This window comes from Pelmatolapia mariae, linkage group LG15 (genome assembly GCF_036321145.2).
Source record: "Pelmatolapia mariae isolate MD_Pm_ZW linkage group LG15, Pm_UMD_F_2, whole genome shotgun sequence".
In the NCBI taxonomy this organism is placed as follows: Eukaryota; Metazoa; Chordata; class Actinopteri; order Cichliformes; family Cichlidae; genus Pelmatolapia; species Pelmatolapia mariae.
In genome coordinates this window covers 13,196,669-13,325,156 of record NC_086240.1, presented here as the reverse complement: position 1 = coordinate 13,325,156, position 128,488 = coordinate 13,196,669, and the positions used below count along the sequence as shown (strand labels likewise).

Below are 128,488 nucleotides of genomic sequence, written 5' to 3'. Positions count from 1 at the left end.
CATGTCTACGAGATGAATCGACTAAAATCGCCTTTGCTGATTACACTGTCTCTCTTCCAGACACAGCCAACTCATGGGTCTTGGTCTTTAGGTCAGAGAACATTGTAAGCTCAGTGAAAGAGAATTCCTAGGCTGTCTTGGAAAACCCTGGTGGAAATGCATGATGTCCTCTTATAACCTTGCTACCTAGCCGTGCTATCTTTGGTGTTGCTCATAAATTTCTCTTTAGAATTGACATGTCTCTTCCTTTGATAATGTCTCTGCTTAAAGCCGATTTATGCTGATAAAGCTAAACAAAGTTTAGAAAAATATTTCTCATTACTAACAGTACCAAGTAGCAGAATTTGATATATTATCGGCTTATCTTTTTTACTGGTTCACAGAGAGATTTTCCTGGTTTCTGAGGAGATGCTGGTGATACCAAAGGTCTACTCTCCAATCCCTAATTGTCTCCTGCACGTCATAAATAATGACACAGGAGAGGAGGTAAACATGGTCTTCAACAGAGTAGCACCCCATGTCTATCAACCCAATAAGGTGTGTGGATATAATATGAATTTTTTGTGTGGTGCTTTTTTGAACTTTTTTAGTATTATATATAGAAAAATCATTTTAAAACTCTTTATTATAGTATTTGGTATTGATATTTTCTTTCCAATATACCTCCCTTCTGAAATAAAATTATAATTTTATGATGAACTTTCTATCCCTTGGCCCAGCTTGGTTATACCTTTGTAGCGGAAGCTATCACACCTGAATTACCCCCTTCTGGTGCAAAGTGGAGGATGTGCTTGATCGGCTCAAAGGAACCACTTCCAAAGCTGTCCCGTGACACTCCAGTTAGTGAATTCTCAGTAGAGGAATTCCGGGATTATTACATTCCAAATAACAAAAATCTCATTTGTCGGTAAGAGAATTATATGGCATACAGTGTTGTTTTTTAATGTTAATAAAATGGAAAAAGCAGGGATACTCTGAGAATTTAATGCTATAATGTGAAATGTCTTGATGCATTCTCAATCATCCAGGAAAGTAAATCTCCAAAAGTTGAATCTGTTCATCTGGACGTAGCGTTTTGTGGGAGAAACGTTTCGTCACTCATCCAAGTGACTTCTTCAGTCTCAGCTGACATCATCAATGCTGTGATTGCAGCCATTCCCCAACTCTCTGTGAATGGTACTCATGGCCATTGATCAGTGTTCTTTGATCAGTGGGTTTTGGTCAGTGATTGTTGATCAATGGTCATGGGAATTTGCATAATTATGATTAAGGAACTGACCTCACAGCCCATTGTTCCTTCAGTGGGCTGGTTTCAGTCATTATGCAAATGTACTGTTTATAAGGTTTGGGGAAACCTGCAGTCAGCTGAGACTGAAGAAGTCACTTGGATGAGTGACGAAACGTTTCTCCCACAAAACGCTACGTCCAGATGAACAGATTCAACTTTTGGAGATATAATGTGAAATGTTTTATAGTTACAGAGTACATGTAACAACAGACACTGTAGCAACCGTTCAGCTTCAGACTTCCCACCCAGATGTATTGATACGTCTATCCATTCTGGACCATGAGAAACAAGTAGCTGGCAAAACCGGGAAGGGCCATGTGGTGATTCCTGTTTTTTTCTTCCTGGAGAACAAAGGTGAGGTGTCATTAGGTGCAGTAACCAAAGCTTGCGATGATCTGTGTTTCATAATTTAACACTCGACATATGAAACCAAGTTAATTGTCTCACAGTTTTACTGTTTCTTTCAGTAACTTTTTGTGACCGTAGTTGTTCAGTAGTTCTTGAAATTCCACCTTGCAGTTTTAGTTGGTGAGAGCTACTGCAGTCTGCCAACAGCAAACCTGAATCTTTATTCTGCTTACAGTAACATTTGTAGTGTTTCACGAATATACAAGGCAAATGCATCACACACAAGACACGTCAAATTTATGAGGAAGGTGGTATGCTAACGGATTCAGCAGTCAACACTGCTAATATTAATAGGGTTTGGGTTTTTTTAAACATATGCTGTACTTAAAAAAAAGAGGATTATCTTTCCTCCTACTCTTTTATTTCATTTTTCTTTTCATCTTCTAGCTGTCCAACAATCCACAGCTGGCCAGCAATTTCTACAAAATCCTTCTTAAAAGAGTTCCATGTTCCTCCCGACCTTTTGAGTATGATTTTCGTTTTGCAGAAAACATTTTAAATGTGGCACTTTTTGTTCTCTCATATGCTGAGAGAAAGCTCTGCTGTTGTATGCTCATTTTAAAACCAAATTGTACACAAAACCGCCCTTGAACCACTTCGGAAAGCACAAGCAAGCGTTCTTAATATGCTGGAACTCTACCTGTTATTCAGAGTTAATTTTAAATGTTAAAATAATAGGAGAAGAGCTTTAGAATTTTGCACTTATTTGGACCAGATGCTAGAGTGTTTATAAAATATTTCCTAGTATATTCATTATTCTTGTCTTTTATCAGCGTTAATAGATTTCTCTTTCTGTTACAGACACAGAAGAAAAGAAACAGGAGCAGTCTCCTTCGGAGAACACTCTCCAGCAAAAAGATGAGGAAGACAGCGCAGTTAAAAAATCTATCTCCTCATCTGACCAGTACCAGCCTCCCACAGAGACTATGGTATCACTGACAACTGTCTGCGTGGTATCTGCTATTGCTCAAACACTTAACTATTCTCACTTTCATGGGCATCTCACTTTCCCTCTCTGTCTCTCTCACCCACGTGCTTGCTGCCTGTTGATATCATTTTTTTCTGCCAGATTACGCCTGTAAGCACACACACACGCAAATTTAGTCTCACCCACACTCACATTCTCAGAGACACAATTTGACAAGAAGAGGAGAGCAGCAGAAACTGGAGGGGTGTTTTTTTTTTTACTGTCTGACTTATCAGTGCTTGTCAGGGAGCCATGATTTGTGCATGATTTATGACTCACTGTAATGTCTGAAGACCCCCCCATCTAACACACCTGTTGTCTTAGTTTAAGGGTTGCAAAAGCATATGTTATGCTCTGTAGGTGTGTATCATCACATATTCACATGCACACGCATACAGTGGAAAATGAAAAATAGTTATTGTTATTCATTGTTATTATTATTATTCATTCTTTTCTGTGGTGATTTTTTTTTACAGTGATACATCTGGTGAATAATAATCGCTTTTCCTCAGCAAATACTCACAAATACACACAGCAAATTCTCACAAATACACACAGTTAATGCCGCAGTTAAAGCAGTGAATTAAGGCTACAAAAACATATATTTTTACAGACCTGTTAAGACGTTTGCTTCTGATACGCCATGTGTGTTTTTAAATCTTTTTTTGGGAACACAGTGAGTCAGTAGCACTAAGACAGATAATGTCGGATGACACTGATAGCAGCTATTGATTAGAGCTTAGAGCAGATAAAGACTTAAAGCAGAGGGTGAGTGAATAGGGTGGCGTTGTTTGCCACAGGGACTCACAACACACACAATGATGCATTGTAATGGTGGAATAATTGTAAAGACTTGTGTAGGGTGAGTTGGGGGGGGGGGACTCAAAGATATATGTAAGTGAATGGGGAAAAAAATAAATATATGCCACTTTTATTTTTTGTAGTGCTTTTTCTGTTTCTTTATACGCTTGATTTACTTCTTGGAATTTTGTCTGAATTCTGTCCTTTCTGTTCAGCGTGATGGACGTGGGTGTTACGTGAGATAACCTTGGCTAACCAGCCCTCTGCCTTCACTCAGTTTTTGTGGTGAACATGCACTTTAATTGTTTACCACAGCAGCAAAGTGGGTTCTAGGTCTTTTTTGTCTCCCTGTGTCATGAACACTGATGCAGATGTTTATAGTATATTATCAGGTTGTGTTGGCTTTAGTTCATAGTTTTGATTCCTGCATAAATCATGTCGTATATGCCTTTTTTTGTATGTGTGTAATGCGTTATATTGTACTCTGATGCAGGTGTTATACATTGTTCATCCATGTTTCACAGGTTCACAAGTACGTGGTGCAGGCAGAGGTGCTTTATAAGACCTGGAATCTGAGTGAATCCCAGTTGGCTTTTGCCTGTTCAGTCAAAGACTTGGAGAACAATGAGACAAGAGGTACATACTCAAGGCATTTATTATTACCACATCGGTTTGCAAGGGGACAGCCAGGAAAGAAACCCTGTTTGCATCTTTTTCCTGGAAAACATACACATATGATTGGATTGTTCACTATAGTGCCATGAATCTTCTCACAGATAGGACTGTAATGGGCCATAAAGCAGTTCATTTTTATTATTCCATCAAAACTTTGTCAGCATTTAAGCACTTGGTTCTGAATGGATTTTCTACTAAGCCCTTAATGTTTGTTTTCGCACAGTTTATTTTGTGTTCAGTCTGAAATGTGAGTGATACTCAGTAGGCAGTGTCAGGGGCCAAGACAGGCACAGTTTATTCTTTGCTTCCACTTGCCATGGGCCTGTAATCACAACTCTAATGAAAGCCAAATGAATGCAGCTGCTTTTGCAGATCACAGAGTGTGATTTCTTGTGCCCAGTGGTCGCTGGCTGTGGCAGTAATCCCGTCCTCTGCCACCAGCTCTTGGTTCTCTGCCTTTAATCATGCTATACAAATTGGATCAATTGAAAAATCACGTCTTTGAAATTGGTTGAAGCTTCTTAAAAAAAATAAAAAATTGAAGGGGATGAAATAATCGCAGCATCTGTCGATGCTGATTTGAACGGGTTGCTGCATGGGGAGAGCGTGCATGAATGCCTGGAGAGGAAAGCAAGCTTGCTATCACCGAATTCCCGTTGTGTTTTCTCCGGAGCTGATGCCGATGTTTCCCGTACTTAACCATTCAGTTATTCCATTCACATGATATGAAATCTACAGGTGACATGTGTGTTTGGGTGTGTGTGTCTGCGTGTCAGTGTGTAAAATGAACACTGTCATTTGAGACTGCCATAAATAGACAGTGTTTTTCTGTCTTTTTAAATATTGTTTTTCCTGCATGTTAAGATTTTTTTTGCCAGTTTATGCTCACAATAGCCCACATATCTATCTATATGCCAGTGTCCATACAAAACCGTCTATGTTTTCCCTAAGCTTATGAAAATGGGTCAGTGGGATGTCAAATGAAGCTGGCTCTTGCCCCCTGGTGTCCTGGGAAATATCTCAGCAGGAAAGTGAATTAATTTCATCCAGTTTTACTGTCTCAGTGGTGAGCCTCTGCCCTTGATCATGCTCCCTGCATGCTACATGGATACGCACACACTACATGGCACGCCAAGCCTTGAAACCTCTTTAACAAGCTGTTTAACAATCTGTAGTTAACACAAAAGCTGCACTGCTTATGTTTTTGAATGCATGCACATTTTCACATATTTGCCTAAAGTCCTACTGTTCGAGGAGTCAGCCTCAGTTCTTTGCAGCGTTACCATGAGAACACACAACAGTCTTTTCTTACAATTTCTTCAAGCATGTCCAACTTAAATCAGTTTTCAGGATCCTTTTGGGATAAATTACAACAGCACAGATTGATATTTACATCCAGTTTTAGCATTGATTTTTTTTTATGTCTTGAGATAGGAGTAAGTCATTGAGTATTCACCAAAGCTCTTCAGGCAGAATGGCAGGGTGTCAGCTAAATGATGGATTATTACGCCTTTATATCAGAGAAGTGAGACTCATAGTTAATACTTCATCTAAGCTGGGGATTGAATCTGACTCAGTTTTTAAAGTGCAACAGTGCCATCTAGCATACGTTCAGCCGCACAGCACCTGCACTGTTTGTGTGGCAGTCCCCATCTTTAATTGTTTAAGTAGAATGTGAATATCTGATTCTCTTGAATATCTGTAGACATGGCATGCATTCAAAACTGAAGCATTCTAACATTTCACATTAGAAAAAATATTTAAAAAATCTAAAATTTTAACATTTCCCAATAAGAACATTAAATAACTTAAATCTAGATCTAATGTAAAGTGGACACCGTAGTTACAGTATTTATGAAGCTAAATGCACAGCAGATTTTTTTAGAAGACAACAGAAAATGTTAATGTTCTTAATCTCTGCTTCATAATGCAGTAAATAAGCTTGAGGATGTAAAGCGTTCATCTACCACTAGCACACCAAATCGTGACGGCCACAAGCCTGATGCAACCAAAACCCAGCGCAAAACCAAAGGAGACAAGGGGAAGTCAGCTGCCGCTAACGAAACGGTAATGTATTACTACAGTATGGTACAGGAAAGACAAAACGCCACAACTCTGCAAGTCTGTCAACTGCACATAAGGAGTAGAAATATAAAAGCGCTTATAGAAAGGTATATGCATGCATTCACATGTATATACCGGTTTATACAGTCACCCACTCAGATTGAAGGCCATGTTTACCTAAATGTATTTTTCACAGCGACTTTTAAGTTAAGAGAAGGTGCTAAGATATGTCACAGAGGTCTTGTTGTAGTTTGAGGAGTACAGGATGGAGGCATTTGTTTTGACGGTGTAGTTCATGTCTCTCCAAAGATGTTCATCCAGCTATGAAACGCTAGGCAATGCATATCAGGGTGAACTAAATCTCTGGCCTGCCTGTATACAGGATGTCTGAAACACACTCACCATGCATAATAACACAATCTGCATGGTGAGTGTGAATAATAGTCTCAGATAAGAACTTGGTTCATCAGTCAGAACCACTCAATAAACCTATGATCCACATAATAGCAGCATTTTGTTCAAAGCTGTGCCACACATTAAATTCACACATTAAGCACAGTGACATTTAAAAGGTTTTATAATACTGACCTCCTTCGTTTTTCATTTAAAATTTGATGGTAAGCGCAACTTTAATGAAGAAAAGACACTAAGCGATCTCCAAGTAAACTAAAAGTTATATGTTGTGTAAAACAAAGGCAAAAAAACTAAGTTTGAAGTAGACATGCGTACTTTAGCAAACCAACCTTCCGCTCTAGTGTTTGTGTGTCTCAGCACGTGTTATTTTTTTCTGTGGGTTCTTTGCACATGTGTGCAAATGTCTGTGCAGAGCCTTGACCTAACTAAACCAAACTGGATGCTACGTGTTGTCATGGACAACAGCAAAGCAAAAGGCATCGACGTTAAGAGAGACGCAGAAAGAATAGACCAGATTAAAGCCATTAAAAAAGCATGGGAAATGGCCGAGCCGGGACGCTCTGCCAAGGTAACCCTTTTAATTCAATATATTCTGTCTTCTTTTGGAATATATAATGTACTCTAATTTATTTATTTTTTATTTTTTTTAAGTGGGCTACACTGAAACATACGCTACAGACAGAATGATTTACTATGTCTTGCTTTTAGGCTTTTCAGTCTCGTCTCCATTTTCTTAAACAAGTGCAGCAAAAAGAGTGTGGTGATGCTGCTACAGAGGAAAACAAAGATCCTGGTATGAATCTTTAAAAATGGAAACATATTTATGTGAACTCATATGGTGTATGGTAATGTGAGCTTGTCCTATTGGTACTTCTATAGATGCTTCAAGACCTGGTCAAGACATCTCTCAGAGTGCATCCAATCAGAAGTTGACTGACACCCCCTGCTCCTTTCCGCACATGGACTACAGTCACTTAACCAGGTTCTCCACTGCTATACTTTTCCGTCTCTGTCCCTTTTCACTCTTTCACTATCTATTTGATTGTTCAGCTTGTTCCAGCATGCAAGCTTAGAAGATATAGATGGAAAATGACACACAGCCAACAAAGAAAGTTACATCATCTCATTGTATTTTAAAACAGATGCTTGCATTTTCCTCCCCCTGTTGAGGTCCTGTGGCTAATATGCAGGATGCAGTCTAGTTACCTAATGTAGATTTGTGGACCTGAATTAAGAGCTGGAAGGCTTTATGGCATTAGGGCATTTTTGTGTGTGTTTGCATGTGTGTGTTTGTGTGTGTGTTGGTGAATATGTCGGTGTTCTTGTTCTCAGGAACAGATTGGTTCATACAATATCTGCAGAACATTGTTAGTAATTTCCTGTCTTTATGACCTTTGCTCTCATTGGTCCAGTGTGAACAGCAGTGTTACATTGTATACTTAACAGGGCCTGAAAGGGCAATGCAAGGACTTCAAGCCACAGCAGTGTGTGTAATGTATGGAGATAAGGTGGATGCTATTTAGTACGGCTACTGGCATAATGTTTTTTAAGCTGTACCTTTCATTTTTAAGAATGTAATGAAATTATTTACATAATAAGCATTATATTATTTTGCTGTTTATTTCTTCTTTATCTTTTTAAATTCTCCCTTTGGCTGTCTGGGTTTATTCTGGGTACTTGGACTTCCCCCCATAGACCAAAGACATGCATCTCAGGTTAACTGGTGATTCTAAATTCTATCCCACAGCCCTAAATAGGATAAATAGTTAGGAATATGGATGAATTGATAGCTTTGCACTTAATCATTCATATTCTAGTGTTTGATAGTAACTTGATTTGAGTGGGTACTCTGAACATCGGGGTGATTAGTACATGACACAGCAAAAACAGTAAGTAGTTTATTGTTTTGAAATCTCTAAAGATTTGGATTTACAGACTGATGTTCATGCATTAAAAATATACACAAATGTAACATTTGTGAGCCTGCCATTCCTCCTCTTATATAGCTGACTTCAGTTTCTAACAGCACAGCTAAATGTGCCTCAGCCCTCAGAATGACAATACAGCAGCTCCACTACTGACATCAGTTACTGAAGGACTGACAGTAACAGTCACAGAGTTTTTACTGCAGCTACATTTTTGTTGTTTATATTTTAGGTCCTGATTTCTATATTTTGAGGCTGGGATTATTGTGTGGGTTAATCTTTGGTTCTGATTTCTACTCTAATGTTATTCTGGTTTCCTTTAAAGGCTAGTTAGCATATTTTTCCTCCTTATATTCTGCGTTAATTAACCTTCCCTGTGTCCTTAACTTAGAATTTCGAGTTCTTCGTCATCTTCAGGGGTTTTATGTTTGGTTGATTTGTGCTTTTTGCACTCATGCCTTTTTCTTGTTCTTGTTGCATTTGAGTTCTAGTTACTGTTTATGGAGTCTGTTTGTGATTAGTGACTCTTAGTTATTTCCTGTTTCACTTTTCCCCCCACCTCATTGTCTTGATTGTGTACAACTGTGTCTAGTTTTCCTCAGCTGTCTTTCCTTGCCTGCTCTCCCCATGTGTATAAATAATTCTGTCTTAGTGTTAACTTCCCCTTGTGTTTTCTCTCTGTGATCTGCTGGGCTAATTTAGAGTTTGGGTTTCTAGTTTTCATTGTTAGTTTGAACTGTGAAACAAAGGCTCACCTTCTGTTTTATCCCTCTGCCTCCAGAGTATACATTTGGGTCCTTTAACCTGCAATTCATGACGATTACCAAGAGATTAATTTTTAAATATCGTTGATATCAATACACATCTAGGATTACAAGCAACTATGAGTTTGCTGCCCATCTATGTGTAACCATCGTAAACAACTATTTGCACTTAATTTTGAGCATCAATAGGGAAAGGGCTTTTTGGTTTTCGTATAAGTCGCTTAGCAATTGACCAATCACATTTCACTTAACCTTGGTTGCATATAGATACATACTGTACAGTGTAAACTGATCGAGTATAGTAAGGAAACTGTTTCACCATAATCCCCCCCAAATTCCACGTTGAGCACCAAAGGCTAAGCCAACAGACCAGCCAATGGCTTTCCAAATTGGTCTATGTCCTGTATGTGACTGTGTTGTCAGAGTAAGAGTTTTAAAGGGAAGAATCTCCCTCCACAGTCCCCCCTGGGTTTCCCATTACTCTCCCTGACACCATCTCTTGTTCCCTTCCTCCATCTCTCCCTCTGTCCATCCCTCTCCAGGATAAATGAGATGATATTTGGGTCTTTTAATTAGAGAGCTATTTCAGGGACACTATGAGCTCGTTACTCCAATGAGATGTGCCCCTCTCCCATCACCTCTCCATCCTCTCCTGCTGTGAGCGTGCGCGTGCACATGTGCGTGCCAACACGTGTGTCCAGCTAATGGTGGCTGTCGACACTGGCCTGCAATATGAGCAGAGAAAGAGATGTGTTAAGTTTATTAAAGGGTGTCAGGCAGGCACATCAAGATTCACACTTGTGTACACACAGGCGTGTCTATATCCTCAGTTTCCCTCTCCAAAAATTTGTTTAACACCTGATCCTGACACAGTAGCTACAGTGCATGTAATGACACTGTGCTATAGTAGAAAGTACTTGAACATATCTTCAGATTTCTATTCATTCTCATTAGATGGGTATAAGTTCATGTGACAGAAAAATGCTGTGCACACCGTATACATTTAGGTCTTGTGCACACATGTAGACACCAAAAGGATTCTCCAGTGGTGATGGACTCGCACATAGAAGAGGCCCAGCAGAGGGAGCGCACTGAAAAGATCCAGACTTACCGGTTGGTCCGAGAGCATGTGTTGGAGTGCAGAAAACAGGAGGCGTTCAACAGGAAGGAGCTAATGAGATGTCAGCTGGAGATGTATCAAAACATGCAGGTCAGTGACAGAGAGGCAGAAGAATGTAATGAAACAGAAAGAAATGAGCCACTGTGACTATCAAAGTGAAAAGGAGTCAGCTGCCTTTCCCTGTAATTCTTTAACTACTTTCTCTCTGCCATTTCTCTTGTCTCCAGGCAGCCTTTGAGCAGCGCTGTAAGAACTTTCACAATGCGTGCGAAGCATTTAATAGCCGTCATCGAGCGAGCATCAAAAAGGAACAAGAAGAGAAACAAGCTCTGGAGGACGTCCAGTCGGCAGCTCTGGAGAAAGCAGCCTTCACCTCTGCTTCCGCACAGCCACCCAACAAGCAAGCCAAGAAAGCTGGCAAGAAGAAATGATAGTCATTGGCACTAACATCCAGTCTCAATTCTCCTCAGTAGACATCTCAGTAGTCACACTGAATTATCGTCATTGTGTCCCAGCATTGTTTACGTGCGCCTTACGAAACAACATCAGATGGGAAGTTTATTTGTTCACGATTCAGTGCGTTCGCCTTTTCACTACACCTTTAACTTTGAAATGACTAGTTGCTCTAACTATAGTGTTTATTAAATGTTCTAGTTTGATAGTAGTCTAACAAAGATGTTCACACGATTATAATATTTAGATCATATCCCATAAGATATTTAATGTGTTCTTTACCTATACTGTTCATTAATAGCTATAAAAGCAGGATTTGTAGTTTTTATTCATTTGAATCTAAAGTGAATGTTCACTGTTCATGTTTTCTCTTTGCTCTACACAAGAATAAAACACGTTTCAAATTCTTTTGCTGAAACTGTAAAAATATCGTAGAGCTAACCTTAAAACTGAATTGGAGGTCTGAAGGATTTGTTTTTTTAATGGCAAAACTAGTTTTTAGTTTAAATTATAAATAAAAAAAACTTGAAGTTCACATTGAGGATTCCTTTTGAGTGATAGTTTCTGTACTGAGTAATTAAACTTAATTTTGAATTAAAAAAAACAAAACAAAACAAAACTATTTAACCACTTAATATTCAAACATGGCTTGCAAGGATCTTCCTTTTGCCTCCTTTGGCTTCACGGATAAGCCAGTCTCACTTGCAATGTATGGCTGGGACCTTCTGATGCCCAATATCTCTGATTATATTCCCCCAATCTTTAGTTTTCTTGAAGGTCACTATATTGACCGTACGACTCAATGCATAGTGGGTACAGTCAACCGCCCCACAAGCTGAGTGGTACTGATTGATCGGTTGATTGATATATTCTTGCTGATACAGTCACATTGTGCAAGACCAAGACAAAGTCAAGCACATAACAAAATGTAACACAGGTAGGTGGCAGATCTTTACTGCCACATGGCAACGATTGATTAACATCAAAGCTAAGTGAATGCACAGACTCAGAATGCTGCCGGTGTTTTGTTTTGCTTTTCTGTGGTCAAATAAATCTAATATGGTAAAGTGCCCTTTATCTTAGTTTAGTATTTAGCATGCATGTAGTTCTGTGCACCTCAGAGTCGGCTGATCAGCTGAAAAATGAAAAGTTAAATTGGAAATGAAAAGGAAGAGGGTGCCATCTAGTGGACATTAATAAATTCTCATTACCATGCCTGCACTGTGCTGTCTCAAGATTGACAATAATAAATAGTTCAATGTTTTAGCTGCTGCATGGAGGAAATTATCATTATGCTGCGCATGTATACGTGCACATTTTAGACTGCGTGCATGTTTGTGTGTGGACCAGATAGCAGGAGGAGAAGAATTATATGTTCCTGCTTGTGTAGTATGTGTGTCCTGCAGCAGTTTGCTCCTCTTCTGAGGCTTTTGTACAGTGCTGCTGAAAACTTATGGCATAAAATTCCTCTTTGCAAAAAATGAGTCCCTGTTATGGAGCTAAATTAGGCAGATTCAGCATACACATAACACTTTAGTTGAATTCATTTGTGTGTATAGTCAAACATGTATACAGACTACAAATCTATCTAATATTCCACAAATATGCCTTGAGCACAGTGTTACTGCCATGCTATTTTATGTGTACATCTCATGCCGTGTTTTGTGTGTCTGTTCACTCTGTCAGGGTTCATTTAACCAATGACTGTTTCTACTCTTGCAACAGCATGACAAAGCTAATCCTGAAAGCCTCGATCCTGGAACAGAACATTCCCTCTTGCACTGTTGCACCATTCTCACTTGCCCGATTCATTTTTTTCCCTTCTAAAGCATTAGCTGTTATTTGACAGTTTCCATACATCTAAAGCCGACTTCGCTCTCCCTGCAGGGTGCTTGTGATACAGCGGTTGTCTGTCAGTGTATGTGTGTTGTATTATTCTGTTGTTAGAGAGATCACCCATGACTCTAATTGACAGTGACGTGTGTGTATTAACAGAGAGGCGGTTTGTTAATTGGCAGCTGGTGGTTTGATGCAAATGTGTTGTGAGCAACAGGGGAACTCTAAAGTAACCTTGAAACCAAGGGGACAGACAGCCATTGTATATGAGTGTGTGTGTGTGTGTAAGAGAGAAGGGAGAGAGAGAATGGGTGTGTGACTTCCACAAGTAATAAGAAAATATTTGATTCTTAAATGGACCTATATTGAGCGGTAATGAAATGAACTAAATACAGATTCCCCAAGTGATGTGGAAGTGGTGGTATTTTAATTCACTTTCCATTTCAGAGGTAATAATTCAACAATACCTTAATCAATTTCTTTGCTGTTGTTTTATGAATGACAAAAAGGGCATCTTGCACTTGCAAGATGTCCTGTCTTTACCTGGTTGCCCCCCCCCCCCCCCCCCCCCCTCTTTTTTTCTTTAGAAAAAAACTCTTTACCAAACTTACTATTTCTAGTGACCATAGCCCACAATGGAAAAACTACTAATCTGTTTTTATCAACATCTTGTAGAGCAGTAAATCCATTAAATTTACCATTTTATAGGGTAAGCATTTCACAGTCTTCAAATGACAAAATAAGGCCTACCTAAAGTTTATGTAGACTCATCATGGGCATGAATGTGATAATAATAAGTGGTACTGAAGGTTCTACATGGCCGTGGTCTATTGTTTTGGTTTTTTTTGTTTGAGTGTTTGTTTGTTTTTTGCCTGTCCCGTTTGGTTCTTTAGCAATCAGAATTTTTGTCTGAAGGCCAAGTGAGATGCCCAACGGATTTACTTTACCAAGTGGATCATCATGGCTTTGTCGTATTGGTCCATTGATTTGATTGACCTTTGTTATTTTTATTTTATTTTATTTTATTTTATTTAGGGAAGGGAGGAAAAGAAAATCAGAGGGGAAGAGGGACAGTGAGAGAAGACATAGCCCCGCCCCCCAGGGCCTGAAGCATGCATGGAGGAGATCCAGGCCCCAGACATCCAGAGGACCCCAGAGCGTGAGAGCCCAAGGAGAACCATTGGAGGGGCAACCGTGCCACCCTCCTGGAACGAGCTGAAGAGAGCCCCAGACGTGGGATCACCCAGGAACCACAGTGCAGAAGCCAGAGGGGGCCGCAGTGACGAGCCATCGGGCTCCGCTGGCATCTACCCGCGCCAGAGTGGACCAAGCCCCGGGCCCAGAGGCCCGAGGGCCCCCAACACCCGGAAGGGGCCCGACGAGCCACGGGCGCCTGGATCTGCCAAGCAGCCACTGAGAATGAGCCGGTGCATACCTGAGCGTCCAGCCCAGGACACCAACGCACTGGCGGTTGAGGGCATCAGCCACCAGCAGGGAGTGTGGTGGGGGGAGATAGGTGATTTACTACGACTGGTAGTTTCTCTTTGCCAGAATAAAAAGGATTTGTTTGAGAGGAGAAGTTATAGGGGAGAATTAAAGATTTACACAAGTTGGGAAGGTCTTATGAAGGCATTTCTACGAGTGTCACTGTCCACAGTGTAGAGACTTTTAGATCACCATTGACCAGAGGCTGCGGAACAATAAAGAAGACCCTGCTCCAAAATCAGCACCTTCAAGCTCAACTGAAAGTTGGAGCTACCCACATGGAAAAGCTTTATGGTGAGACAAGACAAAGATTGAGCTTTTTGTTCACAATGAGAAAATGTGTTTGGAGGAATAAAGGTGAGGCTTTCAAACCTAGGAACACTGTTTCAACTGTCAAGCATGTGCTAGTATGATACTCTGCAGCTGTTTTCCTGTCAGTGGTAATGGTACAGTGCACAAAGTGGATGGAATAATAAAGGAGGAGGACTACCTCCAAATCCTCCTATCAGAATTGTACAGGAAGCTTTTTCATGGCTACCAAAAGCAGCTGTACTCGATGCAACTGGCAACAGAATTGCAGCTGGGCTTTGGCTCATCCAAACTGCACTGTCTGGTTTCCTCCCCTCTGTTGTGGGTGAAAATATCTGGCTAACTGACGGTTAGTACCAAAATTAATGGAGTGCAAGTCCACATCTTCCAGCTTGGTGTTAGTGGTGGTGATAAACCCACACCAGACTAACCTGATAGAACAGGAGGCTATGTCTATTTTTAGCATCTCAGATGGTACAAGTCTGATAATAGTTTAGAACAAACCTTGGTTGGGATCGGGCAAAATATTATTCTTCCAGCATTCAATCTCAACACACCAACACAGACTGCAGCACTCATACTTAAGCAGCCTCTTAAAATGTTTTTATAACTGACCTTTCATTCACTGGAAAACACTACATAAGGTCTAAGATGATGCTAATCAGCCTTATGTAGTTCCTGCTAATATACTTATTTTTCTGTCAGTCTATGAACTTGTAATGTGTGCAGAGGATATGCAATGGAATGCAATGGACTGGCATTTAGACCGCTTAAAGGAATTAAGACTACAAGCAACATTTAACCATACATTCATACAGTGCTTTATTTGATAAACTTTATCTCTCTGCATCCACAGCCAATTTAGAGTCACCAATAAACCTAAGGTGCATGTCTTTGGACCGTGTGAGGCAGCCAGAGAGCACAGAGGAATCCCACACAGGCTCACAGAGAAGATGCAAACCCTGCACAGGATCACAACACTGCACAATGTGCACTACAGGTCGTCAAGTGCCTTATGTTCATTTGGTTACTGTTGCCTTGGTGCACACAAGTTGTTTTTTTTTTGATACACAAATAAGCACACCCAGACACAAATATACACTTCCAGCTTACACAGGGGTGCACACAGGGTCCTTTTAGCTTATTGACCCAACTTGCTGGAGTATTGTTTAGTTGTTGTTGCCCTCCTCCTGTGGGATTGAACATCTCTAGAGTTTCACACTCAGAGCCTGCCTTGCTGATAAAAGATAGAGGAGCAAGGCTTCACAAGGAGAAGCCTGTGCTGTTATGACTAAGCCACATTTCAGATGACAAAGAGCATCGGGCCAAGCCTTATGTTGACAGAAAGATATCACTGAAGGGCAAAAGGTTAGGGCTCACAGATTAGTGCCAATGTAATACTGCAGTAGCCTCACTCCCCCCTTGTAATTCTCTCTAATGCACACACAAGGGCAGCTCTGAATCCTTGACATTAGATCATTACAGTCATTTACTCTTCACTTACTCCAACATCAATAACTTCCACCTTTTTAAACCTTAAATAACATAAAAATTTGACAATTTATATTAACAGAATTTGCTGTTTTGGACTCCATTGGGGATATACATCTATAATGTGAGTGTGTAAACAGATTTAGGTCCCCACAGCAGGAATAAAACCTGCACTCCACACACACACACACACACTGTTCACAATCTATAGCCAGTGCTGGAGGCTGGATGGAACCACAGACTTGCAGACACAAAACTGCTGACCTGTTTGCAGCCTCATTCTTCTCACCTTGCTTTGGCTTCACTCTTTTCGCTCTTCTATGGCCAACTCTCCAACAATGATGTCTCTCTTTTCTGCCAAGGGGGAATGTGAAAATCAAATAATTGGTTGCTAGAATTTCTTAGAAAAAAAAAGAAACTGCAACACTTCACTTCAGCATTCTTCTTTAGGTGTAGGGGGCGAATAAAACACTGAACACAAGGTCATCATCACTGGAGAAAAACAGTAGCCGTCATCAGATTTAGGTGACAAGAGACCTGTGGAGGGAAATCGTAGGTAATAATGTGTTCTATTGTAAATGACACAGATTAGCTTTCTAATTGTATCCTCGTTATTTCCCTATGGTCCTTACTTATCAATGTCTGGAAGGTCCTCCCTGCACTCCCAGTTAATACTTTTTAAAGATTAGTCTATTCTTTTTTGAAGGTCACACCAAGTCAATATTTAATCAAGGCTGTGGAACTGCAGGTTGAGGCAGATTGGATAAACTGTCCGTGGTCCATCTGTGTGTACTTGAAGATTTGACAGTGACAGCAGAGATAGACTAGTCACCATTCAAAGCAGTGGCTTGTGTTGACAGGTTACAGTAGAGCGAATCAAAGGATTAGGTGTGTAGGTGTACATGCGAATGTCCACACCTACTTTTCGTCAAGGTTTGCTTTGGTATCTTAGCTGCCCTCTGCGATTTAGGTCCCAACTATATTTCCTGACACTTATACTAACTACTGCTGATATGTGGGAACTCCTTTGGGCACTGTTGTGTTTCAAAGTTGTACATGTCTACAGTTATTATAGAGAAGTCAGTGTGATTGTGAGAGTGCAGCTGATCTGTTTACCTAGCGTTTATTTCAAACATTCGGCCAAGATGCGGTTCTTTGTTTGCGTACCACATACACGCATGGTCTGGAGCTACACGTCTGCGTAGTGCAGCACTAATCATGTTCGACATTTCAAAGCGCTGCCTTAGTTAAAGTGTTGATGAGACATAATCTATAGACAGTCTGATGAAAGGATACACACAATTTCCTTAAATAGCATCACAGTGACTGCTTGAATCGCCACCTAATTGCCTCGTGTCTGAGAAGTTTTCATTAATTCAGCAAGGCGCACGCAGTTTACACAGCAAAGCCGAGAGGTGTCAGGTTGCCAATAAAACAGGAGTCTGAGTTTCATCCCACTTTATTGGATTGTGCAATACCCTTTGCCAATCACGGGGGATAATTGCGCAGCTTAATTTACCATCGGAGGCTACAAGATGAGAGGAGTCCCCCCGTTAAGACGGCTCACCGCCACACAACTGTACTCCTCAAGGAAAGGAAATGTAACTTTCTTCAGAATCCGCTTTTGGCACTTATTAGCTCTTCTGAGCTTTGGATTTTTTAAATTTATTTGAACACGTCAGGTTATAATTCCCTCCTGACATACACTCTCTTTATTAATGTGTGGATAAAGAGGACACAGCACCTCAGCGACACAGCCACGGTCATGATAAAGTGTGAATGATAAAGTGTGAATTGATTAGAGCTGAACCAATGGGGGCCGGCTGTGCAAGGGAGTCATCGATAACCTGCCTGTGCTTCACATTGATTATTGCTATCTCAGATAACAGGACAGGAGACCTCTGTCTCTCTCCCTCTCACACAGGGAGACACAGAAACTCTTGGTGCCTTTTTTCCCCCCTTATATTTATCTCTACATATGGTATATGTAAGGGAAGATGATAGCAATGGCTACATTCAAGTCCTTGTCTAATGTAATAGCTGTAAAGTCATGTTGGCCTTCTGTTGACTGACTTCACTGGACTGTGACCAGCATTAGTAGTTGGTCACACACACCGACTCAGTGAGTCAGGGACATGGATGTGAGGACAAAGAGCTGTTCACCTCTCATGTCTCTTCAACCTCCAGACGACTGGCTCAAGTAAACTCAATTTTGGCCGAATTGGGCCAACTGCGGTTACTCAAGAATCTATTCTCTCAGATATTCTGTGTCACTGCACTGGTAACAATGACAACACCCTTTCCTTTAACAGAGGCATCCATATGCCATACTCTGTGTGTGTGTGCGTGTGTGTGTGTGTGTGTGTGTGTGTGTTAACGGTCAACCTATCACTTTGCCTGATTATAGGAGTTGATACCAGCTGTGCTGCCCCGAGTGGAGACAGGCTGATGTGTTACGTCTATCCTCTGAGCTGTTAGCACAAACATGACTGTGCGCACACACATACAATCACACAAACCACAATCAGCAGTATGAGACATGTCTGGCTCATTGAAGACACATAATCTCATGACCTTGAAGAGAAAACTGTAAAACACGTCTTGTTGTGTTCGCCTGCAGGAGACTTCTCTTCTCTTCTCTTGCTTTTGATCACAAGAACTATGAACATGCAACATGATGGAGGCTTTATAGTGTTTTCAATCTCTCCACCTCCCATCTCCCCTCTTTTATCCTCATCAATATTTATAAGTGTTATTGGTTGGAATGAAGTGTGTACATTTTGTTACCTTCCTCGTGTTATGCGCCAACACGTGCGTTTGTGCGCTGAACATTTGTCGCTGAAACATCCTCCCATTTAGCCAGGCAGAAACAATCAAATGTTTTCTCAAGGGCATTTGCTCATTAAAGTCAATCCTTCTGGGACTGCTCTAGTGTATGTGTGTATCATGCGTGGCTTTGTTAGCTAGATAGCTTCCCTCTTAGCTTCCCTGACTATTGAGCAGTGAGTTTGGCATTCTCATTGCCAAAAACTGTTGTGAGCTTCGTCTGCTGGTTCCTTTCAGTCACAAGCTCCCAGCGTTATGTGTGTGTGAGTTACGTAAAGGCTTTGTGTAATGATGTTGTACGTCCTGTCATTTGTCAGAGTGCTTGTATAAGGAAACAGTGGTTGAATGCTGCAGGGAGGGTTTGGGTCATAAGCATCAAACTCAGGTGTGCTATGATTCGCTTGATTAACTACAGCTGTCAGTGAGGGCAGAAGGTGCTGTCCCTCCAGTCCTTCTGCATGACAGGCAGACGCCTCAACTCTCTGCAACCTGACATTGTCCCCTGCCTCCCTCTGGGTTTTTCACTTTTGCCAGACAGCACAGGGACTTTGTTGGTATAAGGGTCATATAGGGCTTACTGTGATGCTGAGCTCTGAAACGGCATATTGTGGTGCTAGGGAAGGCTCATCCTTGCTCATGTGACAAGGTGCATCCCTGTTAGGTCAGTAAGATTTTAAGGGGCTGAAATCCACTTGAGGTATTTTATGTGTAAAGAGACTTACTTTTAGGGCATATGTGTATTATTTGAGGATAAAGTACACAGATTGATACATAATCAGAATGGTCAATCCTTTTTTTTTACAGGATCGCAGTAGCATTATGCAGATAGATGTATATATGTAGGATAAAGATGTGTATTTATAATCTTTATCCAAACATCTGTGTAATATATGCAAATTTGCATGCTGAGGTGGATATTTTCGATTTTCTTTGTAATCTGCTGTCCAGCAACATGTTTTACCATTGGGTATGTGTAAATTAGAGGCATAAAATATGTATTTTGAGTCTAAGATTTGTTTCTTCAGAACTGCTTAAAATAGATATCAGTGCTGATCATCTCTGATCTGGAATGAGCAGTGAATAGGCTCAGAGTCTGTGTGTGTATAACAGCTCAGTTTGCATATATATAGCTGGGTCAGCAGCATTAGATGGTTTTTCGCAGATAATGGAGGGACCACTGAAGCAAGAAGCTGTGCTCTGCTGTAATTGGCCCACGTGCAGTTCTCTTGCTGGGTATCGTTCATGAAGAGTGCATAGATAAAAATTTAGGCTTAATCAGTGTGCATGCAGCCAAATACATGAAACGGCCATAAAAAGTATGCCCGTTGTATGGATGTCGTCATGTTCCCCACTAATGCATGTTTGTCCAGAAATTGGGGTGAGTTTCTTGACTTAAGCTGACAGATCCAGTGCCTCCTTCCCTCTTTTTCTTCTGGTCTGCTCTTCTTTTCTTTTTTACCTTAGCTGCAGTCTTTGTCTCAAGGGACACAACATTCACAACTTGGGTTATTGCAGTCCAAGCTTTGCAGTTTTTTTGTTTGGTTTTTTGTATGCTGTCATTACTCCCAGGGAAACACTTTCTTGGCATTACTTTTTTCACTTTTTTTTTTTTTTTTTACGCCTCTATGTTTCTTCATGATACAGTTCTAGGAAAAAATATTTCAAAAATGGGGACATTTCAATATGTTGATAACAAATAGTGGCAAGTGCCTAGTAGAGAACCATGATTGGCTGGTACATGCATGTTTAAAACAAAAATGTGACATGTACACCTTTTTTTTTTTTTTAATTCTTTTTAATTTACATTAAATAAACTTTGAAACATTCTTTTCCTGCAAATTAATGACTGTGTACCCTATTCACCTCCAGTCTTACAGGAAGTTCTTAAGGTAAGAAGTCCTTAATGGCCCAAAAGAATGGACATAGTAGGAAAACCTGTTTCAGACTTTGCAGAAATCAAAAGAAATCATCAACAAAACCATATTAGCAACTATAACTGTATATCTTAGACGTTACATGGGATTATAAATCCCGTGAATCCTGCTTTATTTACATTTTGACTTCTAAAAAGTCCTTGCGCACTGCGCTGCCTCGGTAGCCTTAACAAAGAGCACAAAGCACTTTAAATACAACACGCACACAAACACACATGGCGTAGCCAGATGAATGGCCAGGCTACAACACAATGGTGCCAAATTAAATCACTGATGTCAGTGTCACCATGTGAGCCCAACAACACTCACACGCATGCAAGCATCACCTAATAAGGACCTCTTTGTTTGGCGGCATAATGTATTCTGGATCAGGAGATATCGGTTGGGGTTGGAAGGTGTGCACGGTCAATTTCAGTTCATTATGCAAATCAGCGTGGCAACAATTGTTCTCGAGCCAACTTGGTATGATTGCTGATTTCATAATTTGCTCCCTCTCCCTTTGGTCCTCTTCAGATGTTTTTGATTCATTTTGTTCAACAGCACCTTCATTTCCTCGATGCATCCTTTACATCAAACCAAGCTCACTCAAAGGACTGCTTACATAAAAGCACATATGGACCAGCTCATTATATCAGCTTTGATTATAATATGCTGTTGCAGGAGTCGCAGAAATGCATTCCCCCCCCCTCACTAAGACAGAAATGGCATCAGGTGCTAGCGAGCGCAGACACACAGCTATTACTTCCACTGCTGCACCCATGCTGCTCGAGGGCACCTGTCTAAGATGAGAGTGTTAGCAAACAACCCAAACAGGTGGCAACATTTGTGTCACTCAAGCATGAGCTTGTCAAGGCTGGTGCTTCATCTGTGACCTTACATACACAGCTGTACCGGGGTGCTGCGCTCAACTCACTTCAGTGCTCAGGAGAATCGTAACTGGTGCTAAAGTTGTGTGAGTGCTAGCTCTCGACAGCAGCTGCTCCTGGTAGACTACAGACTACACAAGGTACCGAATAGGTATGATCACGGGGCTCTGTGAAGTGACTGTGTTTATGTGGAGACATATTTTATATGTTATTACTCTTTAAGGGCAACTGTGAGCTCATGAATCAAGCCTTGGCTAATCTAGGTGTGAGGTGAAAAAGGTTTACAGAAGTGTATAAAAACAGAATTTTTTTTATCCTGTTTTCCTCCCTTCACCCCCAACTGGTCGCAGCAGATAGCTGCCCCTCCCTTAGCTTTGTTCTGCTAGAAGTTTCTTCCTGTTAAAAGGGAGTTTTCCCTTCCCACTGTCACCAACTGCTTGCTCAAAGGGGTCACTTGATTGTTGCTGTTTTCTCTGTATTACTGTAGGGTCTTTGTCTTACAACATAAAGCACTTTGAGGTGACTTATGTTGTGATTTGGTGCTATTGAAATAAAACTGAATTGGATTGACTATCTAAATACTGTTTGCACACATCTCAAATCTTTGGTGCCCTTGTACTGGTAGATTTGAAGGGTCAGAGTCCAGCTCTTCAATACTCACCAGTCTATTCTAAGTCTGATACACACAAGGTATTAACAATCATATGTCACGGACTCTGCATATCTTAAATCTTTGGAGCATCTCCATGCTTTGGTGGTGGGACATACACCCTCCATAGTTCAAAGCTTTCAACCCGTCTGGCATGCTATCCCTCAATATATCCACTAGATGGCAAATATGAAAGTTCTTTCAGAAAAGGTATGTGGAATAGCTAAAGTCAGAGCCCCTCTTTTGTTGCTGACTCATGTGAACGTTAGTCTCAAATCTATAGAGACAGCAAACACACATTAGAGTGTTAATTCCTTTAAAAGAAGTAGGATTAAACATTTGTATTTGTTCAACATCTAATCTTAAACAGAAGATTTATTGTCTTGAGAGACATACATGTCATACGGTTCCAGACATTTCCAAACTCCTTCCTTTTCATCAGCTTTGGACTATGAAGTCTTGCTCTTGCATTGTAGCCGTGGAGCTTGGTTGAGCGCCTAAACTTCCACTGGGATGGACACAGTCATTGCTATGGATACTGATAGACGCATTTGCTTGCTCAGCTGTTGGGCTACTTAACGTGCCTCCCTCTCTGCAAACGCTCCTTGCAGCATTCGCCAAAAATAAATAAATAATGAAATCAAACAGCAGAGGGAACGCAATAACGTCTTTAAAAAGAAGGAAAAAGAAATCCTAAAAAATTAAATATAGATTGAAAGTGGATGATTTTGTCCTTCATGTTATCATTTTTCTCCAAGCCCCCCAAAAACTGTTCAAAATGCAGCTCTATTATTGTTGTGACTGTCTTTTATTGCTGAGCCTGGCACAAACATTTCTTTCGTTTAAAAAAACCCAACTGATTTCCACATCCATCATCTGTTGTGCGTGACCCTTAATATGGCGAATCTTCCACTCAAGCACATAAAAAAAGAGGCGGAGAGGTTAAGGCAAGGGTGTATTGGAAATAATGGCACTGAGCCCCGGTTTGTTTGCTCGTCTGTCTCCACACAGACTCTCAACGCTGCTGCATCCCAGGCTCACCAGCATCACCAGGTGCAGTGGAGCAAAACCTACTATACGTGCGTGACAGGGAGGGGAGGGAGGGGGCGTTGTCGCTGGGGCCGATGAAACAAGAGCGAGAGAGAGAGAGAGAGAGAGGGGGTTGGCAAGGTGGCGGGATTTGTGTTGAAGCCTGTTCTGTCAGACATGCGCAAGAGCGTCAGCAGCAGCAGCAGCATCACCACCATCACCACCGCCGCCGCCGCTGCGCTGCGTTTCCGCCTTGGCTGAGCGGCGCACACAGTCGCGAGGGGAGGGGAGGGACGCCGAGAGGAAGAACGGAGACGCAGTGGGGCACAGCACGGACTCCAAGGAGCAAATTACACCGACGCACCAACACCCCCACCGCCCCCTCTCCAGAAGTACCTCAAGCGGCGACCTGACCTGTGCGGTGCGCGCGTTGAGCTTTCCAGCATGGAGACTGCGATAAATAATAAGCACTAAAATGTGAGAGCCACAGTGGGGAACAGAGCGCACGCGTGTGTGTGAGAGAAATAAAGTGGCCATTCCCTTTATCTTTTTTTTTAATCATTATTATTGCGGGTGATTTCAATTCTGTGTTCTGCAGTCTGAAAATGAAGAAGTTCAACATCAGGAAGGTGCTGGACGGTTTAAAAGAGGTGTCCTCCTCCACGCCGTCTGTCCAAGTGGGGCCACAAGAGAACCATCTCATCCAGGAGACTCTCCAGTCCGAGCATTTCCAGCTCTGCAAGGTGGGCGAGACTGGAGATTTTTCTTTCTTTCTTTTTTTTTCAATCATACAGCTGTTTGCGTATTGGCTTTTAGCGCTAATGATATTTATTGCAGGCAGTGTTTTGCACTTATCCCATCTCAGAACACGGATGGTGCAAGTGGAGCTCCACGGAATTATTTATTAGCCGCAAAGCGTTTTACACTGCAGTCTTCTTCTAAACTACAACAAGCACGTGCTCATTAAAGATTTAATGAACATTTGGCGAGCAGCCTGTCCATTTCAGAAAGATCACATCCTATGCGCATAAACAGTGCAACATAGGCAGCTACGATGCGCATGCTGTTTGGCGAGTGCGCTGCACCGACCAGCTGCAAGTTTCTATTCGATTGTTTATGTTTTTGTTAAGTAATTTACTTGGAGCTTTTTTAAAATCATCGAGCAACACGGGGTATGTTAGGGTTAGGGTTGCGCCAGTGTACTCTGTGAAAATCCCGGAGTTTTCTGCATGTGCGCATGGCATGAACTGTCATATCGAGGGGTTGGGCTGAACTGATCCCCTCTTGCATAATCTGTTGGTTTGGATTAGTAAAACACTGGTTTGTGATTGATGTGCGTGTGTAAGCGAGCGTGTGGCAGTGTGCGTGTTGTCTTTTCCACGCAGTGTCTCTCCATTCCCTTCTTCTCCCTCCTCTTTTCTCTTTCACACATCCCTGCACCCCCCTCCGTTCGGTCTCCCTCATCCACACCTAAACACAGACCACTTTATCCCCAGATCATTGGGGACTGATGGCGCCTGAAGTGAGTGCAGGCCTGCTTGGGAGATTAAAAAAGGCTCGCCCTCCTCTGTCTGTATTGACCACAGTAGTAGCTGGGATAATTGGGATAATACCCGTCCAGTTTACATGACATGCATGCTACTGTTAAGTAAATTCAGAGTTTCCTCAGCAGCTTTTCTAATTGCCCTTTTAATAGACCCCACTATGTGCTTCTCATTGATTTCCCAACATATTTAAATTGTGTGCTTGTGAAGCTTTTTTGCTTATTCCACCTAACGTTTTTTATATATTTGAAATCATCTATGTGTGATATCCTTCATTATGTCTGGTTGCTGGAAAAAAATTACACTGCCATTGATTTGCTTTAGCATATTTGCACGATGAAGTCTTTTTTTTGTGTGTTAAAAGACTTGTTGTCCTCGTGTATTTTAGTAGTCACATAACAGAGGTGCAAATCCAGGAAGATTAACATCAGTAAGAAGTGTTACGTTGAGAGCGCGTGAAGTAAACACGGGAAAATAATCTAGAATCATGTCAACACACCTGAGGGCTTTGGGGACGATGGGGTTTGGTGACTAGACCGACCAACTCAAAGACTGCAGGTTTTATAGCCACGGCAGCCTAAATATGTCTGTCAACAGCAAGACATCTGATTGAAGTGCCTTTGAACAAGACTTCAGGCTCACTCTTGCACCTTTGCTGTCTGTCTGGACAGGAACTCTCTGTAATGTCTCTCTACAAGGAAGGCAGGTGTCTCTGCTGCACCGAGTGCTTCTTATGTAATGTACTTTAGCCTTCTGTCACTAAGCAAACAAATCCAACAGCCCACCGCCGGCTGACTGATGCCATAAAACTACCGTCACAGAAATGCACAGAGTGAACCAGGAACACCTTATAATGCGTTGCATACCGTAAAGAAGAGACAAAAGCTAATCATAACCTGATTCATCCTTATCCATGTTTTTTTTTCTCCATGTATTTTATTTCCAGACTTTAAGTGTTATCACGACTTCACGTGGGAGGCAGCGAGAGAAGGAAAACAACATAAAAAGAGGGAAATGAGAGAGAGATGAAATCTCAAATTAGGCCAGTGATTATAAAAGGAACCAAAAAAGCGAGTCCAAATATCATACCTATCATTAAGAAAAGGATATCCGTGCACAGAAAGAGCATTTGTTCCATCTTTTTTTTTCTTTTTCTTTTTTTAATTTTCCCTTGTCTGCACAATTTCAGTTTTTATATTTCTGTCATAACACTCTTCACATCCATCTGGGCCATTTGTTTATCAAAGTCAGGTGTGTGGCATCCACTGACAAAACAACACCCCTGCTGTGAAATGCAAATTGATATTCTCTAACACATTTGCTTTTTTTCCCCTTCTTTCTTCTTCTTCATTTTTCTACATATCGCACCAGACTGTCCGTCATGGCTTCCCCTATCAGCCGTCGTCCATGGCTTTTGACCCTGTGCAGAAGATATTGGCCGTTGGCACCCAGAGTGGAGCTCTCAGATTGTATCCTTTTACTTGCCGCTGAGCCTCTATGAGCTGCTGTGGCCCGTGGCAGCTCCTTTGGGTAGGTGCATCCCTGTGAGGCAGCAGCAGGTAAGTGAACAGTCCCCTCAGCTGCTTTTGTCAGACGCTCCTGTATGTTGGCTGGTTTTCAGTATCTTAGAGGGATTTTGGAAAGGTGGGTTTCTTGGGTTTGCGAGCTTCAGTGTTTGATTTCTCTTCAACTTAAAGTCTAACATCCAGAGTTTATCCCAACGCGAGACAATGCATAAAATATAGACCACATTTACCTTCACTGAATTTCACAGTTTAGCTGTTTTTTAGACCTTGACCTTGCCACATTCTTGCACCCTTGTGCCGAATACTAAATCAAAGCAAAACCCGCACAGACCCCACATATTGAAATACGTGTTGCCGTTCGGCACAAGTGTTAGCTCGCATCGGCTTTCTTGCAATATGAGGACGTTAACACAAACAGGGACAACAGCTTGCGATGAAATGGCACCACGGGGAGTCATATAACTTCAGAGAACGCCCGCGAACTTGCCTGTGTGAGGCCGCTTTTACAGGTCCTCCGTGTGTTCTCCTGCCTGTCCGACAACCTTTGCCAGCTCATTACGGTGTGATGAAGAGCGGTCTGCCTGGCTGTCCCTCTTTCCCACCTGCTGGCAGATATGGTTGTGACTCAGTCTCGTTCACCTTGCACTGGAAAAAAGGGAGGAGGATGATGAGCATGAGAGTCTACTGAACTGTGTTTGCCAGATTTTTTTTAAAAAAGATGGGCAGCCTGTGTACCTTTTACATGTTTTAAGGCAAACTGAGTGAGATGGTAGGCACACCACATTTTAAAGCGATAACTGTATGTTCCTAAAGCTTTACAGATTCAAAATAAACCTTAACTGGACTAGAGCAGATTCGATCACTTGTATTAGTAGATACAAGTGGAAATTCCTGCTTTGGTAGGTGAACTATGTTAAGGTGGATAAGCTCAATAGGGTTTGTGTCTTGCTTTCTGGTACATTACCCATTACTTCCAAAGTAGGTAGTCTCAGAAAAACAACCCCCCCGACACCCCACCCCCCCACCCCCCCACTGTAGTCAAGAAGTTTATAGCGAGTCAGCCTATACTCAGACTATAGCTACTTTGGTTGAATGATCTTGTCAGATGTTTCCTGCTGGCTGTAATTGGTCACTTTGAAACTGAATGAACAGAGGGATCTCTTTTGTGTTTGAGTGATGTGGATCAGATAGAGTCTTATCAGAGTCAGTGGAAGGTGAATTGGGAGTCATCTATCTGCTCCTTGGTGTTGGTTCTCCTCCCCTGTTATTTTACTGTTTAGTCAGCTCTGTCTCTTTATCTGATGACAGCGACACCACTGTGGCGCAGATGCAGGCGGTGTAGTTCGAGCTTTCATAAATTGTGCAGTGCTGAGCTGCCGGATGTGGGTCTTGTGGCAGGTTGTGATTTCGTTGAAGTTTTGGCTGGTTGCAGGTTTTGGAAAGGCATCCAGGGATTCCCTGTGCTGATACACATGGTCACATCTACGCCCTGGCGGGCCATGAGAGGCTTCTCATGGATATCGATGTCTGTGTGTGTGTGTGTATATGTGTGTTTGTTTGCCTGGTTGGCCTGCCAGGACATTTGGCTGCACCCCTCTTCCATGAAGGATTACAGGAAGTGGCAGATCAAGGGCCTCAGCCTGGCAGCGTGGCAAAGCACTGAAAATTACAGCACAAACAGGAGGCGTGCACTGATGTGTACACATGTGCGATACATGTCGGTGTTTGTGTTCTCTGAGGATATGTCTCATCCCTGTAGACATAAAGCCAATCATTTCTGTGGTCCCCCAAAACTGCCTCGTATTGGCTGCTCACCACTCACTCTGCCTCTGGCTTCAGCGTCCACCTGGGAAGATGACAATGTCCCTTTGGTGTTATCTGGAGGAGGGAAAGACGGGAAATAGAGAAAGAGCTTGGCTGGTGAGCCCGTGGAAAGAACAGGCCAATAAACCAGGAAGAGCAGAGAGAAAGGGGGAATAGCTAGGGAAGAGTGAGAGAGGCAGGCTATCCCTTTTTTTCAAGATCTAATGGCCAAGAATAGAATCCTTATTGATCTGTGTGTGGTAATGCAGTGAGAGAGATATGCCCAAGTGCACACACAGAGACACACACTCAATTGTTTTCTGCACAGTATCTCAACAGCAAAAAGAAGTCATGAGCATTTTTTAAAAAACAACAGAATTTGCTGTGCAAGCAGTCACCCCACATTAGCTATCCTTTGGATTAGCTGTGTATTTTCAAAAATAAGCAGGATTGCAAAATGCTGAATTAATAAAGCAGTTTTTTTAGTGGTTTTAGTGATGAGACAGTGTTTCTGATCAAGGTGGAGTAGCAAAAAAAAATGCTTTCTTGTTTCCTATGCCCTCTATTTCTTGGCCAAATACTTTCTGATGACGCTATTTTTCAATGAACACTGCAGAGGCCCTTTTAGTGTTTACCAGGAGGTTAACCACAAGGCCGTCAACATAAGACAAAAAGATGAGAAGATTAGCTTTTCACCGGACTAACAAAAAACACTGTTGCAATCTTGGCTTCCAGCATTCATAAAAAAAAGAAAAGATTAAAAGATAAAACAAGCATTTAGCTTCAAACCATTCTGCAATGATGCTCTTGCTTCTTCCTCCACACCTCTTTTTAATGTGATGCTGTGAATCAACCTGAAGGGTAAAAGTAAAAAGAGGATTGTGTTAAATAATAGTAGTCTCAGTACTGAGAGTAATGCTAGTTTTTGCCTTAATCAAACCGCATGTGCCAGCCGAGCTCCATCATACGAGTCTTGTATAGCGCTTTTCTGCTCTACTTGAATACTCAAAGCACTTTATACAGCATGTCTCATTCAGCCATCCACACACACATTCACACAAGCACTTTTTTATATGTCTAAGTGCTCTCCGTATAACATTCACACTCAGGAGCAACTTGGGCTTCAGTAACTTGTTCACTATCATCAGGATACTTTGGCATACCAAAGACAAAACTGACACTAACCAAGCATGCAGTTAATACCTGCTATACTTCTCTTAGAAGCTGTTAGCCTTTATTGTAATAGAACAATTGTAGACAGGAAAACTGGGAGAAGGACCAGGGGCAGGGCTTTGGAGCGGATTCAAACGCAGACCACTGCTTAACCCATTAAAGTCTTTACATTAAAAAGTGCTATATCCTGCATAATAATTCAGTTCCAATTCAATTTTATTTATATAGCGCCAAATCACAACAACAGTCGCCTCAAGGCGCTTTATATTGTAATGTAGACCCTACAAAAATACATACAGAGAAAAAACACAACAATCATATGACCCCCTATGAGCAAGCACTTTGGCGACAGTGGGAAGGAAAAACTCCCTTTTAACAGGAAGAAACCTCTGGCAGAACCAGGCTCAGGGAGGGGCGGGGCCATCTGCTCCGACCGGTTGGGGTGAGAGACGTAGTCGATATATGAGATTGCAGGCATATGATAGGTATGGGACAAGTGACATCAACATATGAATCAGTTACCTGTAGTTTAGGATCTCCAACTTCAATACATTGGAGTAATCAAATACAATCTAAAATGTGTCAAACTGTCAACAACTGTGAAAATCTTTTGCTCATTTTTGGTCAGATATTTTCTATGCTGTGTCAGCAAGAACGTGTAATACTGAACACGATTTTAATCAGACATTGTTTTTGCGCATTAAAGCAACATTATATAGAAACTGAGTGTCCTAACAGTGTGCAGACCAGTGCTGATAGTAGATTTTGTGACTGGCTGACAGAAAACATGGACAGTTTTGGAATGTTATAACACTGGAGCCAGAGTCATCTGTATGTATTTCAATTTCTGGGTGGTCTGCAGCAAATGTGTTTAACACTGTGGCAGCATCACCTCCCCAGAGAGATCGCTCTTTACTAATGGTGGCCAGGAGAAATGGCAGCGCTATAACTCAGAGACTCCCTGTGAGCCAGCAAGACGCAGATCAATAGATCAAATTGTCAGTCCATGCTCTGCCAGATTATCTCATCGACAAACGCAGGACATCATAGGCCTCACACGTCCAAATGGAGGCACACAGGCACACACACAGAAGCGCTTGCGCTCATCCCCAGAATTATTATTTCAGAATAACTGTCCGGAGGTGGCTGAGGTAACATGCAGTTGTGCCTCTGCACATATGCACACGCACGATGATAGATGAGTTGTACAGATGTTAATGGATGCGGATTCAAATAATGTGTGACGTGCACAAAAGGGCAAACATTTATATATGCGAGCAGACACTGGTGGATGCAGAAACGGCGCGTGCATGCATGCACGCATGCAGATTCTGATTCAATGAGTGAGTGTGCTACCCTTCAACGTTTGCCCACAGTCACTTGAAAATCTTGCTGAGACGTGATCTTAATGACACAGATTGTTTTTACTTAGCAATACAAGCGTGAATTTAATTGGTATAATATGCACCAAAGGAAGTGTTCAGTTGTAGCTCACAATCTCTACAGTGCTTCATCGTATGTATGCGAGGGAAGTTCTTATTTTGATTAAACTCGCGATTAAACGTTATTAATATTTCCGTGTATTTCAATATATGTGAGACTCTGTTGGAGGATTCCAGTGATATAAGTTCTGGGTTATTATTATTATTGCTTTCATAGTACAGTTCGACTTTAACAAACAATTACAGTGACCCTCTGGCTACTTTTCTCTGCATAGCTGCACTATCTTTAGAGATGGAGGGAAAGCTAAAGCTTGTTTTCAGGTCAAAGACCATTTATTCAGTTGTTAGGTCTTTTATCTGTTTTGTTAAAACTTTCTTTTCTTTGGTTTTTTGTGGTGTGATTTAGGTTCTTAATTGCAAGCAACTGAGTGTAGAAGGGAAATGCATATTTTATATATTGGTGACTTAAACATGTGTGTACGTATTTCTTCACATTTCATATAATCTGCTCTGGTGGAAAGGTCTACAAAATTTACAAATGTATAGTTTGTTTCCTTCTCAGTGGCTAGCTGGAGAGCTGGCAGTAGCATATGGGGGATGAAGGATTGTTAAAGTGGTTTGGTATCACAGAATATAAAGAGGGATTAGTATCTCATCCCAGTGGACCTCATTTTACTTTTCACACAAGTAGAACAAGGACTGGGGGAGAGAAAGAAGAGAAAATCTGTTGAAATTAAGTCTTAAAACTGCCGATATAACCGTGTGATATAGTCCAAAAAAAAAAAAGTCTTGAAAGTTTAGCCCGTGGTAAGGTCACAAGGGAACTTCCAAGATGTGGCTTTCATGTCAGTTCTGTACACATCAACTTTACGCTATTACCGGAACAAAGAGGGCATGTGTTTGTGGCTGTGCGCTGTATTGAAGTGCTGTTAATCAAAGACCCCTTATGTACCAGGTTTGAATCTTTCATGCCCTCCCAAAGCACTCAGCGTCCTCTGTTCTATCGGTTCTTAGAAATGGAAAACAAATTTTGCTGCATCAGTACCGCAACAGTGTTTTTGCTGCTTCCCCCTGTCCAATATCCTGACAGCGTGTTCTGCTTAAGTCCTTTAGCCTTGACAGGCACCAAATGGGATCCGGGTTTAGGGTGATTAAAGTTGTGCTGCCATGTTGCTTCTCCTCAATAATTTAGTGTACATTTATCTCCAGCTCTTACTCCTCTTGCTCCTTGTCTCTCTGCTCTGTTGACTCCTGCCTTGTCAGGGATGATGAGTGTGTGTATGTCTGCGCATTAAAGGGAGGCATGTGGCTTTGATGGTTTAAACCGTTTGACCAGTTAACTAATGGAAAAGTGCACATGTAAAAGAAAAGTAAAGTTCATCCAGACACACAGGCCTTCCTACTTACCATGACTCATCACATTTAAGGTGGGAACTTGAAGGACTGCTTAATAAGTGTTGTCTAGAAGCTTTTGACCAAAGGCACATTTTACATCTGCTGGTTGTTAATGCATGTGCACTTTTTCATTCTTTTGTCTGTAGACTGCATGAAAAGAAACCAAGCTATAAGTAATGCACATGTACTGACTGTTTGATGCAGAGTAGCAATGCCTGAGAGGTCACCAACCTGTGGACTAATTATTCCCAACAGACGGGAGACAACGCTTGAGTGCCTCAATGTAAATACGCAGTGTCACGTGGGCTGGGGAGTATAAATAGGTTTATATTTGAACACACGCACTGGGAGAGTGTACCTATTGTACTGGATGTTGACCGGCTTTATTCTGACTGCTTGTGGACAGGTGAAGCTACACTGTCTGTGTTAGCTGTAATTATTAACTGTAAGTAACCATGAAAAGATTGATTTTCTCTCTGACCACTTTAACATGGGTAAAAAGTCATACTAAGGTGATCTTAGTGGTACTAAGCAAATTCCTACGTTAGTCTGAAAGAACCTTAGTTATAAGGTTAGCTAACATTTTCCAGGACAGTGGAGCAAACGCAGTAGGACGTTTGGATTGACATTTTTAATCCTGCCTGCAAAACTCTAATTGATGTTGTCTAAGAACCTTGGGAAGAAAAGCGTCTGGACTTCTTTAAGTTGCTTAAAGACGTTTCACCTCTCATCCGAGAAGCCTCTTCAGATCTAGGGTCAAATGGTGGAGAGTCCCAGATTTAAGCCCTGTGGGAGTGTCCGCACCGAGAGGGACAATGGACACCCTAATGATCCTCTACCTAATCACACGAGCCAAGGTGTGAAAACGGGTGTGGGTCACAATCAGCCGAGGTTTTGGGCTGATTGTGCTGAGCTCATTGTTAAACCTAGCCCCACCCTATCATGTGATTTCCTGAGGTCAGTGGCCCGGGATGTGAGTGGCCGTTAAGGCGTCTGGGAAGGGATCTCAAAACTGGATTATAGATGGCAGACAGTTGGTGTCGTAAACCACCGCCTCTGTTCAAAGATGGTCTTTCACAGTGGACATAGATGGCTTCTTTTACTCCTCTTTCAAACCATCTGTCTTCTCTGTCCAAAATGTGAACATTGGCATCCTCGAAAGAGTGACCATTGTCCTTTAGATGCAGATGGACCGCCGAGTCTTGTCCCGTGGAGGTGGCTCTTCTATGTTGTGCCATGCGGTTATGAAGTGGCTGTTTGGTCTCTCCCACAGGGCTTAAATCTGGGACTCTCCACCATTTGACCCTAGAACTGAAGAAGCTTCTTCAATGAGAGGTGAAACGTCTTCAAGCATTTTAAATACACTTTACTTTCCGAGCTCCTTAGACTACGATGACCTGAATGACCAAGAACCTCCACAGACATCTAATTGATGTGAAAGGTGTAAACATCCATCCAACACAACACTGAAAGTAGAGTAGGTCGTCTACCAATTGAAAAGTTGATGGTTTGATCCCGGGCTGCAGTTCACATGTTGAAGTATCCTTGGGCAAAATGTTGAACCCAAGATTGCTCCAGATATATCCATCATGTGTACGTGACATAGAAAGGAATAGTGCTCTAGGAATGAGCGGATGAATATGGGTTTTCCTAAAAAGTGCTTTGAGTGCTCAGTCGATGGACTGTTGGAGTAGAAAAGAGCTATATAAGTGCCAGTCCATATGAGTTTCTGTATAAATTAGAGATGTGTGTAGGAATTTTAAGGGCGTGGAAGCATGTGAGTATTTACCAACAGTTACACAGTTTTCATGTTCAGTGAGATATTAAGAAAGGCATTTCGGGCCCTCACGCTTTCCCTTTTTAGCTGTCTAATCAATTTGCTGCTCATTTATCGCTTCATTTAACTTCATTGTTGCTTTCATCCCATGTCTTAGCAATATTCTCAGTGAGTGTAGTTCTATTATAACCAAAGCAGCGGCCAAAACTGTGAAAATATCACCCATTTTGTAACATACTGATAATCTTTGATCTGAGATGTGAGCTCCATTTTAACCACGCCACGCGCAGTACTCTTGATAACATACTCGCCGCTGTGCTGTTCGGCCTAGCGAGTGAGTGACAGTCAGAGCGCGCAGCTCTGTCAGAATGTTGTGATTTACGGCAGGATCTATTTCGCACAGCTGCATTTTCAGCATTGGCTGGGCCACTTGTGAGGATCATGTTCCTATTGTATTGATTTGCACTCGTGTAAGTCCTGGTCAATATTCTTCTCTTAATGTAACGGCATCCCTGCCACCAAAAGCTTTGACCACTGTCCGGTTGCTGTACAACAGCAGGTCCCTTGTCGTCAAGAGTCAAGCATTAAAAGTAAATACCCTGCACACTCTAATAGATTGTTTGGTGTCATTGTGAATGGCTTCCGATTAAGTGATGATACTTGTGGTAACCCTATGCTTCCTATTGATTTTATTTGTGAGTCTGTCGCTTTCATTATCGTGGCACTTTGGTTGACTCCCCGAGGACTAAATGCTGGTGCTTCAGAAATCATGTAAACCGTTTGTTTCTTTCCTTTCAAAGCTAAAAAAAAGCTCCAGATTGCCCTTTGCCTATAAATAGCCGATTATTTGGTAGGTTAAGTACAAGCTGTTGTTTGCAACTTTCCAAGAGAAGGTTTTGGCGTGTGCTGATAGCGCTCCCCTGTCAAGGGATATAAATATCTCTTCATCATACATGCTGGAAATCCGGCGTCTCGCTGAAATATCACTGTCATCTAACAAATCATACATGACGTCAACAGAGAACACGCAGTATGGGATTAATTTAAAGGCATTTTTGAGGTTGAATGAGAATGTGATGTCCTTCAATTACCGTCAGTACACACAGTGTGTGCCAGGGGATTGTTCTGGTCTGTAAACACATGTTTATCCTCATGTCTGGGAGGGTGAACATGTGTCCTGAGCATGGCTTTGTGGCCTGCTCTCTAGGGTAAAGAACTGATAACACAAAGCAAGAAGCAGCTTGGGCAAGAAATCGTAACTGCATAACTGTCCCGCACATGCTTTGCTGTCAAAATGACTGGACTGAATTAAAGGCTTCTCCTCGAGTGGATAAAAACGCTTCATTTGATGAGCTAAAAATAAGCAAAAAAAACCCGAGTGTTTGTTCAGGTGCTTGTTTCAATATGACGTGAGCGGTTGAGACTCGGTGGTTTTGCTTGACATTGTTGTTAATGTGTGGAACTGTGGTGGGGGTGAGTCAAACTTATGCTGTCAGGTTGGCACAGTCCCTGTGGTGCTTGTAGGGGGACTGGCTTACAGAACGCTGTGAAGCACAAAGATTTTGTCATCTTGCTTTTCCCCCTGCCTTTGACGTGACCTCCGGGTCTCCGTAGGGCCACGACTCTGAAATGACTGTGAAGTATTTGTCTCACTCTTTTCTACATTTTCTTCTGTTATGCATTGTGCTTTTAAAATGTATTTTATTTTATCTAAGCTCCGGATTTTGATACTTATTCTCTGCATCCAATTATTTCTGCTCAACCACTGTAGGCAGTCTTCCACTCTGTCTCAAGGGCCGCTGCTGCCTCCGCATTAATGTTTCATATGTTTCCTTATGATTTGGCTTTGGAACACTCTCCTCTTCCAATCGCTTTACCCAGACATCCAGGGGCTTATCTTGCGAGAGGTGACGCGCATGTTAATGTTCGCCACATGTGCTTTGTTTCCCCAACACAACAGTTATGGCCAATTAAGCATAATTAAAAAGGAAAATGTAAAAAGGCCAATATGCCAAGCTCCAGAAACAGATAGATTGTTAGTTAATGATGTTTTATTATGTAAATCTAATTAAATTACATGAAAATTACCAGTGTTTTTCACACGTTTAAAAAAATTGATCTTTAAAATACAGCCTACAGGTAAAGTAAACATAATGACATTTTGTAGTGACTTTCTTTTGCACAAAAAAGTAAGTATATAGCTACATTTATCACCTCTTCAAAATCATAAAATTAGAATCACAAATTCCAGATTAGATATCAGGGATTAAAATCTCCATTAGGAGTGGGAGGTAGCCCCAGTCTTGTTTAAACCTCTTCCTTCTAGGGTGTTTGCTTTGCTTTCTTTTACCCTCACGTCCTCAAGAGCTCTCCAAGGCCCTGACAAAAAGGCTTCTGGATGGCTGTGAGCCAGGGAAAAGATTTTTGAAAAAGTTTCCAAATGACTTGAGAGTAATCGTTCCCCTGTAAGGAAAATCACTCAAACAAGTGGTATAGATTTCAAATGACTACCGATGTGTCCAGGACCGACTGTTCCAGCAAATTCATCCTAATAGCACGTCACTTGATTTAAAAGAAGTCTAAAACAACCCAACATGTAGTCAGAGGATCTTAAAGTAACTCTTGCAACTGTTGTTGTCCAAAAAAATCAGAAAATATCACACATTTGATCTGAATGGGAAGCGTGGCAAGAAGAGTGTTTGTTGTCCAGAAAGAACAAAACTACAGTTTGCCAATGAAAATGATTAACCAGGTCTTTTGGAATAAAGTGTTTTGGAGTGACACGTCAAAGATAGATACAGAATTGGCGACATAAACAGTAGAAATGTTTGGCATGGGCTGAAGGCAGTTTTTAAGTGCAAAGCATGGTGTTGGGAATGTTATGGTTTGAGGTTGCCTTGCTGCCTCAGAGAACGGGCAGCTCGAGTCACTGACTAAAAATAAATCCTGATATCAAAAGGGCGCTTGCAGATAATGTGAGGCCAGCTGATGATTCTGTAAGCATGAATACACAAAACATGTAAAGCTGCAAATCAGCCAAAACCTGAGGGCTAAAACCAGATTTGAACCTTTTGCGAGTGTGCAAAGGAGGAAAGACAGAAAGGTTCCCAAGGCGCCAGAACTTGAGGAATTGCCTGTCACTGCGTTTTTATGCGCTGAGATGTGGGTGTATGTGTGTGATAAAGACTCTTGTAGACAGAGACAGAGCTGCATGCGTACAGTAGGTAGGTGTCCTTGCCTTGCCTTTTCTATATTTATGTGTAGTTAACCTCAGCAAGGCCTTAACATCCACCATAACGTGCACACAAGTGAACCATCTGTTATGACAGACACACAAAGTTTCCTATAGTTTTATTGCTTCACAGCTTAGGTCCAAGACGTACGATTATGCAATTTGAGTCTGAGTCTTCTATGTCATGCTTTTTATCTTCTTTGCTAAAGGCTAATTTCTACATAGTCAACTAAATCAGCTCCAGCTGTAGAATATTAGCGTCTCTGTCAGCTCTAGCTAACAAACCTAGACTGCCAGTGTGGACATGTGGGTTATGTTGCTCATAAGCATATTATGGAAGATATACTGCAACTAAGATATTTGTCGTTTAACTGCTGCAAAAACCTTCGAGCAGGATAAATCTGGTCCTACTTGTAGCACATGCTCCGCGTTGCACAGTCAGTGTTAAGCAGTGTACACCAGCTGAACAAAGTGTGTATGACACTTACCTTAAGATAATACTTTGCACAGTCATCTGAAGCTGCTCATGGCTATGTCCAACAGAAACATTTCTCACCACGCTGGAACGACCTCTCAAATGTTCTTTTTTTAAGAGCTCTGCTCCTGCACTGGCCTTACACACATAAATTAGAATTGTATGTGGTTTTGTGTATATGTAACATATTAGAAACCTAGTAAAGAAACACACTAGGGACAGCTGTGCCACAATAACAAAATAGCAGCACTTGTATGGCTGTCACTGTGCATTATTTGTCAAAGAGAAAGTATTTGAAATAAAATAAAGTGTAGCTGGTGGGCAGTGTCTGGGGAAAGATGATGTTAGAACAAACAAATGGGTTGTATTTTGCTTGCTTTTTTTTGCTGAATCATGTACAAGATGCTTTGCTTTGGTAAGACTTAATGTTGTTAATATCTCCTGATAGGACAGAGTGTAATAGCATCTACAAAAAAAGGGGAAAAAAAGGAAAGAAATATTAAAAAAAAAATACCCTCAAATGTTTTACTTTTATATGAGAAAAAGCTTCATTAGCCCATCTACAAAATGAGTCCCTGTATTGTCCTGCAGCTTCCGTGGTTTCCATGGTCACAAAGGGGGCAGCAATGGAAAAGTTAAAACATAACCATGTACATTTATAAAAGCAGAAAGTGCACTCTTACAGCTTGCTGTTGCCACTGACTTCAGTAATGTGTCACCAAGGTCTTCAGTCTGTCTGAAAGCATCAAAGTAGACAAACAAATCCTATTTACTCTTGATTTAAACAATATGAATTTCAAATCTTTCTGATTTCCACGGCTGCTTTTGCAACAGTGGAAATTGCAGTTGAGTGTAGGAGGCTGTGATATATGTGGCCTCTCACTTTTAGGTAATTTGACTGGTATAGGCCTTTCACAGTGCTTGGAGTGCCTGTCATTGCTGTTGCTAACATTTCAAAAGCCCCACCCTGAATTTAAATCCACCTTTTAGCCCTGAGTCTATCTTTCTTATTTGTGAGGAAGATATTATTGTCAGTCCCCATGCCCTGCTGAAGTGAGCTCTGTGTTTTATTTTGCTGTGCTTGCCCTACATTTGCATTATAATCTATTCCATACGAACTGGCCAAACTTAGTTTGATCGCAGATTCACGCACTGGGATATTAATTTATTTCACCTCCCTCGACTGAGAGCACTGGATGGCTTCTGTGCACCTTCCTTATGCTGACAGTGACTTTGCAAACAAATGTTTGAAATTTTCCCCAGCTCGAGAGAAAAGGCTCTAAATGTCCGATCAGTGACTTAAGCCTCACTGCTGCCAGCCTAAATAAATGGCATTTTGTAATGGAGTTTGCTTGAGTAAAGCCAATGTCCTAAACTTTAGCCGACTGAGACTGCGAGCCTGGACTTGGCACAGTCTTTGTCTGTCAATAAGAGCTCCGCAAATCCCGACGTTTGCCTTCCTCCGCTGGTAGCTGCAATGGTATTTATCCCCCTGTTGCTTCTCTCTAGGCTGCTCTTTAGTATGCAGTCCTGCCGAGTGCCTGCAGGCAAGACACACATGTCACATGACGCGATGACTCAGGCTTTAATGCCCTGCCACATGGCTGGCATGTGCACAGGCCCCCCTCCCCACTCAGCTCTCAGCCTGTTGCTAAGTGTGACAGGCCTATATTTAAGTCCATAAGAGTATGCTAATAACCAAGATGTTTGTCTCTCTGTGGCACGTGACTGGCCGTCGGGCTGCATTTTTGTCTGATATGTGCACAGCGTGGAAGATATTGTCCTATAAAATGTGGAAATGGTGGGGGGTGGTTGGGCAAGGATGTTGAGATGCACATCTCAGGACCCGAGGGGATGTATGTGGAGGAGGGCGGACGGGGGAAAATAAGGACAAAATTCTAGACGTGTTTGTCCAGAGACAAAGAGCTATATGTCTATGTGTCTGTCTGCTGTAGCATCATCCAGCTGGGAGTTGGCAGACTCCATATGAGGGGACGTATACTGGGATTCTTTTTGTTTTTCACAAGCATGGAGACTTCTGGAATAACATCAACATGACGCAAAGCTGTCAAGACATAAATACCTAAAAGTGGTGCAGATGTGTCCTTGGATTGTCATTCATTGCAGCACAAGCAGGCTGGAAGCCCTACAGCTATAGGAGACAAGATGACAATCAACAGGAAGAGCAGAGGGATGATCTCACTGCAGACTGACGAAGTTGCATCTAAGTTTAGAAAAGTGAAGAGGAGGATGAGAAATTAGAGGGAGATAAAGTGTACTGTAGGAGTGTATGCATATGGACGCTAGCCATAGTGGTTGCAGCCATTCAGCTCTGTGACTCAGAACTGTGGTGCTGTGTGGGTGGGGTTTGCAGAGATTGGAAGGGCAAAAAATTGGCTCCTGATCTAACTGTAATCAGACCTCTGTCCAAGCAGAAGCCACCGCACTTTGGCCATTTGTCTGCTGTGACAGCAGGTTGAAGTGTCAGACCCCTAGAGGGCTGGGAGACCCATCGCTTCTTACTCACCACACAGTGCACTGTAGATCCGCCGGCCTCCGTCAAACAGAGCATCGTAATCGCACGCAGTTTACTTCTCTGTTTTCGAGCAAGGACAGCCTGTGAAAGAAAAGGACAGCTTCGCGGCTTGTGTATCACCACTTTCATCCCTGTGATGAAGCAGCTAATTTGTTTGATAAGCCAGAAGCCCCCTCCATCTCTCAGGCGACCAGCAGGTGTGAGCGATGAACAAGCGGTAGGAGAGGTCTCAGTAAGCCACGCCGCTAGGCCCCCATTAAGCCTCGACTGGGGTCTATTGGCCTTATTTCTCTTCCTGTCTGGCACTTGGCAGTGCTTTTGCTTTCACATTAAAAGTGGGCGTTGATGATTGCCAATAACACGATGAGGCGGGGGGGTAACAATGGTGAGTGCATTAACCTTTGCGGCAGACCTCAAAATATTAGCATCCAGACAGATAATGAATGCAGTTAACTACTTCACTGACGCTTACATCACAGACAGGGGGCTGGTTTAAATGCAAACAAAACTGAATCCTTTAAAGAAGACTATTGTTAGGTTTCATCTCACTCTCAGGCTAATCCTTGTGCACCGATCAGCAGCTGGCCCAGGTGGTCATTTTTAGTAACTGTTGCTGCAGTATTATGCATTTTTAATGGCTGAGGCCATTGTATTAGACTGTGCTCTTTAAGTATATACATTTAATGTATGTAAATGCATGTCCTTTATGAGAGTTCATGGGTGTGTGTACAGCTGGTGCATTCTGCACGCACGAGGTGTCTTTACTGCCATTATAAGGAGAACTGCTGGTTCAGTGTGTGCGTGTAAGGGTCTATCAGCATATAGCATGTGTGAGTTAGTATATGAGTGTCTGCATTTCTGCTTATGTACCAGCTAACAGTGGGCCTAATGTGATGCAGCAGCTCTGGGCTTCAGACACAGTCCCTGAATCATTTTTGAATAAGCTCTATTGGGCTCAGATTCCCAGAGGTCTCTCCAATAATGCTTTCATCATGCCTGCGCTTCTTCCAAAATTAATTTGAGGATTTGGCAAGCCTTTAAAACGACGATCCAAAATAAAAGTGGAAACAAACAACCTGCAACCGGATATTTTTCAAAGAATTTCCCAGTTTTTAATCATTTTATTTTAATGTTCGCTAGAACCGTTAGAATACACACAAAATGAGACATGAGATCTTGCTTCATGAAATGCTGGTACCACACCTGAAATCACAGTCAAAGACTAGTTAGACGTACGATGATGCCTCGACTCCTATATTTAGTTTAACTTTATATTGTCTGTACATTAACTTTCTCACAAACATTCAAACCACCATTTTCCCCCTTGTGTCTTATATTTTCCACCAGCTATTCTGAATAATGAAGATTTACTCCAGCTTAGTATTAAATCTGCACTGTTCAGACACGACTAAACATAAACTTAAAGGGTAGCTTTGTTCCTAATACTCACAAACAAAAAAAATACAAAACACCCAGGAAGTTGAATCCAATTAATGAACCTAGGGAAGCAAAACTGAACATAACACACATAAGACGAGGGACTATCAAAGTAAAACAGGAAATGGTGGGACGGAGACCTAGACTTAAGACATAAAAAACTTGACGCAGGGAAGAAGTAAACACAGAGACGTTACAAAAAGAGAAAACAAGACTCACTTTACACAACAGGAAGACCAGACAACTACAGAGACAAGGCACAGAGAGTGTAGACAGACAGGGACCACAAACAATAATCAATACATATCACCTAAAAATTTAACTAGAATATAAACTAACTACAAATAGAGTATAATAAATGTCAATGGAAACCTACGGTCATGTTAATATACAAAGAAGCTAGACACAAATGATCCTTAAAAACTAAGAAACCCGAAGAATATAAGATCGAGTGTAAATCTGTCAAAAGGAACAGCTCAAAAAGCTTGTAATAATGCCTTTATTGAAGAAAAAGACAATGAACGCTGAGGTGCAGAAGAATTCTGCTTGCGAGGATTCAGTCAGTTGCACCAGAACTCTTTGGACAGCATTTCATTCAAGATCCTTATCATAAGGCCAAAGCAACCAAAGAGCTTTTCAAGGTGAATAAGCAGGGAATCCTTGACTAGCTGAGTCAGTTATTTGACCTTGATCCAAACAGCAGCATTTGGCTTTGTAAAGACGGCACTAAATGCAGGGAGAAACCACGAGCAGGCGATGAAGGTAGTATTCTTGCACTTGCAGTATTTTGTACCGATGCCTATTGTATACAATGCAACGTGTGTGTGTGTGTTGAAACCCAATCTTGACTCAAAGTCTAAAAAAGCACCTACTTGAGATTAATTTAGTTTCAAACTGAACATAAATAGTAAGATGAGGAACCTGAAGAACAAAAATCTGTTCACATAACTGATTATACTAGACTTCATAAAAGATTATTTTATTTATTTTTAACATGCTTTGCCTGGTCGGTGTATCTACAGCCATATATGGGAGTTCTGGGATTGATAATGTTTCGAAAAACTGCATAAGAGAGAGACAGACGCTCTGGTAAAATATGTGCAAACAGACACGCATGCATTACACATTCACACAGACATCCATTGTCCTAGTTTCAAAACACAACACGTCACAGCTTGTGTGTGTGCAAATGCATGTTTTAGTTGGGCTATGGGCAACTTGGAGGAGTATTGGAATAGGAGAGAGGGGGGGGAGTAAGTTGAAAGACACATCAGACGGAAAGGCGATAGAGATAAAAATGACAGCAATGGTACGAGCAAGAGAGGCGGAGAGGCGACAGAGGGGATTAGCAGCAGAGCGAGGAAGACGTGCTTTCTTTTTTGTGCTCTCACTCTGTTGCTCCTTTTCCTATCTTTCCCACGCTGTATACACTTTGCCCAAAACTCAGTGGCGAAACGGGAAATGTCACGGCCTGGGCGCCCTCCACAAAGCGCGGCACATGTCTATAAACACCCACCGACACGCGCACATTCATAAACAGCAACGATTCTGTCGACTTATGCAACTGTCTTTGTTGTACCATGCACTCACTTCAGATCCATCCTTGAAAGCCTGTATGTGCTGTGTGATGTGACTGTGTTCGCCTGACTCTCTCCGGTTTTTTTCCCTCTAACCTGCCTGTTATAATCCCTGGAAGAAGCTCAGGGAGACTATAACTGTGCTGCATGAAGGAGATGGCACACAAACATGTACTGTAGTGTTTGTGCTGCAGTCAGAGGCACATATTTTTATATTGCACAGATGGACATGTGAGTCATCAAAGCGCTGCTGTTTAATTAAGTGCATGGCGCATTTGCCTGTGTGAATATGCATTCTTCTCTTTTTAATCCGGTCATTCAGTGAGAATATCTTCCTTTTCGGTGCCACGAATTGCTTAATCCAATTGAATGCATCTCCTGAATTAATCCACAGCTGCTCTTACAGGTATTAAAATGTACACTCATCCATCCATCAGTGCATTTTATAACAGCTTCTCCTGGTCAGGGATTTTAAAGCATTTAGGCTGTTTTGGTCAGCTAGCAGTGTGAATTTAATTGAAACTTTATTGATTTTTTTAATTTTTATACAAATATAGCTGATCTTATTCAAATTGATAAAGGTGCCCAGAAATCAACATGATACCAGTGAACCTCTCTATTATATTAGTTGCCATACCAAATGTGGTGGACTAACCTTGGAAATACATTTTGTTTTCTTGGAAAATCTCTTGAATGACTAATCAGAAATGAATATTCAGTTAGTAAATAACAAATAGTTAAATAAAAATGCACCACCAGGAGACCTGGAAACGAAACCAGCACAAGTCCACCAGCACATCCCCAGCACTACCGAGGCAGCATGGACACCCAGAGAGAGAGAGTGGGTTGCCTTTCTGAGATCACAACAGCAGTCTCCTTAAGCAGTATCCCAGCTGAAACAGGGCGAGAAGCAGGGGACCGCTTGGTCAGATCACCAGTCTATCACAGGGCTAACACAGAGATAGACAATCATACTCACATTCATTCCTAGATCTAAACTACAATCACCATTTAACCTCATTTGCATGTCTTTGTCTTTGTGGGGGGAAGCCAGGTTTTTGCTGAATAGTACCGCAGAGAAGTGAAGCATTCAGCTTTTTGCTCAACGATACTTCAGCAGGGCAGATGGCTGCTCACATCGGAAACCTTAAACCTTTGTCCTCAAGTTGAAGGACACCTTCATTACCGGCTGTGGCACCCTGCTGCCTCAGTGTATGCGTGCATGCGTGCAAGTTCACCGGTAGTCTCCGGTTAAGTGCTGGGAATACTTGGCCTTCTGTCTCGCATTAATCAAAGAGCAAAGGACAGGACTCAGATTAATATTTTATATGCTGCGTGACACTTGGCAAGATGCCCTTCTCCGCTGTGCTACGGGCAAACTGACAACCATACAGTGTACCAACGATGCCTAATTAGTCCTAAACCAGACACAACAGAATTGTTGCCAGCAGGGAGTGTGGTACGAATACCTCGATTCATCAGCCCGAATAAATGTATGGATTCCATTCTTGTCATTTCAGTCATCAAACCGATGATGATAACTTAATTTCTTCTTCATAGTTTTCTTTTTAATGATCAATTCTTTACATATATAATTGCTGAGGTGTGTATGTATTATCAATCAGATACTGCTGCATGTCTAGCTATATAGCGATTTTTGCTTTACTGGCAGCTCACAGGTCCATGACCTTGAGAGCACAATCTGGCTCTGCATCGGTTGGCACACAGAAACACATTAGTGGCCAATCTTTACTAATCTCCCATGATCCTACCTTTGAAAGATTTGCTTGATATCAGTGCCGGGGGAGTGCATGCCTCAACCACAGCATGTAACAGACCTTTATTTGAAGCAGGATGATATCAGAGGCATCATTTGCCCTGTAAGGTTATTGCAGGGGCGTGCTGTAGTTGGTGCAGTTGCAGTGATTTCTTCCCACAGTCCAAAAATGTGGTTGTTACACAAAAATCTAAATTAACTGTAGTTGTGGATGTGAGACTCTCACTGCGACAGGCTGTCTTGCTTCTCACCTTAACCTCTCGAGTACTAAGCTCTCCAGTGTCTCCTAGCTATCTGTGATTAGTTGAAAACTAAGCACCATCTTTGAACACATTAGTTTTGAAAAGTCCAAGGAACATAAGGTAGCTGGAATCGGCTCCAGACGCCTCTTCACATACCGTAGCTCGAAAAGCAGCTAAGAAAAAACATTGGGTGGAGGTAAGAAACTTTTAAAATTTCAGTGGACAGAAATACTGGATTTTGTAAAAGGGCTTGCATTATATATTATATTTCTTCCTTAGCTTATCTGTATTTGTTCGTGACAACCACCCACACCCAAACCTGGTTTGAAATTAGTGGCTAGTTTTTATTTGAGTTAATACAGCAGAAAACAGCACAGCACACTTTCCCTTCCACGTAGTCCCGTTCAGAGCAGAATAAACGAGGTCTCCAGGTGCATTTTATTGCTGTTGAAACTTGTATCCCGATGTTGCCACGTGAATGTGTTTAAGGTTAATTTGGCATTGATTTAAATTCTAATAAAACATTTTCTTCCCAACTACTCTGAAAGGATAATACATGAGGCCATCTAAATGCATATACTGGCTCCTTTTCGCCACATCCATTATTCATAGACAGCAGGAAAAACCAGTCACAGAGTTAGTCCTGCAGATGTTTGTGTCTTCCTCCTCTTCTCCCTTTCCCTCTCTTTCTCCTTCCTTTCTATCTTTATACGTTCCAGCCATGTTTTTTCCTTAAATAATTCTCCCCGGTGCCTTTCTCAATCTCCACTCGAGGTTTTGTCTTTAAAAGCCACTTTTATTTCCCCTCTGAAGACTGGGGAAAAAAAGACAATCTCTCAGTTGTGTGACAGAGAGAAAATTATTACACGTGTATCTTATTCACACACTTTAAGCATTTCAACTGGATCTGCCTTTTAGATGCCTCCTCGCTCTCTTCATTCACTATATTCAATAACAAGCGTGTTTTATTGTGAAACCTTATGTTTACTGGGTAAAATTGCTCAGATGTTAAGGAGATTTTCATTCCTCCTCTTCTCCGCAGCCCTTCCTGAATTCAATACCCAATTGTGTGGCCTATCTGATATGATCTTATGAATTGAACACAGTTTTCATATTGATAATGCCCATTTTGTGCAATTCATTGACCACGGTATACCGAATGTGTGGGAGAAGAAATAGAAATAAGCTCTGTGTGCAAAGGAATTGCAAGTATCCCTTTGGAGATAAGGGGGTTGTGTGATTCATTTTTTATTTTTATCAAATATTTCTCTTGTCAGATATGAAATAAGAAGGGCATCTGAAGAGCACGATCCTCTGCCAAAGCCAATGATCTGTCTTAAACATTTTACAGAACGTGAACCAGAACTGGACAAGAATCTAAAAGGTTCTTTTTGCAGGAACCTCTTTATTCTGCACAGCAATCTGGCTGTATTTCTTTAGGTCTAAACAAAAACAATACATTTTTAATTATTACAATTTTTATTTTAAAGATACAAATCTTTTCAGTCTCAGCACCTTTTTGAGTGAACATGTATTTGCATCAAATACTAGCCTTGTGTACCCACTGAATATTTGTAAATGGTTCACTTAGAGCTAAATGATGTGGAATATGCAAAATGTCCTTTTCTTGGAAATTGAGGCATTACAGTGTGGCTATCATAAGTTACAGAATGTCATATAGTAAATAATACATCTCATATTCAATTCAATTCAATTTTATTTATATAGCGCCAAATCACAACAGCAGTCGCCTCAAGGCGCTTTATATTGTACAGTAGATCGTACAATAATAGATACAGAGAAAAACCCAACAATCATATGACCCCCTATGAGCAAGCAATTTGGCAACAGTGGGAAGGAAAAACTCCCTTTTAACAGGAAGAAACCTCCGGCAGAACCAGGCTCAGGGAGGGATCTCATAGGAGGCCTGTGAATTCTTGGTGATCTCCATCTGATTTAAATTGTACACTAAGCTTAATTTTTCTTGTCCACGCTTGTTGCTAGCGGTGTGCAATCTGGCCGAAAGATGGGACCATCCTTTGGGCTATAATCACGAATGATCAAGCTCCCCACGTGGTCACATGACATTAGCTGTGAAGGTGCTTGCTTAACGACTTCTTTACTAATTCTTTTCGGTCCGCCGTCCTGTTTTCTGATTACAAACGTCTGTGACCTTAAAAATGCATTTCGATGTTGTTACAACTAATCACATGGTTCATGTTGCGCTGGAAAGGTTATACAATGGTGTTATTTACTTTATGATGCGATCGGCATTCCTGTGAAATCCGATCATATGCCAAATTAGGATCATCTACTATGTGAGATTGTCTGATTGCTATGAAATACACTGAAAATATGACTCTTTCTATTCTGATGTTACTTGCTGGCATTACTATTACATTTTAAACCCCACTGTTATACAGAATTTAGGCAGCACAGACATTGCAGGTGGACGAGTCCTCAGCCCTTCAGTTTCTGGCATATTTGTCCTTAAAGCGAATATTCAGAAACATCTGGTTCTGACAGTTCATGCATAGTAAAACGGCTTTATCCCACTTTGTGTGGCATAACTGAAAACACCAAAAATTTAAATGAATCAAATTAAAAACCAGATCTAGTTAAATGTAATCAATTTAGCACTAAGGGGCTCCAAATCAAAAGGAATAAGTGCCAATATCCACACACACTCCCTGTTGTGTTGAGCTCCATTGCCTGTTGGAGCGTAATCCTTTAACTGGCTTTGCATTGCAATCACAACAGCAGAACTCATGACTTCTGTTAAGCTGCTGGCTGTCGGAGTCATCTAAATGAGACTTTTAGACTTTTTGGCAGTTGCAGTAGCTCACCTAAAAAATCTTTCCTTTCTTTCCAAAATGCTCAGGGAATAGGAATAGCTGATCTTGTCATACAACTAAATATCCCTGTATTTCTATTCCTGTTCATCCACTTACCTCTTTCGTCTGTCGCACTCTTTTATTCCCCTTCTCCTCTCCTGTCTCTTTCGATCTCACCTCTTCCTCCTTCATTCACATCTCTCATTTTCTCCCTTTTGCTTTGCATGTTCTTGCAGCAGCAATCGGCCACAAGCTGTTCCGCTGACTCAACGTTTATTCTCTCATAGTTTACCCCCTTCGCTCTCTGCTTCCTTTCTGGCCTTGCCGATTCTCCGCTCCCACCCTCCCTTACGCTTTCCCACCTTCAATCTCTACAGCCAGAGGATTAATTTCATTCCTTCTCCTCTTCTTCACTCTCTTTCTCTTGCTTGCTCTTATGCTTGCTTTTCCAGGTATTTGTCTCTGAGTGGATGCACAGTAGCTAACCGCTGACTTGTCTTGGTATAGATGAGACTCTTGGTTATTAACACCTCAGTACTGGGCAGAACTGGCCATACTCCAGAGCCCAACAATCCCTATTATCCCTACAGCATTTTTACTGTGAATCACAACTGTGGCTGCATCGCCTACTGGCTCAGACCCAGACTAATATTTCTTAACGGAACAGAGATTCTGGTACAATTGGCCACAAACATTTTTGCCTCTGCATCATTGCATTGCATTCATAAGTCACTCAAGGAGACCAAAGGCTCACAGTAGCATGGTGGCCAGATTAATTCAGTGCAACACACAATACACAAGTCCTAAAAAAAAAAGAAGTCAAAAGTGATCTTTTCTGGAATGCTGGTAATTCTTCTTTGCCCATTGTTTTGCAACTCTTGGTAAATTATGATTTTTCTAAACACAATGGACCTGCCAGTGCAGCACTCATTCTGCAGCTTACTGCTCCTAATAAGCTACATATCTTTAAATTCCTAAAATGGCCCTCTTTTTTTAACCTGGAGGGCGATTACTGCCATGTTGCTGTGCTCTTCAGCAAATAGCCATTGGCAGGAATGTCATCTAGATAGACATAGGGGGTGTTATATATATATATATATATATATATATATATATATATATATATATATATATATATATATGCACGTGTGTGTGTGGGAGCTGAGGCAGCGGAAAATACTGTGGCTCAACACAGTTTAATTGTTTGACTACATAATAAATCAAATGTGTCAGGGGGGATTATTTATACAAGGAGCGTGTTAAACAAATAAATCACCAGTTTTCTCAACTCTGCATATTTATTTATTTATTTTTTACATGCATGCTGCTTGCACACGATTTTTGCATTTGTGCTTTTTGCCTGTGTTTCGGTATAACTATAAGACGCGACTTGTGTGTCTGTTTTGCACGCGTGACACTGAAAGTCGTGAAAAAGAGTGATTTCCGGAGCATCTTTGCACTCTCTCTGTCACTGGTGTGTCCTGTGGCCGATTGCCGTGTCAGAGGAAGGCGGAAGGAAAACAAATGAACACAAATAAGTCATTGGGGGCTCTTTAGTACTAAAATATTTTATCTCTAAAGCTCAGTGTGAAGACCTGTGCCCAGAAACTTGTTGTAGCTTGCAGTGTGCTCTACAGCTGAGATGCTATTAAGTTCTACTGAGCATTGTGCTGCTCCGCAAATAAATAAAATCCAGCCCTGCTCTCTCTACCCATTGCATGTTTTTTTTAAACCTAAATTAATAAAACCATGTCAACACTATAAAGCAAGGTCCTTCTGGACACACAGAATATGCTACAGTGCTATAAAGGCACATGAAAATGTGTTAACCCTGCAAGATATACTGTGGACTCTAGAATATGCCAAAAGAATTAATTGATTAACTCATACATTGAAATGCATTTAGTTCCCATTAAATGCAATCATAATCTTTATCAAAAATGCATGAGGATATCTGTAGATGTGCCAAATCAGCATGAAGCAATATGGGTTGACTTAACAAAGGTGTCTGGTAATAGCAGCGCAGGGCTTGTTCATGATGGAGAAAAAGGAGATACAGCTTCCTTTAGCAGCTTTTAAATTGGATGTTAACAACAGTGGGCAGCCAGAGGGAGGGGAACAGATAAGTGACACGGGATCTAGCATACTGAGGTTAAGGTCTGCTGCGACGTTATGTATGATCAGTAGGATTTTGCCTTTAAATGAGAGCCAATGATGTGAGGAGAGGCAGCCGAGTCCTTTGTCCGCGGGGTGGGTTTCTCTGTAACATTTTTGTCTGTTTCAGTTTGTTTCTTTGGTTTGCTGTTGCTATGGTATTATTTCCCCTGCATCTATGCTTCTTATTCTTTTATATCTGTTTGTCTTTCATTTTTTTCCCCACTGTTTTCGCTTCGCCTTCACCCTGTTCCTTGCATTTTCTGCCTCCCAACTTCCATCACCTCATCCCTGTCACTGGGTCCAGTGCAGAGCAGTGCTGTGCCCCGTGGCCCCGCCTCCTCTTTGGCAGGGTGATGTATGAGTGGCTAGCTTTGACGTCACTTCAGGCCCAACGTCACAGCAACTCAGTGCTCCCAGGCTTGCTCTTTCTGGTGCTTTCTTTCACTGCCTCTCCCTCATTCCTTTTCCTCTGTATCCTCCATTAATCGCCTATTTTTTTTCATCTTTCGCTTTCACTGTATACTCCTCTGATATGGTCACTTTTCTTAATGTTTCACCTTTTGCAAATTCATTTCTTTATCATGCCTTTTCATTATTTTGCATCACTCCGATTCATGTTATAGTCTCTCGCCCTCTCTTTGTCCACCCTCTTTATTCTGTTCTTGTCAGAAGCTGCACCCCCTTGATGTGGCTTGCTATTCCTCTCAAAAACATACCATGCACAGTGAGTTCATGTTTGATGTGAGCAGAAAGGCTAACAAAGATTACTGTCTTGTATGACACACAGGCTCATCCCTGTTCAGTTCCACTTATCAAGATAAGCTGAGCTCCATACCATAGTCTGTTTCCCACAGCCAGTCCTCCTTATGACCGTTTTTCCTTTACCAAATTCCCACTGACTCACCTTTATTTGTCAGAAAAATTGCCTGTGGCTTTGACAAAGATAAATATAAGAAGAGCAATATAAAAGTGAATTGTCAGTCATCTTTGACTTCGAGAATAGCTCAGGAAACTTTCATTAGGCTTGACAAGACGGGACGCTGACCCACTTTCTGCTTTTGCTCTCTGTCTTCCTGACTTGTCTCGCTGCTATCGCTGCCTGAGGTCAGTCTGTCCACTTTTAGAGTCGGTGCAGTGGCGAGAGGGACGTAAACTGAGATAGAGCTCGCTCGAGTAAAAATGAATGAGGACCGCTCTTGTCGACAACTGCGACACGGCTCCTACTGAGCCTGTCCCATGTGCATCGAGCTGAGACAGCTTGGAGCATGTTTGTTTAAAAAAACATACAACTGACTTGTCCCGGACTTTTTATTTGCAAAGTGGTGAATATCATTGTGATTATGTAATATTCTTATTCTGTTTTCAGTAAGGCAACCAGTACTGGACTGTGAGTAACTAAAATGCTTTCCTCTGAGAAAATATTAGAGGTAAAATCCATTCCCTTTATTCCGTGTACTAACCCAGTTTCTAAAAAGTTGGAACATTGTGCAAAATGTAAATAAACGCAGAATGCGACCATTTGCAAATCTCATACAACCAAGTTTATTGACAATAGAACATAGAAAGCAAATTAAATGTTTAAACTGTGACATTTTACTATTTAATGAAAAATATTAGCTCATTTTAAACTTGACGACGGCAACACAGGCTGTATTTACCACTCTGTAGCTTTTCTTTTAACAACAGTCCATAAACGGGCAGGGATCGAGGAGACCAGCTGCTGGACTTTTGGGACGGGAACGTTGCTCCCTTGTTGTCTGATACAGGACTCTAGCTGCTCAACAGTCCTGGGCTAGTCCATGTTAATGAGCTTCAGCCAACAGAAGATGCCACTATTTCTAAATCATGTTCACATATGGTTTCTTCTTTGGATGATAAATGTTAACCTGCATTTGTGGATGGCACAGTCATATTCAAAGTCTTCGCAATTTTATGTTGAGGAACATTGTTCAGAAATCATTTCACAGTTTGTAGATGCAGTTTTTTCCCCCAATTGGTGAACCTGTGCCATCTTCACATCAGTTCAAGTACTTGATGCGTTTTCTATGTTCTGTTGTGAATAAAATATGGTTTACAAGTCATTGCATCTTGCTTTTATTTACTTTTTACAGAGTGTTTGCACTTTTTTGGAATTGTGGTTGTACATTAAGCAATACAGAAAAGCATGGTCGTTATAGAAACTTTGTCTTTGTCTCTAATTTGTCTTCCTCGTTTTTAATCGACCAAAATATTGGTCAGTGTTGTTATAACACGTTAAAAGTCAGTGATGTGATAACAATCCACAGGAACTGAAAACTGTGTTGTTGGGGGTTTTTTCCCCACTCTGCCATGAAATTGCAGCACAAACACACTGCCAGAGGGAATTTGTATTTTTATAGGAAAGTCATTTTGACAAAGCATAAAAAAACATTTACTCAGTGCCAGAGGTTTACAAAAACACAAGTAGAAGCTTTCTTTTACTGGATAAAGATTGAATCAGATATTGAGATCAGCAGAAAGGGCATTCAATAATAACCTGTACAAAACATTTTTATATAGTTGCTTTTGTTTAATGAATTGCTTGTTGGCCTGTTTAGTGATTTATTGACTTTTGTTTTTCCTTAATTAATCATTAGTTCTTGTCAGCAAATGGTAAAAAGAAAATGTTGATTTTTGTCCTGCAGTTCCTCTATTTGCCAGAAGAGACACAACAACAACAACAACAACAACATAACACATAAAAAGAGGAAACCAGGGCACTTTTGACAGTTTTGGTTACTCTTGATTGGATGCCGAGGGAATTGGTGCATGCCACGAGAGAAACACAGAGCAGAGGTAAACTCAAACTGAACTACACATGAGGAAATTCAGTCTATGGCCAGTTTCTTTTGGTCATTCCCTCTTGTTGAGGTTATAACCAAAAGTGAGCGACACTCACAAAAAGCCAGTGTTTTGAACATATTTTGCGGCAGGATGTTTTCTTGATCACATCACCAGGCGCGTGTGTGTGTGTGTGTGTGTTCGCTTCATGATATCGTACATGTGGGATGGCTGCCTTCCTTCAGAGAGAAAGCAATAAGAGCAGTTTAAAAAGCACAACCTTAAATCCTTTCCTCTCTTTTACAGAGAGGAAGATTTGGTTGCCAGGCAACATTCAGACAGAGTTTTCAATTAAGCCACTTTGACTTAGATGGTCTGCACTGTCGCTGGGTCCAAACCATCTTAACTAAGAGCAAGCTGGCCCTGCTGCCTGTTTGCTCGGCAGCTTTCTGCGAAGAGATGAAAGACAAAATGTGTACAAGGGCCACTTTCGCACTACTTGTCCAAAAATGGTTCTTTAACCCCCCCGAATAAAAAACCAGGGTGATTTCATAAGGTGATGCCATGCAGGCTGATTTTGCTCCACTTTGTGACCTGATGGTTAAGAACAATTTACTGCCGTTTACTTTGTGTGAGCTTTGTTGAAAAAAAAATCATTGTTTTCATTTACAGGCCAATAATATCATTTTCTTTTTTTATTTTAGAGGTCTGCTAGGATTGTTTTACATGCTTAAATATAAAAAAAACTGAGCGGCACATCTTTTTTTCTCTGTCTGAAATATTCTGTCTTTGCCCTTGTCTTGTCAAGCCTTTTCTAAGCCTAGTCTGCTCTGATCTAATATTTATTAATGCAATTTGCACTTCTGTCTTCCACAATGTCAGTCTTCAGTCTTACTTTTACTACTTTTAACTAACTTCCTTTTTACTTTTCTTTGTTTTTATCACTGTTGTAGATATATAAATTCCTTCACTACTTCATAATATAAGCCCCTTTTATTTCAACTGTGCTGTTTATTGCGGACTGTACTATTTATTGTATGTTTGAATGTTCTAGCTCAGAATCAGACCTAGAAGTAGAGAGATTGCAGTTGCTATGCCATACAACGTAATCGTATTACAATTTCAAAAATGTATTCCAGGAGGAAATGATGAAGAAAAAAACCCCCCAAACAAACAGCAGAATTGAGGTTGCATGGAAATTCTCAAAGTTGAGGCACAATTTCTAAATTATTGTCCCTTTAAAACAAGTTGGACTAAACTGTACACACGATCAAAACTAATGGTGACATTAGCTACATTAGCCGTGCAAAGCACTGCCCCACTTCCAAAAAAAGTTGGGTGATGTGTAATGTAAAAAACACTTATATAATATGAACACAACATTTATATATTTATAATCATTCTCTCCCCCCTTACTTGCACATTTGGCTTACATTACCCTGTGACAGGTTAGCTAGTAGCAGTATGCTAGAGGAAAGGAGGCACACTAGGTCAAGTGGAGAGAGCACTGAGATTCTCATCCACTGGGTGTAAAAGGTTTGGTGCATGCTGATGAGCTCTCTGGCCCTCTGTTATATTCAGTATTCTCTTTTTTATTTCTCCATTTGTAACTAGCCCCAAACTCAACACTGTCTGAGGAGTTTTGCAGTCACTAAACTTCTTCTTTATGTCCTCTGTCTGTGGTTTTTAAAAATTTCTCATAAACATTTTTGTAACCACACACAAATGCCATCACAGTGGTAGACATGCACCACATTTCTCCATAAAACCACAAAAGTTTTATGCAACATGCCATTTCACAGCATTTTACTGTAGAAACATGTAAATGTCAAAATGGATGCTACAGTGCTACAAGCCTGACTGCTCATCACTGCCTTTACTACCTATTGAAGTTCAGGCTCTAGGTCCTGGGCTGGGGTTGGCGCTCAGCTTTAACATCATTTTGGGTTCTTGGCTAGCTTATGGCTTTTTGTGCAGACGCTTACAAAGAGCTAACGTTGTGCTAGCAGTGCAATGTAGTTATTTCTGGCTTGGGGGCAGTTTGTGCCATTGTGGTCTTGTCTTTTTGTGCAATAAAAATAAACCCAGTGCACATGTGTCCACTTCTGAAAAGCGGTAGATTGCCCCACTATTTTGTAAAACCAGCCGATTGTAGCACAAGTGCACAAAAAGAAGAAAAAAAATTGTTTGTTTGAACCTTTGTAACGCAAGTGATAGCATAATTGTAAATGTAATGTAATCACTGTGGCGTGGTATGCTGCTGCACCACTGAGAACTGTAATGTGATTAAATGGAATGTGTTGCTCCCAACACTGCAAATGATAAATCACATTGTAAACATTCTATCACAATGTATTTCTAAATAAATAGGTTAGCTTACGTGTGTGTAGTCTTCAGTCACTTTGCTACTCCTTAAGAAACAGAGAGCTAGCTGCTGGTATGTCATTTTTTCATATGAAACCAATTTGGTAAACTGAAGAAGAAGAATGCAGTTTTTAAATGAGAGATTATGTTGAGTAACGTGTCTGTGAAGGTTCTCAGTCATCCAGGTCATCGTATGATGATTCACCTTAGAACTGAAGAAGCTTCTCGGATGAGAGGTGAAACGTCTTCAAGCAACTTAAAGAAGTCCAGACGCTCTTCTTTGCAAACTCCTTTGACTATGTTGAGTAACAACACCAGGTATAAAAAAAAAAAAAATTCTAGATTTTTAGACCTGGGAAAATTAAAATTATTTAGTACAAACAATGAGGTTACAACTGGATTTGGATTAAACCAAACAAAACCCCCTTTCAGCAATTAAAACTGTTCTATAACAACCTGTTTTACCAGGTGAATTCCCTGTCAGGTATTTGTTGAGACTTTGCCCCAATATTTTTTCTTTCTGTTGCACCGTCCAAGATAAATATCACAAAGTGCTTTACAACAAAAACATTATTGAAAAAGAGGTGTCACTGGGTCCATAGAAGGACAGTGTGCAAAACCATTCAACATGAGCAACCAAAGTAAACGCTGAATTAAAAGTCACCCTAAATTTCCTGATAGAATATTTAGAAAAACTGTCAAGGGGTCCTAGGGTTTTCATTACCTTAGACATAATCCTGTTCAGGGTAAAACAGGGATTCAAATGAGTGGAAATTCTTCACAGTCCCATACAGATTCAACCAGCTCTTGATGAAAATATCCGGTTATTGAGTTGCTAAAAGCTAAAACTGGCTACCTGCTGCTGCCTAATGAGAGCTCCATGGTTAATGATGCAGCAGTCTTCTGTGGATTCTTTGCTATGAGCGAACCTTGTGATTTACACATAATAATAAGATCAACATAAAACATACTGACTCGAGCTGATTTAGGCATAGCCTTGTCCATGCTATCAGACAACACCTTGTTGTCAACATAGCTACAGATGACTAAATACAAAGGACTAAATGACCAAAAATACGAATAGAGTTCAGATAAATATATACTGTAGTGCGTGTATTTATATATACCTTCCTGTGTATTAAGGCCAAAAGAAAAATAAATGTGGAGGAAACGAAAAGCCTAACATAGCTGGGTGGATGCTAGCTGCATTAAAGGCTTCATAGGTGTTATGATCACCTGTAAAATACTTTGATAAAATATACCTATGTTTAGGGCTTATGGCACATGGCGCACTGTGTTGAGTGGGACTTGATTATTGGTGTTTGCATTCAGGTGAGATAAGCTTCTTCTTGTTTGTTGTTGCTGCCGCTACCACTGTTGAACCAACATTTCTCTCTCTGCCTTTGAATCATCCTGCTTCTTGTGTCTATGTAGATTCAAGAGACATATCGAGCTCTTCAGGAAATTTACTGTAGCTGGCCACATGCCAAAACACACCACCCCCTACCCTCGCATATTAATGATGAGCAATAGTGTCATCCCCAGAGTGCGGTGTCTTCATGTGCCCCCATATGAAAATTGACACCCCCTGCCTTAGTGCTGATACTCATGGGAAGAATAAAAATAATCAGTAAGCTCACCCACTCACTCTCCTCGAGAAAGGAAACTTGTTATTCTTTGCTAGACTTGTGCTCTTTCCTTCCTTTTTTTCCCTTTATTTATTTATTTTTTTTAAAGAAAGGAACAAACTTCCATCGTTGTGTCTATTTTCTCTCTCTGCATCTGTTGTTAGAATTGTCAGTGTATAGTATATCCAAATGTGCCCTTTCTCTTCTTCTTCTTTTTTTACTTCCTGCTCTTATTTGCTCAGCTGGTCACATAATATCCACCTCCTCTCTGCTGATTCATATTCTCTATACTTGAATTCATGACCCCACATTTCCATTTTCTCGCTGTCAATCTGTCTGTGTCTGTTCCTTACTGTAGCTCTGTTTTGTGTTGATTCTGTATATTTATTGCTATTTCTACAGAACTGCAGTCATCTACTGTAAGTGGCTTACTGTTTCCTGAATTACATTTGCAGTGCATACATACTGAGAACGTACGGTTAAAATGAAATGCTCCTTAGTGAAATTGATCCCTGTGATTTTTATCTGTAGGGTACATAATGAGCTAATATTTTAAATGAAATGTGAGTAAGGAGGCAGTCTTGCACTGTAAAGATTTTTGTTGGAGGGGAGGAATGGGCTGAATCTCTGTTACCAGACCATAAAATTTCCGTCACTGTGGATGTTTCGTTTTCCTTCCTAACAATTACCCAGGAACACATGTCATGACATTTAAATCAGGTGTCGTGACCCTCGAGCTTTCAAATGCTGAGGCACTTGTTCTTTTTTGCCATTTTTTTTTCTTCTCTCATGCAGACACAGAACACACGGGCTTTCTCTGCACAAACAGAAACATGCACTATTGCTTTGATGATCTCTTTGCTGGAACTGTACGTTCCTTGACTGAGAGCCTTTCAGGTTTGGGCGTCCTGGTGTGGAGTGTTACTGTCAGCATGAGAGTGGAGCGGCTGTCATCCAGCTACAGTTTCTCATCAATGAGGTAGGTTACAAAAACAGAGAAATTACTCCCATTTTTACTTGTGGTTACTTCTAGTACACAACACGCTTGATCACTGATTGCAGCTACTAGGCTGATTTTGCTATTTAAAACAGCTGCTGTTTAGTCTTGAAATTTGGCAATCGACAGCCATGTCACGATTTTCTCCAACCTTGTTTATTTCGTCGTTGATCTTATCAGGTAATATTGAACTTTTTCCAGTTTAGAACAACATGGCTGCTTGTGTTTGAACTATACTGATGCGTTGAAAGTTTATAGTGCTGAATTGATTTAAAAAACAATATAACATGAAGTTGTTTTACATCTTGTGGCAGTTTAACTGTTTTTTGGCTTGTTCCTTTTAATAACACAGTCACAGCACAACTTACCCAAGCATTATTCTGCACCAGAAAAACCTCTCTTATATAATTTTAAGCTACAATACTGTGCAAAAGACTTCAGCAGTCTTCAAGGACTCGATTAAAATGATCGTACAGTGCTTCAACAATGTTGATGTCTGGTCTCTCATGTCTTTTCTATAAAGGTATACTTTTACTGCATTGACAGTGTGTTTGAGATCATATGGTATTGCACGATGGTTCAAAATCTGACGGCACTTTTCTTGTTGTTGTCCAGTTTTCTCAAATCCCTGCACAGCATGCTGAGATATGTCAACGGTTCTTTGATTAAAAAAATACTATTTATGCCTGACTAACTGTGTTATCCTAGCTATTTTTTTAAAGAATAAGTTAAAGAAATTAGAAATTATGGGGTTTTTTTTCAGAGTTGTCAGCCAGCCTGGACTGAAAGTCTGGCTCCTTGGAAGCAAAATATAAAGAAATGAGGGAGCAGCTCAAGACTTTTGCACAGTTCTGTACAGGCCAGACAAAAACATTTTTTTAATACCTTTTCAGATTTTTATCACTTATGACCAGTGCAGTATTTCATACTTAGTTACGTGTATCCGGTATGTGTGCTTGTGTGTGTTAGCATCTGTGTGGCTGTGACTCAGCAGCTCAAACGAACCCTTAGGGAGATTGAGATGATTTTTTTGTGCCTCCCACACACACACACAGACACACACTCATATACATCTTATGAATCATCATCGTTACCTGAGAGAAAGCTGCCTGATTTAAACTCAGTTCCCTGAGTTTCTAGGGAATGCAGTCTGACTAATACATGTCATGCTCGCAGACAAAATGTGCAGACGTGTTCATGGAAGCTTCAGTAGTATGTAGTTAATGACGCTACCCGTGTTTGTGTGAATGCTTTTCCTTTGTCACCTTCAAAAAAGGAAACTCAATGCCTCTGTTATGACAGGGGGCGCTGGTGAGCGCTTTGGCAGATGACAGTGTCCACCTATGGAACCTGAGACAGAAGAGACCAGCCATCCTCCACTCCCTCAAGTTCAACAGAGAGAGGTAAGTGGGTCACGCATAACAGCTGCAGCTGGTCAGAAACACTGCATACTAAATTGAGTCCACTTTCTTTCCGGTTTTTCTCTCAGTTGTTTCTCTACATGCTCAGTTAGACCCCACACTTGGTCTGGTGCAACATGAACCGTGATTTTCTGAGTAGGGTTAGTGTCACAGTTTGCCGCCTGTGTCAGCTGTTAGTTTTGCAGTCATACAGTATGCAAACAGATGGTATTTCATTTGGCACATTTGTCTGTGCGCTTGCAAAACTGTGCACAGAGCACTGGAAGTGACAGAGAGTCTGATACTCTCGTTTTCTCTCTCTGTTGGTCTCCAACTAAACACTTGGTATTTGGGTCACTTGCTTTGCCTTTGAGGTTTTTCCCATCACTGGGGCACAGGTGTGAAACCTACCCAAACACCTGAAGGTTTATACCAGTTTACACCACGCAGCCACACAAACATGTCATGAATAAAAACAGAAGTAATGTGAGTGATTTTTTTTTTTTTAAAGTAGTTGATCATGTATGGCGGTCTACTGTATTGTTACCCTGAAGAAGAAAAACAGTCTATACAAGATTTTTTTCAACCACTTTGCATGTTTCAATCGACTTTAAATTATTACCGTATTTTCTGCACTATAAGGCACACTTAAAATCCTTTAACCCTTTAAAGCCAGTCGGAGCGGGCACGCTCTGTTTTGTGTAACTATTTTTAAATCCCTGTAGAACCAGAACCAAGTAAGCTAGCGCAATAATTTTTTTTGCATATGAAACCGGAGGAGTTGTACTTACATCTTATGCCATCAGCTTGTCCTAGGTCACGGTTTCCTTCCACATGTAGCTTTGCAGAAATTGCATAAAAAGCGCTTGCAGGAACAAAAACATAATATTCCAGAAACACACTTTGCCGATCCGATCAGCTGTTCGTAACACTTTCTACATTGAAATAGACATCAGCGCGAACTATCGCATGTCCGCCATTACCTGCCCGAAACCGGAAGTGACGTCATTTTCGCGGAAAATGTAGTTTTTTACTTGTAGGCCTTAAAAGCCTATACTGGTGTTTTTAAAAGTCATGTTTGACTTTATGCTTTTCTGAATAGTTTCTGGGATGCTTAGAACTCAAATTGCACTGCTTTAAATAGTTTATTTTGATGCACATACTGTTTTCTTTGCAAATTTGCATTATAGGATTGTTTTTTGTTTTTCCTGCAGTATATAAAAATTGGTGTATCTCAAAAATAAAACTATGAAGACACTCAAAATAAATTTCCTGTTGTTGTAAACTATTTTTTGCAACTTTTTTGTATTTAAAGTTTTGAGGGATAAACCTCTTAAATTTATCCAAGTAGAAATATATGTAAAAAAAAAAAAAAAAAAAGATTTTCAATTTTTTTGTAGTTTATTGCACTTTTTTGCAATTTATGTAGTTACTATGGACTTAATGCATACATATTATTAAAATTTGGGCTATAACAGTTGTATTGATGTATAGCAACTTGAAATGCTCCCAAAAATGGCACTACAGCATGTAACAATATAAAGTAAGCTCTGGCGGACTTGGTTCTGTGGTAGGTCTTAAAGGGTTAATTTTCTCAAAAATCGACAGTGCACCTTATAATCCGGGGTGCCTTATGTACAGTGTTGGGAAGGTTACTTTTAAAATGTATTCCATTACAGAATACTGAATACATGCCCCAAAATGTATTCTGTAACGTATTCCGTTACGTTACTCAATGAGAGTAACGTATTCTGAATACTTTGGATTACTTAATATATTATCATGCTGTTTACAACTACGTGAATGTACTATTGCTGTGATTTATTACTGTTACTGAAGGTCCGCGGCTCCGAACCATAGTAAAGGGACCTCTGGCTAATGCGGTGGGTTCTGTGTCGGGCTCGTAGCCGAAAAATAGCTTTACTTTGTTGTCTGGGTCAACTTTGCTTGCCAGAGACAGAGAGAGGGTTGAAAGGCTGCTCCAACGGAACTTATTTTTTCCGGAGGAAAACACGAACACAGTGTACAGTTGAGTCTTAATAGCTTACTTACAACTGGGCTCATCAGGCACTCTTCTTGGCTGCAGTGGTTATTATTATATTTACATGCTTCCAGCTCCCGTTTTTGCTCTGTGACAGCTCGGACTTTCCTTTCTCTCCCTCCCTCGCTCACAGACACATAACGTGTATGGCAGTCCATTCTCGCTGCAGCACGGACTACACTGCCCATGAGGCTACATTCTTTAGGGCCATGCCTGTAGCATTCTGCCTTTTAGCTTAGCACAACAACAACAACAAAAAAGCGCTCTCTCACCCAGGAAACACACAGAGAGAGAGCGCGTCACCCTGTAACCATGGCAACCGTAACGCTGCCGCCTGGAACAACAGACCATAGCTGTCAAACAAACCCAAACAGTCCTGACCCGCGAGAATATGAAACAGGAAAGTACCGCCATGTAATCCATTTATTTCACCAAAGTAACTGTATTCTGAATACCACCTTTTTAAACGGTAACTGTAACGGAATACAGTTACTCATATTTTGTATTCTAAATACGTAACGGCGGTACATGTATTCCGTTACTCCCCAACACTGCTTATGTATGAATTCTGGTTGTGCTTACTGACCTCGAACTAATTTTATGTGCTAGACGGCGCTCAAAAATTTGTAAAAAAAAAAATGTTTTAGTGCGACTTTGGTAATCTACGAAGCCGCACCGCTTGATGGATTGTCGGAGCATTACAGCTACTGTAGTCGGGAGCCTCTCTGAGTAATCTGGGTCCAAAACTCCGTCCGCTTCAGGTCCCAAAGTCAAACGAATACTTCGGCGTCACTGAGAGTTAAAAACTGTCTAAATTCTTTCATCTTTAATAAAATGATCAGCGTTGCTGCTTTACCAGGTGTAAAAATTAAGCTTAATATCCAGGCATCCATGAAAACAGAATTTATTAAATTTAACAGCGTTAGAAGTTAGCAGGAAGTTAGCGGAAGTTAGCTCGCTAGTTTCGCTAGTTACCTAAATATGATATAGCATGTTCTGACTGAGAGATTTCTGAAAAAATGAAAACGTATGAAAATGTACAGCTCTGCTATCACTTCCAACATTAATGAAGACAGAAAACTAATCAGCAGTGACTTTTGTAGGGTTACTGAAGTTGGACTAGCTGGTATATAATGACGTGCTATGTGATCGCTAGCAACACAGCTATGTTAGCATAACATAAACACAGTGAAGCTGGAGGATGAACGCTAACTTTTTTCCACTCGATAAAAGTTAACTTGAGGGTTCCCGATGGTTAGGGACAAATGCAATCGCATGGCAGGATGCTGTAAACGGACCAAACTTTAGTCAGGAGAACAACTGAGATATAACAGAGATGACAATAAAGTTTACTTCGACTTTGACCTTGATAATCCATCCACAATATGAGGTTAGTCATTAATATACTGCAACAACATGGGAATAGGGCAGCTATGAGAGAATTCAACATTAATGAATCAATGGTACGGAAGTAGAGGAAACAAGAAGAATGAGTCGAGTAAAATTTGACTTTTCTTACTGTTTTGTTTCAATTAATGCGCCTTATAATACAGTGCGCCTTACGGTCCGAAAAATACGGTACATTATTATTATATTATTGGATCGCTAGTAAACCACTTCCTAACATTGGATTGTTATGTAAATCTCTGAAGAATCAACGCTGTTTTTTGCCGGTAATTGTATTGTGTATTGTTATGATACTAAAGGTGCCAGGATAGACATCTTCTTAGGGTTGCATCTAAAGGATAGAGGCAAAGGTGCACATACTGGCAAAATTCTAAGTCATACTGTCTGAATACTGCATTTTTTTAGATGCAGTTTAAGTTCTGAGACACAAGTACAGAATCACCTCACCTCCAGGAAGTTAGTGTACACCCATCAGAGCCGATCATATCACTGGCCCGCGATCTGTCACTGTGGAAAGCGGTGAAAGGGTTAAACCTCAGAACAAATGATCTGAGATGGCGATGATGTGATGGACAGGTGGCCAGCAGCAGCTTTTAGGGCGGATTGTGTTCTTGTGGAGGCGCTTGACTGCCTCTGACATTTAGTAAACATTGCCGCCCAGCGTAATGACCTCAAGACACAGCATCAAAGAAGAGCAGAGTTACTGCATCTTAAGAGACGTCAAGATGGGAAAGAGAAGCTGCAAAGTCACTTGACACGTTTGAAATGGAAAAATTAGAGAAAACCGTTAAACTAAGGCAACGGGAACATGCGAAAAAAGCTTAGGAAGAAACTTAGAACAGTTAACGAATTTGAGATGGAAATAGAACAAGAAAAGAGAGCTAGAGATTAACAAAGAAGGTTATAAGGAAGGAGCGGGAGAATGGAGCATCCATTTAATTCATTCATTTCTCAACCCTTTAAAAAAGATCAATATTGTCATTCAATTCAAATCCATACAGAACATGTAACAAGTTGGAGAAAATTCAGATAACTGAGCTTCATGAAAAAGTCTTTCCACTCAGTCTCACTGGGAAAACAGTCTGACTGTCTCTTCTGCCCTTCACAGGCACAATCTTGCTTGAGGTTTGAATTACCTTTTTATTTGCCTTGTGTATCCACAATATGAGTTTGCATCTTTTCTCAGGTATGAATAGATTTTTTTTTAACTTTCTAAAGACATACCACTTAGCTGAGGTAACCTAGAACATGTTAAATGCCTGTAAATGTTAATGATGGTAAGACCCTGCGGCAGACTGCTGACCTGCTCAGGATGTACATCACCTCTCAGCCTTTGACCGCTAGGATAGGCTTCAACTGCACCGTGACTGAATTAAATGAACAGAAGAAAATGGTTGGTTGTAGGTGTTAAAGTCCACTGTGTCATCTGACACAGCAGACAGTATCCCTCACCCCCAACTATTCGGCAGTGAGGTGTTGACCCTGGTTCTGCTGGAGGTTTCTTCCTGTTAAAAGTAAGTTTTCACTTCCCACTGTCACCTTGCTCATCGGGGGTTATCTGATTGTTAGGGTTTTCTCATATTATTGTGGGGTCTTGACGTTACTTCACTGTTATTGTGATTTGGCGCTATATAAATAAAATTGAATCAAATTGAATCAGCTGTCTTTAGCTGGGCTATACTCATCCAAGTTATACTGTAGATAAAAATTGATGCTTCACTATAGACAAGTGGTAATAATATAGAAACCTTAGTGTAGCTGTGTACATTACAGGCCTATAGAAATGTGCATCAGTTGATTTGGGCTTACATATAAAATACCAGTTAAGGTGAAGGTGATAAGGCTTTTTGGATGACTTCTTTGGACTCTGAAGAGGACTAAACATGCAATGATAGGTGTGTGGAAGCTAATGGGTTTAAACTTTAACAGTATTAGAAATCAGCTTACCATTATATACTGATACCTCTCATAGGTATTTTTATTAAAACAACTGATCTTCTGAATTACTTAGATTTTGTTGGACCTCTTGCACCTCCAGTTTTTCTGTCACACCGTTAAAAAGAAGCTGCAGATATCTGTAATCCTTGCTTTGTTTATGTTTGTGTTTTTTTTTTAAGTGTGCACCCCGATCATACTTTCTGTAGCTGTCAAAAGAAAGAAATACCATGAGGTCATGTTTCCCAATAGATATCACACCTTGAAGTGTCATCTGAAGTTAAGAGTGACTGTTCTAGTAAAGCCAGAAAACTGTCCAATATTTGTAAGGCCAAGATGTCGGTCACCCACTGCAATCCAATCCCATTTTTTTTTCCTTCTTGCCCTCTCTGACACTTTGTTCAAAGCTTGACTTGAACTTGCCAGAGGACAGAGCAGCTGTGAACTCCATCAAGAAAAGCACTGACTCACCCATCCAGAACTGTGACAGCAGCTTCTTAACAGGGTGAAAAATACTCCACCATAGTAATAAAAATAATAATAATAATGTTAAGTCATAGTAAAGTTAAGACAACATTCAAAACAAATATTATGACAGCTTGTGGTTGTAGATGGACTTAACTTGGCGTAATGAACAAAATTCCTTTGGCTCTGCGCTTCACTGCAGTCAGTGGTTATTGCTTAATCTCTTGGTGATGACAAATCTGTGACACGTCTGGAAAGTTCCAGCGTTTACCACAAAGCCACAAATTGTTTCTTTCTTTCCGTGATTATCGAAACACGATAAAGCGCGTTAATTAATGAGAGGGATAGAGGTGCCAGTAGACAGATTATTTAACTTTGGAGAGAGCTGGGCTTGCTGTTTCTTCCTGCTAAGCTAAATGCCTCTTGGCTCAGGCTCTGTACTTAATGCACAGACATGAGGGTGCTATTGATTTAGCCAGCTGCAGTATCTCTCAGTAAGAAAGCAATTACTGCAAATGTGTCGCCCAAAATGTTGCACTATTCCTTTAATGGATGTTTTGGTTTTGGACGGCGCTCACTTTCGACAGCTTTCTCGCCAGCAGATCAGTCTTTATGACTGCTATCTTTAAAACGGTAACTTCACTTTTACTATTGATAAGGCTGTAAAATGTGGAGAAGCTAAAGAAAGCGAACTATATTTGGTGATTAATGGCCAAAAAAATGTAGTTTGGATACCAGGCATACTCGGAAATTCTGTTTCTCCATGTATTCCAGGTTGCTTGATAGCTGGGGTCAGAGTGCAGGCTCCGCCATGATAGAAATATCACTGTTGAGCCACCATAGCCCACTTCCTATCATCTTTAGGCCCGTTCAAGTGCTCTAAACAGATCTTTCATTCCTCCCTAATTGAGCCCTGATCAGAATTTGAGTTGATGATTGAGAGCAGTGTTGCAGAAAGCTCCTCGAGCATCAGTATCCATACACATTAGGCAACAGGGACCGGAGGAGATGAGAGAAAGGAAGAGAGGATGAGCTGAGACAGACTGGGCCTCAGCCAGAGAGCAGTGAGTCAGTCTGTGGGAAGGAGTGTGGGGGGAAAAAGAAATCCTGCCGAGTCATTCTGGCGTAGGATGCTCTCGTCACCTCCTGGCCTCACAGGAATGCATTGCAGATGTGGATGTTATCATCAAAATAGGGTGATATGATACGAGATAATGGTGGGAGAGGGGGGAGTGTGTGCTTGCAAAAAAGTGACACCTAATATTTTATGTTCTCCGTGGTAAGATTAAGGAAAGTCTGTTTTATAAATACTACCTCATTGTATTCCTCATATACTTCAGTGAAGCTGTCTGACAGTCAATCAAGGTGACTTAATAATAAGCCTAAAGTCACAGCCTGCTGTCACAGATTTTTTTTTTTTTTTGTACTTAGGAGTTTGCTGACATTGGGAGTGTGTCAATCAAATGTCTTAAAAATGCTTGAAAAATGAATTATTCAGTTCAGCAGACTTTGCTCAGAGATATTTGGCTGATTAAAGCTGCTGCAGGGCTGATGATTTCGATTTAATTCACTCCACAACTTTCTCCCCAGCTTCTAACCTTGCACACATGCATTGAAACATGCAAAGGTGAAAAAGTATGTGCATGTCTTTGAGCATTGGCACCTTAGATTAAAATCCCCTAACCACTTTGGGGCATTAGAAGCTTTCATTCTCATGGATAATTTGCTATGTTTAAAGACTGTTCAACTCTTACACGACTTTTTTTGGCTGCTGTAACTGCTTGACAATGGTGATGTCATTTTTATGGAGATTCTTTTTTTGTTCGCTGTCTGTGTCTGAATCACTCTAATCCAAATAATCCAATTTAATCCAAATAATACCAAAGAAATCCCAACTACTGTAAAATTTCAGACTTTGAATAGCTTTTGAAGAGAATATTGGCAAGAAATGCAATGAGTAAAATGAAACAATGATTAACTTTGTCTTCATCCTCTCCTCCCATTGTTTACAGATCAAACATATTTATAAACAATATACATTTATGTTCATGATCATCCCTGTTAATATACACTCACCCCTTCATTAGTTGCAGCTTGCTCGTGTTGGACCTTCTTTTGCCTTCAGAATGGCCTTAATTCTTCATGGCATTGATTCAACAATGCGCTAGAAACATTCCTCAGAGATTTTGCTCTATATTGAAATGATAGCATTACACAGTTGCTGCAAAGCTTCGCATCCATGATGCAAATCTCCTCTTCCGTCAAATCCCTAAAGTGCTCTTTTGGATCAAGATCTGACTGTGGATACCATTTGAGTATAGTCAACTAATTGTTATGTTCAAGAAACCACTTTGAGATGATTTGAGCTTTGTGCCACGGTGCATTATCCTGCTGGAAGCATCCATCAGAAGATGGATAATACTCAAGTAGGCTGTGGTGTTTAAATGATGCTCAGATGGCACGAAGGTACTAAAATTTCCCCCACACACCATAACACCATCAATAGCAGCCTGACTCGTTGATATAAAGCAGTATGGATTCATGCTTTCCTGTTGAATACGCCAAATTCTAACCCTCCCATTTGAATGTTGCAACAGAATTTGAGACCCGTCAGACCAGGCAATGTTTTTCTAGTCTTCTGTTATCAGATTTTGATTAGTGCAGGTGAATTGTGGACTAATCCAGCACCTAGTGTGGTCTTCTGCTGTTGTAGCCCATTTGCTGCAGTTTCGATTATATGTATTATGTGCCCTTCTGTATACACTGGCTGTAACAAGTGGTTATTTGAATTACTGTTGGCCTCCTATCAGCCTGAAACAGTGTCTTTAGACCTCTGGTGTCAACAAAGAATTTTCACCCACAAAACTGCTGCTCACTGCATATTTTCTTTTTCTTCCTTTTATCATTCTCTGTAAACCTTCTAGATGTTTATGCAGGGAAAAATTCAGCAGGTTGACTTGTCTCCATTTCTAAATATTTTGAATTGCTGCCATGTGATTGGCTGATAAGGTATTTGCATTAAGGAGCAGTTGAAAAAGTGTAACCAATGAAGTGGCCAGTGAGTGTATTTGCAAACAGGAATGTGAATTAATATAAAACCAGATGGGACAGCTTCACTGGAAACAAATTTGTTTCATATTACTGTCTATTTAGCCATTCTGCACCCCGTGGTCTTTGCTGAGGGATAGCATGGTAAAATGTTGTTCAGAAAAAAGGAAAGTGTCACGAGATCAAGGCAGCGTAGATCAAAGTATTGTAACTGGTGATTTCTAATTACAGGCGCGAACAGATTACTGGATGATCCTCACTGATAGGAACACCACATAAAACCAGGCATTATAAAAGATGACTTTCTGGAGTGTCCCCTCTCCACAATTCACAGCGAACCGTACTGTCATACGTCTAGCTCACATTGCAGTTAGTGTCAGAGTTGTGTTGTGCAGCAGGTGTCTGTCATTTCTGAGGCAGTGTGCTTGGCTCCGAGCCTGCAACCAGCAGCTGTGTCGTGACCACTTGAAGCTGGAGGTTTCACCAGGAGACACGTGCATACACAACAAGTGTGAACACAGTGACACACACGTAATGACAACTGCACAAACAACTGAGTGCGTGTTTGCACATACGCAAACACGCACAGAGCAATGGACACACACATACACAGTAACACACTAACAAACTGCAAGGATAATTTGTATAATTATGCTTCACAGTTGGCCCTTATATTCTGGCAGTTGACTTGTATATGCTCATGGATCAAACCTATTTATACACAACATACATTTGCACACAATACATGTGCAATTACATTAATTCATATCAACAGCTGGGGAGCACGTAATAACCACACACACCCATTTGCACTCACATATACAGACAGAAAGTAAGCATAAATGCAGTAACAACTACAATATGTTTGCATTTTACAAAACCATCGCTCATGAAATCGACGCATGCTCACGTGCAAGCCCTCATATGCATAGACGAGGCACATCTGCTTGTGCAGTGGACCGTCTGCTAGATAAAAGGATCCCACAAGTTATCATGAATATCCGTGTTGCTGTTACATTTTCTCTGGTTAAGTGCATCTGTACAAACGTGTGCATCTCTCTGATAATCTGTCCACATTCAACTATGGTATCTGGTATATGGTTCATTTTTTTTCATAAGAGACTTTGAAGTGTATATAACACTATTGTTGAAGAAAGACATATATGGAAACTGTTGAGATTGGTAAACACACGAAATCAAATCAGCAACCTTTAAACCTTATCATGTCCCTGCTTTGCGTAGATGCATCTTACACATGGATGTGAAAAATCTGGGTTACATTAATGTTTTGAAGATTTCAAAAGGTCAGTCACTGCAAAGTACTTTCCACAATATGCTAAAACTTTGATTTTGTCATGAACCTAGTAGGATGAAAGCAAAGCTCTTCCACTTTATAATAGTACAAGACTGTCCAAAGCCCTTGAGCCACACCTCACTCCTCTATACTTTGCTTCTGGGGAACCATTCATTCTTTAGTTTTTAAAATGTCCTTGGCTTTGTGAACGTTTGAGTTATGAACCATTCAAGCGCAAAAGAGCCATCTAGCCCAAGGGATGAACCACTGTTATGTCGACACATAACAGATAACCAATTTTTAATTGTAGACACAATGTTACTAGCATTTTGTTCCAAAAACTCAAAGTTGTTCCATATCTTTAGCTGAATTTACAAAAAATGCTAAACATAACACATTTTGACAGGCATAAAATATCATTTTTGCACCAACAAAGTGATTCCCAAAGAGCTATTAGCTGGAAACCTGGTGTATCTAGGCATGATGCATGTGTCTCTAAAGAATTTGCGAAAGTTTCTTTGGAAGAAGTGGCAGGCAGATGAACGGCATCTGAAAATCATGTCCTTGGGTTCTGACACAGGATCTGTTTCAGGTCTTTGCAGGTTGATTTATCTACACTTTGCCGAAAGCTCGTGAAAAATGATCTCAGGTGACTGTTAAGAAGGGGAAAAGGAGGCAAAATGCCAAATTACACAAGAACTGGACTGAAAATCAGTGGCAACAGGTCTTATGGACTGATAAATCTATGAAAGTTGTGGTTCAAATCATCAACAGTATAAGGAGAGAGGTACAACATTGAATGTCCACAGCCATCTGTATAACATGGTGGAGGCTCTGTCATGGTTTAGGGTGAATTTCAGCCAGTGGTGGTGGGGGTCTTCTCAAAATATGATGAAATAAAGAACACCAAAAAGTACCATCAGATTTTGATTCACCATGCAATACCATGTGGAAATCACTGGATTGGCAACAGTTTCATTTGTCAGCATGACAGTGATCCCATAACACACTGGGAACATTAAGAGCAAAACAAAAAGCAGTCAACATCCAAAAAGAGTTTTAAATGTCCTTCAAGAAGCGTAAAGAACTATTCTTGAAGACTACTTAAAGAAATGACAAGAAAAATCGCTCAAGAAGGTTCCGCCTCTGTTGAAGAAAAAAGGTGGTCATACAAAATATGAGTTAAATGTTGTTTTATGTGTCTCTTTGCATGTGTTATTTTGGAGGCTTGGTATGTGATGCAGCCTGCTGCCTCTCCAAAAATATGAATATATTTATTTGTTAAAGCAGAGCATGGAGGCAGAGAGGGGAAGAGCGTGTGTTATAGTAAGAGCTGCTGCTGATCTTAGTACAGCCCCGGAGCAACAGTGTGAGCTCGACTCCCAGAGTGAATGAAAAGTTTTAAAATGCTTTAAGCTACCGAACGGCTTTGCTAAGTAAGTTTTGGAGGAGATGCAATTACTAATGTTCACTGGCAACATCCATATGCTGCACATGAAGACACAAATCCTGATAACTAGAGATCGAGTCACCCGTCATGCTTCAACAGGGTATTTTCTTTCTGCATATGTATAACCAAGATCACAGTCTTTACATAGTTTCTATTATTTAGTTGTATCTCTAAATGCTTTTGCACATTAGTTATGCTCAATTGAATCATCAATGAATCATGCAGAAAATGGGATTGCATATTTTTATAATTATAAGGAATTGTAATGTTGCGTATAGGGCTGCCACAAACGATTATTTTGATAGTTGACTAGTCACCGATTATTTTTGCGATTAGTCGACTAATCAGATCATGTATCCATTAGACGTAAAACGTACAGCTTATTGCATCAGCGCTGTCTGTCTGCACTTATATAACTATCATTAGCTTACAGCTTGAAGTGTTTAAGGTATGTGCTAACTAAAAATAAAGACAAGATGATAGTTTATTAGACTTTTAATAAAATTTGCAGATTGTCTCAGTGGAGTTTAATAAACTCAACCGTCTGCTCCTTGCTATCTAAAATATAACAGGAGACTGGAGTAAATTCTCAACCATCTCACACTTCTATTTAATCAGTTTTCTGTTTGACATTTATTCAGCTGTGTGAAAAGTGTAACTTTAATCTCAGCCAAACCGATTTACTCAGGAACAAATAAAACACTGAAAAAAGCCAAACAATAACAGTTTTAAGTTATCTAAGTGACTCATATATCATGTTTAACCTGAGTAGCGAAAGACCGCGGGGGGTTTGAAAACGTTTTGCCGGGAGTCCGCTGTTCTCGCTGGCTCTAGTGAGCCTTGAACCCCGGCTAGCTATCGAGCTGGTGGGTAACAAATGTCTCCGAAAACGTCGGAGCACTTTTACAAATATGTGATGTCTTGATAAACCGAGCAGATATTTGAAGTTTACACAGCTACATTCTCACCTGAAAATATGTTAAAAGTTTATTTTGTGACCCAGAAAGAGTAATAAGAGTAATATTAAAACTAAGTAGCTGCCGCCATTGTTGGAAACTCGAATTGGCTGAGCTATGAATTCTGGGATAGGTTGGGCCACAAAGGATACGCCCGACCCATCCTTCAAATCTGGGGAAAAGTAGGACGCATTTGTCGGCTGCATTTGCAGAAGTCTTCGAATTTGGAAGCCTTCGTCACGTCGCTGTTATGTAATCGGCCTTCAAATGCGGCCTCCGAAGGATGCGGCCCCTGAATTTGGACACAGCTACAATATAGGAGTTGCTTCTTCTTCGTCGGGGTTTAACGGCAGGTGGCATCCTTGTACATGCAGTGCTGCCATCTTCTGTTTCAGTCCGTTATTACACTCTTAAATCCTACTACTTATTCCTGCGTCTTTCAGGATTTTACAAGGCTTTAAACGGCGTGTCGACTATTAAATTTGTCGTCGACCATTTTGATAGTCGACGTAATCGTGACTAGTCGACTAATCGTGGCAGCCCTAGTTGCGTATGGTTAATTTAATCCTTCATGATATAGTACAGAGCCTGATTTTAAGTTCTGCTTTTTATTAATTCATCCCTGCCAAGGTACCAAGATAAATGTAAACCATATTCTGTTTTATCTCAAAGCATTTTGTTGACACACTGCCTCCACTTAATCTGTCTTTGATAGCAGCAAATTGACAGCAATTGTGCCGAGTGACTTTGCTGTTAAACTTGAGCAAACCCGTCAGCGCTAAGGAGGAAGTACGTCGCTGTACCATTGTTAGAAATACTGAACAAGAAGTGCAGCTTTATTTCTCCTCCTGCATGGATGGCTTTCTCAGCTGATGAAACTTATGGGCTTTGCCCTATAGATACAAGCTTCTCAGCACCACAGGTGTGGCTCAAACCACCGTGCAGAATCAAAAGGATCGCTGGAGGAGCCGAATAACCTTGAAGTATTAGCAAGCCGGATTAGCAAGGTTGTACATTACTATTCCTCAGATGGATTGAAAGTTGAATTGGAGAATGGATGAAAGAACAAAATGATGAAAAAGGGATGAGAAGATGAATGGATAAGGAGGGAAGGGTTTATAACCTCTCATTAAACTTGAGTCTGATTGATGGATAAAAGGAGGAGATGTGGGTGATAATGAAAAAAAACGAAGAAAATGATGGCTGCCTCTTTGCCCTCATGTATCCTGTGGGTGTAGAGGAAAAGGGTCTGATTGAATGACTCAGAAATCTCTTTGGTTTGCCACTCTCATCTTGACTGCTTCGACCTGGTGGAGTGGTAAATAATCCTCTCATAGTTTTGCATAATTTGTCGTGTTAGAATAAGACTGAGTGATTTTCAAGAAGCTTCTTACTTTTGGCTTTCTGTCTTCCTCTGAGGTTTTGTCTGCGTTTTCTTTTCCTCCCTTTCCTCTGTTTCTAACACTCCTCTCCTTCTGTCCACAGAATAACTTTCTGCCACCTACCCTTCCAGAGTAAATGGTTGTACATCGGCACAGAACGAGGGAACATCCACATTGTCAACGTGGAGTCCTTTATGCTCTCAGGCTACGTCATCATGTGGAACAAAGCCATTGAACTGTGAGTGGCCCTCGTGATTTTTTTTTTTATGTTTTTTTACCCTCTGATGCTCTCTTCCAGATTGTGTCCTGAAAGCTTTGCTTTTGTCTTATACTTAAAAACCTTCATAGGTTTTGTCTCACATGGCGGGGTGTCTTATCCAAAGAGAATCACCGATAAGTGGACAATATATAGATTTTGTTAGAGTTGAACTCATATCAGCGACACTCCAATGAGGACCTTGGGGTCTTGTGACTCACCTTGAAAACAGAAGAATGCTGTTTGACATTTTACCGGTCAAAAGGTTATTGTATTCCAAATGTAAGGAGATAAGAAAGAATCATTAGTCGCTGTATCATTTCAACTCCCAGTATCAGATTCAAGCTAGTAAGGGACCTGTCTCTTTGCTGTTTCAATGGATCTGTCAGGTTGACAGGCTCCATTTTGGTTCCCTGCTGTATAGACTTAAATTATTCACTGGAGCATTTTGCTTCATGCTTTCCCCTCATCTCCTACTGTGCATGTGTGTCTGCGTGTATGTGTGTGTGTGGAGACGGAGTGAAAAGAGTGGGAGGGAGAGAGGGGGTGGAACAGGTGTCTGCCGAGATCAGTGTATGGTACACACAGACGTCTCGTCTCGTCGACAGGGCTGCAGGGAGGAAAAGGCGAGAGTGAGTGTTGGGAGAGAGAGAGAGGGAGAGAAAGAATAGGAGGGGAGAAGAGTGGAAAGGATGACACTGGGCTTTTGCCTGAGGGAAAGGACATGTAGAGATGAAGAGTGATATAGGAATGGAGTAGGACAGAAGGATAAATGCAGGTAAGAGAGGGCAGGGAGTGATCGCCCAGAAGAATGAAGTTGCACGGATAAGTCAGAGAGGCAGATGAAAAAGTTTTCCAATTAAAGAAAAAAGGGCAAAGGGGGAAAGCAAGGAGTAATAATGTGTGATGGAGAGTAGATATGGATGATGGTGAGGTAGATACTGGGGTGCCTTTTGACAAACAATAACTTCCACGCTGTTCCCCTTAACCTTCATAATGTCTTTTCACCTTCCCTTGGCATCCTCTGCCACGCATAAATTGTTTCAATGACTTCTATTTCAATGTTTGTCCGGTGGGAAATGAAAGAGTAAAGACTTTTGCACTATGAGAAATGTATTCATCTCTGGAAGAATATTTAAATAGCAGTTTATTGGGCATCAGCTGCATGTACAGCCAGTTGAGTTAATATACTGCATATGTATATGTTAAAATTGACTTCATGGAAATAGCGCTTTCTCTTTTACTCCCAAATTCATTAAGACTCTCACACACAGCTTGTGGTATGCTACCAGTGCACTCGCCATAAAAACTACTGTAGGAGCAATATCCGATTTGAAATGTGACCGTTTTAGCTGCTTTAAATATGGCTGCTTCACCAAAAGTTACACTTTTGTTTGTTGAGTTTCAAAATATTTGTGATATTCTCCAGAAAATATGAAATTGTGAAAGTTTAAAGTAAAAGCTTACCCTACTCTTCTACCTTCTTCAAAGTAGTAATCTCAAAAATTACTCAATTTCCCATTTTGATATCACAAATCGCAAAAACGTCCATGTTGGAAATAATAAAAATCTAGTCCTCCTATTTCTACTATTAAAACCAAATATTATTACAAAAGAGTGCCGTACTTGTCTTTGCTCATTTTGCTCATGCTAGATCTCTTTAAACATTCTTGATATGTATTGACCTGTGTGGCTTCCATACCTTCCTCAGATTTCCACTTTTTCTCAAGACCACATTCACATCTAAATCTCTACAGTATATCTGCTTTCACCTTTCATTTCATTACCTCGAGCCGAAGATGAATCTTGTTCCCTATCAGGCATCATCTCACACGACATTAAGTCATTCAGGTTTGTAGAAAATAAAGTTACAAAATATTCTTTCACGTATTGTTGTTTTTGTCTCAACCTGCGGTGTGAGTTGGAGGACATATCTCCGGTTCAAGCCTCAATCGATGGCATAAGATGGCAGCATCGTCAGGAATCAGTTCTCAGATTTGATGCGGATGCATTCAGTTTGCATATCTGTTTAAATGTATGAGTGTGTGGTGGTTGTTTGCTTTGATGAACATCAGAGAGGTGTGAGGTGATTCTCTTGTTCTCTCTTGAGCCTCAGCCAGCTGTGGCGTTAGTAGCGTCACTTTCCAGATACAAAAGCGTCTGAGCCTCTTCTGTTGTTCTCATCAGACCAAGATAGTGCTCTGTCAAAATCACAGTCACTCCACTTGCATCTGCAGTGACTGGTTGTGTGATAGATATCCAATCAGCAAAGTGATTAATTGTTTGACTTGTTTATCAAACAACACCTGCTGGTTTCAAGTATGAAATAAGAAAATTTGCCTTTTTTTAAGAGGGAAAAAAGGAAGGTGTCACCTTGGGCAGCTTTCTGATGAAACAAATCTCCATTAGACATAACCCTAAATGTTCTTGCTGTTATCTGCATGCTGTATTATTAAAAATATTACCTAAACATTGTATTTCAAGCCCTGCCTAGTACACCTCAGTGCAGCTGTGACTGCTCTAATGAGGATAAGATGCAGTGTGTACAGGGGTCATCATCCTTTGGGCCCTGCTATTTGGAGACAAATTGTGCAGTTGCTGTGCCAGTAGCCCCAGGCCGAGTGCTCCGAGTATTTGGATGACTCACACCTCTGTTCCCAAGCTACTGTGTTAGAAATTGTACTGGACTATTAGACCAACTAACATCCTACGCCGTCTGCACAGCGCTGTTGTTGACTGAGTGCTACAGGCATGAAGGATGCTACGTCAGCATATGAATCTGAGTTCGTTGACATGCACGTTTTTTCTTTTTTAAAACAATCAGAGAAATAATTTAGATATCTCAATAGACATGATATCTCATACACATCACCACACCACAAGAAAAGTGCAATACTTCAGAGGAACCTTGCACATTTGTATAGTTCGTACAGTTGACATTATTAGATTTGTTTTATTGCTAGCTTTATATTACTTTTTTTATTTATTCTAAATGCTGCTACCAGGAAACTGCCTTTCATATCATTGAACATCTGATGTTTAATGACAACAAAAGGATTCTGATTCTAAATGAATTGATATATTATATGCTTTAAATAACAACACAACAAACTTACTGTGAGAACTTGACCGATTTATGGGCAGGCCGATATTGTCAGCCGATGTTAGCCATTTTTCTTGGTATTAGCATTTATAAGAGCCTTTCAAATGAAAACTAAAAAAAAAAAGAAAACTACAAGAAAACCCTTTAATCATGTTATGAGTGTTGACGTTACAGACTTAGGCTACGTCCACACGTACCCGGGTATTTTTGAAAACGCAGATTTTTCTGTGCGTTTGCACCTTTCGTCCACACGTAAACGGCGTTTTTGGTCCCTGAAAACTGAGATTTTTAAAAACTCCTGCCAGGGTGGAGATTTTTGAAAACTCAGTTTTTGCGTTTACGTGTGGACGAGAAAAACGGAGAAGCGTCAAAGGTGTGCGCCTTTTTTAACGTCACACACTATGTGCCAGGTTATTGTTTTGGTGAAATGAATTTCTACAATGGCGGACTTAGACAAAATACCGTTACTGTTAATTTTACTCTCTGCAGTGTTTAAATGCTTACATATACACACACAGTTACTGTCCCTCCACACATAGGACTCAGTTCCGCTTCTACGCACCATCTTTGTTTACTCTTTCCCACCCAGGCTTCTAGACTTCTGATTGGCCAACATTTCTACATGGTTAGGAATATATCGCCACCTGCTGCTTTGGCATGTTCCTAGCAGCGTTTTCCTTCGTTTTGGCTTTTACGTGTGGACGGGATTTTTTTTTTTTTTTAAACGAAAACGGAAAATCTCTGTTTTCAAAAATACCCGTGTACGTGTGGACGTAGCCTTAGTCATCGGAAGGCACTCTCCAACTTCCTTGTTAGCCACACACGTGTTTTTGAATGCCCCAAACACGACATCCAGCTGATCCGAAAAGATCTTAAACAAGCAAATATAATAAATATCAGGGAAATCTTTTTTTGGGTGTGTCTGAAAGGAGAAAAAAATAGCCAGTGTATTGGAATATAAGTTTTAGTATTGGTCTTAAATAATTCTATATTGGTTAAAGCTCTTCTTACAACATTACTAGAAAGCAAATTAACCTCCTAGGATCTGGCGTCCACATATGTCGACATCACATTTTGGGTTGTCTAGACCAAAATGCTAAATTTTGCTCTACAACGGCCTGATATCCACTTATGAGGATGTTATACTGCCACTCTTCTATTGAAATTTAAAGCAAATGTCCTCATATGCGGATCTCATTTTTTCTCAGAAACAAAAATCAGGTAAAAAAAAAAAAATCATGTAATTCTTTGTTTTTGCATTCATCAGGTCCTAATCAGCCCAAATAGCAAAGAGAAATTAAAAATGCATGGAGGTTAAATAGAATTAGGCTAATCCTTCATATATGATATACTTGACTGCAGTATATTAATCATAAATAAGCATACACAAACTTTATACATGCAAAATGTGTACCATTGTGCTCTACTAAGCATCCCTATCAAAGACTTAACTCCATTAGGATCCCCTACATTCTCATCACTCCACTGCTACGTTCCCAGTGGCTTTACATTCCCTCCCCAAAAAAGTGAATTATGAAAAAGACAAGAAAAATAACCAAGTTAACAATTTCTGAAAAAAGGCATATTCTTTAAGTACCCCGTACTTGTAATACATCTCTCCATGATTTCAGATTGAGTTATTATATCCTTTTCAGTGGCTGTTAACTGTTCTGACATTAACACAGCTCCTTTTTCTTGTCTAGTTGTGTAGGAGGGTATGCAGTTATTGAATGTTTAAGTGTTCAGCGTATCCTTTCATCTAACTTGAATATACAGTTTGAAGCTGTTATGTATGTATCTAGCAGTGACTATGTGTGCACTGGTGTGTGTTAAATCAGCTAAACAGTCACTGGGTGCAGAGAGACAAGGAGAAGTGGGACGGGAGCAAATGTTAACAGCTTACTATGACACATAGTTCACGTGAACATGTTGACCCGAGGCATCTCCTGTTCTGTCCACTTTCATTTCCTCCCGCTCCCCTACTCGAACCCTGCAGCTAGTGTAAATACTTGGTTGAATTTTTTAAAAAATTTTCTTACATGAATGCTTCCTGCACACTTTGTTTATATGCATGTGTGAGCTCCTCAGCTGGTACTAAAATAGATTAGAGAAGATTTATGGCTGGGAGTATCCCCCAAGCCATGTACTGGGGCTCCAGGAATGCTGTGCTACCGGTTGTAGACCCGGTACAGTGATCTTTTGTTGTTATACATATCCTTTTGATATTCTGTTTAATTAAGGGTAGAAATAAGTCACTTCACAGGTTCATTTTGTTTGGTTCCTACACATATTTATAGTCTGGTTCTTGTTCTAATCTTTTTTCAGTACCAAAGAAATAGATTTTTGGTCGTAAAACATTGAGATTTTTTTAAATACCTGTATTTGGTTTTTTTCGGAAAGTTAGAGTGGAAGACTCTCGTTGCAGTAAAGTAAAACTGGAACGTTTTAGATGGTTGGGTCATTAATTGGACTTCACCAGGGGAAAAACCCCTCCAAAACAAACCAGGCAGACCCTGAATCATCTGGAAGAGAACTGTTGTGTCAGAGCTACAGGAGATGGACCACACCTGAGGGCAAGCTCAGGGGACAACTTAAATGGAGGGAACTCGTGGCCTCGTGGCCTGCTAGAGGGTGAAGACATTAGGAAAGATGAAGAAGGTGAAGACTCTCTTTCTGTACATTAAATATGACTAAAAAGGCTTGCTTAACATAGAGACAGAAAGCAGCAGAAAACAGCTACCCTGTCTTAAACCAAGCCTAGCAGTAACTCTAAATGTCACTAATTCAAATTTCATTTTTTCTTTCTCTAAAAACAACATGTCACCTTCTTATAAAAGGTTTATGCCATTAGATGTTGGGATTATGAGCGAGTTCTGGCAGATACTGTGTAGCTGTGCTCAGCTAAGCCAAACAATGTCTAGTGGTAGCTTCATTTTTAAGAAACGGATGCGAGATGTGTCACCTATTTTCTAACCTGTGGCAAGAACATGAATGAGAGCACGTCTCCAAAAAAAGTAAATCTGTTCCAATAATACAACAATTACCATTTCATGGCTGCCTCTGCTGATTTTGGTCTCTTTCAGGAGGCTACAGTTTTGATGAGGAAGCAGCTCTCTACACAGAATTAGTATAGCTAAGCCAGGACTGATGTCTGGAACATGCTGGAAAAATATGTAGCTGTCATGAATGCTTACATAAAGAATCACACAAAATGACGCTATAATAGACACACACATACACACATACAACACGCGTGGTCTGTTGAGGTCACATTAGGCCACATAAGAAATCAGCGGGCTGCGAATAGGCTATTCAAGCCATGTTGCCGCAGAGGCACTGTCATGCTGACTGCACCTCTGCTGCTGAGAGATTGTCACCCATGATGACACCAGATGTTCAGGACTTCACTGTGTGGGCATGTGTCAGTGTTGGAGTTAAGCTGTTGAATAGGTATGCTCGATGATTTTTTGTGCTTTCATTTCTAAATGCATAATATCTGAAATTATACCGTCCTATGAGTTCACTTACTGCTATATTCTCTGCGTGTGTGAATGAGGAAATGTGGGTGTGTCAGCGCCGAGGAGATGCTTTTAAATTCAATGAGGTGTTACCTTTACAAGTGCTTAAATACCCCCTCACCCCTGTGTTCATTATACACGCAAAGACAACTGCTTTACGGTGCACGTGCGCATGCATGCAACATATGTATTGTAATAGCCCATTTTCTTTAATGCGCTAAAGGCATTGCTGGGTAGGGACAATGTTTGATATACAGAGAAGGATTTGGTGCAGTAAGGCTTTAAAACAGATGACTGGCTGAAGGTACCGGGGGGGGATTGCAAGATTTTATGACGTTCTGAACAAGCATTATATTTGCCACGGGGTATTTAGTTTTACTCTTGCTGTTGGTTCTGCATGTGTGTGTGTGTGTGTGTGTGTGTGTGTGTGTGTGTGCATGTCTGTCTGTTTGAAATATAAAACCTTCAGTTAGTTTTTGAAAGACAAGAATGTGATAAATGCGAAGATACTATGAGAATACAAGCATACTCTGTGCACACAAGCATATATTGAGACAAATACAGTGGCATACATGCACGGTATAGCATCTCACCATTCCGTGTATCTGTGTGTGTGTGCATGTGCGTGTTTGCCTGTGGATGATTTTTGGGAGCCTGCTCGCGCTCTGCCCATCCTGCCTCTGTTGCTATGGTGATTCCTTTATCTCCAAACCTGAATGTGTTGGGGTTTTTTGTGAACTTTGTAAATATGCTCACTTCTGGTTTATTTACTGTACGACAACAGGTTTTAACAAAATAGATTTGCTGTGAAGTCTCAAGGGAAGCACGGAGAACATTATATATAAAACCCTGAAACTAGATCAAGTAAACCACGTGGGACGGAGGGGAACTTGCAGTTTGTAATTTGGCAACAGAGTACTATTTTGCTGTGGCATTGAGGGGGATTGTTTACAGATGGGGTAGATGTTAAGATGTGTCTTAATTGCACTGACACACAAATGTGTGCGCGGGTGTGGACTGCTGTTCGCTGAGACACAGGCAGTGAAGGGGGGATTAGATAAATCAACAACTCTGGCTGCAGCAGAGCTTAGGTAATAAGGCTCCAGCACTAACGGGCTAAATATAGAGATGACTGAATGACTGCTTGCCTGCCCACTAACTGCTACCTTCTAACACACACACACACAAGCACACACACACACACACAAACACATTGTTGTGTATTCTTCTTCCCTTCTATTGCCCTTTGGTTATATTCATAGATTCATGGAAATATGCTAAGCTAAATCGAATGAGCAGAGTTAACATTCATCCCTTGCTAATTGATTTCCATCCAAAATATGTTCCCAGTGAAATATGTACATCTTTTTACATTTCTGATATTGTCATCAGCGTGTCCTGCCCTCCGCTGTCAAAAATATGCAAAGGCATAGGTCAAAACAACGACTTTGCCTTGCCTCATTTTTGCATTACTTACATTTGGCTGCAGCTCCTTCCTCTCCTTCTCTTTGTCAGGCATCCCTGCCCTTGCTTCACGGTGCTGGGGATATGTTTCAGGCTCCAACAGTCACTACTTTTTTCAGCAGTGACCTTGCCTGGCAATCCTCTGCCCACATCATCTCTTTAAGGCAGGGCAGGTTAGGTACATTCGGCTCCCATGTGGCTCACACAAAGAGGAGTTTTGACATAAGACTGTCTGGAGGGTAAAGCACAGACAGCAGGGGGAGAGGAGAGGCAGTCGAGCATTTTTTGCTCTATCTTCTCCACTGACATGCAAATGGACACACATACCAGCACGTGGATGCACATACACATTGCCACCGGGGACTTCCTGGCCTGACAGAGTCATCCATCACAACCTTCAGGAAGCTTATTTCTTTGTACAGCCTTTTAGAGCCTTGGAATGATTGACAGCTCTGTCCTCCCAGCAGACCTCTTCGACAAGTCCAAAGACACTCGGTCTTCATCTTAACCCTCACTATGGGTTAAGATGAGGGCTATGACCATGTCATATTAGTAAATCTTACATGATGCCTGTCTACTCCATCCTGGCTTAAAGGGAAAAAAACTGTCTGTCTTTTTGATCTTTCTTACAAGGTCCTCTAAGGCTCATCCTGGACCAGTTGTTCACATAAGTGATAACCCCATGGATGAAGGAAAGGTAAGAATCAGCGGTTTTCTGCACCCAATCGCAATATCTTGCAAAGCTTACATTGGTCAAAAGTCTGTGCAAAAGTCTTGAATTACCCCACAATTCTTTATATTTTTCTAAGAAATTGGATAAATGTGCAGCGAGTTATTAAAACATGGAAACATACAGGGATTGCACAGTATATAAAGCAAACAGAGGAGTTTATAAAATTTTAACAAGCTTGAAAGTCAATATTTAATGTGACTACCTTTATTCTTTAACACTACCTGAACTCTATTAGGCAACACTTCTTGTAATTTCTTTTAGTAACTTTTAGGAATAGTTCTCCAGGCTTCCTAAAGGACTTAACATGATCCCACAGTACTTTAACAATGTCCAGGTCCAGACTTTGTCGAGGCCATGACTGATATTGTTCTGTGGTTGATTCCACCTGGATTTTATCTGTCCAGGTATGTTTTTACTACATTGGCAGTGCGTTTGGGATCATTGCTATGTTGAAATTTGCCAATCAGACACTTTCCAGATGATATTGCATGGTGGATCAACATCTGAGGGTACTTTTCAGCGTACTGATGATAATTTGCACCAGAGTTTTTAAATTATTGATCACACCATAAGACCTATTGCTTCTAATTTTCAGGCCAGTTCTTGTGTAAACTGGCACATCTTGGCCTTTTCCTTCTGTTTCCTATCCTTAAGAATGCCTCATTGAAAGCAAACGAGTGAAAAAGCAGTCAGTGCACAATGAAAAACTTTGAAAGAGCTTCAGAAAGCCAGGAAAATTACAGCTTAAGCCCACTTTTAAAAACAATTTACAAGGAAGTCTGGCACCTAGGATGCAAAATATGAAGAAACAAGGGGTGACTCAAGAGAAAGCATTACTTTGTTTTTTAGTGTATCCCCATTTAGAGTGTAGTTTAATTTGAATGCAGGTTGTGCTGACCACTTTGACCACTCTTCAGATATGTATCAGCATGCCTTTTAAACAGCACGTGATAAGTATATAAGGATATAAGTTGACAAGACAGCACCCAGGAGGTGCTGGAGGACAACTACTGTATATATTTGTTTTGGTTATTTTAATTGATGAGATGAATTTGACACAAATGCAGATGATTTTTGATGATTTTTGAGACTGAGTGCAGGAAGTATTTTTCTGTGAATAAGCTCAGTTTTTTTTTTTAAAGCATCATGTTCTTTTTCTACAGCTCTTTTTGTATTATCTGATATCATTTTTTGTGAAGTAGGGTGGGCAGGTTTTTTTTTCCTGAGCCGCTGTAGTCTTCTTACACCTGACTTCCTTTCACGCTGTGCTTGAATGTCAAACGTATTACTTCTTTTTCTGCCCATCATGGGGTCTTTTCTATCCCCCTGTCTGTCATCTCTCCTACCTATCTCACTGACTGTCGCTCTTCCTCTCCAGCTTATAATTGGATTTGAGTCTGGGATCGTGGTCCTGTGGGATCTCAAATCAAAGAAGGCAGACTATCGCTACACATATGATGAGGTAGGCAAATATCCCAGATTTCTTTTCTTCTCTAATAGATTTCCAGCATTCATTTGACTTCTGCTTTTTAAGAAAATGTAATACGAGGACTGGAAGTGAAATCACATATTCTGAACTCAATTGCATACATTTGTGTGAATGTGTGTATTGGTCTGTGTGTGTGTGTGTGTGTCTACCTGAGTTTGAAATACTTTACTACAGCTGTGTTTCCTTTCTCTTGTCTGTGTTTTAAACTTCACAATGGAGGAAAAAAAGAGCGCTGGCAGGGTGATAAAATAAGAAAGATAAAACCTTCTAGTCTCTGCTTCACCTCAATAAGAAAGGGGGGCTGTCAGGTTTGACTTCATAGTAGGATGAAGCCAGAATTTGCTTAATAAGAGGATAACTTTTAAACGAGCCATCACTAACTAGATTTGTGTTGTCAAGCTAAAGACATAAAGTATTTCCTCTTTATCCCTCACACACTGTTCATATTTTATGTCTTCACAGCATGGTCTGGGTCCATTTTGACACAGGCCAAGAATCCTCTCATTATAAGTGTCTAAATCGAGTTTTGATCTACAGGTTTATTTGGAAATTTAAACTTAAAAATGGACAATTAATGGATAATTAAACCTTAATTACTACTGTTTTTTGAGAAAATATCTACTCTTATGCAGTACTATGTCCTGTTTTACATAAATCATGGAAAACATAGGTGTAGCCGTGTATAACTATAAATGTTAAACTGTTCTCACTGCTGTATTATAAACAAAACACCCAGTCCCTCTTTTGATTTCTGTTTTAATCTCAGATTATTTTGTTACATTGTGGGAGCTCCTAGGTGCAAATGTAATGTACTCACATTCACGTAGAGCTTTTCTAGTTTTACTAACCACTTGAGATATGCATCCATGCAGCACTTTAGTCGATATACTTCAAGCAGAACCTTCTTGCTGTGAGGTGAGAGTGATAACCACTGCATCACTCTGTTATAGATCTCAAGTGTCCAGGAACCATCTCTCAAGAAATTCTCTAACCTCTGTCTGACCCCTTATGTGCACTGTATTCTATGCTGTTTTACTATTTCGCTGTTTCAAGATTTGCCCATTACCCTTCAAAGACCAGCAGGTGCCCGTCTCGGCAGGAACTCAGGCTAACACAGACAGTTCTTGTTACAGTGTCAAAATCCCCCTTAGATTCTGTCACCACAGTCCGTCAGAAAATACAATTTCAAGATTTCCTAAAACCACCATTTCCCTTGATATTACTCACACCGGTGGCTCTAAAATCCATTTAAAATAGATACAGGTTCAGTTTGACCCAGAACAGCCTAAATGTACAAGGAAACAGTACAAAATGTTAAAATATTTTCACTTTTCATTTGTATTCTGGGTCAATTTAGGGTATTTTTTGCTGCTGTCAAATATCAAAACGGGCCAAATTTCACCCAAACAGTATGAGAAAGTGTAAAATTACAAATGAAGTGCTGGCATGGGCTGATATTTAGGAATTTTAAGTATGTAAAACTTTAGTAGTTTCTAAAAGCTTTAAAAGCATCTCTGGGTAGCACTGCAGAAGATGTGTTGTGTCATTTACAAAGAAGAAGACTTTGTTAAATGCATATTTTACCATGGTTATGATTCACACAGTAGAGTGCCATGTGCTCATGTCCGATTGTAAAGCAGCACAGTGGTTTTCTTGTATAAAAACAGATACATTTTTTAAAATAATGGATTATTTGGCTTTATAAGGTAACAGTGTATTTCTGCAAATAACAGAAAACATGACAATTAAATAGAGATGGTGTCAGAGCTGCTTAGACTCTCTCTGGACCTAGCATTTATCTGACTGAGATTGGGTCTTGCAAATTAAACAGCATTGTGATGAAATCTTGTTTTAAACTAAGATTTAGACTCATGTTCACTGCTTACATCTTATAAGCAGTACATGGCTAATAACACTGTCATTAGCCATGTACTGTATCACTTACTCTGCTTTCTAAACTCTATTAATTTATTGATTTGCAATTAAAAAAACATAAATTCTACTAATGTATGAGTTAAATTTGACTAATTTAATGCTATTAGTCGTTGTAAGAAATATCTGCCTTTTTACATCAAACGTAGCTGTTCCTCTTCAATCTGATTATAGTCTGAACTCCTACAGTCCATGATTTAGACTTCCTAGTAGGAGCGAAACATCTCTATGAATAGGACCTCTCATTCATAACTTTGTTACTGAGGCTTAAGCCAGCTGAATGGCTGTAAGAACACACATAGACACACATACTGACTCAGCATGTACATGGCCATGCAGCTGTTTCTGCGGCCTTACACAGGGCTAAGTCTGTTTAAGATAATGAGATTATCGTATCACTCACGTAGATGCTCACCTTGTTGGCACTGCTGTAAGATACAAATACAAAAAAAAGAGGTGGAGATTTTGTATGTTCAGTATGTATGAAGCTCTCCTTCTTACTCTGTCTGCCTCTCTGCCTTTGCTCTCCCTCCCTCCTTTTCTCAGATAAGCTAATATCCTCCCACTGCTCCTGGGCATTACAGATCCTAGTATTGAATCTCCCAGAGGAGCTCATCTCCTCTCTCCAAACCCTCACAGATACACCTCCCCAGGGACTGGGGGGGTTAGATTGGGTGGGAATTGAGGGACAGGGTATTGAGCTAGAGGGTGGGCGGGGTGTTATGTCTTCCTTCACTGTGATTTTTCACTGGCTGACTTAAAAAAAGGGCCTGCAACATGCAACTGTTCTTTCGTCTCATTTTATATGTGGTGAAGTTACTCCCCTGGCTACTAAATCTAAATGTTTTCCAGGGTCAGGTATCTTTAAAGTGGACTTCACTGCAGTTAATTTCTTTTTATTTTCTGTCTATATTTTAAAGCATATTTCTTATAATACAGTCCATAGCATTCCTGCCACCCATTGTAACCTTAATAATAAGCATAAATAGAATTAGCATCCATTTGTTAACCTCAATATAAACTAAGCTATTACCATTAATTGTAAGCCACTGATAATGCATGGATTTGCAGGCGATGTTATATTTGCTGGCTGTGATTTACTGGCATCATGACTCTATGCAAACTCCACATAGCTTCTTCAAACAATACTGTGAAGTAACTCTTTTCCAGCTCTCACATCCTCTCCAAGCTAGTCTTCCTGCCGTGCGTGCTTTTTTCTCCAGCGTGCTTTCATTCAAACCCTATTTGCCTAGAAGCTTCCTGCCAAGTATCAAAGTTGTCGACTGAAATGAACAAGGAAGCTTTTCGTCTTCTCCTTTTCAACAGCAGAGTAAGCCAGCAGACCGCGCGGTGATGGATTCAGACTTTAGAAAATGCACAGACATCTTAAAGCGTATTTTACTCTTGATGGAAATTTGCGAATGTTTAAACAGCTGAAAGGCAGTCTGTGGTCTTTGATTTCAAAAGATAGCGATAATGAGCAATGCCAGTTCCTGTTTTCCTGCCACATTTTTTTAACAATTCTTGTAAGCGTTCTTGTAGAATTTGTGCAAGTAGAGGAAATGAAATTCTTTCCATTAAAAAAAAATATATGAAGGCAGCATTTGGAAATTACAGATGCTGACAAACTGAAGAACAGTTAGCAAATTAGCAAACTTATCCTGTATCGCAAAGAAAAAACTTTGACACTTTCCAGCAGAGTTCAGGCAAACAAAGGCAATAAAACTTGTTTTTACAAGCTCCTAAAGAGCTGAGAGAGCACGCCTTCAACTCTGTGTCTTTCAGTGGATTGTCTATTATTAGCTGTGGATCAGCAGTATGGGTTTCCAGTGAGTGCTAGCCAGAGAGCATCTGTCACTGTGACCCTGCCTCGCTCTTCTCCATCTGACTCAACACCTTGGTCTGAGTCTGGCCCTGATGAATGGTTAATATTGCAGCCAAATCTGAGTTAGTTCTTCCCTCCGCCCTCTGTGTTTGTGTCCTGGTGGCACACAATGAATGCATGGATGTAATTTGTAATCCTTTTTTTCCCTTCAATAAGCCCATTGTTTAATTGCACTAATTTATTCAACAGCCTTCTTACACTGTGTGCAGAAAGGAGTGAAGGAAAGGAGTTTTTAAGAAAGATGAACATTCCTTTCTGCACGCATACATGTGCATTTACAGTAAAAAAAATTAGTAGTATTTTGGTGTATAGATGCCATACAGTGTTATATAGTAATGAGCACAGCACCTGCCATTATTCACAAGAATTTAGCGTAGAATTCAAGTAAACATCTTTAGTATCCCAGGAAAAAAAAAATTACTTTTGCAGCTTGCAGTTTATTTTTATTGATTTCAACTTCGGAGCGCATCTGGCAGTCAGTCTCTATAGCTGCAAAGGCACGACCTGTTCAGGCTTTTGTCACAGATGTCCAGCCAAAGCTGCACAGATAAGGCACTCTATTGTCCCTATTTCCCTCCCTTTTGTTCTCCCCATTCCTCTTTTCCTTTCTATTCGCTCTTTTCACAAATGGACAAATAAGAAATTATTGGTTACTTTGACTGCGACTACGATAACCAGGACGTGCAAACACAAAGCGCGCCCAAACTTAGCACCTACGCCACGATCTGAAGAAAAGTCCACAAACACACCAGAAAAACTTTGGGAACAAAATGTTTGCAGGGATTTGTGCAGGAGCGGGTCATAATTCTCGCAGCTACTAATAAAGGGCAACAATAAAATTGGAAAACATATTCCCCTAAACCACGATGCATTAATTATTTGAATTTAAATAAAACATAACAATAACCTGCTCCAGTTGTGGACAAATTTGCATTATTAACATATTTTATTCCAGCATTCATTTTGTAAACAGCCTGCCAGTGTTTTTAATACTGTTGAATCAGACCGGCACTGTTCTAACCAGATGGGTGAGATTCTCGACAAGAAAAAAAAAATCCACCAGGCAGATAAGACTTCCACACATTTCCTGTGGCATTCTCTGTGATGGGCAGCTCTGCCATCTTAATTTAATGTGTCCTCTCGCAGTGAATCCCTCCCATCTGCTTATCCCTTAAGATTAAAAACAAATGCTACAAAATGATCTGCAAACTATCTGACACAAGTGTGGCTTCATTAGGAAGTGTTTTCTTTCCCCCTAAGACCTGTTGAGATTTCAGACAGACAACTTAACTGTACAGAGCTGATGGGTGATTTGGCAAGGCTTGCATAATACCCATTAGTGGTGAGAGTATCACTCTTTACATGATGGTCAGTCTCTTAGGGAGTCCATCCATCAGGATAAAGTGGATGCTAATGCATAAGTGTAATGTCGTAACAAGACTTCCCATGCGTTTGGTTTGCTGGTGAATTTGGTTTTCTAATGCTTATTCCCACCCTGAAGTTGTTTTAGAGATGTTTACGAGCCACTGTTTATAACACGTGAGTCACATAATCATCCCAGCTGTGAGGTTTCAGGGTGGTATCCCAACCATTTGTATTGGATGAGTCTTACTCTTACACTTTGTAGAATAGTCATCAACTGCTCATACTATCAGAAAAGCACATAAGAACATGTAACATATCTCACTGATTTGGTCATTTTTACTCATTTAAAACAAAAAACCACAACACCCTGTTTACAAGTAAACCGCACAGCCATGCCAACAGCTCTGTGAGACTCCACTTGGAGTTTATTTTTAACATTAGCATGTTATCTGACACCGATTTTCAACTGGCCACCACTCAGATTAGGTACACCTTGCAAATATTGGGTTGGTCCCCCTTTCGCCTTCAGAACTGCCTTAACTGTTTGTGCACTGTTGTCATAAAGGAAAGGACATGCCAGCAACAAAATTCAGGCAGGCTGTGGCAGTTAAGCCATTACACCCCAACCAGCAGCCTGACCCTTTGATACAAAGCAGGATGGATCCACGCTTTCATGTTGGATACTGACTGTTTACTCTTTTTAGAATTCTTTAAAAACTTATAAAAGATCTCAAGAGGATCCAGTTTGAGTTTTGCAGAATAAGAAATTCGACCTGTTGATCCTCTGAACATAAACAAAGCTTTTTGTTCAGATGGGTATTTACACACTGCCACCTTGCCATCATACCTGCAGTGTCTGATTATGCTGGTCATGTACAGATTAAAGTATTTTATATAAGAATTAGAATTAAATAAAAATGTGAGATTAGCAAATTTTATTGCATTTGAGGTATTTCTTAAGATTGTGACTAAAACACAGCAGTTTAGACTTGATAAGGAGTTAAAGAGCTACTGGCCTTTACTGAACATTTTGACAGTATATTGTACTTCCAAAATTGTTTATTCAGTCAGAAACAGTGATGGTGAATCATCTTCATAATACAGAGAAAAATCTAAATGTGTAAATAAGAGGCTCACTGGGGCTTGTTTCTTTCAAGACTTATGTAACGAGCATCTTGCAACACAAAAGCAGAAAAAGTGGATTTAAAATAACCGAACAAAAATGGATTGCTCATTGCAAATCACTGCTGACGTTTTGCCCCCAAATGCCTTGTTTGTTCAGATTAAGCTGGTTGTGTTGCTTGACTCGCATTACTTTTGCTGTGAGAACCCCGGTGTGTATGTGACTGCTTGTGTGTGTACGTGTTTTTACGTGCACACAAACAGGTACAGCAGTATGTTGAGTACTCTGTGTAAAGTCTTGCTCTAAGGTAAAGTGTCATTTAGGGTTAGCCAATGATATTTCAGGGCTATTTCGGGTCATACTGTGACACAAAACTTCTGTGTTTGTTTTCCTCTGTTTTCTGTGCTTGTTAGCGTCTTTGTCGCGAGTGTGTATTTGTGTGTCTGTATGAGGAGGTCTTGTGTAACTGTGATGAATGTAGACAGGATCCTCTCAGCCCCCAAAGACCAATCTGTGAAAAACTGACCTAATGTGATAAATCATGAAATTAGCCTTTTTAATTGGTATTGTTTGATTTGATGAGTGCCATGTGTTTCAATTATCCTGCTCATTTCCAATTAAGCACAGGGCATTGTTGCCTCTTGGGACTGGCGTGATGAACAATGCACTGATAGATTTCTAGAAGTCTGTTACTGTCAGGGTAACACAGAATGGGCGAATTTTCCAGGGAGGAAAATTCTAAAGTGGACTGGACTGCATTGAGGGAAGATCATAGACAGTTTATACCAGTATCCATTGTTAGATATCATCTATCCATAAATAAAAAGATAAATAAAAGTATACTTTTAGTGCTGACAACGGAATTTAGATCCCCAGGAGAACAGTCTGCACTTATAACTGAAAGCAAAACTTGGAACATTGATTTCATTTCCGCAGTGTGGGATGCTAAACATTTGACAAAATTAGACATGTGTTCACACTGTATTCGAGACACCTGCAATAACTACATCCACGCCACCTGCCACTATACACCAGTGACTCACTTCTGGCAAAAAAAAAAAAAGTGCTGTCAAACTGTCTCTCCTTCTGGGCTGCTGCATCCAACCATCCCCACCATGTTCTCCACACCGCCGCCCCAGTTTAAAGAGACACAGAAGCCGTTAGTCATCATGTCTATTTATTTCTAACAATCCTCAGGAAGAAGAAATCTCCATGAGAAAACCTCATAGACAAGAACACATGGGGGAGGGGGAGTATTTTACGCTTTGTAGCAGACTGATCTCAGTCTCTGATTGGTCTTTAGTTTGTTAAAAACAAGCAGTGTGATCATAAAGGTGATTCAGTCTTTATGATTTTATAAAATGTGCCAGGAGAGACTGTGCAGCACACGACACACTTAACTAGTAAGCAAAAGTATGATACTGTTCACTTTGGAGCACACAAAACAGGTACACCGCTCAGAGCGCTGACTGATGCTATTCCCTTTCATGCAGCTTTTTTCTTAAAACTCAGCAGATTTGGTGAGCCTGACACATAGCACTGCTTATGATTAATGACACACTCAAGGCAAAATTGATATACACCTAAATAAATGGCAGCTGCAATTGGAAGAGATTGACTTAACCTGACCATGCACTCACATCAGCTCTGACAGCGAGGCAGTCATTCATTTCAGATGAGCAATGTGAGACAAGCAGCAGCGCCGAGGACACAAGGCGAGTGGGACCAGTGACAAGTTCGCGCTTAAACGAGGGGATTTTCAGACAAAATCCCCTAAATATTAAAGGGTTGATGTGGATGGCTGTTGTCGGCATCACACAGCGTGCAGCCAACATATGGTTTGATGTCAAATGTCAAAATGTTTGCTGGTTTTAATTATCAGCATTGAATAGGGCGACAGAAAGGCAAGCTTGGCCTTTGCAGCTATACTTTGGTTTTGATGTGTTTGTGTTTTGTTGCTAGTACATAAATCATCCCAAGCCAGGCTTACAACAGCAGCAGGACTGTTCAGATGATGGGAAAGATGTGAGGACAGAGAGGGCACCAGCTCTCTAAATCTTGCCTGTCTTTCCCCGTTATTCTCTTTATCTGTTAGCTTGTCTTTGAATCAGAGATCTGTATCTCCATTTGGTCTTTATTTTCTTCACTTGTGCCCTCTTCTCGGTTTTGAAGCCCTAACTAAAGGTCACCTGTTAAACTTCCCCTTTTGCAGCCTTTTCTGTAACTGTTGTAGTTGATATTAAGCTTGTGATTAACTGTATTTCCTTTTCTAAATATGCAAGTAGTTTTTAACCTTTTAAAAACATTTATATCTGAAGCTTCTATTGTTCCTCTAGCTCTCAATGATGGACTAGAGTCAATGCGAAATACTTTTTTTCTTAATTTCACAGTAATTCATGCTAAACCATATGGTCTTGATTGAAGTATTATCGTTTTTTCAATTATATTGGATATTATGGACACATTTGTCAGAGTAATGCTGTATCTTTATGAAATATGACTCCTAAGTTAATAATATTGCTAATGGAACCATCTAGTTGGGGTTTCTTTTTTCTTTATTTCACATTCAACAAATGGTTCATATGAAAGCTTTTAATATATGCATTTGTGCCACAGGAAATTTTCTAAAGCCAGGGAGCTCTTTTATCTCACTTTAACCATCTGCGCAAGTGTGCAAAGCCACAGCCATTTAAGCCACGTATGAAAATCATGTACCATATGGCTATATTAATGCAACAAACTTGTAGTGTAAGGTGCATGCTGGCACATAAGGTTTCATTCGACTAAACCACTGCCCCCAACCCCTGCCTTCCTGCCTGTCATTTCTTAGGCTATCCACTCAGTTGCCTGGCATCACGAGGGCAAGCAGTTCATCTGCAGCCACTCAGATGGAACTCTGACCATATGGAACGTCAGAGGCCAGGGCAAGCCCATACAGACAATCACACCACACGGTAAGGAAGTGAAAACACACACGCACACTTTATACATACAGTGTCACAGTAATTTTTTGGCTTGTAATGATTTCCTTGAACTGTTCTTTTTCCAGGGTTCCTACATTTTTAATGACTAGAACTGGGTGAAGAAGTTTGACTTTATTTTGTCTTTCCTTTAATCCAGACAGGGTCAAAGGTATATGTGCTGCCTTAAATATTTACATACACCCTCACTGATAGGTTAAATGTCCCTTAGGTAGTTTCTAGATGCCTTTGGTAGCCATTAAAAAGCTTCTGGCATAATTCTTGCTGGATATTTCACTGCTCTACTTGGCAGAATTGATACAATTCATTTGAATTGGTTGGTTTCCTGGGGAATTTGGAGTTTTTCTTCATTATTTCATCCACTTTGTGCGATATACCAGTACCACTGGTAGCGAAACAGCTGCAGAGCTCAATGCTACCACCTTGTCAGTTGGTACAGTTGGTACAGTGTTAGCTTTATAAGCTTTACCTTTACTCTTCTAAGCACACCTTTGAGCTATTTGGTCATAATGACAATCTTTGTCACATATGACCATAAAACTTTACCTCACAAGGCATTTGGGTTATCTCTGTGGGCAGCTGAAACCTTCAGTTAAGCTTAAAGGTGTCAGTGGAGTAGGGGCTTCTTTTTTGGTTGGCACCCTCTCAGTCCATGGTGATGTAAAATTCATTTCACTATGGGCAGTTATATTGATGTTCCACCAGTTTGTAGTTCATGGCAGGCTTGAGCCTTGGTGGTTCCTGTGTTGTCCTAATAAGTTTTCTCTGATCTGAGGATGACAGTTTGGGTCTACTTCCAGACCGTGGCAAATGACATATCAAGTTAAATTGATGTAAACTAGATAACTGTTTGAAGTGATCTTGGTGTCTTAAGTTACTTAGAAATAGCTCAAAACGACCACCATTTAGGACTTTTTCATTGTTCTGAGATCAAAACAATTATTTTTATACATACAAAGAGAAACTGCCAGTTGTTGTCAATCACAATCACTAATAAGAAGTTAATAGCCCTTACACTTCATAAGTCATTAATCAACTATAGTTGAACTCTAACTGATTTTTCCTCTCAAGATTCAACATTTCTATAATCTTTAGCGCACATCGTTTCTATATAAGAATCACCATTATTGAAATTTGACATGCAGTGCATATGGAGTTAATTTATATTTTCTCAAAAGCTAGTTGACTGAGGACAGTGAAGAAACTTTCGGTGAAGGGATCAAGACCTCCATGGAGAGTATTGAGATAAATCTAAAGGGTGTGAGATGTTTATTAGGCTGGAGAATTAAAATATGGGTGGATGGGTTGCAAGTAGACTTTGCTTTAGAGGATCTAAACAAAAAAGTTGGGCGCCACCTGTCTGAATATAGCTTTGGAACAAACATCCATATAGAGTGTGATTGTAACTTTATTTTTTTAATTGTTACATAAAAACACTGATTGCCCATGGTCTGATGGCTTCAAGGTCTTGTAGTGTTGATTATGTTGTTCCCTCTGTAGCCATCTCTCAAGTGTCTGCCTACACATGGCTCAATCATTGTTTCCTCATTTCAGGCAGAGGATTATTGTCGGTTCAATTATTTCCTGCCTCTGTTTTCTTTACTTTGTGTGTGCATGTGCGTCCTCTGTTTACTTCCTGCAGAAAGCAAGTCTGCTCTTTTGAAGATGCATTTAATCCATACTCTTCTGTCCCACAACACACTGACTCACCCCACTTAGTTCACCCAGATGAAGCACCTGGGAGAAAAATAGGCGATGGCAACTGGGCAGAGAAAGCAAGAGAGTCAGAAAAGGGAACAAGAAAAGAAATTAAATCAAAGTTTAAAAAAAAAAAATACAACAACTTTGAATCAGTTTTTCAAGCTGATTTTATGTGTTGGGGGTTGCAGAAAAGATTTCACCGCATGGGCTTTTTAATTAGTTGTTTCTCCCACTGCTGCATGCATAATTAGTTTGGTATTTAATGGGCAATTATGCAAATTCCTTTGACATGTTTAAGTAAGGCTTATAAGTCCTCTTTTAATTGTCTTTTTAGATATCCATTATTAAATGGTAGTTATTAAAAAGTGTTCTTTATTATACAGACCTGCTTTGCATAACCTGCATTCGGGGTCACTTTCGCTCTTCAGTAAGACTTTTCATATAAATTCAGCTACTCACTGTACTTTGTGATACAGAAATGCGCACACAGAGGCATGCATGTGATGGATGTGTAATTTTATTCCACACTGACACCCCTTGAGGTTTGAAAAGATGGATTCTGTAAATCATCCAGGATCTTTACACCTTTCTTTGCATGTCCCCGTCCTTGAATTTGTCTTTCTTCTCTCTGATGAATAGGTTTCTGTTATTTTGCTGCATACTCTTCAGCGCAGCATTTTACAATGCTGCTTCTGGGGGGAAAAAAACCCCAAGATGACAGGAGAAATGAGAAGAGACTGGGCGAAGAAGGAGTGAACTACAAACCAAAGTAACTTCTGTTTGTTCTATTTTAGGAAAACAGCCCAAGGACGGGAAGAAGCCAGAGTCTTGTAAGCCCATTCTTAAAGTGGAGTACAAAACAACTAGAATTGGGTATGGTCCCTCAGTCTCACACGCGTACACATATACTGTTACACACTTGTGCCCATGCACGTTCACTTGAGCATATTTATAGACATGCATGTGTTTAATGCATGCAGAGCCATGACAAAAGCCCCCCCAAAGCAGCTCAAGTTGCATTTTACTTACATACGGATACTCCTCATGCTTGTAACTTAAGCCAATCATTTAAAACTGTATATTTTGTAGTATCAGCTTTTCTTAATCAGCTATTTTGTTATATAAAGCATAAACTCAGAGTTGTGGATACTGAAGACAAGACAGCCCAGTCCTCTTTAAATCAAAGTCTTTTGTTTTAACTCCAACCCTGATGTTATTTTGTATGCATGATGACATCTTACTTACAGTATACCATGGTAAACATACATTAATATCCATGCAACAGTTCCTGAAAAATTAAGCTCACTGGACTGATTTTTTCATTTGTAGTCAGATTGACTCATGCTTTAAGTTGTACCAAGGCTCATAATGCCACAACGATTTCCTGCTGGCTAAATAAAATATTAAGAGTATGAACGCACATTATTAAATAAAGCCCCACCATATAAAATGCCTAATATTTTAAAAACCCATTTAAGTAAATAATTGCATGAATGCAACTCATTCCAGGGAGCCCTTCATAATCTTTTCCGGTGGTCTGTCCTACGACACGGTGGGCCGGAGGCCTTGTCTAACAGTGATGCATGGGAAGAGTACTGCTGTGCTGGAGATGGACTATCCTATAGTAGACTTCCTCACGCTATGTGAGACACCATATCCTAATGGTAAGTGTGCGTATTTTGGTCTGAATGAGAACGTCTGAGAATTATGGACATTGTTAATTTACTCTTCTTTTGCACTAACACCTGCGGAAATATGCACACAACTTTCTGGTTTTTAATTATGTTGGACAGCCTGTCTGTGTGCGTGAGTGTGTTTCTGTAATAAATCAGAAATTTCCCAAGGGAAAGGATGCTACTTTTCAGTTTTATTATCTGACACATAGGCTATTACATTTTCATTTCATCCCGCTGTGCACAATGCCCTTCAATCTAAATTTAATTATTATTTTATTTATGGTATTGAGGAGGCAACAGCTGGAGCTTACCAGTATGGCCTTGTATGTATGTGATCCAGGATGTAATCTCTGCTGCTGTGTTATCTGGCACGTATACAGCTACAGGACGGATTAGCGAATTATGTAAGAATGGCGACTTCATTATGTCACTGACAATCCGATGTCACTGCTCACTGAAATCATCTGGTAATGGAAATTACTGGGTCTTTGAATTACACAATGAATGTTTGTCCACATAGTCTAATAATCCTGGCACAAGCAGATGAGACGGTATCCCTAAATATCATGTATAAACTATATTTGTCAATACAAAGTTGGATACTTAGAGTACAGACATATAGGAGACAAATTAAAGAAATACCTAAATGCTTTATACTTCAGTGAGGGGAAATGATGTTGTTTTGGTTTGCCATGTCCCCATTTATAGGGAGTAAGTGGTCAACAGATGCGTTGATAGGAAGGTCCATATCCATCACTCTAACTCTCTGGGAGAAAGATTACAAAATATCAATGCCAAGGAACACTAGCTTAGGGTGTAGTAGTTGGAGATACAAGCTGTGATTTTTATTTTCAAATCAAAGATCCTAAAGGAATTGGGACGTGTTGTTACTGTCCAAACATAACACAAAGTTAGGGTGGTGATATAGCTTTAAAATGCCATCCATGCATCCATTCTCTGCCGCTTATCCTTTTCAGGGTCGCCATGGGGGGGCTGGAGCCTATCTCAGCTGTCTTAGGGCGAGAGGCAGGGTACACCCTGGACACATCGGCAGTCTGTCGCAGGGCTAACACATAGACGCAGACAACCATTCACACTCACATTCAAACCTATGGGCAATTTAGAGTTTCCAAATAACCTATCCCCACTAACTGCATGTCTTTGGACTTAAAGTAATTTAACAATATGTCAAGAAAATCTGCAATGATGATATTTCTGACGATATAAGAGAAATGGTGTTTTATTGATGCTTGTCATCGAAGGTTGAGACACAGTTCTTGTTCTCAGACATGCCTGGGCTTGTCTCATGGTGGCACGCACTAGGAAACATAAACATTTTATATCGCCATATGACATTTTATGGCACGTAAGAATTTTTACTTTACATTATCGTGGACGATATGATAGGAAACAACCCTTGTGTTCTGTGACAGCTGGGTCTGGACAAACCTTTAGGGCAGCAAGCTCCAGAGGAGGTTTTGCATGTTTGGCCTCTCCCATAAATTAAGTGGGGCTTTATAACTCCAGTCTGCTTTTGTCAAGGGGCTGTTAATAACAAACAGATTTGGGAAACGCTCCACTTGACACGTTGATTATTGCAAATGTATGAAACTGAAGTAATTTTTGCACTGCAGGTTACAATATATACCGAGCCTCTGCAGATTATGCAGTGGCAAGTAAAATAAAATGAATTTATTCATTACCACAGTTAAAATCTATTATGAGGCACTAATCTTAAAATGGAATATGACATTTTACTCTCAAATCAGACTGATACAAATATTCAACTTGAGCAATATCCCCTACAGTTATAAATTACATAGTATAATAAAATTCTAGCGTTGAGCGTTCCTGCCCTCACATCTTAAGGGCATAGATATAATTTGCTGTATAAAGAGTGGGAAATTCTTCCCATGTGGTTTGCATATTTCAGGGGAGCTCTTTTCTCATGGAATTACAAGACTGATAAAAGTGTGATGTTATGAATCTCTGTGCGGTTTGCAGATTTTCAGGAACCCTATGCTGTGGTCGTCCTTCTAGAAAAGGATTTAGTGGTGATCGACCTTGCACAAAATGGGTAGGTCCGACTCTGTTTTTCAAAAAATGGTTCATTATCTTGACTTTTGTTTCTTAACCATGGGGTAAACTGCTACTTGACCCAGTAGTACAGCTTGTCACTGTTGTTTATTATCCCTTTCTTTACTTAACATTTTTAGTCAATGTCCAACATTTGTTGAACTGCAGATTGCAGGTATGCAACACTGTGTTTGACCAGTGCAACTGACACCGGCAGACATATTATTTTTATTTAGACTGACTTATCACTTGAGTATGTGCGGGCTGTATTTAACAGTTATCCAATATTCGAGAACCCCTATCCTCTGACTATCCACGAGTCTCCTGTGACCTGCTGCGAGTACTTTGCCGACTGCTCTGTGGACCTCATACCTGCACTTTACTCTGTTGGCTCACGGCAGAAACGACAGGGCTACAGCAAAAAGGTACTGCATGTTTTATCATTGGATGCCATTCCTGGTTATGTGTCCTTCTTCCTCTGACATCTTAATAGAAAGTCACTTGTATAACATATCGTGGGTGAAGAAGAGACTTTGGATTAAGACATAGACTCAAAGAGCAATGTCTCTTTTTTCCAGATTTGCATGGTTGAAAATATTCATTTATTCTGAAAAGACTGAAAGTAGTGCATCCACCATATATGTTTGTGTTTTTGTTACACTTAAATGTTTCAGCAAATATTAATATGTAATACTAGACAAAGATAACCTCAGTAAATTAAAAAAATGCAGGTTTTTTTTTTTTTAATCCAAACCTGGCCTTGTGTGAAAAAGTAATTACCCCTAAACCTAATAAGTCCACAGAATATTTTCCCCTAAAATCTTGGAGATTATCAAGATGTGAGACAAGCTTTTGTGTTCTTTTTGGTCAGTACAGATTTTCTCCTTGGATCTCTCTCATGGATACCATTTTTTGGCAAGTCTCTTTTTTATTGCTGAATCATGAACTCTGACCTTACCTGAGGCAAGTGAAGCCTGCAGTTCTTTAGATGTTGTTCTGGGTTCTTTTGTGACCTCCTGGATGAGTCGGCCACTCCTAGGAAGGTTCACCACTGTTCCAAATTTTCTTGTTCCAAATTTTCCCAATGGCTCTCACAGTTTGTTTGTTTTTACTGGAGTCCCAAAGCTTTAGAAATATCTTTGTAACCTTTTCCAGACTGATAGACGTCAGTGACTTTGTTTTTGATCTGTTCTTGAGGTTATTTAGATCGTGGCATTATTTGTTGCTTTTTGCGATATTTTAGATGTAATAAAACAAGTAAAAAGAAAGAAGCATATACTTAAAATGAAATGAAATACAGCTGCTTTAGTCAAGGTGGTATGTGAGTCTGCGTGAGAGGGAAACTGCTGTAAAGTAAGTGTCGTAATAAAAAGTGCTGCATGTGTGTGAGTGGTAAGTAAGATGAAAAAGCTGCTACTTAAAATGTTTTTAAAGCAAGAAAGTAATGATAGGGGAAAAAACACTGTAAATTCATAGCCATGTTGCTCTCATTGCACAATAATTAATAAATAAAGGCATACCTATGGTGTGTAAGACAATTTTAGCAGATCCCTCAGCTGCAAACCAGGCAGTAAAAAGGTTTGAGAGCAATAGAAGAAAAATATATATAAAAAACAATATCAAACCAGTAACTACGCTTAGTTGCATATATAATTATATAAGCTCGGAAAGCACAAGACTCACATGCCCTTTTTTATGTTGCTGTATTAAAACGTATATAACAATAACGGGTTTTAAATTGCTCGTAGCAGAAAAACAAGGAATAAAGTTGCGTCTAAAAATCTATATTATCAGTGGTCATTCGGGAAACACGAAAAGCTTTCAGTGATCAACTAGAGACCTCAATATTTTCGCAGCAAGGTCCAGAGCAGATTATGTTTGAAATTCAGCTTCTGAGTACAGGCCTCGGGTAGACACCACATGCTAAACATCCCTATATTTATATTGCCGCTTTGTCAGCATAGCATGCTGTTGTTAGAAATGAAATCAAAGCGTGACTGTGTCTCAGAGAGCTGCTATCACAGCTGTTACTGGTGTCAAATGAGTATTTTGGAGAAACGTCACAGAAAACACAAATTATTAGGAAGTTACTGAACTGTAATTAGAAGCCTGAGACTACAAACAACTAACTGCTGCTCCACATTATTGAATGAGGCAAGTTTTGAAATATTTGGATTTAAAATTAATTGCAGTAACTCATGAAATAATTCAGTTGCCATCACAGATTTTTGATGTGATGAACAAAGAAACAGAAATTCCCACAATGCGCCTACATACATAAAGAACAAGAAGGTCACAGGATGAAGGGTACAGTAATACCTCGCTCTACACAATAGGCGAATTTGTCTTAGTCCTCGGAAACATATTTCTTAATGTTTCCATGAAGCCAAATGGACTATATAACAGTGCCATATTACCTAATGATACTCCTGTCCTCAGTACACCTCCTCTCTCCTCTCATTCTCTTCTCACATCTCTGTATCATTTAAGACAGACCCCCTGCTTTTTCAGCCATTATGTATGCTTATGTTCTTTTCTCTGTTGCCTTGTTCTGGCTTTCTGTCTGAAATGTCAGCATGCACTGACCCAAACTGGCAGCCTAGCTTCTTCCTTTTTTTTCCTGTTAAGCGCAAGCCTTACTGAGCTGCGGGAGGGTATTCTCACATAAAGATCACCGTGAGTCATCCCGTTGACCTTTGTATGTGTCAACGTGTTCATAGCCAAACCCCCACTAACACACAGTCACACACATGGAGACGCACACGCACACCATAATCGCAAGACACGCTGAGAGACGTACACCAAGGACTCGTGCTTGTTTTCCTGCATACACTCACACTTGCGCTGGTTTATCATGTCATCTATTTGCACAATCAGTGTGTTCATTGACACCTTGTTTACTGACATAGTGATTCCTGTACGATCTCATTTACTAAGGTAACGCGTGTGTTGTCTGCTGTCTATCCAGGAATGGCCCATTAGTGGTGGAAACTGGGGTCAAGGCATACAGAGCTACCCAGAGATCATCATCACTGGGTAAGACACTAATTTCATTAGTGTTATCTTTATTATCCTGCACAATTGCTTTCCCCTCTCCTGCACTGTCAGGTCACCAAGTTTTTATATATTCCCATCATGTGCACTTTGCTCCCATTTGATGCTTATTATCCCTCTCGAAGCTGTCAACAAGGGGGTGGGGGTGGGGGTGTGTTTTTAACAGAACACATGCAGGAAAGGAGTGACATTGAGGTATGGGTTAGGCAGTAGGAGGCTCTTGCTCCTCTCCTTCCTCCTTGTCTCTTCTCCCCCATGTGCCACATTATTATTCTGCCCAGGTTTTTTTTTCCTTCGAAGAGTGCCACAGCCTGCACAGTATTTCTCTCCCTCTCCACTTAGCTGAATTGCCAACAAAACAAAGAAGAAAAACAGCCAAATGACATGCATTATTTTGTGACACCAAATAGAAAATCTGTCAATTATCAATACGAAAGCATTCTTTTATAATACATATTGATGTTACGCTTTTATGTTTGTCTAGAATTGCTTGGATATTAATGGATTATTGAATGTTTTCTTCTTCAAATGTTTGTTAGTGAGTTGGGAAACCCGTGTATGTCTAGAATATATGTCATTTGGACGTCTTGTGATCTGAATTATGTTGATATTGCTTTGGAGCTGTTCAGATGCCCAAATACTTCTGGCTATATATTTATTGATTAACTTATTGTTATAGTTATAAAAAAATCACAAATACAGCGCTGTGCAAAAGGCTTGACTAGTCTCTAATTACCTCTGCCAAGGAGGTTATGTTTTTGGTAGTTTGTACATGCATGCGTATCGTTCTGTCTCTAAATATGATAGCTTGAGAAGTTTTGAATAACTTTGTAGGGGTGTAGAGTGGGGTCATGTGAACAATCTGTTAAGATTTTCCCCATATCCACCGAGGTCTTTAAGGTTAACTTAGTGATTTATTTGTCAAAAATTGACAGAAAGCCTTAGAACTTTGAAACTATTTTTGTGTAGTGTGTATTATTAACAAATAGAAACTACTGTATGAAAATTTAAATTATGCTACGTTTCACCTCTCCCTGAAGGTCAAAAGATTGGTCTGAAGGTCAGAGTGATAAAAATGCAATATAGAACTATTTAAAACAGTTTGTCATTGTTTGTATTGACAGCATGTAGGCATATATGAAATGACATATGGGGATTCTAAATGTTACTACTTTAGTAACGAGAGCTTATTACAGTATATTTCTAACTAACTAGGCAGCTCATTCTCTTTATGTTGACAATACCTTCTTTAAAAATATAATGCGTTTTGGGAACAACTTGAAAGAATACCCAGATACCAGTATCATTATCTAAATGTTCAGTATACAAACAGAAGATGAAGAAATGTAAGCATCCTTTTAACAGTAGAAGACATTTTATGAAAGTTTAACCTTATTTGACTTTGAAGAAGAGGTCACAGGTCCAAAGAAACGTAGTATTTAGAATCCCCATATATTCCCTATATGTCTATATGTTGTGAATATATTCACTGACAGTGAGAAACACAGTTTTAAATATCTCTATATAGCATTATAATCACTTTGACTTTCAGATCAATCAGTTGACCTTGTAGTCAGAGGTCAAATGTGATGTGATATTTGGATGCAATCTTTAATGTGATGTTTAGAATCCCCACTACTATTTCTTAAATGCTGCCAATACAAAAAAAGGCAAAAGAAATTTAGGCACAGTTTTAAAGATAAAAGACATTTTATTAAAGTTTTGACTTATTTGATCTTTAAGAAGATGTCAGAGGCCCAAAGAATACATATATGTTATCAATACAAAATATGGTTGGCTAAAACATGGTTTTAAATAGCTCTATATAGCATCATTATCACTTTGACCTTCAGATCAATCTATTGATGCTTTGGAGATGGCACTGTATTGCATGGTGGATCAAACCATGACATAGCCTTCACCAGTTTTTGTTTAGGCTTGTTACTTCTTCATTTGCCCTCCACTTGTCCAGTTTCCTCAGATTTTTCAAGAACACACTGCACACCAAGTTTTCGGGTAATAGCTCTTTGGAAATCAGCTTGTTGGTTTCAAAGAAGAGACGCGTGGCTGATGTAAGGGATTTTTTAAAGGATAAATAACTTCTCTTTCAATCATTTTACCCTCTAAGTGTATTTCGATTTTCTCACTTCTCATGAGATTTCATTGTAAAAGCTTTACTATGGCAAATTCTGACATATTTTTGTTACCATGGCTGATATTGTTTTCTTTCCCTGCAAATGTTACAAATTGGCTGGTGTTGTTTGCTCACATAAAAAGTCAAAAGTTTTAACTGACATGGTCCTTCATTTGTGTCTCTTTTCACTCCCTTGCATTTCCAGGCACGCTGATGGAACTGTGAAGTTCTGGGATGCCTCTGCAAGTAGGTTAAGCTCATAAATTACAAATATAGTTTATTTTATTGACTATTTTATTAGCTTTTAAACAGAAAAACACAAAGGACACTTTGAGTTTCAATTTAACTTGGAAGCAAAAGGAGGGAAGTCAAGAAAGAAAGAAAACAGAATGACTTTGAAAATTTAAATGACACTTTGTTTTTTACTCATTCATTTAAGCCTGTAAAAGCGTCTCCTTTAGCATAGGCTTCAATATAGCTGCTCCTCCTGATGTTATTTCTTTCCTCCTTTCTTTCTAGTAATGCTCCAGGTGCTCTATAAACTCAAAACAGCCAAGATATTTGACAGGAACAGGTCTAAGGAGGACAAGGGCAGCACTGAGGTGTCAGATGAAGACCCCTTTGCCATTCAGATCATGGCCTGGTGCCCTGAGAGCCGGATGCTGTGTGTGGCCGGTGTGTCAGCCAATGTTATCATCTACCGCTTCAGTAAGCTGGAAGTAACTACTGAGGTGGTTCAGGTGGGTATTAGTCTTCAGTTTTACCTTTGGTCTTCAACTTCCAGGAATTTCATGTTTTTCCTAATCGTCTTTTGTAATATGTCGCTTCCTAATACATAAAAAAAGTGATTTACATGAAATGCCCTAACCACTCATTTTAAGGATGAAAAGCACATATGGACTGCCCGTCTGCCTGCAATAAATGCCTGTTGTTCACTGGGTGCATTGTCAGAAATATGTTGTAGAGCTGTGGGCTACTATTTGTTTTGTTTTTGGTCCATCAGTTTGCCTCGGAGGAGAACTAAGTTATGAGATACAAAGAGCTGAAGTGAAACCGAGTGTTAAAAACAATGAAGTGTCCACTGCAGCCACTGTTAGTACTTTTCACACTGTATTTTCTCAACATGTATGCTCCCTTCCCTGTTCCTATGTCAAAAACAAGATTATCTGCAAAAAAGTGATTGCAGATGTTTTTTATGTTTCATATACTTTTTTAAAATTGGTAAATAGGCCGTAGTCAACAGGATTTACAAATCACTGGAGATAAAATGAAGAAATTACCTGTTTTGCGAGTATTTTTATAACTCTGCGTTATTGTACCTACTCAGTTTTTTACATTATAATCAATCTTGTCCTTTTTGACCACTTAGTGTATCTTTATAGAACTTTTATGACATATTTGTTGTAGTTTCTGTTGCCTTTTTCTCCAGATTTTGGTTAAAAAGGACCTTTTCAATCTATATGATTATTCTTACCTGGATAAATAAAGGATATATAAATGTGTCTTTACAGCTTGACAGAAATGTTCCTACTGGCTCAAAATGATTTCATCATTCATAATATGTCTGACAAATTATCGGCCAAAAGTCATTTACAACACTACAAATGATGGCAATCACTTTCTGGCATGACATCAGCCCACTCGTCAACCAATCTGCATTTGACCGATGCACAGTGTCATCCACGTTCGTCTGGCAGTGGTCGGTTGCGTCGCTCCAAAACCCCTCTCCGTAGGCTCTCCGTAAGCAAACGGACACAACTGTGGTATTATAAATTAAGCATCAGATGTTGAGGCATATGCACAATCACATGAACTCAAAGATCTGCCTAGTCAAAGGCAGTATGGTTACCATGCCAACAGACAGAGCAGTGAACAAGCAAAGCTAGACCATCATTATGACCTGCTTTGATAGCGATGTAAGTGCTAATGGTGGTGTGATGTGAGCGGGTGCTTAATGAAATAAAGAGAAATGCCGTTATTATCTCCGTGTATGCTCACAGCTTCTGTATTAGCGTGAAACTGTGCATATATGCTTTGCTGTTGCTGTTGGTTGTGGTAGCAGAGCAATAAAATAGTTTCTAGCATGAGATTATAGTCCTGGCAACATATTTCTTGTGAACAGTCATTGCTGAGGTGTTGTTGCAGCAGACTTCGCAGTGTTCACTTGTCAATCAAAGCATGTGGGCAGCACTGTGGCGCGTTTAGCTGATGCCCTTTTTGTGTTCAGCACTGTTTGTCCTAAATGCCCAAATGTTTTGTTCTTTCAAACAAACAGCGAGAAGCAATTATGAATTTATAGACTTCAAGTGCCTTGCTTAAGAGCCTCTTAGTAGCTGTTGGAAGAGATTAAAAATCAGCTACGTTCATGTTTAAAAGCTTTGCAGTTTTCTGTGGGTGAATGACGGTAAGCATTGATGCACGCAGAAGAGAAATGTAAGAACCCTTTGTCCTAAACGCCACATGCTTTAATGTGGATCAGGACGTTATATGCAGCAGTGGCGAGCTGTAATTAGGCGAAACAGCCCGTGTTTGAACAAGGTCAAACACCTCTAAATAACCTTGCAGAAATGAAGGTAGTGGAGAACGAAAACAGGCGGAGAAGAGAAGATCTGAACAAGGGCACTGATCACTCTTAACTCCCACATGTCAGTGGGGCTAATGAGACTGACAGAATGCAAAAGAGAGGCGCTGATGAGTTTGCGTGTGTATCGGTGTGTGTGAATCTAGGAGTGTGTACATGTGTGTCTCTGCGAAGGCGCGGGTTGCAAAGGGGTAGCCTGAAGGAGGACTCAGAAGGAATGAAACATTGCAGTATTGGAGGACCTCTAAGACTCAATTTTCCCACACAAACATCAAACACCTCCTTATCATCAAAGTGACTCTGCGATCGCATATGAAAGCCATTTAGCGACACAGTCATCATCTCCTGAGGAATTATCGTTTACAAGAATGTAGAAGAGGAAGTTTCATGATGTTCCTCGTTTATAATGTGTATGTTAATATGTGCACCTGTGTGTATGTCCTCTCATCCAGTTACTAGAGGTGCGAATGCAGTACGAGCTGAATGACATAGAGTCTCCAGATGGCGGGGGTGAACAGACATCAGCGCTCCCGACGCCCGGTGCCTCTCCTCAGACAAGCGGCCCACCTTCACACCCTTCCACCAGCAGCAACAACTCTGATGGAGGCAACATACCCTGCCTCAAGTATGAAACACATACACACACACACATTTATAACTATATGGAGAGGGAGAGAGAAGCACTCGCATAAACTCTCATAAGCTGCAGGAGCACTTGCACACATACTCATGCACACAAGAGTCTTGCCTTTTGCCTCAAGCACACTCGAAGCATTCTCAGCCACAGCCTCCCCAACATTCCCCTGCAGCCACTCAATACACAACAGCTTCACAACTGCAGCTGCACCCCTCGTCATTCTTTTTATCAAACCTTTTTTTTGTCTATCGGCTCCTTTCATCCACAGAGTGCGCAGTACTCCATTGAAGCAGTCTCCAGGTTACCAGGTAGATTTGGTGGTCCAGTTAGTGTGGGTGAGTGGAGAGCCTCCTCAGCAGATCACAAGTCTGGCCCTCAATTCCTCCTACGGCCTGTAAGTACACGCAAGCCTTAGCTGAAACTAGAAGTATTTTCTGGGACTTTGCTGGGATTTATGCTATTTATGTTAAGACGCTTAATCTGAAGGTAAAAAGCAACATTAGCAAAGTTAGCGCAAATCAAATTGCAGGCAAAATCGTCACAGATACTGGTGCTGTTCAAGAAGTTACTGCTCAAGTCCTGTCGACACAGTTCAGCGGCTACGGGAATTTAAGAGATTCCACCTGATTTTGGGCTTCAACTACAATGTTTACGTATTTGAAAACGAAATCAAATCTCCTAACTGTAACTTTCCGTTATTCTTGTTTTAAAAACTTTTACCCCTCCTTTTCTTCCCACTTCTTCTTTGACTTTGTCGCCAATCCCCAGAGTGGTATTTGGCAACAGTAACGGTCTGGCAGTGGTGGACTACATCCAGAAGACAGTAGTCCTCAACTTGGGGACGGTCGAGCTTTATGGCTCTAATGACCCCTACCAGAGACAGCCCCGGTCGCCAAGAAAGACGCGACAGCCTTCTGGAGGTAATAAAAAGAGAGAAGATGGAAGCCAGAAAGAAAAACATTTTATTCATTTTTCTGAGCATGACAGCTTTTTTTTTTTTTTTTTTTTTTTGCCAGAACAGCTCACCCCACAGTTCTTTAGTTCCCGTTCTAAACTGTAAACTGATGCAAATATGAGAATGAATAAAGTGACGACACGCTTTGAATCCACAATGATGCTCTCTTTCTTCCTTAGTCTACAATGCTGACGCATGATTGAGCGATGACAACCAAATACTCGCTCTCTCTTTGTGCTTCGATTGACTTTCTCTCTTTGTTTATCCGCCTCTCTCTTTCTCTTTGCCTCTCATTCACATACCCACTCTCTCACAGCCCATCCCTTTTCCACGCATCCCTTCCTTTTTACTATTGTCTACCACGGACAGCGAACGGTATCCTTTCCAGTAAGGACACACTGCCACCATGTGTCAGAAAACAGCAGTGCATGTTTTGATACTGCCGCAACGTCACAACAGTCTCCTGTCCATATTTGAGCAAAAGTTTGATGAATTTAGAAAAGTGTGTCCACGTGGGTTGAGAGACTTCTTTTTTATGTGTGCTGTATGCAAAGCAACCACACATGCAAGTACAGACTCAAAGTACTGTATGTGTAAATATCTGAATGTTCACAAAAAGGCTCACATTAAATACTCGCAGAGCATCTGGTGTCACTAACTGGTGAGCAGTGGGCTGGCACTTGTCAGTGCTTGGCAAGTGTGAGCAGTAATCAGGCATCCAGCTGTGTTGCTCTGCCAACAGGGACGTCTGTCTGCTTGGCTTTCTGCCTCACAGAACAATGTCACACACAAATAAACACACTTATACTCAAACATGCGTGCGGGAAAGGGAGGAAGTAGCATTTAAAACTGGATAAAGAAAACTAGAGACCTCCTTGATGGTCTCTGACAGATGGCGGGTGAGACTGCACATAGTTCCAAAATACGTGCTGCGATCCTAGCCAAGGCGACACTAAAATATAAAGTTAAAGAAACATATTTATTATCGATACACAGAGCGAACAGCCAAGATTTTCTTTGAGAATCCACCTGATTTTTGTTTTAATTATGTGATCTCTCATACAGGTCTTTGTGACATCAATGAAGGCTCAGCTACATCGGAGGACCGCTGCAAGTCGCCTACTTCAGGTAACATATCTTTCAGCTTGTCATTGAAAGAGAGGAGTGGTGAATGTAGTAGAAATAATGGCCAAACAGTAAACCAGTCAGAAATATACCTAGAAAACCACTTATGTGTGCTGGGAGGAAGATTAATGTTTCAAAAGAGCCTTTACGGTTAATACTGTTGTAATGAAGTTGTTGCTCATCAAACTTGAACTCTAGAAGTTTCTTCTTTTTTGAGTCACTCAAGTGTCTGGCTTCATGCAACCTCTTTCTTTAAAAATGCACTGTTTCAGTTAAATATTGCACATTTATGGATTTATAATAGTTTTGCCTTATGTCCATACTTTTTTTTTTTACCACTTTGCAGAGTTGAAAAAAGGGGAATACGCCATTTATAATCTCACTCTGTATTCTGAAAAACTGGGTTACATAGGCTGTAAACACATCTGGGAACTGATGGTAATTCACTGAGGCTGCTCGAAATTATGGGAAAACCAAACTCTGCATTCTGGTAGAGAAACCCATTCATTTACATGAATATTAGTAGGAAAAAGGGCTTCACATATTCCGTAGCACTGCAATTCCATGCTTTTTGATACTCACAAATATATTGCATGCCAAGATTCAGATTATTGGATTTTGATTAGGGTGCTTATCAACATTTCCCTGTGTCCAGATGCAGTGTATTGAAGCAGATTTGTCTAAATGTATTGCCAAATTAACCCTGGAAAGTGTTGCCAAATTTGACCCCATGGTTTCCCTAGAAAACCAATGGGGTCGGATCTGACCCCATGGGTTCTCCAGGGTTAAGCAGTTTTTGTGTGTATATCACATTTAGACAGCAAACCCAATAGAATGTACTAGAAGAAAAACATAATCCACTTTATGCTGGACTGTCCCACCTCTGATTTTAAATATTCAGCCTTTTGATGATCTACTGCTTTGTGATATGCAGGAATAAGATGCCCTGCTGCTCTTTTACTTGCTTCCATCTTAATCTGCGTCATTAGTATTTCATTTGAAGGTGCTTGAAGAGAGAACAACCTAAGTTTATCTCATTATGGGTAACTTGGCATTACCACGATGAAAATAAGGAGCTTTTTAAAAAGGTCAGACAGAAAACAAATCACAGAGTCTGCTTGCTGCTGTTTTCAGGTATGATGGCTGTCCCAGTCTCTGTGTCTGGTGCCACCAGACTGTAATCTGATACATCTGTCTGCTTCGCTATACTCATGGGACAGGGAGAGAAAAGGAGTGCTTTCCTACAAAACTCTCTTTGTAATCTAGGTTTTAAGTGTGAGCCAGTTTGTTTTAGATTTTTGTTTATTTTCTCTCTCTGTCTCTCTTTTCTTTGAGTATTTTTGGTATGAATTCTGCAGAGGAATAATGTAACATTTGTAGTATGGCTTGTTTTAGACTTAAATACAGTATAAATGTGGATGGCCTGGCTTGATTTATTTCCCAGTACTTTACATTGTACGTGAATAATTTACATCAGAAGACAGGGTGTCTTGGTGAAATCAGTGTTCCTTCAAAAAGAAAGGTGCCATTGACATTACAAGCCATTTTTTGCTCAGAACAAGTAAGCACATCTGTGTTTGGTTGATTATTTCTTTGTTTTAACTATGCTTGGCAGTAAATCTTGGAAAGCCTGTTTTTATTGCCCCTTAATTGGTGCCACATTTGTAAGGAAAATGCATTTGTGGGTTGAGCAGCAGAGTATGGGTTGTGCCACATTTGACTGATCTGGGTAAAGCCACAGGGCAACTTTAAGCTGGTGTTCCATAAAACCAACCATTTTGGGTGAGCCTTAGTACAATCTCCAAATTGAAGGCCAACATCCATATAATTGGGGATTTCCAAATGCATTTTCCTTACAAATGTGGCACCACTTAAGGGTAAAAAAACCCCACAAAACTGCCTCTCCAAGATTTATTGCCAAGAAGCATTGTTACAACAAAGAAATAGTTGACCAAATAAATATTTACTCACTTGTTGTGCTAATACACACATGCACTGGGGTAACGGGGTAAAAATGGGTGTTTTTCTAACTGCGCATTTACTCTATTTTACTCCTCCCTCCTCCCCAACACCCTCAAAAGTCTTGATGTCAAACAGCAATCTACACCAATTCTACAATGGAGGTGGTAGAGGAGGTAAGATTGGGCAAAAATGTCTATCAGAGGCTGTTTAGGCAGGAAAAAACGTGGTCTAGATTTGGTGCCCGTTTTGTTTCCCTTTTTTTCTTTTTGTGGAGAAAGTGTCTCTGTCTTCCTTTGTCAATACTCACCACAGTGGGAAGAACTAAAGTAGAGAACAGAGAGCTGACGTTCCTCTATACTCCTGGGTTAGCTTCTATTCAACTATCTTTGAGGTCACTTTGTATTTTAACATAAATGAGTATTCTTCGTTTGAAATGACAAGATGCTCATATTTGATATTTGAGCACAGAAGAGTAATATAAGAAAACTATATTCTAAGGATTCAGAGCTTGTGAAGCAAAAGCTTACCTGGAAGGACGGTGGGACTGCAGTTTTCTTGAGACACCTTACTTGTCAAATATACTGTACATATTGCATGCTACATGTATGTAGCACGAGTGTCATATTGTAAATGTGCCTGCATCTGATACTTGTCCCAACTGATTGTACGAAGTTTGATGATACCATTGAACAGAGAGCAACTCGTCTGTCTGATTTTGTCTTTGTCCAACTTCAGTGTGTGTTGATAAAACTTTATAAAAGTACATTTAAACTAAGTGAGCAAGTCAAAAAAGAGGATTAGCAATGGAAGGATTCAGTATCTCATACAAGTGACAGTGAGTAAGTACAATATCCACACCGATCAGCGACAGCATTAAAACCACCTGCACAAATTTCTTTTGGTCGTTGTGATGAAATAGCAGCCCTGACTCTTTGGTGTCTCACATTTTGACAATGGAGCCCTCTGTTGATCAGGCTTACTCAGGCACATCCCATGGGTATTGGGAGTTCAACATCTTGGGCTCATTGACATGTTGCTTGAGCTATTCCTGATCACTTTTTGCACTTCTGGGGAGGCCTCTGCCTTTCAGGATCGCTGTTGCCATGTCCAATACACTTGATTTCCAGCAAAGTGTAGGGTGGGTGAAACATGCCAAAGTAACGTCCGCGTGAACATCAGGAGGCAAAGTTTGGGGATTGCTGTCGTCATGTCCGATATACTTGGTCTCTAGCAATGTGAAGGTGGGTGAAACATGCCAAAGTAACGTTCACGTGACTATTGAGAGCCAGCTTTTCAGAGTACAAGATAATTGTTGTTAACAACTTCTCTCGTAAATAGTTTTAATGTTGTGGCTGCTTTGTTTGTGCTGGATTTTTTGTCTTTGCTTAGCCTGGTCCAGAAACTGATGTTGTCCTCCTGAGTCCTTTTAACACCTGATTATTCACAGTGCAATATTTTTACAATATCCCCAAAACCCACATATGTGATTTCAGTATTTTAGTTTAGCTTAAAAAACTCTTGATAAAGTCAATAAAATTCCCCCAATTTCCAGCATACTGTACTAAACAGAAATCAAATCATCTGGATAAATCATGCATGTATGGATAGCATATGCAAATTTAGGGCTCTAAAAGTTTGTCTACACCTTCATAAGTACCGTAGACGGGCAACAGCAAGATTTTATATGTTCTCCACTTACCTTAAAAAATAAAACAGAAGCATGTACACTAATGAAAAAAGGCAAAATAATCAAATTCAACTCAACCCAGTTTGAGCTTGAAGGTATTACGAGTGTTGCAGTTTTTTTAAAGGAACTTGTATGGATTTCTTTATGTATGGTTTCTGGCAGTTTAAATTGCGAGACAGTCATAACTCTATTACTTGAATGTCTCATTTTATCGTCCTTCTCCTTCTTTTTCCTACAGACAGAGAAAATAATATTTAGGACTTTCATTCACTGCTATTTATATTCACTCTTCTGAAAGATGGAATGCTTTACAAACTAGTACTGAAAGTATATAACCAGCAGCAGGTTTAACCATCTTTTTCACTATGTTTTCTTCCATCTCTGGTTCATTTTTTGTTTCTTGTTACTTCCTTCTTCTTGCTGCATGCTCCTTTGGCATGAAGGTCCTGAATGGCCGTGCAGTCTTGACGTGTGTCTTACCTGTCCTGTCTTTCAGGGCATTGTGCAAACAGACGTCACCTCTTTTGTTTAGTCTGTAACAGCATGCCTCTGTGATACAGAGGGTCGTCTCTTAATCCTTATGCAGTGTCTCCTCCTGTCTAAAGCATTTTGGCTCTCCTATTCTATAAAACAATCCCTTGCCACTTGTTCAACAGTCTTCTGTCATTTTGGTGTATTTCAGGTGTGTGCACAGTCCTAGTCCAATGCTAGATTAACTAGCTTTGCATGGCATCGTGTGTTAGCTTAGACATGTGTTTGTAAAGAGGGATGTTCTCTTTTTTCCAGCAAAGATGTCACGGAAATTAAGCTTGCCTACTGAGCTAAAGCCAGACTTGGGTAAGCCTTGACTTCGTGTCTCCAAACAATTTGTATGAAATGCAATATACTTTTCTCACTCTGACTGGACTCCATCACTTTACATTAGTCCAGTTTTTTTCTGGTTATTAGTCTCAAAATTGGCAAGCTGTGCAACTGTTCTCTTGAGTTTGCATGCATCAAAAGTAGCACTGATCTGAACTGAATTAGAATGATTGAACTCAATCAAATTGTTGGAAATGAACCCTTGCTCACACTTCTTTTGACCATGGTGGGGGTTAAAGCAGAGGTCAGTGGTGCTAAGCTAAACTTTTTACACCCCATCTCACTCTAAAGCTTTGTGTAACTTTTGCAGCTTTTCTTTTCTCTTGTGTGTTTTTCATGTCTTTCTTTTCTCTGTCTGATTGGTCCTTCAAAAAAATAAATAAAAATATATATATACATATATATATAAGATAAGATAAGATGACCTTTATTAGTCCCACACGTGGGAAATTTGTTTTGTCACAGCAGGAAGTGGACAGTGCAAAAGTTATGAAGGACAATTAGAATAAAATAAAATAAGAATAAATACAGTACACAACTGTACAGAATAGAATAAAAATAGAATACTATATACAGTAGAATAAAATAGAATAAAATATACAATAGGATAAAAATAGAATACAAATGCTATATACAACAGAGTGAAAAATACAACGGTGCCAGAAAGATTATTGCACATTTGTGTTATTGCACATTTGTGGATGTGTGTGTATGATCAGTTAAAGAATATAATATAATATCAATACAACTTTTTTCCTGTACAACCTTCTTCCCAAACACCAGAAATATTAGATGGAATATTGTTAGGCTCCATGGGTTTAAAATAAGATACACAAGTGCCAAGATATTCACCTGTATGCTTGTTTAATGATCTCAGTGTTATGCACATTTAACTTTCCGTAATGTGCCAAACAGCTGGTTTATTTTATAGTAATAAAATTGTGTTAAATTGATGTCTCTTGTATAATGTAAGGGAACTGCAGTGATGTTAAATCATCAACAAATAGGTCTTAAATGATGCTGCTCTGTTAAAAAAAAGGCAATTCAACTTATGAGATCTGTTTTTCCTAGAGAGACAAGTCCACCAACTGTTTACTTTTATTTTGTCACTAGCTGTTAAAGGTGCAATTAGAGTTTCTTTCTCCCCATTTCCAGTATCTACATTATCAGCACTAAAAACAATCATTTATAAACAAATAAAAATGCTATTGCTGGTATGCCTTGAATTTGCTTTAAAAAGTGTAAATCCATTTGCATTTAACTTCCAAAGTCTTTCTTTTAAGGCAGTACGAAGCTATTGATTGTTATGTTTCTTTCTTTCTTTCTTTCTTTTTTTTTTTTAAGCATATTTTGTGCCCACTTCTCCATTGTCTGTCTTGCAATAATACTTTTTTGCAGGTGCTTTACCTCTCTGTTTTTTCTCCTTACTGTCCTCCTGTCTGTATGCCCGCCGCGGGGTGCCAACCCATTAGACCACCGGGACAACTCTTTCAGCCGCTCACGCTCATCCAGTGTCACCAGCATCGATAAGGAAGCACGAGAGGCCATCAGCTCATTCCACTTCTGTGAGACTTTCGCTCGGAAGGGGGACAGCACTTTGACACCCTGCCTGTATGTGGGCACCTCCCTGGGAACTGTCCTGGTTCTGGCTCTCACATTGCCACCTGCTGGAGAGCAACGGCAACTGCAGCCAGTTATCCTTTCACCTGCCGGTGGGTAAAGCAATCTCAGATGGGAGGGAGGGATGGAAATTAGAGTGTGAGAGGTTTTTTTGTTTGTTTTAACGGCAATAAAGACCAAACTATCATTTGGCAACCCACTCTGTAAATTTTAAAGAAAAACAGTATACAATGATTTTTCAATACCCTCATGTTTAAGTGAAAATGGACCAAAAATGGTACACATAAATACAGTATGGCCAATTTATCTCTGCTAATAGGCTACATACCAGGGGCTTTTAAGGTGGCTTTAATCAAACCATTACTTTAAAGTAGGCATTTTAGTCATTTATTTACTAATTACTGATCTTATGACTAATTCCAAAAGTTCTTAAAATAGTTGTTTTAAATAAACTGTGTGATCATATGCAGATCATTGGATTATACTGTTTATCATGTGTATATTTTAGATTTTTTCTGTTTCTCAAAGAAACGAATTTCATATATTGTTCTACTTCTGCGTGTAAGTTTTTAGGCCTGCCTCCTCTTCCTCCTTTGTCCTTTACTTGTCCTCTACTAAACTGCAGGAGTGTCTTAAAAACATAAAGAATATGAAGGCCTTGATAACTTATAATTTCCTATCTATATATTCAGTCAAAACTTTAGTTTTTGTATTTAAAAATGTCAGGCAGACAGTGTCTAACCTGATACTTATTTTGAATGGCATTATCTCGGCGTCCATCACTGAACTTTGGAGTCATTTTTCACCAGAACACACTAAGTTTTCCAAAATGCAGCAGTACTCTGGAAAATATAATGTTCCAACAGGTTTTTTCCTCCTGTTCACCAGGTATGTTGGTACGGCTGAAGGGAAGCATCTTGCGGATGGCCTTTATAGACTCCACGGGTTCTCAGCTGCCATCTGCATATGAGCCTTGGTATGAACCCAACGTTACAGCAGACGGCGAAGAAAGAGAAAAAGTCCGTAAGCGCCGGCCCGTCTCAGTGTCCCCTTCCACCTCCCAGGACCTCAATGAGAGCCAATATGCTGTAGTGTGTTCAGAGAAACAGGCGAAAGTCATGGCCCTCCCTTCCCAGACCTGCATCTATAAACACAGTATCACAGAGACCTCCTTCATCTTACGGGCAGATGTGGTGCAGATGAACCAAGGCATGTGCGTGGCTTGTTTCTGTGCCAACGGCCACATCATGACCCTCAGGTAAGGCTACATCTGAGGTCAGGCAATGTTTCAACCAATACATGCAGTTAGAATTAAGAATGTTTGCTCTCCCCTCTATCATGCATGGTATGTCTATATATTTATATACATGAACTGGAATTGACTTAACAAAAGAAGCAGGAGAGCAAATAATTTTGCTCATATTTGTCCTTGTTGCAAAGACACTCCACACAAAATCCGTAAACTGTGTACAGTGAAAGCTGCCATATGGTAAGAAAGAGGACAGGTACACAAAAAAAATTGGGGTCATAATTTAATTTGGTCATAATTTGCACCTGTTCATCGAAATCCAGAGGTTTTTTATAGTATACAGACTTTAATTTTAAAGTTCAGATTTTTTACTTAGAATCTGGACTTCGATTTTAGAAATAACATTTTTTTTTCCAGACTGAATTTTCAGAATTCGAACTTTAATCTCAGCATTCTCACTTTTTCAGACTTTGTGTCATAATACAGGCTCTTTCTGGACTATGTTAAAAGCAAGGATAAAGTGCCAAACACCAGGGAATGCTGGACACTTTATTAGGTACACTTTGCTTTTACTGGTTTGGAAAAGCGTTTGCCTTCAGAACTTCCTTAATTATTCACGTCCTAGATTCAGCAAGATGCTGGAAACATTCCATCTTAAGAGGTTTTGGTTTTGGTCCATATTGGAATTGGCATCACACAGTTTGACCAGATTTGTCGGCTACACATTTATGACGTGAATCTCTCATTACACCGCTCATTGTCATGTTCAAGAAACTAGTCTGATGACTTGAGCTTTGTGACAGGGTGTGTAATTCAGCTGGAAGGAAACAACAGAAGATGGTTACACTGTGTTCATAAACAGATGAACATGGTCAGCAGCAATAGTCAGGCAGGCTGTAGCATTTCAATAATGCTAAGTTGGTACTTAGGGGTTAAAAGTGTGCCAAAAATTATCCCCACACTATTACACCACCACCATCGGTCTGAAGAATTTATATAAAGCAGGATGGATCCGTGCATTCATGTTGTTTATGCCAACATCTGATCCTACCATCCGAATGTCGCAGCAGAAATCATGACTCGTCAGACCAGGCAACAATTTCCAGTCTTTTATTGTTCAGTTTTGGGCTATAAAATATAGCCTTGGTTTCTTGTTCTTAGCTGACAGGAATGACATCCAGTGTGGTCTTCTGCTACTGTAACCCATCTGCTTCAAGTTCAGCGTGTTGTACATTCAGAGATCTTTCTCTGCATAACTTGTTTATAACCAGAGTTTGTTTTTTTTGTTTTTGCAAGTTACTCTTTCCTTCCTGTCAACTCAGACGACTGCTGATCTTGGGTTATTGTCTAGTTTTGTCTGTAAAGCCTAGAGATGGTTGTGTGGCAAAATCTCACTAGATCAGCAGTTTCTGAAATATTCAGACCAGCCAATCTGGCACCTTTTTTCCCATTCTGATGCTCAGATTGTACTTCAGCAGGTCATGTTGACTGTCTATGGATTTGCTGCACATCTTGGCTGATGAGTTATTTGCCTTAACAAAATAGTATACCTAACACAATGGGTGTTGATTATAAATATTTAGAGTTCAGAGTAGGTCAAAAACTTTATTGATATTGTTTCTGTGCCTCCCATACAGTGTGCCAGGACTGAGACCGCTCATGGATGTGAACTACCTACCTTTGACAGACATGCGGATAGCCAGGACTTTCTGCTTTACTAACCTGGGTCAGGCCATGTACCTCTGCTCCCCCACTGAGATCCAGAGGATCACTTACAGTCAGGACACTTGTGAAAACCTACAGGTGAATTAGCCTTCTATTTACAGCACTACTACGTGTTACTATTGCATAACAGTTTAAAATCTCTGCATGGCTTGGAGACACACATTAGCCAACTAAGTACCTAGGCTATTTTGTTTTGTTTTTTTTATACCTATAAGAAATATTCACGTATTAAAATTAGCCTTGTCTCTATGGGTAACAGACAGGAAGAATTTTGAAATACCATAACCCTATATTCCTATTGTCATGCCAGAATGAGATTTTAAAAAACTCCCGCTAAACTCCCTCTATCTAATCAAAATTCACTAGGGGGATGCTGAGAGGATGGCAGCATAAGTGGGGGCGATCGTGGCTCAAGAGTTGGGAGTTCGCCTTGTAATCGGAAGGTTGCCACTGTCTGTTGGACGGTCTCGGTCGTTGTGTCCTTGGGCAAGACACTTCGCCCGTTGCCTACTGGTGGTGGTCAGAGGGCCCGGTGGCGCCAGTCTCCGGCAGCCTCCGGCAGCCTCGCCTCTGTCAGTGCACCCCAGGGTGGCTGTGGCTACAATGTAGCTTGCCATCACCAGTGTGTGAATGGGTGGATGACTGGATGTGTAAAGCGCTTTGGGGTCCTTAGGGACTAGTAAAGCGCTATACAAATGCAGGCCATTTACCATTTTACCATAAGTTTGCAGCTCCTGGTAAAAACTTGCAAATAAAAGCCCTGAAGTATTTTTAATCATTAAACTGTGGAATAAATGTCATGAACGGTGGGAGAAGGTCAAGAAGACAGGGGAGCCAGCTAGAGGAGACAACGTAGACATGCCGGAAAACACCATGCAAGGTGAGCATGTGGAAGGAGAAGGGGCTAGCCACCTCCACTCAGGCTTCCAGGACATCATTAAAGAAATTCACTCACTTAAGGCAAAGTTCAGAACTGATTTTGCCCCATTGAACAAAGACATTAAACAAGAAATGAAGGAAGAATTCCAGACATTAATATAAAACTGACAGAAACAATAGGTGAGGTAGCTAGCTATAAGACAAGACTCAAAGAAGCTGCAAAACACTTGGAAGAGATGGAAAGTTGGAACATGGCCACAAAAGATGCCTTAATTCAGTCACTATAACAAAACTGGCTGCCCTAGAAAAATGTATATTGTCCAGTAATGTATATTATCAATGGATCAATAGGCCTAATAGAAGGTTCTGAAGGAAACTCTGTGCTGCAGTTTGTGGAACACTTGTTGAGAGCTGAGCTCTTTCTCCCACCAGACCCTGCTCTGAATATCCAGCGGGCACACAAAGCTCTAAAACCTAAGCCTGGACCAGGAGAAACCTTTATATTGTCATACACTCACTTACTGCCTGTGTCATAGCTAATGAACACAAAACATCAATAAATGAATGCAAGGAATAGAGTTAATCCAAAGTAAGCCTAAGTAGTTTGAAACTTGTCTCACATAAGTTACTTGGCCTGAAATAACTATGGGGAACTGAGTCATCCATGGTGAGAACTATTCTATTTATAACTGTGTCCAGATTTTACTGCAGTGTGTCTCACAAGCTAGGGACTTGTATTGTTGGGGGATATGTCTAGTATATATATCTTTATCTCTATTTATACATTTTATATACGTATTTATAAAATGTGTTAATATTTCAGGAGATGCTGGGTGAACTTTTCACACCAGTGGAGACACCGGAGGCCCCCAACAGAGGGTTCTTCAAAGGCCTGTTTGGTGGCGGTGCACAGTCGCTGGACAGAGAGGAACTATGTATGCCGAATATGTATCTGATGATATACATACACTATATTTCTGTCCTATATGTACCATCACTTCATGCTTATCTGTCTTTTCTTCCTTCAATCAGTTGGTGAAGTAGCAGCTGGAAGGGCATCGCGAAGTCTGGCCCAGCACATGCCTGGCCCAGGTGGCATTGAGGGGATGAAGGGAGCTGCCTCTGGTGTGGTTGGTGATCTGGCACGTGCCCGGATAGCACTAGATGAAAGAGGCCAGAAACTGGGTGAACTGGAGGAGAGGACGGCCGCCATGATGGCCAGTGCAGACTCTTTTTCCAAACACGCCCATGAGGTGAGCAAAAGTGTCAAGAAGGATGTCGAGCTTGAAAATTCATACCCACAATTAACAGAGCGACGATGTGAAATCATGAATGCTCACTGTATGTTAGTGCTACTAACAAACAATAAACAATGAAATGAAATGCTTGTGACCAGTCTTGACCCTCCATAAAATTTTTTACACAGCAAAGCAGTTACTGTGAAATATTGCATGTAATACCTGACACTATTTAACCAGTAGAGGGCAGTATGTAACCATGAAACTTTCACTGTACTGTAACTAAGAAGCTTACTCAAATTGTAAGTTGATTGATTGATTGTTTTTAGAATGGAAACGGTTTCTAAAATTATGCGAGGGCCCCTGTTCTCTACAGTGTTTGACTGACCAAAATAATGAAATTCAAAATCAAAGCAAATTCATATACATTCTGACATAAAATGAACTTTAGCAATAGCAAATGGAAGTGGTTTTAGAGAGACGTGATGGTTTTGTGGTACTGCCTGATCATTTGGACCATGTTCCCATGGCTACATGTTCTTTGTTTCCAGATGATGCTGAAGTGCAAAGACAAAAAGTGGTACCAGTTCTGATTGGTGGAAGGGGTGGAGTAGAGCTCTGTGGACACCATTGTCTGATTGACCTTCCTCATCTGGCTCATCTGGACTCACCGTGACCCCTACCCATCTGTCTGTCCCTTCATCCGTCCCTCCAAGCCTTCTTCACTGAGACAATTGGGGATTTTCTTCCCTAGCACAATGATGAAACACTGTACTTACCTCAGTCTTGGGGTGGAACTGAGGGGTAGACAGGAGAGGAAGACGACCTCAGAGGGAATAACTTAATAAATGGTGTCTTCTTTTTATGTTCTTGTCTCATTGTTTATCTCTGTTCAGCCTCTCCTCTGAGGTAGCTGACTGGCCCATACACCTGAAGATTCTTCACTCTCATTTGCCAAAATGTTCTTTACTGTTGTCTCTACTCTGTACCCTCGTGGCCAATATTCAAACTGGCTAAAAAAAAAAAGACAAATGTGTAATGAAGAAGCAAAGACTTCAAAAAGTTATTAAAATGTAAAAAAAAAAAAAAAAGTAAATACATAATTATATATACATAGATCTAATAAATGTGCAATGCTGTATCCACTTCCAAGTGACAAGTACAAAACAAAGGGATAACTCATCGAGGAGATGGAAGCGGGGCGCGAGGGCCGAAGGAGGCGCCGTTGGAGAGGTATAAGAAGAGCTGCGATAGCGATGTCTCCTCTATGCAGAGAGTCGCAGGGATAACTCATTCGGAAGTACACTGGATATTTCATCATCTTGCTCAATCTCTAGACTCACCTCTGTATTTGACAAACTTTCAAATCGTTACCGTGTGTGTGGGTGCGTGCGTGAGAACGTATGTGCGTGCGTGAATTTCTTTTCTTGCCATTCCTCTATTTGTTATTTGTTGGGTTATTTGCTCCGTCTGTATTATGATCATTATTATTATTAGTAGTAATATTATTGGAAAATCTCTTATTTTTCTATTGTTGTGAAAGTGGATGATATTTAATTTGTTGAAAAAGAAAATACATTTTGTGACTTTTGTCTAACAACTGAAATTAATTTCTCCTTATGAAAAGGGCTGGAATCTATAAGGAGGGCAAGGATATAAAAGGCATATTTGGGACTCAGTAACATAGTGACATCAGCTTTTTTTTTTTTAATTCTAAAAGAGAGCATGTATGAACCACACACATTTATTCCTTTACTGAAAATGTCAATTAATCACTTATCAGATGCAATGTGAGCTGCCTCCCACTTGCTCGCTCTCTCTCCGATGTCACGAGCTCGGTGGTTTGATGAAATCAGCGTTAAATACAGAAATAGCCAAGTATTACATACATTGCAAGCATAAATCCTAACAGTAATCATACAGGTGGGATAAAAACAAAATGGCTGAGTAATCTTTCAAAGGGACATATTTGAAACTTTTTTTGTGTATTTTTTTTGTTATTTTCTTTGTTTTGCTGACACTTGTCTGTACGTGTGATTCCTTTTAATATTTACTTACTGAGGTGGAGGAGACAGCTGTGTTTGGTGTTACCTTCATTATCATCTTGTTTCTATTTTCCATGTTTGCAGTCGAACTCAAATGTGATGTATCTGTCTACCGGGCTTTTAACCTTTATTTGTATATAAGTAAATAGTTTGACAATCTAAGTGGAAAGTAAATGCCGAGGTTGCTCAGGCAACAAAAGAGGAGACAGGCCATATTTTTTTCTGACGCCAAAGAATTGCTTTACCTTTCCCACTGCGTTGTCCCATAGCATTTGGCCGCGACTCTGGAAACCACACGGTACATGTGAATATGTGTTATCCAGTACAGCTTCACCCAGTGCAGGCCCAGGATCTGGGCAGTTTAGATATATCACCCTTGTCACTTTCAGGGTTCAGGAAATAGAAAGTCGAGAAGGAACTCAGCCATTTATAACACGATGGATCATAAAAATCACTATCATTCCACCACACCTCAAATGATATTTATGGTATTCATCTGTGTGAATGCGTGTATTTGTACATCTTCTCTGTCTGTATGTAAGGTTATGCTCATATAAATGAAGTGATATGATTTATTATATTTTGTTCCGGTTGTTTACTCATTGCTGGTGATGTCCTAGTTCAGGTAAGTGTGGACAAACTCAAACCACCAATAAAGTTAAAAAAAAAAAAAAGAGGACAAGGATAAGATAATGTGTGATATAATGTGAGGATGACCTCTAAATTTTGGTTTAATTTAAAAGTCCTTCACTTGTCCTCTGTATTCTCTCCGTTGGTTGCGCAGCTACAGATGTGGCCTCCTGTGTTTCCAGTAAGCATTGTGGTGTGAATGTTGGCTGGTTGGTCTATCTTTCGCCCCTAAGCTTAAAAAGAGAGACAAAACGAAGTACTTCAGGAAAAATAGCTTGTTTTAGCTACAAGTCAGCCCCCCACCAATATCCGTTTGATGTCTTTCCCTTTAACCCAGCTGTTATTTCTTTGAATGTTATACTTGTTTTCCCATCTTTGAGTGAATTTGATTTTTCAGCCCATGTACTACAGTATGCAGTATTCCTACCTGATATGATCCACACTCAATAAGAGGGAGTCCTGTCTATCTGCCATATGCCATCTTCTGTCCTCGATTCAACAGTTATCAGTGGGTTGCAGTATTTTTCTCATTGTAGCCAATTTTCTTGTACAGTTTTATGCAACTTTCACATGGATGTTTATGACTTTATCTGCTGCCACAAAAATTTAGAAATTCTGTAGATAGAGATTACTGTGCAATGGAAAATAAAAGTCGAAAATGGATTTTTGTCTTCAGTTATTAAACGGTTTCTGTTTAGCAGAAAGAGGAATAAAATGTTGGAGTGTCTCAACGACATGCAGGTACACTGCATATTCAATGAAATACAGTTAAATCATGGAAAACTGGTTTCATCACAATTTTATCCCAACATTAGATGGCAGTAAGTACACATGGTTGCCTCAACAAGCAATATTGACTAAATAGGAAAAATGCAAACAGTGAAGGGGGCGATCCTACTAGTTATTATTAGCAGGTTTAATGTTTGACAGCATGCAAATAAAAGATTATTTTTACAAAAATAAATGAATACATTTATCAGTGAAGCAGAAAACTGCCAAAGCTACATAGTAGTAATATAGTAGTTTTCCTTGTTTATTAGTTTTTTATTTATACTCCAAGGCTCCATTTCCTCAAACATCATTGTCCCGTACTGAACACAGCAGATTCCCACATGTGCTCACTCATGATGCAGACAAGGAGGGTTTATTTATTTATTTATTTATTTATATATTTATCTTGGGGTAATGTACAGGAAGTCACCCCAACTCTAACTTCTGTTAAATATTTTATCTGGCTCTAGAAACACTCTTTATCTCACACAGGGAGATGTCCACTAATATTTACTGTAAATACCTTACAGTTGACCTCTATATTTAGAAACAGACCTCTTGAATCACAGATGCAATCATCCTAATCCCTATCAAGCTTTCCCTATTATCTGCAAGTTCATACTGTATTTACAAAGGATTACGATGTGGATCAATTACTGTGGAAATCAGAGAGGCTACCAGCTTAGCTTATGATTTCCCGTAAGAGTACAAATTTACAGACTGTATCTGTGCGTTGTCACTTGATGCTTCCGGGCATTATGTGTGACTAAGGTCAGGTAGCCGTAGCTGGAATTAATGTGGACAAAATAGCTCAGAGATGAAACTAGATAAAGCAATTAGGTTAAAGAGTAATATAGTGATAGAATATCTTAAACCTTTTGCGGCTAGAATTGGTAATAAAAGGACAAATGATTTATAAACCAACAAACAAACCTTATTGCAGTTCAGATATTGATTGCTGGCTAGAGGGATAAAGCAGACTGTGATTGAATGTTGCCTTCTTCTAGCTGATTAATGCCCAATCTAACTAAAAGCAGAGACACTATAGTTCAAAAATTGGGAAAAGCAGAGTTTCCTGGAGTAATAACAAATGAAGATACACCACGGACTTATAAACAAATCCATATGTGAAATTTATAATTCCGTAAAACATAAATCTCTGGAAAAGATAACTGAATGAATCTAGTATTTGCTCCTTCTCTTGCCCTTTCTCTTCCTGTATATTGAATAGACTTTATGGTTCTTCCCGTCTTTGCGTAAACAGAATTATCAGACAAAGTGGTGCCATTTTATTAGGTAAGAACGCTTGTGTTTTTCATCACAGATAAGCTTCTGTGGGTGTGAGAGGCTGACAGGTAAATTAAGGAGAGAGTAGGAGAGGGAGACAAAGAGGGAAATGTGGTAGGTAAGGAGAAAAAAAACCGAGTTGATTTGTTCAATTTGGCTGAAGCCATGAAGAGAAGGTCACCGGGGAGAAATGTTTGTTGTTGCGTACTGTTTGAACTACTGACTGACTGAGATATAGGGTCAGGCAATCCACAGCTAAGCATGCTGCTCAGCAGATGACATGTCTGTGAGACTGTTGCCGTGGTGACTGGAAGCATGAATGACCTGAGCTATGCCTGCACAGCAGGGGGACTCTCAAAATGAGTATTTTGTTCTAAAATATCATCAAAAATGTCATCGATAAACAACCAGTTGTTTAATGATTATTTATCAAGACTGGTTTGTTCAGATAAACGCCCCTTTTAATTGCATTAATCACAAGCTTTTGAAAGTACTTGAGAATATGAAATACTGCAATAGATATATATATTTTTTAAAGCTAGTTTTAGTCCAATCATGTTACAATCAGTAGATATCATGCTCTTGAATGACTGTGCCACCAAACATGTTACATCACTCGGACAGTTAACATATTGTTTCATTCTGTTCCAAGTTTTAGTAACATCTGTGAACAACTACTATGTGACCTCTCAACTTTTCAACTCTTAAGCTTTCAGCTTCAATCTTATGGCTCAACAAAGGTGAAATGAACTAAACCGCTGCACTTCTTAGATCTTAACTTCTATCATAGCACAAATACGCACCGCACATACATAAATTCAGTTGCTGATACCGGTGCTTCAAGTTCTCACAACTATAATCAGCATAAGAAAGAGACCATTTCTAGAAATGCATTCTAAACAAGCAACAAGCCTGAACAGACATTTTGACAGAAACATTTCCTCATATACAAAGAAGTAAATTTTTGCATATACATTATGTGCATAAGACTGGAGACACCTCATATGTCTTTATATTTGGCTTCCAAGGAAACAGATTTCCTTGTTATCTTTTTGAATTTGGTCTTCAGCAGTAGTTTGACAGGGTTTCTGAACCCATTTAAAAGTTTTTCTTTTGACTTTGACTGCTCTGCTTTTTCACCCATGTTCTCCCATAATCAACAGCTTAGCAAATCATCAATTTTAAAAGATATCTTTGGGCAGTTACTAGCAGTCTGTCATAAAAGCACACTATATTTTCTTAGTCCAATCTAAAAGAAAAGATTTTGAAAAGCATAACAGTATATCTCCCACCAAGAAGACGAATCCCAAAGATCAATTAGCCAAACCTTGACCTATCTCAGCATGGCATGCAGTGTATTTTTGAATCTTGAATCTGGAACTCATGTTTTTAATAAATAGAGAAAAGTCCAGCGAGGACAAAGGACCTGAGAGATGCAGTTGATCCATCTATTATTCACTGACACCTCATCAGGAATGGTCTCAATGCAAGGGTGGCTGAAAAGAAGCAATGTTTAAAGAAGGAAATGATCTCAAACACACTGCCAATGCAGTAAAAGCACCTGGATAGAAAAACACACAGTGGAACACTATGAGTCATGGATAGGCTTCCCCACATGGGAGGAACTATTGCTAATCACTGTTTTAAGGAATTAAAAGAATGCTTGACTGAGAGAGTTCAGGCTTTATTGAAGAATAAAGGTGGTCATGCCAAATATTGATTTGATTCCTTCCATTCATTCCTACACCTATTTCCAATTTTCCTTAAAAACTTAAGGAAATAAGATGTTGGCTCAAGACTTCTGCACAGTACTGTGGAAAGATGTGGAAACAAAATGTGTTCCGTGTTTCAATGTCTTTGTTAGTAATATAGATTTGTTAGCTTTCAAGTTTTGGGGTTTCTAAATTAAAAAATCCTCTATTTTAAACAATACCCATTGGTCAGTGATGGTGACAGAAATCCATTAAAGTAAAGCATCCCTTCTTAATTTGTATTAGAAATTTGATATGAGAATCAGTACTGCATTAGCAGTTCACGTCCCCATAACAGTTCTCCCTTACAGGAAATAAGTGCTGGAAGGATCATATTGGGAAAGGTAATGAGCATCGTGACTCACTTGATATTTCTAGACTGTTTTGCTGTGTGGGAGAAAAAAAGTAGAAAATGTGCTGCAGACTTCTTGTAATTATCTGTGTGATTTTTTTAACCACTTTTCACTTTTCAGTTGCTTCCTGAAAAAAAAAACAGCTCTTGTGATGAAGAGAGATATTTCAAGCTTGGAGTCCTTGCTTATTTAAATACATATGTTACTGTTTTGTTTCATCTGTACCGAGTTAACATGCAAGCAGAAATGTGTTAAAAAGGATCATTAGCTTCAGTCTGTCAAGCTGAGAAACATCTGGGTTTGGAAGTAAACTGAAGATCATCTTTGGGCTGGCTCTGTGTACATGCGTGTGTGTCTGTGGGCTTATGTGTGCGATGTGCCTGTGTGCATGCATGAGTAAAGGGAAAGAAGGGGTGTCGTCGACACGGGTGCGGTTGAAACTCTGACGTTGTAATTTTAAAAAAGGCTCCAACTCAGTGCTTCTTTCGACAGAGTGAAGGGAGTCTGAAGGAAAGGCTCAGTGATGAAGCTGTACAGTGTGCCACATGCTCAGCTGGGTGCTTCTGAGACAAGATTTTGGTCCCAAAGGGCCACAAGACCCCGTTTTATTCATCTGTTGTCCACTTTCCTTCAGATGTAGACCAACTGTTCGAAGAAACTAAAGAAAATAAAATTGTAAACAACAAGTACTCCTCTTTTAGAACATCTCCAGAGAGGCAAACATGCAAGAGGCAAAGTTATGGAATGCACACCAAAACGAAATGGCCACCATCCAAAACCTCAGCCTGCGTGACCAATTTGTGTTTGCTGTAATATTTAGTTTTAAAATACCGCAGCTCTATTAAGCAGAAATGAGTGATTTATGTGTGTGCATGATTCAAACAAGCACTGAAGTGAAGTTTAATCGATTTACTTCTCTGAGTCACGAAAAAAGGATCAAATGCTTGTTCCTAGAAAGCAGAAAACGGTTATCTCTTGTTTTCTAAAAACATTCCTACATTGCTACAGTTCGTGTAATTAGTGCCGTTATGTCATAACCCACAAGTAATTAAACAAAGGTCCAAGTTTCCATTTTGTGGCTATTTGTTCAAGGATTTTTTTTGTGAATATGTGAAATCCTCGAACATTTCACTTGTCAGAAAATGTAATGCTGTTTAGAAACATGTGGCTTGGCTTCTCCTGGAGCGGATCCATTTGAATATGCAGGGCATGCTGTTTTCCTGCATAAAGGGAATGAAACTTTAA

At 40.2% G+C, this 128,488-nt stretch overlaps 2 protein-coding genes across 5 annotated transcripts in view; both read left to right on the top strand.

The window, feature by feature from the left end:
• The window catches only part of adgb (androglobin), a 39,085-nt gene extending 27,930 nt beyond the window's left edge, over positions 1 to 11,155 (top strand). Inside the window, exons 26-37 of the mRNA XM_063496094.1 lie at positions 1 to 91; positions 384 to 537; positions 720 to 907; positions 1,476 to 1,642; positions 2,498 to 2,625; positions 3,989 to 4,100; positions 6,073 to 6,227; positions 7,030 to 7,185; positions 7,326 to 7,410; positions 7,497 to 7,599; positions 10,333 to 10,516; positions 10,654 to 11,155. The exon at positions 1 to 91 is cut by the window's left edge and continues 41 nt beyond it. Coding sequence (XP_063352164.1) covers positions 1 to 91; positions 384 to 537; positions 720 to 907; positions 1,476 to 1,642; positions 2,498 to 2,625; positions 3,989 to 4,100; positions 6,073 to 6,227; positions 7,030 to 7,185; positions 7,326 to 7,410; positions 7,497 to 7,599; positions 10,333 to 10,516; positions 10,654 to 10,857 — 1,727 coding nt within the window. The 3' untranslated portion in view covers positions 10,858 to 11,155. The remainder of the gene's footprint in view (positions 92 to 383; positions 538 to 719; positions 908 to 1,475; positions 1,643 to 2,497; positions 2,626 to 3,988; positions 4,101 to 6,072; positions 6,228 to 7,029; positions 7,186 to 7,325; positions 7,411 to 7,496; positions 7,600 to 10,332; positions 10,517 to 10,653) is intronic.
• A 12,332-nt stretch (positions 11,156 to 23,487) lies between these two features.
• On the top strand, positions 23,488 to 123,738 carry stxbp5a (syntaxin binding protein 5a (tomosyn)). Of its 4 annotated transcripts, XM_063496485.1 has the most exons (28): positions 23,488 to 23,781; positions 23,903 to 24,047; positions 26,220 to 26,317; positions 57,920 to 58,001; positions 59,322 to 59,422; positions 73,501 to 73,635; positions 82,372 to 82,435; positions 83,850 to 83,933; positions 93,096 to 93,219; positions 95,742 to 95,820; positions 96,457 to 96,611; positions 98,628 to 98,700; positions 98,977 to 99,124; positions 101,668 to 101,735; positions 104,093 to 104,133; positions 104,407 to 104,627; positions 106,921 to 107,093; positions 107,374 to 107,499; positions 107,874 to 108,025; positions 109,126 to 109,188; positions 111,267 to 111,320; positions 113,621 to 113,671; positions 115,126 to 115,407; positions 116,204 to 116,573; positions 118,202 to 118,367; positions 119,992 to 120,103; positions 120,201 to 120,421; positions 120,958 to 123,738. In XM_063496485.1, the coding sequence occupies exons 2-28, from the start codon at positions 23,910 to 23,912 to the stop codon at positions 120,997 to 120,999; spliced, it is 3,423 nt and encodes a 1,140-aa protein (XP_063352555.1). In that variant the 5' UTR covers positions 23,488 to 23,781; positions 23,903 to 23,909; the 3' UTR covers positions 121,000 to 123,738. The 4 variants fall into 4 exon arrangements, with proteins under 4 accessions (XP_063352555.1, XP_063352557.1, XP_063352559.1 ...); XM_063496487.1 differs by lacking the exon at positions 111,267 to 111,320; XM_063496489.1 differs by lacking the exons at positions 111,267 to 111,320; positions 113,621 to 113,671 and having other exon boundaries at positions 115,168 to 115,407.
• Positions 123,739 to 128,488: the final 4,750 nt, after the last annotated feature.

Bases quoted from the DNA above. Each gene is read 5' to 3' on its own strand.
- stxbp5a (XM_063496485.1), top strand. From the start codon at position 23,910: ATGAAGAAGTTCAACATCAGGAAGGTGCTGGACGGTTTAAAAGAGGTG. The intron at 93,220-95,741 runs GTAAGGAAGTGA...GTTCTATTTTAG, and splicing joins ACAGACAATCACACCACACG to GAAAACAGCCCAAGGACGGG. The intron at 107,094-107,373 runs GTATGAAACACA...TTTCATCCACAG, and splicing joins GGCAACATACCCTGCCTCAA to AGTGCGCAGTACTCCATTGA.